The sequence below is a fragment of the Panthera pardus genome, unplaced genomic scaffold (genome assembly GCF_024362965.1).
Source record: "Panthera pardus isolate Hobbes unplaced genomic scaffold, ASM2436296v1 HiC_scaffold_3, whole genome shotgun sequence".
Taxonomy (NCBI): Eukaryota; Metazoa; Chordata; class Mammalia; order Carnivora; family Felidae; genus Panthera; species Panthera pardus.
Window position 1 is genome coordinate 35,341,676 of NW_026526876.1, and position 134,490 is coordinate 35,476,165.

General features: G+C 55.3%; 9 protein-coding genes across 17 annotated transcripts; 3 read left to right on the top strand and 6 right to left on the bottom strand.

The window, feature by feature from the left end:
• Positions 1-6,026: 6,026 nt before the first annotated feature.
• Positions 6,027-14,459, bottom strand: GRB7 (growth factor receptor bound protein 7). Of its 2 annotated transcripts, XM_019416025.2 has the most exons (15): positions 14,263-14,459; positions 10,104-10,260; positions 9,838-9,991; positions 9,486-9,642; positions 9,237-9,358; positions 9,068-9,145; positions 8,662-8,799; positions 8,210-8,320; positions 7,920-8,018; positions 7,595-7,675; positions 7,399-7,515; positions 7,159-7,213; positions 6,944-7,031; positions 6,745-6,838; positions 6,027-6,562 (listed from the first exon to the last, which is right to left on the bottom strand). In XM_019416025.2, the coding sequence occupies exons 2-15, from the start codon at positions 10,253-10,255 to the stop codon at positions 6,416-6,418; spliced, it is 1,593 nt and encodes a 530-aa protein (XP_019271570.1). In that variant the 5' UTR covers positions 10,256-10,260; positions 14,263-14,459; the 3' UTR covers positions 6,027-6,415. The 2 variants fall into 2 exon arrangements, with proteins under 2 accessions (XP_019271570.1, XP_019271571.1); XM_019416026.2 differs by lacking the exon at positions 6,944-7,031.
• Positions 14,460-19,318: 4,859 nt separating this feature from the next.
• On the top strand, positions 19,319-20,719 carry MIEN1 (migration and invasion enhancer 1). Its single transcript, XM_019416024.2, has 4 exons — positions 19,319-19,464; positions 19,568-19,665; positions 20,108-20,184; positions 20,270-20,719. The coding sequence occupies exons 1-4, from the start codon at positions 19,376-19,378 to the stop codon at positions 20,351-20,353; spliced, it is 348 nt and encodes a 115-aa protein (XP_019271569.1). The 5' UTR covers positions 19,319-19,375; the 3' UTR covers positions 20,354-20,719.
• Positions 20,720-21,146: 427 nt separating this feature from the next.
• ERBB2 (erb-b2 receptor tyrosine kinase 2) lies at positions 21,147-45,077 on the bottom strand. 2 transcript variants are annotated; one of them, XM_019416022.2, is made up of 27 exons: positions 44,811-45,077; positions 38,215-38,366; positions 37,126-37,339; positions 36,174-36,308; positions 35,810-35,878; positions 35,516-35,631; positions 35,222-35,363; positions 34,038-34,157; positions 33,620-33,746; positions 31,759-31,832; positions 31,580-31,670; positions 31,184-31,383; positions 30,695-30,827; positions 30,519-30,609; positions 29,659-29,819; positions 27,150-27,197; positions 25,697-25,835; positions 25,491-25,613; positions 25,133-25,231; positions 24,681-24,866; positions 24,391-24,546; positions 24,202-24,277; positions 23,742-23,888; positions 23,226-23,323; positions 22,844-23,032; positions 22,306-22,558; positions 21,147-22,161 (listed from the first exon to the last, which is right to left on the bottom strand). In XM_019416022.2, the coding sequence occupies exons 1-27, from the start codon at positions 44,881-44,883 to the stop codon at positions 21,791-21,793; spliced, it is 3,783 nt and encodes a 1,260-aa protein (XP_019271567.2). In that variant the 5' UTR covers positions 44,884-45,077; the 3' UTR covers positions 21,147-21,790. The 2 variants fall into 2 exon arrangements, with proteins under 2 accessions (XP_019271567.2, XP_019271568.1); XM_019416023.2 differs by lacking the exon at positions 44,811-45,077 and adding an exon at positions 43,073-43,097.
• A 7,257-nt stretch (positions 45,078-52,334) lies between these two features.
• Positions 52,335-67,000, top strand: PGAP3 (post-GPI attachment to proteins phospholipase 3). Of its 2 annotated transcripts, XM_019416021.2 has the most exons (8): positions 52,637-53,153; positions 54,405-54,502; positions 55,321-55,473; positions 63,430-63,492; positions 64,103-64,164; positions 64,519-64,655; positions 64,955-65,159; positions 65,323-67,000. In XM_019416021.2, exons 1-8 carry the CDS (start codon positions 52,973-52,975, stop codon positions 65,384-65,386), a joined length of 963 nt encoding a protein of 320 aa, XP_019271566.1. In that variant the 5' UTR covers positions 52,637-52,972; the 3' UTR covers positions 65,387-67,000. The 2 variants fall into 2 exon arrangements, with proteins under 2 accessions (XP_053748671.1, XP_019271566.1); XM_053892696.1 differs by lacking the exon at positions 55,321-55,473 and having other exon boundaries at positions 52,335-53,153.
• A 644-nt stretch (positions 67,001-67,644) lies between these two features.
• PNMT (phenylethanolamine N-methyltransferase) lies at positions 67,645-70,390 on the bottom strand. 2 transcript variants are annotated; one of them, XM_019416020.2, is made up of 3 exons: positions 68,944-70,390; positions 68,281-68,449; positions 67,645-68,177 (listed from the first exon to the last, which is right to left on the bottom strand). In XM_019416020.2, exons 1-3 carry the CDS (start codon positions 69,290-69,292, stop codon positions 67,736-67,738), a joined length of 960 nt encoding a protein of 319 aa, XP_019271565.2. In that variant the 5' UTR covers positions 69,293-70,390; the 3' UTR covers positions 67,645-67,735. The 2 variants fall into 2 exon arrangements, with proteins under 2 accessions (XP_019271565.2, XP_019271564.2); XM_019416019.2 differs by having other exon boundaries at positions 68,281-68,488; positions 68,944-70,382.
• A 589-nt stretch (positions 70,391-70,979) lies between these two features.
• On the bottom strand, positions 70,980-72,396 carry TCAP (titin-cap). The gene is made up of 2 exons (XM_019416017.2): positions 72,094-72,396; positions 70,980-71,846 (listed from the first exon to the last, which is right to left on the bottom strand). Exons 1-2 carry the CDS (start codon positions 72,201-72,203, stop codon positions 71,453-71,455), a joined length of 504 nt encoding a protein of 167 aa, XP_019271562.1. The 5' UTR covers positions 72,204-72,396; the 3' UTR covers positions 70,980-71,452.
• A 1,518-nt stretch (positions 72,397-73,914) lies between these two features.
• STARD3 (StAR related lipid transfer domain containing 3) lies at positions 73,915-95,454 on the bottom strand. 3 transcript variants are annotated; one of them, XM_053892315.1, is made up of 15 exons: positions 83,703-83,725; positions 83,149-83,421; positions 80,276-80,353; positions 79,821-79,898; positions 79,647-79,700; positions 79,135-79,252; positions 78,828-78,926; positions 78,550-78,602; positions 78,109-78,201; positions 77,389-77,451; positions 77,129-77,224; positions 76,688-76,767; positions 76,488-76,592; positions 75,293-75,386; positions 73,918-74,830 (listed from the first exon to the last, which is right to left on the bottom strand). In XM_053892315.1, exons 2-15 carry the CDS (start codon positions 83,368-83,370, stop codon positions 74,726-74,728), a joined length of 1,338 nt encoding a protein of 445 aa, XP_053748290.1. In that variant the 5' UTR covers positions 83,371-83,421; positions 83,703-83,725; the 3' UTR covers positions 73,918-74,725. The 3 variants fall into 3 exon arrangements, with proteins under 3 accessions (XP_053748291.1, XP_053748290.1, XP_053748289.1); XM_053892314.1 differs by lacking the exon at positions 83,703-83,725 and adding an exon at positions 95,321-95,454 and having other exon boundaries at positions 73,921-74,830; XM_053892316.1 differs by lacking the exons at positions 80,276-80,353; positions 83,703-83,725 and adding an exon at positions 95,321-95,454 and having other exon boundaries at positions 73,915-74,830.
• Positions 95,455-95,932: 478 nt separating this feature from the next.
• PPP1R1B (protein phosphatase 1 regulatory inhibitor subunit 1B) lies at positions 95,933-105,206 on the bottom strand. 3 transcript variants are annotated; one of them, XM_053892317.1, is made up of 7 exons: positions 104,573-105,206; positions 102,830-102,890; positions 102,493-102,515; positions 102,009-102,084; positions 98,257-98,460; positions 96,857-96,976; positions 95,933-96,761 (listed from the first exon to the last, which is right to left on the bottom strand). In XM_053892317.1, the coding sequence occupies exons 1-7, from the start codon at positions 104,651-104,653 to the stop codon at positions 96,712-96,714; spliced, it is 615 nt and encodes a 204-aa protein (XP_053748292.1). In that variant the 5' UTR covers positions 104,654-105,206; the 3' UTR covers positions 95,933-96,711. The 3 variants fall into 3 exon arrangements, with proteins under 3 accessions (XP_053748292.1, XP_019271560.1, XP_019271561.1); XM_019416015.2 differs by lacking the exon at positions 104,573-105,206 and adding an exon at positions 104,254-104,429; XM_019416016.2 differs by lacking the exon at positions 104,573-105,206 and adding an exon at positions 104,169-104,192.
• A 17,691-nt stretch (positions 105,207-122,897) lies between these two features.
• On the top strand, positions 122,898-126,986 carry NEUROD2 (neuronal differentiation 2). Its single transcript, XM_019416014.2, has 2 exons — positions 122,898-123,016; positions 124,164-126,986. The coding sequence occupies exon 2, from the start codon at positions 124,169-124,171 to the stop codon at positions 125,315-125,317; it is 1,149 nt and encodes a 382-aa protein (XP_019271559.1). The 5' UTR covers positions 122,898-123,016; positions 124,164-124,168; the 3' UTR covers positions 125,318-126,986.
• The last annotated feature ends 7,504 nt before the right edge of the window (positions 126,987-134,490 follow it).

Below are 134,490 nucleotides of genomic sequence, written 5' to 3' on the forward strand. Positions count from 1 at the left end.
ATGCTCTTCCATCACACCGGGGTAGGATCCAGAAGTGAAACTGCTCGGGGTCACAGCCCAGCGCCGCCGCTGCGCCCCGCCCCGCCCTTCCGGGCACTGCAGCCCGGCAGGATCTCCCAGCTCTCGGGCGACTGCCGCGGAGGAAACTGGGGGAGGGGGAGGGGAAGTGCCCCGCGGGGCAGTCTGCAGAGCGCGGCCTTCTCTCCCGGGGGTGCCCGAGCGTAACCACGAGTAGGAACCTCGAGAGGCGCGGACTTGAACAGCGCGAGCGGAGCGGCAGCGCCTGCACTCCCCGCCACGGCCGCTGGGTGTCACTGCCGCCGCGCGGCTGAGCGGCTCGGGCGCCGTCGGAAGGCGGGGGCGCGGGTCCCAGGGAGCGGGAGCACTGGGCCCGCCGCGCCCCCGAGGTCCTGCCTGGCCTTGGCCGCGGAGGCCCCGCGAGGCTTGGCTGCGACGCTCAGACCTCCCTCCACGCCTGGCGTCCTGAGGCCCCCACGCAGCCCACCAACTCGCAGCGAAGAACAAACTAACCCCGGGCCCCGCGACGGATGGGCCCACTGCTGTGGCGCCACGCGAGCCTCCTCCAGGGGTTCCAGAGACCGAGGAGCGTCCTTAGCGGCCCCGAAGCGCGCCCCCTGGCGAAGCGGGCCGGCCTTTCCCCGCGACCGCAGCTCCCCGACTGCTCGACGCCCTCCAGCCCAGCAACCACGCGCAGGCCGCGTCGTTGGGGGCGGGGGTGGGGAGGGGGGGCGAGGAGAAGGGAGCCAAAGGGCAGGCGGCGGGTCCAGATCACCTTCCTCCTGTGCTGCGGTGCCAGAGCGACTGCTGGATTCTCACTCTGACTCCTGCCTCGTCCGACTCAGGCCTCGCCTTACTCGTGCAGCGGCCCCTCCGCACCCCCCAGCTCATCCCTTAGAAGTGTGGGACGCGGTGGCTCAGCTTGGAAGTAGAGAACCAAAAGGTGGGAACCCGTATCGGGACTGATGGGTGTTAAGAGGGCTGGGAGAAAGGAGATCCCCTGGAATCTTTTGGAAAATGGAGTAGTGTCTGCTAGGAATACCCACTGCTGTCACGTCCTGAATCTAACTCACGGCTCGGGGTGCGCAGGTAGATGCAGAGGAATACGTCCTTGGGACAGGTCAACCCACATGGGACTGAATTTCAGACCTCAGTAATGCCCGGTAAAACACAACCCTTCTCAGCCCAGACAGCACCCACGCTTCCTAACACTCCTTCCTGTATGGAGATCATGGAGAACCCCTCCGTCCCCAGGATCACCCATCCTGTGGCTGTAGACTCCAGCCTCCAGTTGCAACATCCAACTTCCCCAAGATCCCAATGTCTTTTCCCTCCTCTCTCAACTCCCTACCCCTGCTGGAAGCTCAGAATCCTCTGTCCTAAGAGGCCACACTGCACACCTCACTCCCCAGCCCCAAAGCTAGGGTTCCGTCCAACAGTGCAGGACAGGAAAGCAGACTCTGCCGCAGACCTTACCTCCATGCAAGTTGGATCCACCAACCCCTGACCTCTCTGCTAGACCAAGTCAGTCATACAGTAATGGAAGCCTTTTATCCAAATACACCATGAAGTGGAATTCCCAGATATAAAGGCAATCAATGCTCTCCCCAACCCCACCCCAACCTGCCCCCCAATTCCTGCTGCAACCCTTGGAAGCAGGAAGCCAGTAGTAAACTGCTTATGTAGACAGTTTGGAAGAAAGGATCCTCTGAATGGCCATGGTCTCCCCTGCCTGTCTCCTTTTATTCTTCCCTCCCTCCCTCCTCAGGGTGCCTGGCATGGGCACAAGGAAGGAGCCAGGCAGGATCACTGACCCAATGTTGAACCCTCTACTGGCACCAGGAGGGCCTCCACCCATGAACTTGGAGGCAGTGCAGGTTTCATTGAACAGGATGTCTGGGGAGCAGGGAGAGCATAAATTGTCCAGAACGTTGTTTGGATGTCCCACGTAGGGCAGCCTATGGGAGGTGGACTTTCCTAGACTCATGCCCACCTGTTCCCAAGTCCAGAAAGTTGGCAGTAGCCCTCCCTGACCTCCACGCTTGACCAAGCAGGGAGGTCAACCCTGTGGCCACACCCTCCTCCAGGCCCATGGTGCTGCCAAAGACAGCTATACCCTGGCACCAGGCCCACACCAGCCATACTAGCCCCAGGAGCTGGTGTCTATGATGTACTATAGGCCATTTAGAGCCAGCCCCCTGGATGTGGGCCCTCCATTGCCCTCTCTCAATGCCTGAGTCCTCCTCAGCATAGGGAGATTACAGGGAATTTCCTTTTCTTTTACAGAGGCTCTTTGTAATTTCTGAAATGTTTTTTCATAGGCACATATACTTTTTATAATCAAACCCAATAACTCGATGTGGAAAAGACCGTATCTGAGGTGCCAGCCTCTACCTTCTCCACGGTGCCCCTGCCTCCCTCCCACCAGCCCAGTCTTCCTCATAGCCACAAGCCTCCTCTAACCGCACTGCAGCTATCCTTGGAATTCCCTTGTGCTGTCTGGCCTCTGTGGCTCATGCTTCAGCCTCTTTTGGCAGGAGAACAGCATTCTTCCCATGTCTTCAGAGCTGGGGAATCTTGCCCTGGGTCCCTCTGCAAGCTGATCTTGAGGGGCCCTTGTCCCCCACACTCTCAGCTGCTGCCTTTCCTCCAAGAAGCCAGAGAGCTCAGCCACCCAGCAAGGATGTTCCGCTGCTGATTTCCAGTATCCAGCTCAGGGTCAAGCCAGCTGCCACCTCGAAAGGTCCCTGATGGCCCAGATCCTTCTTAGTGGCCAGCACCGACAACGGAGGGGACAGAGAACAAAGGGCAGAGAAGGGCTATGTTCTACCACTTGCAAGCTGGGCTGAGTCTGACCTCTGTCTCTAACTCCATGTAGGACCTCAGGTGCGTCCTCGCTTTGAGCCTCAGTTTCCCATTTGTAAAGTGAGAATGATATCTGTCGCACATACTCCGATTAGCTGACTGACAGAGAAGGGCATTGACCGCTGCCTGGTGCCTCAGACTATGAGGAGACACTGGGTCCTGTTTTTATATAGCCTAAATCCCTGGACATGCTTAAGAAGTGACTTATTCTGGTCCCTTTACTCCCACCCCAGCACGGACCCCTAGCACCCACACCTTAGAAGTGGCCCTGGGCATTCCTGGCCAGTCACACGTCCAGCACCAGTCAGCTCAGGACCGAGGGGCAGCCAGTGCTGGGATGGTTCTGGAAGCCATCCATGGCAGGCAGCACACAGCAGGTTGCTCTGGTTCCCGCTAAAAAGAAACAAAACCTGCACCCCTCTCATGCCTTGACTGCAGTAATTTCTTCGGGGTAGATCCCCAGAAGGTTCCAGGCCACAGGGTGGATGAGGACTTTCTACCCACCTCTGTCTGACAGGCCTGGCTCTCCAGCCTGGGATTAGCCAAGGTGCCTCGGTCACAAGTGGCTGCTGGGGCTGCCAAACCTGGCCCAAGGGCTGGATATGGTGGCTGGTCCTTCTCAAGGTCACTTCAGGACAACCTGCTCACCAGAGACCAGGGCTGCAGAGAAGGAAAGGGCTCTTCAGGAGAGGACATTCCCACCCCCCACTGGCCATTTGGGAATCCCACCTGGAAGTCAGCCATGCAGGGCTAGCAGAACAGCCCAGACCTGTATTCAGACCTGAGGTGATCTCCTGGCTCTCTCCCTGTGACTTGGGGCAGGTCTCCTCACTGAACCATCAATTTCCTCACCAGCAAAACAGGATCCCACCATCTCGTGCCCCATCTCAAAGATTTGAGGAGAGGTTCTCCGTTTAACGTTTATTTTTGAGACAGAGAGAGAGCATGAACGGGGGAGGGTCAGAGAGAGAGGGAGACAGAATCCGAAACAGGCTCCAGGCTCTGAGCTGTCAGCACAGAGCCCGACGTGGGGCTTGAACTCACGGACCATGAGATCATGACCTGAGCCGAAGTCGGCCGCTCAACCGACTGAGCCACCCAGGCGCCCCAGGTTCTCCGTTTAAAAAAATCTGCAGGGGTTGGCACCTGGGTGGCTCAGTGGATTGTCTGACTCTTTGGTTTCGACTCAGGTCGTGATCTCACGGTTTGTGGGTTCTAGCCCCACACCTGCATCAGGGACTTAGGATTCTCTCTCTCTCAAAATAAATAATAAAATAAAACTTAAAAATTTTTATTACAGAATTTTCAGGCTTACACAGATTTAGAGAATTTAATGAATCCCCATGTACCCATCACCCAGCTTCAACTATTATCAACTCATGGTTAACCCATGACTATACTCACACCCTCTCCCCTAACCTTGGAGTTATTTTAAAAACAAAGCTAAGACATCATTTTACCTGTAAATACTTCAGAACGACTCTCTCAAAGATGACGACTTAAACGCACACACATACACACGCACACACACACACAATACGGTTATCGCCCCTTGAAAAGTTAACCATAATTCCCTAATATCATCAAACATCTCACCGGAGCTCAAATTTCCCCCAATTGCTCATAAATGTTTTTACAGTTAGCTAGTTTGGATTTGAATCAAATAAGGTCAGCCCATAACATCTAGTTGACATATGTCTACATTTCTTGAGAGCTAGAGATTCCCCATCTTTTCTTGTAATTTTGCTATTGTGGAAGAAACTGGGTTGTCTATTCTGTAGTTTCCTAGTCTTGATTTGGGTATTTGTATCCCCATGTGTAATTTCACACGTCCCTCTGTCCTCCATATTTCCGATGAATTAGTAGCTGGATCCAAAGGATGAGACTGCGGTTTTTTGTTTTTCTTTTAAATTTTTGTTAACGTTTATTTATTTTTGAGACAGAGAGAGACAGAGCATGAGCAGGGGAGGGGCAGAGAGAGAGGGAGACACAGAATCTGAAACAGGCTCCAGGCTCTGAGCTGTCAGCACAGAGCCCGACGTGGGGCTCGAACTCACGGACTGCAAGATCATGACCTGAGCCGAAGTTGGATGCTTAACCGACTGAGCCACCCAGGCGCCCCGAGACTGCGGTTTTATTTTTTGGCAAAAATAATGTCTAGTCGGAGTTCATGTGTCTGAAAAGAGGGTCTCTTTGTGATTTAAAAATCAAGTGGCAGATTCGGGTGTTGCCAGTTTGACAGAGTTATAAAGCTTTCCTGTCACATAAGAGCTAAGACTATAAAATTCCCTCTTAGACAAAACTCTTTAGACAAAAACAGACCAGCATGGGCAGTGGGGAGAGGCCAGACCCTGCAGGATCCATCTGGACTTGTATTTTGGAAAGATCACTCTGGATGTTGGAGGATGGGTTAGAGGGGGAAGACAGACTCAGAGGGCTGAGTGTTGTAGTGTACCCATTATATGACTTTCTGGAAGGAACAGAACTGTAAGGACAGAAAGCAGGAGGGAGAGGGGTTGACCATGGGGGCATGGGGACTTGGGAGAGATGATGGGCCACATGTCCAAGTAGGGGTTGTAGACTCATTAACTGTCAGGACTCATCCCAGCAGTGGGCCCAGGACTTGCAGAGGATACATGCTATGAGAGTCCACTCCAGCTCCCAGGCCTGTTTGAGTTACCCCCACAGCTTTAGGTCCTGTCAGGAGATCTCACCTGGATGACATTCCCTTATACATTCATTTATTAAACAAGAAGTTACTAGGCACCCACTATGGACCAGGCTCTGTGCTGGACACTGGAGATCCTCAGATGACCAAGACCACCCTGCCCTCAAGAAACATCCAGGCTGGGGGTGCCTGGGTGGCTCAGTCGGTTGAGCATCGGACTTCAGCTCAGGTCATAGTCTTGCAGTTCATGAGTTCAAGCCCCACATGGAGCCCTCTTCGGATCTTCTGTCCCCCTCTCTCTCCCTCTCTGCAAGGAAGAGAGAGAGAGGAAGAAAGAAAGAAAGAAAAGAAACATCCAGGCTGGAGGGTACCTGGCCAGGATCCATCGGACACATTTGCCAAGGCCTGGTGCCCTCTTCTCCCACTCCCCTTCTCTACTCCAGCTAGCCAGGTCTTACCAGACAGAACTCATAGATGTATCAAAAAATAATCTTTATTGTCACTAGTATAAAACATAGCAGATCAACTGGCCTCTCAGTCTGTACAAAGTGTGGGGCATAAGACCACCTGGGCTACCCCATTTCTCCCAAAATGCCCTGCCCAGGGCAGTGCCCAGGAGTTCCGTGAAGGGGAGGGCCACCCCAAGTGCCTTCTCTTGAGGAGACAGGTCGGGGGTGGAGTGGGTGAGGAGCACTTTCTGCCTGAGGGAGGCAGAGGGGCCGAGGAGAAGACCCTCTGGAGTAGGGGAGCCCTCCAGTTCATGAGCCTGTCCCCACCTTCTGCCCCCTCCAAGTCCACCCTGTGAGCATCGGGGGCAGTGGCCAGCCTGGAACAGGCTGAGACCCATGCCTGCTCCTGTGGCCGTCAGAGGGCCACGCGGGTACAGCAGTGGCGCAGCAAGCATGGCAGGATGCCACGGTTCAGCTGGTGGAACTGCACAAGCTGCAGCAGGTCCGTGAAGCGAGTCTGGCCGTCATCCATGCTGAAGTAGAGGCGGCCCTCCTCCTCGCTCTGGGGGACGGCCACAGGGGGCCGGGCGGAAGGTCAGGGAGGGACTCGAGGGGATCCCTCCTGGTCAGGGCCGAGGTCCCCAGTGCTTGTGCAGGGCCAAAGGAGAGAGCGGGAGGCCCCAGACACACCGCGGGCCGGGGAGCTTCTCGAGGGGGCCTGGTGAGGAGACAGGGATTACTCACCGGGAGGATGAGATAATGTTTGACCTTCTGCAGGTGGCACAGAGAGAGGACAAAGCCTTGTGGGTTCCGTTGACTCTCTCGAACAAGGAACAGGCTGCCAGGAGACAGGGCAACATTACCCGAGGATACACAGCTGCCGCCTGGACACGGGGCCTCTCCTGTCCCTGGGTCTGTTGGCCTGCTCAGCCCTGCCCCTTACCCGTCCACCAGGCCCTGCTGCCCGATGAGCCGCTGGCTCTCCTCTCGGGAGATGCGTCCATGGAACCAGGGTTGGGTGCGGTGGATGGCTGGAGTTGGGGGAGGCAGATGGGCCGTCACTCTGGGGAGGAGGTCCCCACACTAACCTCCCCCACCGGGAATGCTCAGAGAAGCCACGGCAGCCCCCACCCCTGGGGACGCCGGGTGCTCACCCACCTGCACTGAGGCTCGTGCCTGAGCCTGGGGTGGGCAGGCTGAGACGATGGTTCTTCTGCAGAGCAGTGGGGGACACAGGGGATCAGGGCGTGACTGAGGTATCACCCGGCACCTCGAGAACATAGAGACCCTTTCCGCACCTGGCGGCCCGCCTTACCCCACTCTTCCTCCCACACCATGGAAACCCACGTGGAGAGAAGGTTCCCAGTATAAACATGCAAATGGGTACAGGCCCCTCACCCTCCAGGCCTGGGCCTCCTCCAGGGCTGCACTCAGAGCTTCCCGGGGGTTCTCGATGACACGCCCGGCATGGCCAGAGAAGTCCATGGCCACCAGGGTGTTATCAGAGACACTCCTCTGTAGATGGGATAGGATGGAGAGGGGTCAGACGGGGTCAGGGCACCCACCCCCAGCTAACCCCCCTGTGTACACTCACCAAAGGTGGGGAGCCCACACAGGATGGACGCAGGTGGCGAGACTGTGCCTGCTGATAATTCTTATACAGCTGCACCCCATACTGCGGGTTGGAGAGAGAAAGGTCAAGCAGGTGCTGGCAGCTGGGCTGTGAAACCCACACACACCAGAACTCTCCAAGGGCAAGACTGCATCTCTGCCCTGGATAAGGAGCTTTCTGAAGCCGGAGTGAGGACTCCAGCCTTGGACCCAACATACTAACAGAGCAAGGCTATGATGCCCCCTCATTCCTGGGGGCAGAGTTATAATTCCTCACTCATGCCCCCATGCCACTCCCAGGGTCTCACCTTGAAGAGGCGGAAAGCTGCTAACCAGCAGGTGCGGCTCTGCTCATCCTCGCTGCAGAAGACCCGAAGCCCCTTGTGGCCATTTCGAAGCTTATTTGGCTGTAGAGAGAGGAAACCAGCTGGTCCCATATCTGCCATTAGGGCCAGATATCTGTCTCCGTAGTGCAGGACACAGGGCAGAGGGCAGGGGGAGGAGTCTGGGTGTCCCAGATGGGAGCTCAAAAGCCCTAGGTAAGATCCCAGGGCCTGAGCAGCTCCCGTTGCCTCCCAGGCCAGGCCAGGGTCTTTACCTTGATACAGAAGCCGAAGTCCGTGGGCATCCCATAGAGCTTGCGGCCCTGGGTCACCACGTACACGTTGGACTCGTTCACATCTGCTACATACTGCAGGTGCCTTGGATCCTGTGCAGCACGGGTAGACAGGACTTGTAACAGGCAGACCCTGTCCCCCTATTATTGTCCCAGTAAGCCAGCTGGGGAGATGTCAGGACCAGAGAGGAGCAGAGAAGTGCCTCAGGTCACACAGCAAACAGAAGCAGAGCCAGGGCTCGAACTTAGTTTCACCTGCCTTTCCCACCACTACTTCCTGGGGTAGGTAAGCTAGGAGGGAAAGAGGAGCAGCTGAGGGTCTCAGGGTCCAGGGGAAGAAAGGTCCAGGAGTTCCAACAGGGAAGGGACAACTCCTAGAAGGACCAGGAATGGGATACCCTAGGGGCTGGGGCTGTCAACCTTCAAGACCTCACCTTGGAGGTGCCCTTGGTGGAGTAATAGAGGCCAGACCGGCGCAGGAAGCAGAAGAAACGTTTCCAAAGCTTCCGTCCTGACCCTCGAAGCTGCAGGAAGCCCTGGATCTCTGGGAAGCTGCCTGCATTCAGGAAGTTCTGAGGCCAGAAGAGAGCAGGAAGAGCGTGAGACGCCAAGAGGGAGACAGGGAGATACACACACACATACACAAAGGCCTTCATAAGAGAAGGTGATCCACATAGATTTACCGTCCCATTTACCAGATGCAGAAACCTGACGCTCAGCCAGGAAAAGTAACTTGTCCGGTCGTTTAGGACCGTGCTAAGCCCTCCACCACACACAGGGAAGGCACAATGCTTAAGGGTCAAAAAGCGACAGGAATCATGACTGGGAATATCCCTTTACCTGGATGAGGTCTTCATGGGATATGCCTGTGTGTGCATCCAGACAGCTGGAGACCATCTTTTCCGGGAACAGGGAGTGCTGGGGGGAAACGAGTCAGGAGCCAGGGATTGAGGGCCCAGGTTGGGGATCACGGTATCCCAGTGCCCAGACCCCCTTCACCCACACTCACTGGGGAGCTCTTGAACAGTTCATACTTGGCGAAGTTCTTCCGGAAGACAAAGCGGCTGTCTCCACCAATGGGCCAGGCAGCCTGCACTTCCACCACTGACTCGTGGTCCTCCAAGCCCCGCTCTGGCGTCAAGGGCAAAAAGCAGGGCTCAGCGGAGACCTGCCAGGCCTCCCAGATGAGCCACCTGCCCAGCCCAACGTGTGAAGCATTTGCCTCCCTACCCAGGCAGCCCCCTCCACCCCAACTCACCCAGCGCCAGATAGGGATGGCACTCCACCAGCCCCCAGTTTTCATCGCTCAGGGCGTGAGCCCGCTGCACCAGCATTTCACACACGTAGCGAGCCGTGGCACCTGCCGCCACCTCCACAGACCGGCAAGCCCCATCTTCACTGTACACCTTTACTACCTGTGCCCCGGGAATTGCAGATGACTTGAGGAAGGGCAAAGGGTGGTTATTTCCCTTCTGCTGCTGCTACACCTGCAGGGATTCCTGATCAAATTCCCCAGCCTCCACGGAAGTGGCACCATATCCACCCTCATATCCACCCTCATATCCACAGCATCCCCATATCCCTGCCTTCTCTCTCCCAAGACAACTCACATGGGGGCGGCTGGCGTCTCGAGGGAGCAGCCCCCTTGCACTGGAGGGCCCCCCGAGAATGGGGGTCTGTGAAGGAGGACTGCAGAGCTCAGGGAAGGGGTTGGGGATGGAGGGTAGAGAGCTTGTCCGCAGCTCCTCCTCTCGAAGAAGATTCCTGTGGCCCAAGGTAAGGGGCGGAGAAGAGTTGACTGCAAGCTTCTGTCTCACCCCAGAGCTGACCGCCTCCCCACCACCAGCCCCTCCTCAGCTCCATCACCCCATCGTACCTGCTGGTTGGAATGGGCAGAGGCTGGGACCTCTTCACCTCCCCAGGCAGAGGGGCATCGGGAGGCGGGGGAGTCCCAGGAGGGGTCCCAGGGGTCAGGTACAGATCTTCTGGGGAGCTGCTGAGATGAGGTGGAGACAGACCCAGCTCCATAACATCTGAGGGAGAAGAGGGGGCTGGAAGTGGCTGATCTTGACCCCTTGTCCTGGGAAGAGGGGCCAAGAGGACCCAGACCTCCTGACTTCACACAGCTGCCAAGGGGCCCCTCAGAGTTTGCACAGCACCTCATTGCTCTCCCTCTAACTGGAGTTTCTCTGGAGCCTCTGGGGAAGGGTAGAGTGAATCCATTTACAAAAAGGGACTTCAGGTCCCTGAGAAGGAAGCATTCTTGCTCCCATCGCAGGTGAGTCAGGGAGTAAAACCTGGTGTTTGGACTCCAAGTCCAGTGCCCTTCTTTTAGCCCCAGGTTGCCCAGGGGAAGAGCTAAGAGGGTCCCACTCCGCCACCATGGGGCAACAGACTCCATAACCCACAGACTGTTCGAGGCTCAGACTTTCAGTCTCTGAGCATGCTCTGAGCACAGGGCACTCAGCTCCTCCGGGCTCTGCCCCAGGTTTTTCCAGTGCTTTGTTGCCAGACCTGGTTGCCAGAGCCTGTTGTGGCAACGCCTGCCCAAGTGCTGAGTGATGCACAGAAGGGGAGAAGGAGGTGGGCCAGGATAGGAACCAGGAGGGCGGGAGGCAGGCTCAGCTGCAGTGAGGACAGGACTAACCTGGGGGCCCTGGCCCCAGCAGCCCCCAAACCTTGTGTGCCCTCCCCAGATTCCTCCTCCCGCCCAACTTTCTTGAAGCCCCAATGCCAGAGCTCCCTCCTCTGAGCAGCCTTCCTGGATTTTCCACCTTCAGACTGAAGGTCTCCCTCTCTGCACTGTGCTGGGGACTCTGTGCCAATTACGTGCACCTGTCTTACCCACCCACTGGTCTGAAGACGCCTGGCACTGCTAGACAAGGCCAGGGTCTTACCCATGTCTTATCACCCACAGGTGCTGCACAGGTACCTGAGACAAGTAAGGACAGGAGAGCTGGGGCAAAAATGCCCACCGGGGGCAGAGGCAGCACGGGCTCCTCCTCCACAGGAAGAAAGACCCCTTTGGCTGGGTGAGGACCTGGGAACACCTGAGACCTAGGCCAGCGCTGTTGGGCTGCTGGGGGCACCTGGCATTGACCCTCCAGGATGGGGTAGGTCCCAGACTCTTAAGTGAGGGGATGTGGGGGACAGGTGAGTCAGGGTGGGGCGGGACAGCACTGCCTGGGGCTCTCTATTCAACCTTGACTCATCTGCACAACTTCCTGGCTTAGGAGAAACACAAACAACCCTGCCTCTGCCCACCTCCCTCCACTCCCGCCCCCAACTTACCAGCCTAGGAGGAATGGGGGAGGCACAGGGCAGGGACAGGATGGGGGAGAAAGAAGCTGCCTGGCCTGCAGCTCCTCTGACATCATTTTCTCCTCCCCACCCTTGGCCCACCTCCAGTCCAGGTGGTACTCAAAGTCAGCCCCCAATCTGGTAGCCACCACCCAGCCCAGGAGCCCCCTCCCCCAAGGAGAGAAAAAAGGCCCGGCCTGGATTTCAAAGGCCCATCTGGAGTGGAGCTGACCTCCACTGATGCCCTCACTCACCACAAAGAAACCACAAAGTGCTCTCTATCCTGGCTGGGGCCTACCAGGCTTTCATTCTGATGCTGCTGCCCACCCCTGGAACCCAGGACTCAGTGGCTCAGAGGACTCCTCTACATCAACCCTGGGGGATGAGGGTCCTCCTGACACACTCTTCAGGGTGTCCTGGCTGGAAGGGTACTACAGGAGCAGAAGTAGAAAGTCAAGACACCCAAGAGGACAGACACAGACAGGCAGAAAAAGCAAGGTTGGAGGGAGAGACAGGGAGGGGGCTCAGGGTCCTGCAGGGAAGGGTAAAACACACCCACCAGTGAACATCAACAGACACCAGAACGTCAACAACAAAACGCAGTGTCCCCACTCCCATCCCGTTTATCCTCTGGCAACCAGCCCTGGTGACTTCACTCCAGGGAGAGGGAGACTGGGGGAGGGGGGTGTGCAAGGAAGCCAGACAGGATATCAGAGACCAAAACTGGGGTCCTCCTCCACCCCAGGGAAGAGGAATCAGGGCAGTGTTTGGACCGGGAAAGGGGAGAAGATCTAAATCAGAATCAGATTAGATAGAGTCTGGCCTCAGAGGGCTGGAGGCCGACTGAAGACTTGGGTTTGGCCTTTCCATCCTTCACCCTGCCCTTCAGACCCTTCCAAGACAAGAGAAGAGTGGGGCAGTTAGGACCAAATAGATGAAACTGGGAGAAGAATGGGGGTCCTAGCTGTGGGGCCCTGGCAGCCCCCTCCCAAGAAACCTGAACTCTCAAACTGGGGCCCTCAGAAAGCTTCTGTTGAAGAAACAGACCCCCATAATCTATCAGTCCCCGAAACACAGCAACTCCATGCCGAAGCTTCCCCTATGGCCTCTCCTGCCCCGCGGCTCCGGCCCCACCCTCCTTCCCGCCGTCCCAGCCTCCTGCCTCCTTGTTTACTTCCTGAATCTCGCCCCACCTGGCTGGCCCCAAGGGCGGGTGGCAGGGCAAGAAAACAAGGCCACCTCCGCTGCTAACCAGGGGAGGGGGAGGGGCCGGCAGGGCCGAGGCCCGGGCTGGAGACCAGCAGGTGGCGGGAAGGCCCCCGTCTGGCCCAGCACTCCCCTCCCCGCCCCCATCGGGATTTATTGTAAGGGGAGGAAGGCTCAACCTTCGGGGGAGTTCTGGGGGTACAGGGCCCAGGTGAGGAGGCGGGAAACCCCTAGGTGACCCAGAGTTGGGGGGAGGGTCCAGGACCCTGAGGCCCCGCCCACTCCCTCACTCGAAAAAAATGACCAATGCGAAAAGGGAGGGTAAGCTCTCTTAAAGTTTAATTTGGGAAGAATGCTGGAGTGTCTGTGGAGTTAATCATTACACGCTGCTTGCCTTCGTGGAGGGCTCCCCCAGCAGGATCAGGGGGACAAGGGAGACCAGAGTCCAGGGCAGGCCGACCAAGAGGGGCGGTGGGGTTGGGAGACTTTCCAACGGCAAACAGGTGCATTCTCCATCCCCGTAGTGCCAGGGAGACCCAGATTCGGGTCTTTGTGCAAACACTACCCCCCCACCCCAAACATGTACACACACTTTCCCTTGGCCCCACTGCACTGCTGACCCCCGGCACCAGTCCCCCAGCCTTCGAGCCTTCCTTCTGAAGCCGGGAAGGACCCTCTTGCCTGCCCCGCCCCCACCTTCCCTTCCGAGGGTAGGACCCTGTGTTCTGAGCAGGCAAACAATAGGAGAAGGAGTTCTAGCAACTTCAGGGAACCCTCTCCTCTACTGCCCTCCAAATTGGAGGGTACCCCTTCCCCAGGGGAGACGTCAATCTTTAGTAGAGCCTTGGGGAAACCTCAAACGGGTAACCTCAGGCTGAGCAAGCAATGATCTGAGGCAGCTCTCGGTATTCGGCCCCCCTCCCAGCCCTCTTTCTGGGGAGGTGGGGAGGGGCTTCAGCGGGAAAGCAGCGTCTCTGGAAGGAGAGGATCAGAGATCTTCCTTTCTCAACCCCATCAGCAGCTTTGTCCGGGGGCCAGAGGGAGGCGGGGTACAGGGAGGGAAATAAGGAATAAGGAAGACAGGAAATGAGAATAGGGAAAGACTGAGAGCAGATGGTGAGGAAGGGGCGGGATATGGGAGACTGGAGAAAAAAGAGAAAGTGAGGCCGCCAGAGTAACGCAGAAGGAGGCTGGATCTTTCCAAATTGGCCCCAGACCTGCTGCTCCTCCCCACCCTCACGATGAAGGGCCCGTTTTGGTCCTTACCTGCACCCTGGCGTTGGAACACTTGGCTGGGGCCACCGGTTTAGGGAGAGAGACACCTGGCCCTTAACTACCTGTCCCCTCCTGCCCCCGCCCTTGTCCTGACATCACTGAAGGGGAGAGGGAAGGGGGGAGCCAGGCGGCTGTCCGTCCGCCCATCAGGGCAGCCTGCCAGCTCCTGGCCCTGAGACCCGCACGGCCTGGGGCCCTGGTGGGGCTGGGGGTGGGAGCAGATTATCGTCTGGGACCCATCCTGGCAACCTTACCTAGAGAAGCCCCAGCAGGAGTAGCAGGACACGGGGTCCGAGGTCCGGTTCTGTCTAGGGACCCCAGATACCTGGACTTGATTTCAAATCCACTCCCTCTTCCCTAGAGGTGGTAGGAGGGCGTCCTGACTTTGGAGGTAGAAGTGAGGGTTGGGGGAGGGACAGCCCTATGTGTCCAGGCTTCTGGACGAAGGAAACTAAAATTATCTTGGGCAGGTGGGGGCGGGGCCGGGGGGGGTGGGAAGCTTGGGAGGAGGAACCACAGGAGGAGGGGCGGGGACTCTGACACTCTACTCTGGCTGGGATTGTTTTTGCCCTTCTTAGCCAGCCAGCAGGTGCCAGGGGAGAGGCGGGGAAGACAGTCGAACTGAACAGCCTCCAGAGCGAAGATCTGGAGTCCTCGTGACCTGGGAGGGAGGGGCTGGGGGCTGGAAGGTAAGGGGAAAGGACCGGCGCACCCTTCCCCAGGCTCCTCACCAAATCGGGTCTGCTCATTGGCCAAGCTAGGGGGCCTGTCTGCGGCTCTGAGTCCCACTTGATGTGGCAAAGAGCACTCAGCGAAAGAGGGAAGCCAGCCAGAGGGGTGTCCAGCAATAAGGCCTGCCCCTTGACCTCCAGCCACAGTCTGGCCACCCAGCCTGCACCCTGGCCCTCAGAGGCACCCAGAGTATGTTCTCCCTTCTTTGCAAAGTCCAGGGTCTCAGCTTCTTCTGAAATTGGAAGAGTTAGGCAGGGTCTCATGGTGAGAGGAGTGATCTGGGGGAAGCTCTGGCCAGGTGCCAGGGACACACCCTCCTCCCCCCCCCCCCCCCCCTTAGAGCCATCACTTTAGCTCACTCTTTCAGCATTAGGCACACACAGGGGTCAGGGAGAAGGCCTGGATCAAAGGCAGTGGTCACCTCCCAACCAGGAGTTGGTGACAGTTGGGTAAACAAACAGTCCATAGGGTGATAAGAGGTCTGCCCTGGGGGACCATCAAGGAGTGGCTCTAGCCTCAACTTTCTCCAAATGGGTTTTCCTTGGAAAAACCAGTATAAGTGGACCAAGCAAAGAAGTGGGGGAGGGGACAAGGTCACCTGGGCCATGGAGCAGCTTGTGCAAAGCACAGAAGGCAATTCACTCAATCATTCCTTCATTCGTTCAGTTAATATTTGTTAAGTACCGGGGCGCCTGGGTGGCTCAGTGGGTTAAGCATCCGACTTCAGCTCAGGTCATGATCTCACAGTCTGTGAGTTCGAGCCCCTCGTCCGGCTCTGTGCTGACAGCTCAGAGCCTGGAGCCTGCTTCAGATTCTGCGTCTCCCTCTCTCTCTGCCCCTCCCCTGTTCATGCTCTGTCTCTCTCTGTCTCAAAAATAAATTAAAAAAAACATTTAAAAAAAGATATTTGTTAAGTACCTACTAAATGCCAACCGCAAGCTTGGTACTGGGGAAAAAGTGGGGAGAAACAAAAACAGATCCTGCCCTTATCCTCATGCAGCCCAGTTGGAGAGACTGATGTTAACCAAAGAATCACATATGGGCGCCTGGGTGGCTCCAGTCGGTTGAACATCTGACTTCGGCTCAGTCATGATCCCATGTTTCATGAGTTCAAGCCCATACTGGGCACACTGCTGTCAGTGCAGAGCCCACTTTGGATCCTCTGTCCCCCTCTCTTCCCCTCCCCTGGTCATTCTCTCTCTCTCTCAAAAATAAATAAACATTAGGAAGAAAATCACACAAAAAATAAGGGGCACCTGGGTGGCTCAGTCAGTTAAGTGTCCAACTCTTGATTTTGACTCAGGTCGCAATCTCACAGTTCATGAGGTTGAGCCATGTGTCGGGCTCTGCGCTGACAGCTAGGAGCCTTCTTAGGATTCTCTTTCTTCCTCTCTCTCTACCCCTCAGCTGCTCGCTCACTCTCTGAAAATAAACTAAAAAAAAAAAAAAAAAAGAATCCCACAAAAATAAGAAATGACAGGTGACAAATATGCTGGGAAAATGACTCACCCAGGGAGTTGGGGAAGCCTTCTCCGCGGAAGTGACAATTGAGCAGAGGGGAAGCTAGGTCTGGAGCAGGGAGAAGGTTGAGATTGGTGGGTGGGAATGGGGGGGGGCACCTTTCATGATGGGGAAACAAGTGCCAAAGCCCTTGGCAGGAGGGGACACAGCACACAGAGGCAGAGTGGGGTTGAGAAGAAGGAAGGAGAGGAGGCCACACAGGTAAGCTTGAGCAGGTGTGGAGAAAAGCAAGTGTTTCGGACTGAGCTGTGTTTCTCCAAGTGTAGCCTGTGACCACCTGCCTCCACATCTCCCTAGGCTTGTATAAAAAAACAGATCCCTGGGCCCCTCCCCACCACTGAATCTCAGTCTCTGGGGCCAAGACCCAGGAATGTGTGGTATTGACAAGCCCTCAGGTGGTTAAACCAGGTTTAAGAGCCATCCATCCTGTCTGTCCAGACAGGCAGGAACTATGGGCAGAGGCCAGACCCTGCAGTGTCTCTCTGGGCTTGAGCAGAGGCGAAGAGAAGTGGGCAGATTTATATTTTGGAAAGATCGCTCTGGATGTTGAAGGATGGGGTAGAGAAGGAAGCCAGAGTCGGAAGGCTGAGTGCTGTAGGATTCCATGTATAGGCTTTCTGGAGTGGGTGGAACCATAAGGACAGAAAGCAGATCTGGGGTTGGGGAAGAGGGATCGGGGTTGACTGCAAAGAGCACAGGGACCTGTGAAGAGGTAATGGAGCTGTTCTGTATCTTGGTCATGGTGGTGGATATACAACTATATGTTAGGACTCGCAGAAAGGTACACTCAAGAGGGCAAATTTTACTCTGTATAAGTTATATCTGAGTTTTTTTAATAAAAAAAAAGAAACGACAACAAAAAAAGAATAATTTTATAAGTTAATGGAATAGAATCAAAAGTCCAAATATAAACCCTTACATTTCTGGCCAAATGATTTTTGACAAAGGTGCAAAGACAATTCGGAGGGGCGGGGGGAAGATTAGTTTTTTCAATAAATGGTTCTAGGACAATCAACATGCCAAAAGATGAATTTAGATCGTTACCTCACACAATCTACAAAAATTAACTCAAAATAGATCCTAGACCTAAACGTGAGAGCTAAAATGAAACCTCTGAAGAAACCATGGGGAAAAAAATCTTCATGACCTTGAGTGAGGCAGAGATCTTAGATGCAACAGCAAAAGCACAAGTAACAAATGAAAAAATCAGTAAATTATACGTCATCAAAATAAAATTCTTTTTGCACTTCAAAAGACACCATTAAGAAAATTTAAAAAACAAAACAAAACACCTGTTAAAGACTAGGGGAAAATGTTTGCAAATCATGTATCTGCTTAGGGACTTCGTATCCAGAATATATAAAGTACTCTTATGAATCAATAATAAAGAAACAAACAACCCAATTAAAAACGGGCAAAAGATTTGAAGAGATGTTTTTCCACATAAGATAGAAGGATGGCTAATAAACACATGAAAAGGTGCTCAACATCATTAGTCATTAGAGAAATGCAAATTAAAACCACAATGAGATACCACCCCACGCCCACCAGGATGGCTATAATCAGAGACAGACAATAAGCGTTGACAGGGATATGGGTAAACAAATCCTCATATAGCTGATGGGAATGTAAAATGGTACAGGCACTTTGGAATAACAGTCTGGCAGTTTCTCAAAAAGTTAAACATACCATGCAACCCAGCAATTCTACTAAAGAAATGAAACACATATACCTACAAAGACACTTGGGTGTTCATAGCAGCATTTTTCAAAATAGCTAAAAACTGGAAACTGGAAACTCAAATGGCCATCAACCGGTGTTGAATAGATAAACAGAAGGTGGTATATCTATACGATGGGATACTGCACACCAACAAAAAGGAAAAAACTACTGTACGTGATATAGCACGGATGAACCTCAAAAACTTTACACTGAACAGGGGTGCCTGGGTGGCTCAGTCTGTCCAGTGACCCATTCTTGGTTTAGGCTCAGGTCATGATCTCTTGGGGTTCATGGGTTCAAGCCCCGTGTTGGGGCTTGTCCCAAGCCTGCTTGGGATTCTTTCTCTCTCCATTTCTTTCTGCCTCCCCCCACCCCCTCTCAAAACTAAATAAACATTAAAACACACACACACACACACACACACACACACACAACTTTATACGGAATGAAAAAAAGCCAGAAGCAAAAAAATGGATATTATACCATTCCATTTATATTAAATGTCCAGAAAAGGCAAGTTTATAGACAGAAAGCAGATCAATGGATGCCTAGGGCTGGAGCCAGGAGCTGGACTGACTGCATACACGCAGGAGTGACCTTTCTAGGTTGATGGAAAGGTTCTGTAACTGGATTGTAGTGGTGGTGGCGGCACAATTCTATAAACCACTGAATCTGTTTTTAAAATGCATGGTTTGAAGAGATGCTGATGTAGGTAACCTGTTAGGATACTACGGTGGGACTCCGGGGAGGAAAAAGGCAGCGAGACAGCCTCCATATTTGGAGTTGGAAAATGGGAATGATGCCGGGTGAGAGCAGGATGAGATAGGGGAGGTGCAGGAACAGGACAGGAGTGATGGGAGCATGGAGCTTGAGGAGTGGGAACCCCGAAGCCTAAGGGTCCCAAATGCAGGGGAGAGGCCGTCACTGCCCCGCTTTTGCTTACAGTTTTGGAGCTTAAGAATCAGAAGTACTTGAGTGCTTAACCATGAGGTGGTTTAAAAAGTCATCAGCATGTTTGCAAGAAATGGCAACTATTCCACACCATTGGCCAAGCCCAGGCCCTGAGTCCGCTTGCCCCATCACTTTCGCTCCCTTTTGTAACCTGGGAAGCGCTTTACAGTCTAAGATATTTCAGAAGGTTATATAAGACGGTGACGTCCAGCAGATACGAGGTGCCGGGCAAGCCTGGAGCTCTGAAAAGGTGGTCTGGACGGGTCCACCCAGCCCAGAGTCCTCAAACCGAGGATACGGTCAAAACGCAGCAGTAACTGCGGCCTGCAGGAGGCGCCCGGACGTAGCGCGCGGCCCGCCCCGCCCAGCGGCCCCGCCCCGTCACGTGCCCGCGGCGTCGCGTCACACCCGGAAGCAGCGGCTGGAGCTGAGTCGGGAGCAATGAGCGGGGAGCCGGGGCCGACGTGTGAAGCGCCCCCTCCCGGGGAGATTGAACCGGGTAGTGGGGTCCGCATCGTAGTGGAGTACTGGTGAGCGTCTCCAGCCTGTGGGGTGTCCGGGCCGGACGGGGGTGGGTCCACGGGAGGCCCCTCCCCCGAAAACCCAAGCGGACCCCAAGCGTCTTGTCCCTAGTGAACCCTGCGGATTTGAAGCGACCTACCTGGAGCTGGCGAGTGCCGTGAAGGAGCAGTATCCTGGCATTGAAATCGAGTCGCGCCTTGGAGGCACAGGTGAGGCCCACAGAACACCTGCTGAGTCAGTGTTCTAAATCTCAACTCTACCACTTTCTAGTTCTGGAATTGGCTGTTTTATATAGTGTCCAACAGTGTCTGGCAAATGTCCAGCCAATTCGAGTACCCTTCCAAAGGTGAGGGGGTTACAGATGAAGCCTGTAGGGAAAAACGGGGGAGACCGCAGAAGTGTGGGGTTGGAGGGGAGGGATTCTTTCATTGAGTTATGAAGCCTGAGTTCAAAGGAAGGACACACAGGTGATGCCTCCCTCAGGTTCCTTTGGCTTGAGTCAGGGTTGGGAAATGGCTTAAACAACAAGAGTCTTTAGTGGGGCTGGTGGGGACATGAAGGAGCCTGTGTGAAGTCTAAGAAGTGTGGAGAGTCTCTCCAGACTTGTCTGTTCTCAGCATACAGTTCATTCATTGATTTATTTTATACCAGGGGCCTTTGAGATTGAAATCAATGGACAGCTGGTGTTCTCCAAGCTGGAGAATGGGGGCTTTCCTTATGAAAAAGATGTGAGTATTTACAATGCTGGGAGGCCTCTGTTCACCCTGCCCATGCAGTGCATCATCGCATTCCACGTGTCTGCCCTCTCTCTAGCTTATTGAGGCCATCCGAAGAGCCAGTAACGGAGAACCCCTAGAAAAGATCACCAACAGCCGTCCTCCCTGTGTCATCCTGTAACTACACATGATTCCGGGTTCCTGCTCTGTTCTGAGACCCACGCCTTGGTCTCCCCTTTGGTCCTGCTGAGGGCTCCCCACTGCCCTCACTTAGCTCCTGGTAAGCTAGGAGACTCTGGCCTCCACTTTGTCCCTTTGGGTACCAGGAGGGAATAGAAGCTGTTGTGGTCTTAGGGGTGGGAGAGAGACCCTCTCCGTGGACCTTTCCATAGCCACCTTCTACCCCCTTTCTAGGATCAGTGCCCAAGAAAAGTCTGCTCCCCGCCTCCAGCTTAGCCATACTGGTCAAATGCCACCACAGTTATAACTTATTTTCCACTAGCCCTGGGCAATGTCAGCTATTGGCAATAAAGTGGCACTACAAATACCTGTGCCCAACTAGTGTGTTTTTGTTCAGCGGATGTGGGGGATAGTAGCAGAGGCCAGCCCAGCCTTTATACCACCAGAGTGGCTATGCTGGGTGGGTGGGCTTTCTGGATAGCTACTTCTATTTCATTTCCTCTCTCATAGCCGAGGCAAGGAAAATGAGTCACACAGTAGGTACTGCCTCCTCCTGCCTCTGTCCCTCCCCCCACTGCCCCTATCCATAGGGAATAACCCCATTCTGGTGGGTGGCCTTAGGAATTCATTTTTTCTCAGCAAGAATGATCTGGTTGTCAAAGGGCTCTTGAACCTGGAAAAGAGCCTCCTCATTCAAGCTTTCTCGAGATTTCTAGCCACTCCCTCCAGGAAAAGATGACTTGAGTGTAAGGAGGTGAGCTTAGGGTGGGCACAGAGCCACCCCAGACATAGGCTGGTGCCCAGTTATTTTCCAAAATATATTTGCAAATGGAGAAAGTGGGTGTGGAGAAAGGACATCCTTCCCCCAACTCCAGGGACCCACCCCTCTCCACAATACCCGCTCTCCCCGAGTCCTTATTTCATTAAAAAAAAAAAATAGGTAAAAACAAAACAAAACAAAACAAAAAAAGCATAAGGACTGGATCTGTACAAGGACTGGATCTGGGTGGCATTGCTGCTCCCTTGTTCCTGGGCGCAGAGCTAGGTCTCAGAGACAGTCTCTGAATGGGTTGCTCTTATTCCTAGACACTCCCTGGAGCCTCCTCCTCTTCCAGGCCCAGCTTTCCTAAGTCCTTCTGTGTCAAAGGTCTGGAACAGGACAGCCAAGCTGGGCTGTTCCCTCGGGTGAGGAGACTGGCTGTGGCATCCACGGGACCCTAGAGTTGTCTGGGGCAGGGCTCCAAAGTCAGTCAAGGCTCCCCAGTGCTGCCCCCTCTTCCAACCAGGCTGGGCCCCTCTTGGCCACCTGGGAACTGGAGGAGGAAGGAGGGTGTCTAGCGTGGCAGGATTCCCTGCTTCATCGCAATGAAGGCCAGAAGTCAGGCTTTCCCCACTCCCTGAGGGTTCAGCAGGGTCTCGGCAGATTTGGCCTTTTGGCTCACACTGGCACATCCAGGCCCAGGTATTCGGGGTTCTCTGCTGTAGGGGTCCCTTCAAAGGTGCTGGGTGGAGAGCCCCGCTCAGATGTGTCCTGGTCCCAGTAATAGAGGTTGTCAAAGGCTGGGCTGAAGGCTGGAGGAGGGTGGGGCTGAGGGGCAGCCCTGCCCCGGGGTGCCAAGTACTCGGGGTTCTCCACAGCACCCCCAAAGGCAAAAACGTCTTTGACAACCCCATTCTTGCCGGGGGAAAGAGTCTTGGGGGACAGAGTCTTGGGCCTTTCCAGAGTGGCACCGGCAGGTCGAGAAGGAGGCAGAGGGCCTTCTAAGGGCGATGGGGGCTTTGGCCAAACCTCTGGCTGGTTCACGTATTCTGAAAGGGCGAGGAGGGGGCTCGTTAGAGGAAGAAACCCATTTGTCCCAGCTACTACCAGTGTCCCCACTGTGGGCCCTGGGCTGGGCACCCCAAGCTCCCCCCTCCCCTCCCAATCTCTCATCTTGGGCCTGGATTCCATACCAGGCTGGGGACTGCAGGTCAGGGGGGCAACGTAGCCATCAGTCTCAGGGGGTAGGGGTACGGTAGGATCCTCACTGTACCGCTGTAGAGGGCTGGGGTCCTGTGGGGAAAGGCTCTGCAGCCCCTTGGCTGCCCCCATTCCCAGGTCGCCATCAAACACATCAGAGCCAGCCCCTTCTGAGGGTGCCAGTGGAGACTTGGGAGGCTCTTCCTCGGAGGGCTCCAGCCCCAGTGTCAGCTCACCACCGCCACTCTGGAGATGAGAGAAAGTTACAATGGGGTCATTCATGGACCTGGGATAGAGACTCCACGGGAGGTGATAGGGTCACAGGGGATAAATTGGGACACCATTGGGATTTGACATAGTCACCATGAAGAGGAAGGGGTCAAGGCTTGGAAGGCAGTAGGAGTCGTCAGGGATAATGGGGTCTCCATGAGAGGTGACTGTTGGGGTGGGAGGGGACATAGAAGAAAAGGACCCTAGTCCACGGAGGAGGTAACTACACCCACCCACCACAGTGTGACCGAGGGCACTGACCCTGGTGGATGAGCTGCGGTGTCTGCGGTGGGCTGTGCCCCCGGCGCCTGGGGCAGGGTCTGGGCAGAAGAAACCCTGCTGGGGTACCAGGTACTCCTCAGCGTCCACCAGGTCTCCCATGTCCTCATCCTCCAGCAGTGAACGGTAGAAAGTGCTGTCCAAGGGACTGGCTGGGCCCAAGTCCTCATTCTGGGGAGGAAGGAGACGGTGACAGCCTCTCCCCAGCCCAGTGCACAGCCTCCCGAGAAAGGCTCAGGGCGGACAAAAGGTATAAGGAATGAGGCAGGAGCTGGGCTTGGAAGCCTGGGATCCTCTCCCTTCCCACCCTCTGTGGGAGAGTGCTCTTAGACATAGGCAGGGATGGGGTAGAAAGGCCCAGTACCTGGATGACCACAAAGCGCTGGGGGTCCCTGGCCATCCGGGAGAATTCAGCCACCAACTCCCGGAAACGTGGCCGACATTCAGAGTCTATCATCCAACCTGGGGGCGGGAGGGAGCTCAGCATCTCAGTTCTGGCTGCAGCCTGTGCGCGGGCCCCAACCCCTCTCCAGTCTGGTCTAGACAACCCCAGTGACTACAGTCCAAAGTCCTCGGGTGGTAGAAAAGAGGCATCAGACTCAGATCCTGAGTTAGACCCTTTGAGAATCTCTACTAGTTTTCCCTTTTTATTTTGCATATAAGTCTCTTCCTAGTTGGTCTTCTAGAGTTCCTCTGGCCTGGTACTGTAAAAGGGAAGCGAGACCCTTCTGAGGCTCCTTCAACCATACTTGGAACCCTGGGCCCACATACAACCTACTCTTGGCCTCCTCCCATGCCCCTTATAGGCCCCCCTCCACCCCCCCCCCCCCCAGCACTTTCCATCCCTCCTCCAAGTAGCTGGCATAACTCAGCCACACACATTTGACCATGATCATGTAGACATCAATGGTGCAGATGGGGGGCTGGGGCAGCCGTTCCCCCTTCTCCAGCAGGTCAGGAATCTCCCGGGCTGGGATCCCATCATAAGGTTTGGCCCCAAAAGTCATCAGTTCCCATACAGTCACACCTGGGGCAAAGACAGGGTTAAGAGGTGGGGGGACAAGAGGGAGCTTTACTGCACCGAGTCCCAGAGGCTCTGCCCAAGAGCCTGGCACCATGGGAAGAAGGGAGGGGTGCGATGCCAAGGGGCAGGAGATAGCCAGTCTTTCCTTAGTCCCAGGGAAGTACACAGACCCCGGCAGCCCCTTCCTTCCCTCCCACATTCATGCTAAGGTGTCTCCATTAATTCTTCTATCCCTGTTCTCCTCCTTCCACCAACATGGCCCCCCAGGCCCGTGGCTCCTTGTCCACCCCTCCTCCCAACCTTCCCTGCCACACACCGTAGCTCCACACGTCACTCTGATGGGTGAACCGCCGGCGGAGAATGGACTCCAGCGCCATCCACTTGATGGGCACCTGAGAGAGCAAAGAAGTCCTCAGACTAGGTGTGGTGGGGAGGTGGTGGTTCGTAGAATTCTCCCAGGGTCCAGACCCACTCCACCTTGCCTCCCTCCACTTCCTCCTCTAACCTTGCCCCCATCGGCATGGTACTCTGTCTCGTCAATGTCCAGCAGCCGAGCCAGCCCAAAATCTGTAATCTTGACGTGGTTGGGACTCTTGACCAGCACGTTCCGGGCAGCCAGGTCCCTGTGCACGAGCCGAACATCCTCCAAGTAGCTCATCCCCTGGGATCAGATGTGTCCATATGGACTCCGCTCTGGCCATATTCTCCCAGGAAACCTCCCCATCCCAGCCCTGTGTGAAGTCAGAGGCTTGTCCCCAAGGACACCTGCAGAGCTCAGGCCCCCTAAGTGCATACCTTGGCAATCTGCACACACCAGTTCAGCAGGTCCTGGGAGCCTAGGCGCCCACGGTGTTCTCGGACATGGTCTAAGAGGCAGCCATAAGGCATAAGCTGTGTCACCAACTGCACGGTGGATGTCAGACAGATGCCCAGAAGGCGAGACACATATGGGGAGCCCACGCCAGCCATCACATACGCTTCCTGGGGGGCAAGAGTGCACCCTGAGAAGGTGTGGGAGACCACAAACCTGCCACCACCACATACCCCTCGAGGGTCGAGGCGTGATGGGAGACCTTCACCCAATCCATCCCCATCCTGCACAAACCAGAACCATGGCCCATGGGAGGTTGAGAGTCAAGGCTTGGGGAATCACAGAGTGCCTCCCGAACCTCAGTGAAGAGAGAGCCCAGACATACAGCTAGGAGGTTCCTCCTGTACTCCTGGCTAGGGAGAGTGGAGGGGCTTACGTCCAAGATTTCTTTGTTGGCTTTGGGAGATGTATTTTCCCTCAACACTTTGATGGCCACTGGGATTTTCACATTTTCCCCATCAGGGATCCAGATGCCCTGGGCAGAGAGAGGAGGATGTGAGCAGGAAAAGGGAACCCCAGATCCCACCTACAGTCGCCTCTGAATACCCTCCCCACTCTGGGGCCAAACCTGCTATATCATCAGCCTCACTATGTAGCCCAGCTCTCCACTCCCCTTCCCCTTGTTCCAGCCTCCCACCAAACTGCCCAACCAAACAGCACCACCCCAGCTCTTGGCTGTCTTCCCCACAGAACGCTTGGCCACACCCGCTGCATCCTCTGGGACCGCCCCTGACCTTGTAGACAGTGCCAAAAGCTCCGGATCCAAGCACCTTCACCTTCCTCAGCTCTGTTTCTTTCAGGATTCGCATCTGAGCCTGGTTGGGCATGGCTCCACTAGGCGTCAGGGGCTCCACCAGCTGGGGCGAGGGGGGTGGGGCGTCAGTGAAGGAGGCTGGGCTGTAGACCCCAAGCCAACAGGGAGGCCCTCAGACCGCCTCACCTCCGTCTCCTGCAGCAGCCTCCGCATCGTGTACTTCCGGATCTTCTGCCGCCTTCGCTTGATTAGGATGCCAAGGACCAGCCCCACAACCACGACCAGCAGAATGCCCACCACAGCAGCAATGATGGATGTCACAGGGCTGGGGGCGGGAGCCAGGGTTAGGGACTGGGGACCAGGCTGGGGCATGAAAAGATGAAGGAGCCCCAGGGAGGGGCATGCAGGTAACTGGCCTTTGGAAAGGGAAGTCAGAAGGGTGACCCACGGACTCCCATCCTCTCTTTCCTACTCAGAAACCTCCCTTGGCTCCCTCCTACCTCCAGGAGAGTCCAGCCTCCTCGCTGGATTCAGAGCCCTTTTTACCCCCATCTCCAAATTGTCTATGTGACTGCCCATGGCTGTAGCCCAGGATTCTCAAACTTCCTGACAAAAATCACCAGGGAGCTGGTTAATGTGCATGAGTCTAGAGCCCCACTCCTAGCAACTCTGATTGTGGTATGAGGTGGGGCCCCAGGAATGTGCATCCAGTGATTCTGATGTTCCAGCAAAATTTTTCACCCATAGGTCATGATTTTCCACACCTCCCAGCCTTTGCACATTCTGTTACTTCTGTCTGGACCACCATTTCTCCATGGGATCATCGTTTAAGACTCAGCTCATCCTAGGATAGATGCAGCTCTTGGGTGTTGACCCTACATCATTACCATCCTTGCCCTCCTCCCTTGCTTGGCTAAAGCCTGGCACATCACAGACCTCTCGTGAATGCTTGCTTTATGGACAAATGATTGCTTAGATACTCCAATCTGGTTTTGTCCGCATAGTCAAAGACTTTGCCCACTGCCCAGAAATCAAGTCCAACCCTGTGGCCTGGTAGTGAGGGTGGGCCTATGCCCTAACATGACCTAGACTTCACCCCTTACTCCCTTCTCTGGGCTCACTTAATGGCCCACCATGCCAGAACCTTCGAACAAACACATCCTAGGTTTTCCTGACCCTTCCCCCACAATGCCACCTGGTTGCTTCTCCCTAATGCACGTGAGCTACCTGCTCCTGTTTCAAGGCCTGGCTCAAATGCCACCTCCTCCTTGAAGCCTCCTGCCACCCCGTTAAGACTTCATCTTTTCCTCCAGGGCATCTGCACTCCCTTCTCAAGCTGCCTTCTGTCCCAGTGAGTTGAATGTTGCCTGTGCCCCTTATGAGGTATCTAGCTACTCGAGGGTGGGGAGGTACTAGGGGGTCTTTGCCATCTTTTCCTGTTCCCCACTCTCTAAGCATCCTGAGGAGGTCCTCCTTCCACTTGCTGAAGCAAATTGAAAGGTGAATCAACAGGGGAAGACTGGGCTAGAAAGGGACATGTGTCATGTCAGGAGATGCCCCTTTCCTGCAGCAGTGACCACCCAGGGGCTGATAGGGGATTGAGGAGCAGCATAGGGTGTATCCTGGGGATCAGGCTGACCTGGCTCTCTGCTCGGCGGGGCAGCCCTTCTCGTCCAGGTCCGCACAGCTGCAGGAGAGAGAGTCCCATCAACCAGGCTGGGAAACACCTCCTGGTCTCACTCCAGCCTCACAACCACCCTAAGGTGGGTGTGGCTGGGTTATTATCCCCATTTGACAAAGATAGAAACTGGGCTCAAAGTCACCAATACCCTTCCTACCACCCCACAAGGGGATTCCTTCTCTGGCCTTGAACCTGAATTTCCTGCTCCCCTCTGTCTATGGTAGGTAGGAATTGGGGAGCACCCAAAGAAGCATCAAGTCCAAAAACACAGCTACGTTCCTCTGTAAAAGAATGCCAGGGCAGTAAACTGGCCCAACTTCTGCAGAGGACAGTTTGGCAATACCTATTAGATAATGTCCGTGACCCGGCAGCTCCACCTCACAGGATATACTGTGAAAATGCCAACACCTGGGGGCACCTAGGTGGCTCAGTCGGTTAAGCGTCCGACTTCGGCTCAGGTCATGATCTCACAGTCCGTGAGTTCGCGCCCTGCGTCGGGCTCTGTGCTGACGGCTCAGAGCCTGGAGCCTGTTTCAGATTCTGTGTCTCCCTCTCTCTCTGCCCCTCCCCTGTTCATGCTCTGTCTCTCTCTGTCTCAAAAATAAATAAACATTAAAAAAAAAATTAAAAAAAGAAAATGCCAACACCTGTATGCCAGGGGTCATGTATAAGATGCTAACTTGTACATGGGGCTCAAGTGCAATAAACAGGAAAGAAAGAAAGAAAAGCAAAGAGAAAAAGAAAGGGAGAAAGAGAAAGGGAAAAGAAAAAGGGAGAGAGAAAAAGGGGAGAACGAAAAGAAAAAAAATCACTATCCCTCAAACAAGGACATGGTTAAATGATACTATATCCGGGCTGCAGATTGAGTAGTTAAAAAAAAGAGGAGGTATGGGGAGCCTGGGTGGCTCAGTTGGCTAAGGGACTGACTTTGGCTCAGATTATGATCTCATGGTTTGTGAGTTCGAGCTCCGTGTCAGGCTCTCTGCTGTCAGTGCAGAGTCCACTTCAGATACTCTCTCCCTCTCTCTCTCTCTCTCTCAAAAATAAACACTAAAAAAAAATTTTTTAATAAAAAAAAAAGAGGAGGTAGGTCCATGTGCATTCATCACGAGAAAGGACCTCCAAGATACATAAAGTCAGGGGTTGGGGGAGAAGCAAAGTTCAGAACATGTAGAACACAGTCCCATTTGCATTAAAAAATGCATATACACGTGGGGTGCTTGGGTGGCTCAGTCAGTTGAGCATCTGACTTCAGCTCAGGTCATGATCTTGCAGTTTGTGAGTTTGAGCCCTGCGTCGGGCTCTGTGCTGACAGCTCGGAGCCTGGAGCCTGCTTCAGATTCTGTGTCTCCTCTCTCTGCCCCTCCCCTGCTCATGCTCTGTCTCCCTGTCTCTCAATAATAAACGTTAAAAAAAAATTTTTTTTTAATGCATATACACGAAAACCAAACCTGACTATGTATGAGATGAACTATATGAAATTGCTATTTCTTGGCCATTTTTGACCTACAAAAACAGCAATCTTACAGGATTCAATCTAATATAAATGTAATATGTGTGTATGCAGATGTGTAGAGAAAAGCCTGGAAGGCTGCACGTAGCAGACTGAATCTGATGGTTTTCCCTAGGGGACTGGAATGAAAGGGCACATTTGCTTTGCAATGTTTATACTTTTTGTTGCTGAAAGTGTTTATCATAAGGATGTATCCATGTGTCTCATGTGTAAATAAAGAAAACTGAATGAAAAAAAAAATAAAATAGGGTATATCACCATGTCAGGAGATGGAAAAACATTGCAAGGTTCTGTTAAGTGAGAAAAAGGCAATTTGCAAACAATATGTATGGTCTGTGATCCCATTTTAGTATAAGGAAATATATGTTAGAATGTGCACACATAAAAACAGTTGGAGAATAATAATATATATTAACTATAGTTTATATGTTATAATAATATGTTAGAATGTGCACAGATAAAAACTAAGAATAATTATATATATAAACACATATTTCACGTGTTATAATAATAATTATATGTTAGCATGTACACAGGTAAGACCTGGAGGAAAAATATTACAAATTATTAACAGTGGGGATAGAACTGTTAATGATGTTCATTTATATTTCATGTTTTCATTTAAATTTTTTTTTGTAATTTAGAGAGCATGCGGGTAGGGGAGAGGAGCAGAGGAAAAGAGAGAGAATCCCAAGCAGGCTCTATGCTCAGCATGGAGCCCAATGCAGGGCTTGATCCCACAACCCTGGGATCACAACCTGAGTGGAGATTGAGTCTTAATGCTTAACTGATGCAGCCACCCAGGTGCCTCTAAGGACTAATAATTAAAAACAAAACAAAACAAAAACTAAGCAGTGTAAGCAAAGGCAGAGTTATCCCCCTTTTACAATAAGAGCCCCAGAAAGTCTCCTGGGACAAAGCCCTCCTTTCTGTAGAGAAGGCCCCCAGACTCACGAGTGGGTGCAGTTGATGGGGCATGGCTGGCACGTGCCCTCCTCATCTGCAAACTTCCAGATGGGCATGAAGGAGAGGTCAGGTTTCACCCCACTGGGGCAGCGAGCCACACAGAAAGGAGGGTCCTTGTAGTGGGCACAGGCCACACACTGGTCAGCTTCCTGGGAAGGGAAGAAGGATTGGAAGGGGGCTAGCACAACACCTCCAGGGCAGCAGGACATGCCCTTGTGTCCCCTTCGTGCTTCCCATGGCCACTCCACAGCACTTTCGCCTTGCTCCTGGAACAGCCCAGACCAGCCGTGTCTGCCACCCCTGCTCTTCACCCAGCTCCCCCCTCCCCTGCTCAAAGCTCAATCCTCAGGCAGGAGGCTTCAGATGAGGAACTGGAAGTCTAGCAGGGGAGTGTATTACTTAAGATATAACAGCAAGTAACAATAGTTAACTAACACACAGCAAATCGCTTGGGCACGGTGCCAAACCCTATTTTAAGTTCATTCTTCCCACATTCCAATGTACAATATTCACTTTATAAATGAGCGAACCAAGGATGGAAGCAGGGCCTGGATCCGAATCCAGAGAGTCTGATGCCTGAGCCCATAGGTCTAACCGCCTTGGCACAGCCACAGCCAAGGACACAGGCCTCCCCGGGACCTTTGCATAGTCTGAGGGGTCACGGGGTCCACTACACAACTTGCAGTCCCCAGCATTCCAGCCTCCTAACACCCTCCTGCCATCCAGGGCTGAGCTCCGAGCCCTCTCCTGGGACATTCTACTGGACATGGCCGGGTGCCCAGCCACCCCACCCCGCCCCTGCCCTTGCTTCCCTCCACCCACCTCGATCAAACCCACCAGCAACTCACCGAGCCCAAGCAGGTCACTGAGCCATTCTGGGGCTGACACTCTGGGTGGCATGGCAGACAGAACCTATCCTTCACATACTCCCGGGGAAGCCTGACAGAAGGGATGGCTGAGGAGGGGGTCTGGAAGGAGCCCCCGTGCCCCACTCCGGCCGCCCCTCCTGCCCTGCCCCGCGTACCCCTGCAGTACTCGGCATTCCTCCACACACTCCTGGCCTCGAAGGAACTGGCTGCAGTTGACACACTGGGTGGGTCCCGGACCCCAGCAGTGCCCGTGGGCACACAGCGGGTAGCAGGCCAGGCCCTCACCCGCTGCAGTGAAGAGGAAGGGGGTTAGAGGAGACACTCAAGGAAGGTTCCAGGTCCACATGAACCAGGGGAGGAGGCTGTGGGCTGGACAGGGTGGGAATAGGTGCCGGGCAATGCGGGGAAAGAAAGAGCTGAGGTTCCAGGGACAGAGAGGAAAAGGAAGGCACAGATGCCAAGGCAGTGTGGCCAGGCCCAGCCAGAAGCCATGCCAAGAAGTCAAGCCAGCCACAGCCGTGTCAAGAATGGTGCACCAGGGATGGGCAGTCTGCACAAGTCCAAGATTGCTGCTGCTAGGGGCCCACAGGCACTCCTGTGTGCCGGCAGACGGGGAGCGTGTGGCGCTGGGCTCCCTGTCTTACCGCACTCGTCCTCTGGCCGGTTGGCGCTGTGGAGCAGAGCCTGGTGGGGGTTCCGGAAGAGCTGGTCCCAGGGCACCGTGTGTACGAAGCAGAGGCGAGAGTTGCGGTGGATGAGGGCCAGCCCACTGCCCAGCTCCCGCAGCGAACGCAGCCCCAGCCAGCTGATGCCCAGCCCTTGAAGGGTCAGCGAGTAAGCACCGCTGTGGGAAGAGTGTTTGGCTGTCGGCAAGAGCTGCCCTCACCTCCTCCTGTCCCCAGCACACTCTGAAAACTCCCATGGAAATGTTACTGCTGGAGTCCCTGGGGAACAGGAGTGCCCACCATGCCCAGAGCTTCTCAATGGGCTCCCTGGGAAGCTCCTCAGGAACCCCCCCCCCTCCCTTCCCCGGTGCTCACTCATGCAGAACTCGGCCCCGGATCACTCTGAGGTTCTGGAAGACACTGAGGTTAGGCAAGCTGTCTGGCCACGCTGAGATGTACAGGTAACCTGCGGGCACAGGGTGAGGCTAGGGGTGTGGGGACAGGAAGAGGACCCCCGACCCCATCAGAGCAGGATGCAGGGAAGCAAAGCCCACCTGTAATCTCCTCCAGAGCCTCAAACACTCTGAGCTGCTCAGGCTGCAGGGGGGCAGTGTTGGAGGCTGGGTCCCTAGAAGGATTAGGAGAGGAGTCAGCAGGGCCAGGAAGTAGGTGGGCATGACCCCCAGAGCTGACCCGGCCACCCTCCCCCACCGCCCTCCATTAATGACTTCATTTAAACCCTTTGCCCATCAAGCCCGGCTGTTTTCATCCTGAGTTTCAAAGCCCAAGCCCTAGTTTGGCAGGGTCTGTCAAAACAGTATTTATATCCTTTGATCTAGAAATCCTACTTCTAGGAATGTGGCCTAGAGAGACATTGGCTCCTGTTCCAGAGACATGTACAGGGCAGAACTGTTTGTAAGAGCAAAATTAAAAATGACCAAAAGACCCATCAGTAAATAGAGGAGTTGTTAAATATAATCCCTGTCTATCCTGACTATAGATGAAAACTAACATTTGACAGCACTTAAAAAAAAAAAAAAAAGAAAAAAAGAGCACTTAGTATCGGCCAGGCACTGTTTTATGAGCATATGAATATTAACTCATTCAAACATTATAATCACCTTACGAGGTTGGGGCTATTTTTGCCCCCATTTTACAGATGAGAAAATTAAGGTACAGTAAGCAGGTCACATGACTAGAAAATGGTAGAGCCCGGTTTCGAACCCAGGCAGCCTGGCTCCTGAGCCTGAGCTCTTAGCTCCTACTCTGCTCCACCTGCTCTTAGCTGTTGAAAGACCGCGGCAGCTCGACACGAAGTGCCTTGACCAGCTCTCCAGGGCGAGGGGCAGACAATATTCATGACAAGCTCCCATTTTAAGTCAACCTTCTCAATAAAATTACTAAAACTATGTTTCTCTGTGTGTGTCTAAGTATGTACAAATGGTCTAGGAGAACCCACACAAACTATTAGCAGTGGATTCCTCTGGAAAGGGGAACAGAGTTGCGGGAAGTGTTGAAAGGAACGTCCTCTTTTTAAATACATATTTTTATTGAAGTATAATTCACATCCAATAAAATGCAGAGAGTTCTGATGTACAGTTTGAGGAGTTTTGACAAATGCATTCACTCATGTATCCACTACCCCAGCTGATACACAGAACATTGTCATTGCCCCCAGAAACTTCCATTGTGTCCCCTCTTGGTCCACCCATCCTGGGGCAACCACTGTTCTGATTTCTACCACCACAGAGCGGTTTTGCCTATTCTAGAGGTTCACGTAAAGAGAATAGCACAGTGTGGACTCTCTCTTGTTTGACTTATTTTGCTGACCATAATGGGTTTTGTTTTTGTTTTTTTAAATAGGTTCCATGCCCAGCGTGAAGCCCAACATCGGGGCTCGAACCCTGAGATCAAGACCTTAGCTGAGATCAAGGGTCGGACACTTAACCACCTGAGCCACACAGGTGCCCCTGAACATGTTTTTGAGGCTCATCATGTTGTTGTATAGATCAGTGAGTCGTTTGTTTCTTTTTATTGCTGAGAATTCCATTGTATAGATAAGGCACCATTTATTTATTCATTCACCTATTGGTATACATTTGCCTTATCTCCAGCTGGGGGCCATTATGAATAAAGCCACTGCAAACTCAAGGAGAATTTTGCTTTCTCTGGATGGCTTGGCCTCCACACAAGTGCATATTTGTGGATAGCATGTCATTTATGCAAACAACCCACCACCACGTCCCCACACCCTCTGGTCCCCCCGCCCGTCCTGCCTCTTTTGCATTTCTGGCCTCCCACCTCTGTCTCCCACCATCCCCCAGAGATACTGCCACTTCTGGGTCCTCAGGATTCATTGACTGCCCTGATGCTGCTCAGGCCGCTGTGCCCACCCTTAAGTTCGCGTATCCTTACCCCTCAAAGCTCTCTGGCAGAAACGCCAGGCTCCCAAAGATCTTCTTGCAGCCGACAAATTCTTGGATGTTGGCACTGGTGACTGCCCTCGCCTCCCGCAGGTGCTCCATGCCTAGGCCGTAGCACACTGTGGGGAGGGGCAGGTGGTGAAGGGGCCGTCTCGGCCCCCACATGGAGCACCAGGAACTCAAACTCGGGGGTCCTGTCCACAGTCCCCCCCTGGGGCCACGTGCCCCCCTTGCACAGACAGGAAATACAGGGGAACGTGTCAGACTGATCCAGGGAGGGCCAGGACAGAGACATTGGAAGAAAAGGACTGGGTCCCAGGAGGGTCTGAAGAAGAATGGGACTGTGGGCCAAGCTGGGTGTGCAGAGGGGCAGGAACTGCAGCCTGGCTCCGGGGGTGGCCAGCAGTTACCTCGGGCACAGGGCTTGCTGCATTTCTCACACCGCTGTGTTCCATCCTCAGCTGTCACCTCTTGGTTGTTCAGGGGACAGACCAGGGTGCAGGATCCCACGTCCGTAGACAGGTAGTTGTCTGAGGAGATGGGGACTGTGTGTCCATCTGCCCTGGCCCTTCACGCCCCACGATGCCCACATAGTGCAGTAAAAATATCAACCAATACTGAAATCCCCTTACTGCGTGTCTGCACACTCAAGTCATGTACTTCTCACAACCCTACGTGACGGTCACTGTTAGATTCCCATTTTGCCAAGAGGCAATCATCGTAGTTTTATGTAAGTTACTCAAGGTCATGTGCTATCAAGTGGAGAAGCCAGGACTGGACACAAAAAGTCTGGCTCTACATTTTGTACTCTAACCCACCACGGGAAGGATACAACCAGGAGCTGAGAGCCCACTCCTGCCTCTCATGACACGAAGAAAGACAGCCCCAGGTCTGAGGTCAGTCCCCCAATGCACATCGATAAATACAGGAACTGTTAAATAAAACTCTGACCAATCTAGACTATACAATAAAAATTAGCATTTAGGAGTGCTTAGTATGTGCCAGGCACTATTCTAAGAGCTTTACCAATATATTTTTTTAAGGCTTATTTATTTATTTTTGGGAGAGAGAGCTTGAGCAGGAGAGGGGCAGAGAGAGAGGGAGTGAGAGAGAATCCCAAGCAGGATTCATGCTGTCAGCACAGAGCTCGACTCAGGGTTCGAACTCATCAGCTGTGAGATCATGACCTGAGCCAAAATCAAGAGTCGGACGCTTAACCGACTGAGTCACCCAGGTGCCCCTAAGAGCTTTACAAATGTTAACTCATCCAAATCTTATAACCACCTTATGAGGTTGGGGCTATGTTGCCCCCATCCTCAAATGAGAAAACAGGTACAGGAAGCAGGTCACATGACTAGAAAATGGTAGAGCCTGGTTTCGAACCCAGGCAGCTTGGCTCCTGAGCCTGGGCTCTTAGCTCCTACTCTGCTCCACCTGCTCTTAGCTGTTGCAAGACCGCGGCAGCTCGACACAAAATGCCGTGACCAGCTTGCCAGAGCGAGGGTCAGACGATACTCACCATATGCTCCCATTTACTTAAACCAATCCCCCTCCCAGCAAAATTACTAAAACGACATTTGTCCCTGGCACTCACAGGGACAGGCAGTCACACAGCTGGCACCGAAGGTATAACGGCCCTCAGGGTTGGGCATGGATTCGAAGGTGTCCGTGTTGTAGGTGACCAGGGCTGGGCAGTGCAGCTCACAGATGCCACTGTGGTTGAAGTGGAGGCAGGCCTGGAGGCGGGGGGTGGGGGGTGGGGGTGGCGGGGGTGGAGACAGGCAGCTGGTGGTCACTGGGCTGTTTTTCCTTGGCGTGCAATGGACAACAGGGCAGGAGCAGGCAGGGTGCCCCTCCCCTTGCACCCCGGGGTCCCGTGGGCACATACCAGGCAGTCAGAATGCTTGGGGCCCGTGCAGCCAGCAGCACACTGCTCGTGGCAGCAGTCGGTGGGCTGCGGGCCCTTGCAGCGGGCACAGCCACCAGCACAGACAGTTCGAGTCACTGTGAGACAAAGGGCAGGATGAGGGCTGGGCAGCAGCCCAGGCACCAGACCCTCACCTGCATCACTTTCTGTGATGACTTCCTGCCCCACCCCCTGGGAAGACACCGAGTTCTGGTAACCCTCCCAGCCCGGCCCCCTGCCCTCCCCCCGCCAGATTCTGGGCCTCCTAGCACTCACAGCTCTGACAGTCCCCGGAACTTGCTCCCCAGCAGTGGGAGTCTTTACAAGCTGGAGAACAGGGTTGGCCTGGGGAGAGAAATAGACAGAGACCAGGAGGCAGAATGCAGTGAGGGAGAGTCGGCAGGAAAAGAAGACTCAGAAAACAGAGGCACGATCTAGAAGCAGAGGGAGGCAGGACAGAGGACCACGGAGATGAAGAGACACAGAGAAATGGCAGGAGGGAAATGGGACAGAAAGAGGGAATGGGTAGTGTTAGTACAGGGGTGGGGAGTGGAGGGGGTGTGAGTGAGCGGGGAGTTTGGGGATCGCTGGGTTGCCTGGGAAAGAGAGGAAGCTACAGGCAGGGAGAAGCATGGCTTACAGGCCCGAGAGCGGTTGGTGTCTATCAGCATGAGGGCCAGCTGGTTGTTCTTGTGGAAGATGTCCTTCCACAGAATCGTGTCCTGGTGGCAGAGCTGCGGGTTCCGCTGAATGAGGACCCCTCCCTTCAGGATCTCTGTGAGGCAGGCAATAATCAGCACTTTCCTTTCCTGTCTGTCACTTTCTGCCCTCCCATGGGACTCTCCTGACCTCTTTAGAGGGGAGCAGGCCTCTTAAACACACCCGTTTCCCCAGGGATTAGAGAAGACACCTTCAGCATCTTCTAGCCGTACCAGAACCCCACCCCCCCACCCCCCACCCTGCCCCACACACATGAACAACCTGAGATCCAGGGAGGAGTGAGTTGTCCATGACAGGGTCCAGATGTCCATGCCACCCTCTCCTGTCCTCCCACCTCTATACTCTGTGCACACTGCTTACTGGTTAAAAGAGACTCTGGAGTCTGAAAACCAGCCTCACCACTAACTAGCTATGTCATAGCTATGTAACCTTGAGCAAGTCACTTATCCTCTGTAAACCTGTTTTCTCATCTGTAAAATGAGAATAGCACTGGTGCTTCCCTTGCAAGATTACAGCACAACCAAAATGGGATCATGTATGCCAAGTGACTGGCCACAGAGTCTGGGATACTGTCAGCTCCAAGGCTGCCACATACAGTTATGCAGGTTGTTCACTGCACATGTGTACTCAGCCAAGAAGTGGACTAACCCCAGCCTGTATCCTAATTATCAAACTGTGCAGGCTCGTGCAAGCTGTGACTTCCTGGGAAGAAGGGAGATCTTCTCATCTTCACAAAGGCACCTTCCCAAGCTCCACCTGCATCCATCCAGAAGGGATGCCAGTTCTAATTCACACAAAGTTTCCCACGCATAGCAGTGGCCCTGATCAGCTCCCGATAACAAGGAGAAGGTTTCAATGATAATGATGATCACCTGTGAGGCTTCGGAGCTGCAGCTCCCGCAGCCCTCCTAGGGCAGCCCCTGTAGCAGGGGTGCCACTGTCCAGTGGGTCTCCGTTGTCCAGCACGGCCAGGGCGTAGTTGTCCTCAAAGAGCTGGGTGCCTCGCACGATTCGTAGCCTCTGCAGTGGGACCTGTCTCACTTGGTTGTGGGCAATGAGCACATAGCCTTGCACCTCCTGGATATCCTGGGAGAGAACAGGACCAGGTGGGGCTGAAGCAGGCCCAGGCCCTGGAACACGACCATCCCCCCCCCCCCCCCCCAGGCCTCCTCTAAGTCACCAAGTGCAAAGCCCCCATCCGCTGAGAAGTCCAGCTCTGTCACGCATAAAGTAGAGATCAAGGCCACTCCCCACCTCCCCAAACCAGAGTCGTGTATGATCAAGACAGATAAATGGTGGGGGGAGCACTGTGTGAACTATGAGCAAGCGCCACACCCTCTCTGCATCTCAGTTCCCTCATCCATAAAAGGAAACACCTAGATGACATGACGTCTGTGATTTGACCAAGCCTCACACACGTGGCCCCACTCCAGGGCACTGTGGACACAGCCCAGCAGGCTGGTTCCCACTCTCTCCCCTGCTCGTGACCCTTTCACATACATTTTCCATTTGGTTTTCCCAGAGGGGAGTCAAAGCATGCTCCCTGCTTCCAAAACACAGACAGAGAAGCCAGGGGCCGAGACCATATTCACGTGGCTTGTCGGTAGAACTGGACCTAGAACCCACAACCTCCCAGCAGCCCTTTCACCACGCCAGGCAGGACAGGGACAGCGGCCGGGGCAGATGGACAGGGGGAGGCGATTGGTGGCAAGGGAGCCAAAAATTTAGCAGAGGCACACGTGCATTCTACCCAGGGATGTCCAGGGCCAGCCACATGACTGAGAGGGAGTCAACTGGCCTTGCAGTAGAACAGATAGGGCACGGGCATCAGAAAGGACTTCCCAGTTGAGGAGCCGCAACAAGAGAAGAACTATAGGGCGCCTTCTTCTATCACCCATTTATAAGCATAGGGCTCAGCTCAGCTGGAGGCAGGACCTGGCTGGGTCCCCCATGGGCCTCACCTGCAGGAAGGAGAGGCTGGCATTGGCATGCAGGTAGGTGAGCTCCAGGTTACCCTGTACCACTTGACAGCCCTGGTAGAGGTGGCGGAGCATGTCCAGGTGGGTCTCGGGACTGGCTGGGAGCCGCAGCTTCATGTCTGTGCCGGTGCACACTGGGAGGAGAGAGGAGATGGGTCAGAGGCCGCTGCCCTGTCAGCTTCTCCAGCCTGGCACCTCCTCCACACTCACTCCGCAGGGTCATGCCATCTCGGACGGCGAGAAAGCACAAGTGAAGGACCCCGCTTCCCATGTCCCGCGCACCTGCAGAAGGCACAACAGCAAAAGAAAGTCCGCAAGTTTGGGAAGAGGAGGGAAATCAGAGGAAACGCTCCTTCTAACTCGGCCCATCCTGAGTATCCAGAGGGGCCCCCATTGTGCCAGCCCTGGGGAGTTTGCCCGCCTGATCCGGGGTGGTGGCTGGCAAAGAAAGCCTCCCTTTGTCCCCAAGGCACCACTCGTGGCCAAGGGGTAAAAATCCCCCAAGAGAGGCCATGATGAATCATGAAGCTTCTGGATACCCCCTGCCCCTATCCCAAGCAAACAAACTCAGGGCATTCTCCCCACCCCATTCCAATACCACCCACATGCCAGCCTCTTGGCAAGGGGTGTCCACCCCCACAATGCCACCCAGAAAGGAAGGAAGGAGGGTCAGCTAGAGTCATAGCTGGGGCATGGGGACCACTAGGGGCCTGGTCAGTGCAGGGACCTCTGGAATTCCCCCAGGCAGAAAAAAAAAGGAGCATCAGACCCCAACAACGGGCATCCGGACCCAGGCTGCAGATCTTGGGCCAGAGCGATGCCCTACTCTGACGGCTCCTATGCTGGCACTTCACCCTTGCCACCTCCTCAGGGCAAGACTCCAGAACCAGCTGGCAGAATCTATGCCACGAAACTCCTGCCACAAGGGCACTACGTCAGCCCTGTGTACCTTCTTCCCAGGGCCAACCCTCAGCCAAGGGGCATCAAGATGAATTGCCTCCCCGGCCCACCTGGACCCCAGCAGCGTGTCCCTGAGACCGGAAGTACCTACAAAGCCCAGGGATACAGAAGGGGTAAACTACTCCTGGTGAGGGGGTGCTCTGGACAACAGCTGGCACCATGCCTGCCAGTAGGGGGGAGATTAAAGTGCCCAGTTGAACCCGTTTTTCTGCTCTGGTGAGGAGATGAATCACCTGGCGCGTCTTGCCCAGGAGGGTGCGCCGGGGGGAGGTGGGTGGAGGGCACCCCCAGATACACAGGCCCACAGGTGCCTGAGCTGCTTGGATTTCCTGTTGGTTGTCACTGCACCTCCCACGGACTGTGTGCAGATTCAGGGGGACAGCAGTGGCTGACTTCAAGGTCTGACACCAGGATTCCTGCTCTCCCAGCAACTTGGAGCCTGAAGTCAAATCCTGGGGGATAAGAGAGATCCCCTGCCTCCAGAAAGCTGGGGAAAGGCTGGTAGGGCCAGTGCCTCGGGTTCATGCTGAGGCCAATGGCCATGAGCTGACAGCCTCCCGGTAAAAGCCAGAGTGGTCTCTGTTCCCACCCCTTTGGACAGATAGGGAAGGAAGCAAAGAGGGAGGAAGGGGAGGGCCCAGAAATAGAACTCAAGGGTCCCTCCCCCCAGACTCCCAAGAGAAACAGGAGCTGGGGGTGGCAGGCCAGGCCCAAAATAACGCCCGCTGCCAGGACCTCCTGCGGCCTCAGCAGCCTCAGCTGCTTTGTAGGCACAGCTGTCTTTAGGCCCAGACCCCAAAGCTCTGGCCCAAACCCGGGACAGGGACAAGCAGAGCTGAAGCAGAGGCTGTCTCCACCGGCTGTGGCCCTCTGCCGCCTCTAAAGGACACCAGCTGTGGCAGCCAGGCAATAGGAAAACAACAACAATGGGAACACCAAGGGCAGCCACGTTAGCTGAGCACCTACTGTGTACTGTCAGGCACTCTGGGTGGAGCCTCATTATGTCCTCCCGAGGCTGGGACAGCAACTTCTCTCTTGCAAAGAAGAAAACTGAGGCCGACAGGGGTTCGTCTCCCAAGATTTTAATAAAGCTTATGAGCGATAGAGGCAGGATTTGAACTGGAGTCTGTCTGACTTTAGATCCTACGTTCTTAACTGGACATATACAAATTCACCCCACATCAGGTGCAAAGGGAAATACATACCAACTCTACTGATACCACTGATAAACATCACAGACTCTGGGCAGGGCAGGGGGGCTGGGCTGAGCTGAGGGCCAGAAAGAGTGGTAGCCCCACCCCACTAGTGAGTTTGTGGCTGATTTGAGTCTAAGATTCTTTAAGCGTTTGCAGCGGGTGGTGAAGTCAGGTACTGAGACCTGCTCTCCCAGAGAGCTGGAGGCTTGCGGGCAAATTTCCCCACCAAGCTGACATGAAGCCAAGAAGGGCCTCTTGACACCTCCCCTACTTCCACCTCTGTCCCCTTCACCATGGAGCTCAGCACCTCCCACCCCCTCCCCCATCTGCTCACCAGACTCCTTCTCCCCAGTCCTCACCACAGTCCCCATATCCACTCAGCCCCCTTGATTTTCAGGGGGTAGGGTGTGAGAAGTCCTGTTCTACACAGGAGAGCTCTGTGTCTTCAGGACACCTGACCCTCAGAAGCCCCAACCTCTCCAGCTCTCTGACGCAGTCACTATGAGGCAGGACCAGCCCAACACCAGATAAGAGTTTGCTGGATTGATGGATGGATGGATGGATGGATGGATGAAATCCAATCAAGAACTTGCAAACCACAAGGTAGTAGTTGAGGTCCTGGTGTTCATCCCTCTGCTGAAAGGCTATTCAGAGTCCTTCATATCCCTCTGGCTGGACTTCAGTGGTCAGGGTTTGGTCCCAGCTCTGGGGGATGCTCTCCAGAAGGTTCTGCCCTCCCTGCCACACTTCAGCCCCAGCTGCTTCTCTTGCTCACCAGCAAGAGATACTTCCTTTGGTTTCCATGAACACTACCTGCATCCCTAAAACTCAACTCCCCCAGACCTACAAGTTAAGAGCTCATTCTAGTGATGCCCAGAACTCACCCACCATACATACCTGGTGTATCAGGTCCCATATCAGACCAGGGCCTGGGCTCAGGATCATTAAACCAGAACCCTAACTGGCCTGCTCATGTGTGACCTTGAGCAAGTCAAAGGACCTCTGGGGGCAGAGGCCATATCAGATTCATCTCTATGCCCAGCAGTGCCTGTGACTTCGTAGGCACTCAATGACTATTTAGTGACCTGAACTTGGCTGTGAGGATGGGATAATAAAACACTAACAACTCTTACTTTCTGCAGAGAAGTTAAATGAAAGTTAAATGAGATAATGAATCAAAAAAGCAGCCTGCAAACATGAAAAGGCTTTGTAAATAGAACTGAGGCAACACAAACATTGGCTATAATAATTCTCCCACTCCTAGAGAGCACACACCCGTCGCCCTACACGGGCTGTCTTCCCAAGGGTGAGAAGGAAAGGTAGCCTAGCAAGAGATGGAGATGTCACCCCATAAGGGCTTCCCACAGGCAGAGGCAGAGAGGGGGATCTCTTTCCAGATCATTTCAGCTCCCAGGGGCAGGCACAACTACTGGGGCCTTACTCTAGCCCCCCACTGATGGTTCCTCCATGCTGGTTCCTCTTCTTCCATTCCAGCCGTCTCCCCCATCCCAACCCTGCAGGGCCCCCTGACTTCCACCCTGTCCCTGCCCTCAGTCCCTTGCCATGCTTGGAGGGCCCAAGAGGAAGGCAGGCATGGGCTGGACAGGGAGGGAGAGGACCTCAGTGGGCCCCAGCTCACTCCACTTTCTATAGGCTAGATAAGGGAACTCACTTACCTGAATAACAGAGTAGCACCTCTACCCCAGTCTGGACACCTGGCTGCCCCTGAGGCTTTGCTCACCCCATTCCTGTTGAATAGGATATGACTTTGACCAACTCTTAATGCCTCCTCATTAGACATTATTATTGGGTCTACTAGACATATTTGGGTCACTAGGAAGCCTTGGATAAATCACTTCACTTCTTTGAACTGTGTGTACCCACTTCCTTGGATTGTTGCAGAGATGAAATGAAACCGTCGATGGAAAAGAACCTGGCACAAAGGAAGCACACTGGACATTTTTCAAAAGTTCAGGCAAGGTGTGGGAGGGAAGATGGGCTAAATGGGTAAGGGCGTTAAGGAATCTACTCTTGAAATCATTGTTGCACCATATGCTAACTTAGATGTAAATTTAAAAAATAAAGTAAATAAAGAAAGTTTTTCAAAAGTTCAGGCAAGGGAAGTTCATATAGCTGGAGTGTGGGTAATTCCAAACCAAGAGAAAATGAAAGATGACTTTGTATTTGGAATGAGATGTATTTTCCCTTTTCACACTTCATCCTATCGTTTCATTTGTTGCTTTTTTCCCCCTTGAGTATTAGAATGAAGTTACTTTCCTCAAGTAAGGTAAAAAGGAAGGAGGTTGTTAGAAGAATCGCTTGGGAATTAAAATAGGACCTCTGCAAGATAAGGATGTGTTTGCTACACTTGACAAAAGTTTGACCTCTAAGAATGGATCCTAGCAAAATCCTGACCCTCTGGATCCTCCCTGTCTCCCCTTTCCCCCAAATTCCTGCCCTAGCCCTCAGCCCTGGGATATAATGGGGGTGCTAGAGGCGGCCGGGCGGTGCCCTGCCATTGCAACCATTCTCTGCCAGACACACCCAACATCTGTCTTTGCACCCAGCAGTGCAGATCGAGGGGTGAGATAGGCCTGAGGAGGCCCCAGTCATCGCTGAGAGAACTGACCCCTCCGTATCCCAGCACCGCAGCAACCCAGGCCACCCCCACCTGCTCAACTTACAGGCCCAGCTGAGGGGGGCAGCAGCTCGGCCTGACAGCGCAGCCTGGCCTCACCCATCGCAGCAGAAGGTCAGGGCTGCAGACAGACGCCCGCCTGGGAAACAGGGAGACGTATGGGCTCCCAGGAAAGTGGAACCTCCTTTGTCAGAGAGAAGGCGTGGGGCCACCTCCCGCTGTTTACAGCAGATCTGACCCAGCACCTTGAGGGAGTTCCTTGAGAGGGCAGAGTTCAGCCAAGTCCCTAAGCCAGCAGGGAGACTGCTGTTTGGCAACACAAAGCCCAGACACGCAAACACAGACCACACAACACAGGAACACCCTAGCATAGACGCCCCTCAGAGAATACTGCAACGCTCTGACAGAGAGGCCCTCGGGCAACACACAGACGGGATGACCCCCACCCCTTCTCCAGACTCCCTGACCGATGGAGACCACCCACTACTCCCCAGAACACTCCCATTTTGTCTTCCCTACAGCACAGTGATGCCAGCAGCAGTGTCGCCCATTGTTCAAGGTGGATTAATACAGTGATTTCGAATGTGTGGCTGGGGTTCGCACCGTCTGGGGGTCCCATCTTGGACCCACTACTTCCTTGATGCGATGTAACCTCTTTAAGCCCAGGTGTTTACCTGGAAATGGGAATACTAGTAGGATTTCTCTTGTGGGGTTGGTCTGAGGATTTAGAGGGCGTGCATGCAAACCACCGCGCACCGTGCCTAGCTCAAAGTGTATCTCCAGCACACGGTGGCTTTAATTGTTAGTGCCTAGATGGGCCAATGGGGCAGAACCGGCACTACCCCCACCACCATGCCTCCCCACACACAGCATGAAGGAAAAGGCAGGACAACCCAGCCCTCTGCAAACCCACATCTGGCCCTCTGTCTTTACCTTTCCTTCCCGCCCCCCACCCACCCCGCAGGACTGCCCAGGAATCCCCCGCTGGGAAATCTCCCACTCTATGCCCCAGACCAGGAAACCTACCACCGCCCCTCGGTGGCCCGTGCTCTCCAGAAGTCACAAAGCACACAGTCCCCGGGCTGGCCCTGAAGAAACTTGCTCAAAACAAACGTCTCCCCCTCCCCCCACCCCAGACTCCAGCATGAGGCAACTCGGCAGTCCGACAGGCCACCCTCTCCAGCCCGGCTCTGGCCGGACAGGTTACTTTCCCCACCACCCCCCTCCACACCGCGATCCTGCCTGAAGCTGGAGGAACTAAACCCAATCGCTGCGGGGAGAGGGGGGTGGGGAGATGGGACAGGGGGAGGGGCAACAGAAGGGACCCCCGAGGAATCCAGCTCAGTCCAGTCTGGAGGCGGAGGCTGCCAACTGGAAAGTCTTTGAGAAAGCTTGAAGGGGCTCAAGAAAGGGGAACACACACACACACACACACACACACACACACACACACACCATGCAGTACACCCTTTGATGGCAAACTTTCCGAACAATTTCAGAGAACTTTTTTGACAAGTTCCCATTGCCGTCGCCGAGTCTGGAAAGCGCCAGTCTCTTGCCTGGGACATCTAGAACGGCTTGGGCGTCATCGCCCCCCTGCCCCACCTTCCTTTGCCCCCTCCCCGGCGAGGCCGGCTGCTCGGGAGCGCCGACACCGTCCGAAACTTCGGACCGGGAAGTTCGTGTGGCCCCCCCTCTGCCCCCGCCAGCCCGGGGACCTTCGGCGGGGGTCCCAGGCTGCAGGGTCGCGTCGCTGCTTCGTGCCCTCCCCACACCAGACCTACCTTGGGTGCCCGTGGCTCCGGAGGGCAGGAGGGCGAGGAGGAGCCCCCAGCGGCACCAGGCCGCCAGCTCCATGGTGCTCACTGCGGCTCCGGCCCCATGGCTCGGGCTGGACCGGGCTGCGAAGGGCCGGGCGGCTGCCTGGGAGCTCTGCTCGGCTCTCGGGGCACGACGCAGGGGACTCTTCAGCTCCACAACTTCATTCTTGTACTTCCTCAAGGCAGCCCTCCTCCTCCACCTCCTCCTCCTCCCGTGATTGGGAGCGAGCGTGCTCATGGCTCGCCCCCCCACCCCCTCCACCGCATTCCAGCGAGTCCCTGGGAGTGGCAACTCCCAGCTTCACTTTCTCCCTCGGCGCGCAGGCCTGGGGTGCGCCCCTCCCGGCGCCCGGACGCCGGGGTTGCCTGCGCACTTCTGGCGCGTTCCCATGGAGAACCCCTAAAGCAGGGGACGGCGATCGGCACCCCCTCCTCCACCACCGGGCGGAGTCTGGGGCAAATGCTTTAGGCTGCCATCCTTAACTTTCCTTGAAGTCGCAGGTTTTATCTTAGACATTCCTGGCGAGTTTGCACCCCTACTCCATCACATGCCTATTTTTAAAAATATCAAATGATGGTTCTCCCACCACATCCTCAAATCAAATTGATAGTAAAGGAGGTGGATGTGTTGCGTTTTTAACTTGTGGCTTCCAGGACTCCCTGGCATACCTTCTGGAATCTTTTAAGTATCTTTTTTCCAGTCTGAAAAGCACAGTTTTAATCGGAAGAAGCTACAAGTTTGGGGAGAGAGTCAAATTAGAGGGACTTCCATCTCAGTCTTTCCAAGAACATCCATTCCTCCTCTGTTTCTTCACAGGGCCGGCCACTCAGCACTCAATTCATCCAAAGTTCCTTTTCTGTCCCTTGCTTACTAGCCTGTTGGATTCTGCCTCCCCACCCTGCATTCCTTCTGGAGCCCCTGGCCCTGTTCTTAAGGCCCAGTGGGGGATGGAAGTGGGGGTGATGGAAGGAAGGTGTGTCTTTGTTGGAAATTCCAACCAAAAATGCATGGGACATACTTAACTAACAACTTATTCGTTGTTTATCTGAAATTCAAATTTAACCGGGCATCCTTATTTTTATTTGCTAAGTCTGGCAACTCTAGTTGGAATGTCTCAGCCAAGAGCAGAGCATGCCTGTGCTGGTCAAGAGGGGATCAGAGGCATCTACTGAGCACTGAAGAATGAAGGACACTAGCATTTCTTAAACTGCTTTCATATTCCTAGCATGGTTGTTGGTAGGCATTTTCACAGTAGAGGGGTTGGAATCAGAATGACCTGGGTTCAAAGTTCCAGTCTGCCATGTGTTAGCTGTGCAACCTTAGGCAAGTGAGCAAGCCTCTCTGAGTCTCAGTTGGCTCACTACTGAAATAGGATCTGGCATGCTCTACCAGGGATTAAAGAAGATAATGCTCCTGAAGCACTCAGAACAGTGTGTAGCACATAGTAATTGCTCAATAAGTGGTCTCAGGTTTATGGATACTGGGGTAGATCCAGGTTTGGTGGTACTTGAGCTTATGAAATTGGGGGGGAGGGGGACTCTCTTCAAGATAAGGAATACAAAGTTATGAGCACGAAATTAGACACATATATGCAAATGAAGGGCCTGAAGCTTACCCTTCTTTAACAGCATGGTGAGTCCACCTCTGGCTCTAACCAGCAATGTGCAAACTACAGGTTAAGTTCATTTGGAAGTTTGGTCATCGAGCCAATTTAGATGCTCAAGACAAGTCTTTTTTTTTTTTTTTTTTTAAGAAATAGAATGCAATACGGGGTGCCTGGGTGGCTCAGTAAGTTAAGCAGTTGACTCTTAGTTTCATGATCTCACGGTTTGTGACTTTGAACCCAGACTCGGGCTTCGTGCCATCAGTGCAGAACCTGCTTGGGATTCTCTCTCTCCCTCTCTCTGCCCCTCCCCCACTTGTGCTCTAAACAAATGAATAAATAAATAAAACTTTAAGAAAAAAGAAATAGAATGCAATGGAAATGATCTGTGTACATCGCATGTTAATGTAGGTAAGGGTATGTGTGTGTGATGGGTGATGATATACAATGGATTTATCCCTTGGATAATAGTCACAAATGTTCAAGAAATACTGCTGAGTATGGGGACACAGCGGCCCTTTGGGATGGGCATTAATATCTCTATTTTCTCTAGTGTTAGAGTTGGAATTGATTAAGGTGAGGGCAAGATCAAGGAAAAGAGGCTCAGATGAGTTAACCAATCTGCCCAGGAGCATCTGTCTCAGAGCTAATGAGGGAAAAGGTGAACACCCAGCCAAAACCAGTCCCTCACCCTCACTCATCACAAACCCAAATCCAGGGACCTGGTCAAGGTGCCTCTCAGCCCTCAGGGAAAGGAGACACTAGACCTAGTCCCAAGAGTCACTTGTGGGTCATGCACTGGAGAACTTGCTCTTCAAGAGACCATCAGGGTGTTAGGGTCAGCATCAGAGATGTCCCTTCCCACTCTCCCCTGCCCTGGTGTTAAGAGGGTTTGTCCAGCCAAGAAAGCTGCTGTGCAACCGTCCTTTACTGGACCCTTCCTCCATGTCCCTGTCTGTCCTAGAGCCACATCCCTCATCTCGCAGAGTCCTGGGTTGTCAGAAGGCAGATGTTATCTTTCCCCATTTTGCAGAAGAGGAACACTGAAACTCCAAGGGAATGAAGGGAAACTGAGCCAGAAGTCTTTGGCTTCATGTGCTCTGCTCCAGGACCGGGAATCAAGGGTACCATGAACTCTCCCTCCCCCAGGGTGTAGTGGAGCCAGAAAGCCTCTTCAAGATATCTGAGTAACTACCAGTCATTCTCCTACAAAGATCCCATGTCCCCCCACTGCCTCACTCTCACCCAGTCAACAAGTGCACCCTCTCGGCATCCCAGATTCCAGGGGAAAAAAAATCCCAGACTGGAGACAATGCTCAGTCCCAGTGGGCTGCCCAGAGAAGGCGGGGCCAGAGGGAGTGGACCGGGAGTAGGGTTGGGGGAGGAGCGGGGTCAGAACTCACGCCCGGGGAGGAGGCTCGAGAGGGGCCAGTCTTCCAAAGAGAATGAGCCCATTCAGAGCTGGGAAGGAAGGGGAAAAAACCTTGTCTGGTGTTTGACAAGAGGAGAGGAAGGGGGGCAGGGGTGGGCGCTGCTGATTCGCTTCTCCCCTCAATTGCCTCTCCAGCAGGGCCTGGCAGGAGAGCCAAGGAAAGAGGATGTCTAAGGGACAGAGGTTGAAGGGGGGCCTGGGGTTGGTGGGGGGGGGAGGGGGGCTGCTGGAGGAGCCTGAGAGTTTGCCAGCAGGGTCCAGTGAGGGGCCTGGGGAGAGGGAGACAGCTTCAGGGGAGAGGGGTGACTGCAGGGCAGAGGAGAGCCAAGAGAAGGGCAGAGGGCAGATATATGAGATCTGCCAGAGGAGGTGCTGGCCTGCGGGCAGTGGAGGTATCCACTGGCACTGAGGTGGCACGATGGGGCTCTGGCTTAGAGAGGTGACCTCTAAGGATCAACAGGCTGGGGTCTGGACCCAGCAGCCTGTGAAATGCCAGTCAATCATTGACCAGCCACTGAGACTGGGGAACACAGGAGGCCGTGTGCGTGCGTGTGTGTGTGTGTGTGTGTGTGTATGTGTGTGTGTGTGTGTGTGTGTGTGTGTGTGTGTGTGTGTCTGTTTGTTGGCACCAGAGTCTCCTCCCTTCTGCCTACCTCACCAGCCAGCCTGGGGTCAGAGGACTGAAAATAAACAGAAAAAGGGAGGAGACGGTCCACAGTCCGAGGTTCAGGCCACAAACTGGTGCCTACCCCATAGGGCCTTGAGTCTGGGGCATGAGTTGCTGGGGAAGTGTCTATGAATTAGTTATTTGGAAGGAGTCCCCCAAGAGTGGGCACAAAGCCTCCCTGGGGCCATAGGAAAGTAATTTGAAAGCTTCTGATGGGAAAATCTTCCCTTCTAAAGTGGCCCTTTAAGAACACTTGCTACCTAGCCACTGGGAGCCCAGGGTTAGGCCTAGGCTCTAGGTAGCAAAGAGTAGAGCCTAAATTGACATACCAGACACGCTACCCCTGGGCCTGCTGATCACCTCCCTCAACCCTTGTCACCCCATGTCAGGAATGCAGGCCCAAGGCCTGAGGAATCTGCCTTTCTCTCTCTCTAGGTTGCTTTGCTAAGACAGAATGCATTCTTGCGCCCTCAGCCTTCCCTGGTTTTAATGCCTATAGGAGAAGTACACGTGGTTTCCATCTTGGCCCATGGATTGTGCTCCCGTATCCTGTGCTGTGTGTTTGTGCTGGCCGTCTAACATGCGTCTCAGTTTATCTAGGGATCCTTTCTCAGATAGTAGCTGGGCTGTGTGGGCTTGAATAAGGCTTTCATTTTGCTGTGTGAAATATGAGAGTTGGACTGAAGAGTTCCTGGTTGCAGTGTTTTAGACCTCGTGTGGGGGCAGCGACTCCTTCAACCGCATGCTTATTCCCTGAAAGCCCCACTGAGCCGCCCCTCTGCCAGATTCCAGGTTCCAGATTCTTTGTTTTACAAACACTGAGTTTTCCTGCTCTACTCAACCCTTCAGAACTCGGAGCTCACCTGGCTTGCTGCTAGAGATCCAGACTACTGGGATGTGAATGAGGACATTTTTGCCTCTGGCTTTTGGTTTGGGGAAGAGGAGGCTAGGAAGCTTCCAGAAGCACAAAACTGAGGCAATCATGAAGTCCTGATTTGGTGAGGCAGTTTCAGTTTCTGATGATTTCATTCATTGGACCCACGTTGTTGATTCTTCTTTTGTTGTTATTTTTCTGTTTTTGTTTTTGTTATGTTTTGGGGTTTTTTTTGCCCTTTACGTCCAGTAGCTCTTTGAGATCTACTGATTCCTCTGTGCTTTTCCCACCTCCACCACCAGCTAGACTAAGCCTCTATCGGGTGAAAGCACTAGCCTTTGATCTCCCTGAATGCTGCTCTTGCCCTCTTTTAATCCTACCCCCTGCCCTTTTCACAGAATAAATGTTTTACTTTTTAACTTAATTTTTTTTTTATTTTAAGTAACCTCTACACCCAACATGGGGCTCAAACTCACAACCCCAAGATCAAGAGCTGCGTGCTCTACCAACTGAGCCCTCCAGGCACCCCTAAAGTAAATGTTTTCAACATAGCGTTGTTCTAGCGCTAAAACATCTCCCAATGGCTTTCCATTGCCTAAGTTCTTCACTGTGACCCAAGACCTGACAGAATCTGGTCTCTGGCCTTCCAGCCACATAGGCTTCCTTTCTGTTTTTCAAAGATGCCAAAATTAGTTCCTGCCTTAGGGCCTTTGCACTGACTATTCCCTCAGCTTAGAACAATCTGCCCCCAGGTGTTAACAGGGCTGGCTCCTTCTGGTCACCTAGGTTTCAGCTCAAACGTCACATTTTCAAAAAGGCCTTCTCTGATCGCCCAGTCCAAAGTAGCTTTCTCCTCCCTCCCCATTCCCTTACAACTTTTCCCGATTTACATTATCCAATTCTATAACTCCACACATGTCAGTCACTACATGAAGCTGTTTGTTTTGTTTTGTTAACATTTTCCCTTTGTTTTTAACGGTTCATGTAATATAGGATGAGGCTTCCAAAATCAGAAGTGTAAAGGTTTTAAAAGAGCCCTATGTCTAGCTCGGATTACTCTCAAAGGGAGAATCCTGCTTTGTTAGGATTTCATCCTCTTTTCTAAATTTCCTATCTTATTTTTTTTAAGACTTTATTTTTAAGTAATCGCTACACCCAACAGGGGCTCAAACTTACAACCCCGATATCAAGAGTTGCGGGGCGCCTGGTTGGCTCAGTCGTTACAGTGTACCACTCTTGATCTAGGAGTTGTGAGTTCGAACCCTAGCCCAACGTTGGGTGTAGAGATTACTTAAAAATAAAATCTTAGGGGCACCTGGGTGGCTCAGTCAGTTAAGCGTCCGACTTGGTTTCAGCTCAGGTTATGATCTCACGGTTTTGTTGAGTTTGAGTCCCTTGTCAGGCTCCGTGCTGATTGTGCAGAGCCTGCTAGGGATTCTATGTCTGCCTCTCTCTGCCCCTCCCCTGCTCTCTCTCTCTCTCTCTCTCTCTCTCTCAAAAATAAACCTTAAAAAAAAATTAAGACTTAAAAAAATAAAATAAAATCTTAAAAAAAAAAAAAGAGTCGCATGCGCCACCAACTGAGCCAGCCACGCAACTTAAAATTTCCTCATCTTTAAATGGACGTGCTCATTAAAAGATTCATCCCAGAATCATATTAAGGACAAAATGAAATAATGTAGTAGGAAAGGACTGGTCTATCAGACGCAAAGTGGTATTAGTACTAGATTGTTTCCCTGTCAGCTCCTGGAGGGCTGAGTAGTTGTTTTGTTCTTTTCAGCTTCCCAATCCCTATCAACTGGGTGCTCAACTCCAGGGGGCACTATTCATGTTGTACTTAACTTGAAGAGGCACTAATCACAGAAAATACAATGTGAATGGTGCACCCCTGAGCGCCATTCACAGTAAATACAATGTGAATGGTGCCTCCTGGAGTTGTGCCTTGCCTAGCCTGGTGCTAGAGCTAAGAACTCAGGAAATGTTTACTAAATGAATAAGTGAATGGAATACAATTTTACTTCATGTTCATTTCACTTCTCAATCAATATAAAAAGGAAAAGTTGACCCGGGGTGGAGAGTGGGAGAGGAGGAAAGGCTGTCATTAATCTACACACACTAATTATGCATCTAGGCTACAAGGCTTCCATGCTTCAATGAGATGGGCATATTTGTGTGTGCTGTGGTGGTGTAGGCAGGAGGAGTGGATGTTAAAGCAAGTATCCTATTCCCAAAAGTCCTTCTCTTGATTTTCCTTGAAATGTTACACCTCTTGGATCTCAGCCTCGTCTAAATCACGCTGATGGATTTAGCACCCAATTTTTTAACGTTGAATTATATTGTTCGTTCATTTAAAAAGGAAGGAAGGAAGGAAGGGAGGGAGGGAGGGAGGGAAGGAGGGAGGGAGGGAGGGAAGAAAGAAGAAATGCGTTCTTAGCGCCTAACATGATACAAATTGTGTACTAGTGCTGGAAGTAGAGTGGTAAACAAGACAGCAGAGGTCCCCACCTTGCCTAGGGAAAACATACCACTGTATTTTATATCATCCTCCAGGTGTTACCGCCCTCGGAAGTGGTGTTTAAACTGAGCCTAGAAGGGGTGCCTGGGTGGCTCAGTCGGTTAAGCGTCCGACTTCGGATCAGGTCATGATCTCGTGGCCCTGTGAGTTCGAGCCCTGTGTTGAGCTCTGTGCTGACAGCTCAGAGCCTGGAGCCTGTTTCAGATTCTGTGTCTCCCTCTCTCTGACCCTCCCCTGTTCATGCTCTGTCTCTCCCTGTCTCAAAAATAAATAAAACGTTAAAAAAAATTTTTTTTTTTTTAACTGAGCCTAGAAGAATAAGCACGCCTGAGACTACAAATGATACAGATAAGGCAAGGCCAGGAGGGTTGACAAACATGGCCCCTTGGCTCTGGCGCAGGGGCCAGATCGTACAGGGTTTGTGGAGTCATGATTTTATCCTGAGGTACTTGGGAGCCAGTAAAGAATTTTAAGAACAAAAGTGACAGGGTCAAATTTGAATTTGGAAACGGAACGCGGACTGGAGAGGACAAAGGTAGGAGGAGACAAAAGTCTCCCTTCCGGGAGACTCGGAAAGGGACTACTGCGGCAGTCCCGGCGACAGATGATGGTGATGTCTTTAACCAGGGTGGTGCCAGGGGAGATGGGGAAAGACATGGGCAGTTCCAGGTGCACTAGGAAGCGAAACCCGACGGGGGGGCTGGTGAAAGAATAATAACCGTACTTCAAATAAAGAGACCATGGAGAAGAAACAAGACGTATATTGATAGAAAAAAGAAAAAAAAAAAAAAACCCAACAATTTATTTTGCTCCTTAAGCCACCTGGCGACCCCCTTCCCTTAACCCTGCCGCCTCGATATATGCAGATGACAGTAAGACGAGGGGCGGGGCAGGCGCCCACAGAAATCCGGGAACTTTTATTTAAAGTGGGTGGACGTCACCGGAGAGCAGAATAAGGAACACAAGGCACTTCCTGTTGCTCCGGAAGTGAAGGCTCTTAAGCTGCTCCGCCGGCGGAGGGCCAGATTGAAGGGATGGCCGGGCGGACCGCGCGGCTGATGCTGCTGGCTGGGGCAGCCGCACTAGCAAGCGGCTCCCAGGGCGACCGCGAGCCGGTGTACCGCGACTGCGTGCACCGGTGCGAGGAGCGGAACTGCTCAGGGGGCGCACTGAGGCACTTCCGCTCCCGCCAGCCAATCTACATGAGTCTAGCAGGTAAGCCCCTCCCCGCATCAAGCCCCGCCCCTCGCCTTGGCTCCGCCCCTTGCGCCCCCAAACAACCTTTGAGTCTTACCTTCTTCCCCCGGGGTCCGTTTTTGTGTGTGTGAATGGAGCCCCAGGGTGGTTAGAGCATCATCAGACGGTCTTACCTTCCCAGAAGCTTTCATGTTTCACTTTATTTATTCAGTCAAATGGGAAGTTATTTAATACTCCTGGGTACAGGCCCTAGAATGACACTGAAATCAGACCAGCATCCTGCCGTTCGGGGTCACAGTCTGCACAGGGACATTAGCCTTCTCCAGTGCAAGGTAAAGGATGATTTGAGCACTAGAGGACCCTAGGGCAAGCAGTAGGAGCATATGGCAGGAAGGAATCGTTTCTTGCTTTGAGAGGGTAGGGACCGTGATCATCTTGGAACGTTCTGTGATGGAAGGGCTTCAAGATGGATACATTAAATTTGGACCTGTGGCCATAGTGGTCACCTGTCGTGTGACAGGTGTCACAATAGGTCAGTTAATTTTCACAGCCCTATAAGGTAGTTTCTCTTAACCCAGTTTTACAATGGGGAAATTCGGAGAGGTTAAGTGCCCTGCCCAAAGTCACACAGCCAGTAAGTGGTAAAGTGGAATTTCCAGTTGTAGCCTGTCCGACTACAAGTTTGTTCTCTTTACTATCCCTTTGCGTTCCAGAGCGAACGGAGAGAGTAGAGGCCCTGGGCAGATGAGGGCATATCCAGTAGCTTGGTTTACTCAGGGAGCAGGGTGCGGGGTGCCTGAAAAGGAGTATAGAAAATAAAGCTGGAAAAGGAATTTGGGGACTCAAAAGTCAGAGTGAAGAATTTGGGCTTCATTTTCATAGGACAGGGGTAAGATGGCAAGAGTTCTTACCTGGCAAGTGAGAGCAAAGCCTAAATTCAGGAAGAGCAAACATAAACCCACCTATCCACTAATGAGTCCACCAGATGCCGAAGTGCCCATCTTGGTGAAAGGAGAAGAGAAAAACATCTCTGTTTGCTCATTGCACATCCCCATCCCCTAAAACACATGCACACAAACACATACTTTTCCCTTATGTATATGTTCTACCATCTCTCATACATCCTAGCGGGAAGCCAGCATTTTGAGATTTCTTCTGGTCCTCTCCACCCTGCAGGCCCTCTTAGCCTGCATTTGAGCTTGAGTCCCATCTGCCCTCTCTGTGCCTCCCATGATAAGGAGTTCACCAGGTCACATTTCTCTGTTTCAGGCTGGACCTGTCAGGACGACTGTAAGTATGAGTGTATGTGGGTCACTGTTGGCCTCTACCTCAAGGAAGGTCACAGAGTGCCTCAGTTCCATGGCAAGGTGAGTTGGAGGGTCAGGATAAGTGTATGGTGGCAGTGTGGTAGGGGTAAGACACCCCCCAGTTAGACCACACCATCCAAGCAGTCTGAGCTGTGGGGTGATGGGCGTGTGTTTGGGGCGGGTACCTGTTCTCAAAATCTGCTGGTTTTCATATAATCAGATGGAACCAATGTATCCTGGCTCTAGATTTGGAATAACAAGATCTGGGAAGCTTTGTGGTCTCAGCCATGCTGGAGTTCTTAGGGTGGTTGAATGTCCTTGCTATGAGGACAAATTTTCTGACCCTCCACAGCATGCTGTCTTTTGCTTTTCCAGTAGAAGTTCAGATTAAAATAGTAATACCCCCTGAGATTGCCCAGTGAGTCATGGTTTGCTGGTGCTTTTTCATCCACTATGATTTTGTTCTGGACTATTGAGGTTGGCAAGAATTATTTTCCCCAATTTGTCAGAGTAAGCTGAGGCTCAGAGGCCTGTGGTCAGTGGTAGAGAAGGAGTATATTAGGATCTCTGTCTTCCTGATGGCAAGTCTAGGCTGTTTCTACCAGACCATACTGAGCCGTCTACACTGGCCCATCTGTTCTTCCCAGAAACCAGGCTTATAGTGCTGTGAGTGCTGGCCAAGATAGAGGGATGGCCTTCAGCTAAGGACTGGAGGAGAGCTCATTGACCCAAAGAGGGACTATACGTGAGGCTTTGGCCGAGGACGAGAGCTAAGGATCCAACTGAGGACCTGTTGATGTGGCATGTCAAGGAAAAGCATGTTGGGCTAGCTGGGGGTTGCTTGCTGCTCAGGCCCCCTCCATGTGCTCCCTTTTCAGTGGCCCTTCTCCCGGTTCCTGTTCTTCCAAGAGCCAGCTTCTGCCATGGCCTCTTTCCTCAACGGCTTGGCCAGCCTGGTGATGCTCTGCCGCTACCATACCTCCGTGCCAGCCTCCTCCCCCATGTATCCCACCTGCGTGGCCTTCGCCTGGGTAGGTAACTTGGCAGTATTCCTGCTGTACGCCATCATCTAGGAAGGAGGAACTCTTAGATCCCCATTCTCATCCAACAGGAGCTTCCCTTCACCTACCTTCCCCTCTGATTTCCAGGTCTAAAATTGCAGCTGTGGGGTGGTCAGGCCTAGGGAGAACACAGGGAAGGTGCTGAGTCAGACTTTACCTTTCTAGCAGAGTCCTAGGCCAGGATATTTGGAAGGGAGGGAGGAGGCCACTAAGAGACTCCATAGGGCAATTTACAAGCACAGAAGGGAGATGGGTGCTAGGGAGCATGCTGGGACCACAGGTCTTTCCAGGGACCCCCCCACCCCCCCACCCCCCGCCCTGAAGACTCAAAGCAATCTCAATCCTAGTCCAGGTCTGGAGGTACAGCAGCCACAGTACTCTATGTAGAGCCCAGCCTGGTCTTAGACCATCCCTGAGAAGTCGAAATATGTTGCATGTGAGTATCCAGAGAGGGCTCTGAGCTTTACAGGTGACTGGTCAGAGAAGCCTGGAATTGTGTGAGAAACATGGACTAGGGTACACATATGAACTGTGACAACCTTGGGCGGGGTGTGAGAGTAAGAGGTTGCAATCAGAGACCCCACTGTAAGCCTTAGGGAAACAGTCTGCTCATTCACCTTCCTGCCACCAAAGCAGCCATTAATTCATGTATTGAGCCTACTATGTGCCCGGCACTTTGCTGGGTGCTGGAGATCCAAAAGTATATAAAAACAGACAGGGGGCACCTGGCTGGCTCAGTCATAGAGCGTGTAACTCTTTTTTTTTTTTTAAGTTTATTTATTTTGAGAGACACACAGAGCAGAGGAGGGGCAGAGAGGGAGGGAGAGACAGAATCCCAGGCAGGCTCCGTACTGTCAGCACAGACCCTGGTGTGGGGCTTGAACTCATGAACCATGAGATCATGACCTGAGCCGAAACCAAGAGTCAGATGCTTAACCAACTGAGCCACCCAGGTGCCCCTCTTTTTTTTTTTTTTTAATAGGCTTGACACCCAGCATGGAATCCAGTGAGGGGCTTGAACTCACAACCCTGAGATCAAGACCTGAGCTGAAATCAAGAGTCAGATGCTTAACCGACTGAGCTACCAGGCACCCTATAGAACATGCAACTCTTGATATCAGGGTCATGAGTTCAAGTTCTACATTGGAGGTGGAGCTTACTTGAACAAAACAAAACAAAACAAAGACAAAAACAAAAACAAAAAATCAGGTTCCTCCGGTAGTAACCACACAAGCACACAATTGAACATAAAAGTACAGTTCTGGGGAAAGTGCAGTGGAGATGTGTTGTAGGGGTGTGTGATGGGGTACTAGACCAGTACAGGGCAATCAGGGAAGGCTTCCCTGAGGAAGGGGCCTCTGAGGTAAGATTGGAATGATGAATGAATGTTAGCTAGGTGAATTCAGGGAGAGTAGGAAGAGTCATCTACATAGAAGACATAGAATGTGGACAGGCAGAAGAGAGTGAGAACCTGAAAGGCTAGGGGGTCGGCCATACAGGAAGCCAGGGAGTAGGTACCACACGTAAGCAGGTAGGCAGTGAATGGGGCTAGCCCGTGGAGAGCCTGGGGGGCACGTTAACACTTTAGATCTGGACTTTCAAAGCATCAGGAAGCAATGAGGGTCGGAGAGAAGAGGTTTCATGAATAGATTTGCTTGGAAAACTCATTCTGGCTACTGTGTAGCAAACAGATTAGAGGGGTAAGAGTGGATGCAGGCAGCTAGTTAGTTTTAGCATAGGGCACAGTAGCTAGACTGGTGCGGGGTTATTGAAGAGAACTATGTTTGAGCTATGTTTTGAGTTGACTTTAAAATTTTTAATTTATTTTATTTATTTGACAAACCCATGCATAGCTCTTACTGTATGTCAGGCACCATTCTAAGCATTTTATAAATATTAACCTCGTTAATCGCATAAATAGCTTATGAGATAGGTAGTATTATTATCCCGAGTTTACAGATGGAAACCAAGGGCTGAAAAGGTTAAGTAACCTGCCCTAGGAGCCAGAGTTTGAACCCAGGCATCTGGTTCCAGAGTCTGCACTTTTTTTTTTTTTTTTAAAGTAGACACCATGCCCAGCGTGGGGCTTGGACTCACTCATATCCCTGAGATCAAGGGTCACATGCTCTACTGACTGAGCCAGCCAGGTGCCCCCAGAGTCTGCACTCTTACTATCTTAGCTGTGTTGACAAGCCTCAGTCGTAGGTTAGATGAGGAAAGAGGAATCAGGAATAACCCAGTGTTCCCACTTATGAGAGAGTGATAGAAGCCATGAGTGTGCATGAGGTCACCAAGGGGAGCTTAGCAAGAAGAGAAGGGATCTAGGATGGAGCCCTGAGGAGCCCCAAACATAATGATTAGATCAAGAAGGATGGGCCAGCGACAGAGTCAGGAGTGGCTGGAGGGGTAGGTGGAAAACTAGGATACTGTGTGGTTGGGAAGCCCTGGGACAAGAACAGGGAGGAGAGGGTAGGCCGTCCTCTTGAATTCTGCTGGACAATCAAGAGAACTGAAGGACACCCTGGATCTGGCCACCCTGAGGTCTCTGAGGACCTTAGGAAAACTGGTAGTGTGGGGGTGCTAAGAAGTCCAGGCCAAGCCTCAGACTTAGGAGCTGGGAATCGGAAGGAGGGCAGGGGCGGGGAGGCTGTTAAGCCTCTGGGAAATGTTGATCCTTCGTAATCTTTTCTATTTAACAAATATTAATAATAAGTGTTATATGAATTGCGTAACAGGCATTGTCCTAAGTACTTTACATATATTTTTCTCATTCAATCCTCATAATACCACCGTGAGCTCTGAGTAAGGCTCAGAGAGGGAAAACCTTGTCAAAGTCACCAGCTCACAAGTTGGTGACTGGTGGAGACAGGACTGACTCCAGGGCTGTCAGAGCACTTAGCCCCTCTCTTGGGCTGTGTCCATGATAAATGTCTGTTGAGCATTTGCTGTGGGTAGAGGCAGGAGTTAGCACTTGTGGGAACTGAGGCACCTGCCTCAAGAAGCTAAGCCTGGTGGGAAGCGCTGGTCCAGCTGTCCCGGGAGGCAGAATGCAGGCAGAGCCGAGGAGGGCTCAGGTAGAGAGCCCTCGAAGTAGTAAGGTGGGGAGACGTGTCCTCTAAGTGGAGAAGTCTTCCAGGGAAGCCCAGAGAGGGAGAGAGCCTCCATCGGGGACTCACAGGCCTGATAAGGCCTAGACTCATACAGATGAGGGGAGAAGAGGTTGGATTTCTGCATTCCAGGCTGGTGGCCCAGCAGCAGCAATGGGATGGAAGCTGGAGGATGTGGGACCGGGATAGGCAGCCTTGGAAAGGTCAGCCTGGCTGCGGTGTGGCTGAGTGCAAGGCAGCGGAGGGAGGTGAGGTGGCACAGAGAGGGCCCTGAGTGCTGAGGGGCAGGAGCTCTCGCATAGGCAGGGGGCTGGCATCCGCATGCCCTGTCACCGGCCCGGGAGGGATAGAACCACCACTTCCTGTTTAGGCCTCTCTCAGAGGAAAGAATTTGGTCCTGGCCAAGAAAGCAGGAAGGGCAGAGAAGCTGAGGAGAGTACACCTGTCCCTTGGGGTTCTTCCAGGGGTCGCTGCTTTCTGAGCCCACAGCCTGTACCCCCCGGCCCCAGCCCTGCCTGAGAGCACTGGACAGCCCTGCCTGCCTGAACTCCCTGAACAAAGCTTAGAGCCTCTTTGGAGAGATGCACAGGTCTGAGGGACCTCAGAGGGTCCCAGCCCTTGCCAGTGGTCACGTCACAACGCTCGTCTTGATCTCCCTGATTCTTGGGTCTTTCATTTCACTGGCATGTGCCACTCAGCTTCCTTCTTGGTGAGGGTCACACCTCCCAGTACCCTTGTAGTCCAGTGTGACCGAGGACCCTGAGGGACAGAGCAGGAGATGTTAGATTGAGAGAGGAGAGATACCTGGGGCCCGTGTCTTAGGACATCCTATGGAATATGGGGCTCTGGGACATAGAACCTCCTCATGCTATCACTAGGTCCTTGAGGGACAGAGTCTCAGTGTCCACACTCCCTCTGATGACCCAGTCTGGATTGTACACTTGATCTTTAGTCCGGTGCACCTGTGTTTATAGGAGGGAGGGATCCTGAGCTGAATGGAGGGTGTGGCAGTGGACTTTGTCTTGGGCTGGGTCTTCTGGAGCGAGTGGGGCTCCTGATTTCTGTTGGGATAGGACGGGAAGGCCTTTTCCAGGTTCAGTCTTGGGCAGTGGGGTGGGCAGGGGGTTCTCTCAGTCTTTTTTCCTGGGAAACGAGGAGACCCTGCCCCAGCAGGGCTGATGAAGCTGGCACCAGAAGGGAGCCTCTGCCTTGACATTTGGATCTGGGCTTGGGCTGGGAAGCTGCCAAAGCTCTGCACATCACAGACCTTTGACTTCAGGGAGCTGGGGGCCCCTGCTGTCTGTAGAGCCAGGAGGCCAAACCAGTTCCCCTCCCCTTTGCCCAGTGAAGAAAGGTCCTGAGAAGTAGAGGTGAGAGGATGAGAGTGCCAGCAAAGCCCAAACCGTCTCTGCAGGATGCTTGATGGAGGTGGGGACTGACTGTGCTCTACCTCTGCTGAGGAAACTACAAGAAGAGACAGGTTGAGTCTGCAGCAGAAGGATGGTTAGACTTCAGGAAGGACTTCCCATGGGTCAGAGAATGGCAGGAAATCAAGGAATCTTTTTTGATGGTGGAAGAAGCCATCTTTCCCCCAACTCCATCTGCCTCTTCCCCTCTTCTCTCTCAGGAGTGAAGCGGAGCAGGGTTGCCCTGACTGAGGCAGGGGATGAGACACTGTGGCCTCTGGGAGGGGGGCAGGGTGGCAGCAGGCGTCATATTTAACATTCTGCCTCCCCCACTTCTGAGACACTGAGCTATTTAAAGACCCACATGTCCCCACCACCACGGTGTCAATGACAGCCCCGAGCACTGGGGCTTAGCACTGGGGTCGAATTCCTGACAGATCTGGCTCATTTGGCATCCAACCAGTTTCACGGCTGTGATATTTTTGTCTCAATTTTCTTATTTTCCAACAGACTGAAACAGCCTCCCGCTCTCCCTCACCCAGCCTTCCCTGTCCCCTTCCATTTCCACCCTGTTGGCACCCTGCCCCTGGCCTCCCCCTTTCCTCAGTGTTTACACAAAGCTCCTGGGGCCCTGCTGGGCAGCCCAGCACCCTCCTGGCCTGTCTGATTGGCCAGCTACCATCTACCTCCCCCCATTCTGCTCAAGCTTGGCTGAGGAGTCTGGGAGCAGCCATACACTTGAGGCTTGGAACCTTTCCCTTCCTTCCCCGTCTGTCTGTCCCCTTTGCTTGAGTCTTGATTACAAACTCTGAGTGAAGAGAAACAGTATCTCTTCTGTGACTCCTGGGGGGAGACTGACATTTATGGGAATACCTACTATGTGCCAGGCAGCCGTAACAGCAGCTGTTTATTGAGTGGCTTCTTTGTGCCAGACATTCTACAGACATCATCTTCAGGACCCTCTTATGCAGTGGGTGTTATTATTAACCCCATTTGCTAGATGAGACAACTGAGACTCAGAGATGTTATTGGTTCAAGATCACACAGCTATTTAGGGGCTGAGGCAGAACTTGAATCCAGGGTCCGTCTTATTATGGAGGCTCTGGAAATTCTGCCTCTAGCACGAACAGTGGGGTGGGCCGAGGCAGCCGTGGGGAGACCACCTCTTCTCCCCCTGGACTCCTTTGGCCTTCAGGGAGAGTGGGAGGCAGACTTGGCCTCTTTAGCTTCAGGTCTGTGGAGAGATGTGAGAGTCCCATTCGGCTCAACAAACTGGGAACAAATAACACCTAATGGTTTACCCCGTCCTGGGCACTGTGCTATACATTGTGTTTGTATCGCTCATTAAATCCTTGTCAATACTATGATTATTCCCATTTTACAGAGGAGAAAACCAAGGCACAGCAAGGCTAAATAACTTGCCCAAGGACACACGGGAAATGCAGAGCTAGGATTTGAACCCTGGTAGCCTGACCCTGGGCCCTGCATTCTTAATGACACTATCTCCCAAGTCTGAGGAGAGGGCCAGAAGAGGAGTCCCTCATAATGGGACACTTCCCAGGGGAGAGGGGACATTTCAGGGGTGCAGAGTCCAGGCTTCAGGTGGGTCTCTATAAGTGGGAGGCACCCTGGGGAGGCAGTTGGACAGGGGACCAAGCAGTTCCCATTCCATCCTGTAGAGCTAAGCCCTGACCCTGTGCTCCCTCTCCCCCGCTTCCAGTGTTCCAGCCACCACTTAGCTCAGTCCTCTTGTCACCTCTCCCTTCCTGCTGTGGGTGACAAGGAGGACTGGTTGGCTGCCAGTCCCTGCTGCCTTCCCCTCCACCTCCCTCTCATACTGGCTCTGGGGCCATTCTCCTCCCCAAGAGTGTCCCTGTTCCTGGCCTTCCCTGGAGACCTGGCCCATGTGATTTCCTGGGCTCTGTCTCCAGCCCCAAGTCTGCTCCTCTCTCCATGCTGACCCTGAGCGTCACAGACCTCGTGGGAGCAGTGTCTGAGAAGCCACCCTGTTCTGTCCCATTTTCCAGCCTCCAGACCATGCCTCATATACCATCTCTGGGGAAGACCCAGGGATGGGACTGGATGGCCATCTTTAAAAGAGCAAGCAACCAGACTTAGAATAATCACCTGATGTCAGGGCTGGAAAGGGACAAAGGATCACTTAGGCTAGCTCCTGACTAGTCACAGGGGAAAGCTCAGGCCCAGAGGGCAGGGCCTTTGTCCAGGTCATGAGGAACCTAAGCCGAGAGACTCAGCCTAGGACCCAGGCCAGACAGGCTTGCATGGGGCTACCTGAGCTTCCAGAGACCTCTAGTGCTGACTGGCTTTGCAGAGTCTTGCCTGCCTCCACCCCTTTGCTCTTCCCCTTCTCTCATAAGCCCCTTCAGGCCTGCGATAGGGAACCCATCCCACTGTCTGACCTTGCTGCAGGACTGGATAGAGAGGCCTCTTCCCTGCTTCTTCTGTCCTGTGCCTGGCCAGTCTTCCTGCTGTCCTGGACCCAAGTGAGCAGCTCCTGGCCTTTACCTGTCTTGGGCAGGCCTGTCCCACCCTAGGGCATCCCCCTCTATCTCTAGGGCATTCTAGGCCGGACCTCAGCCTGCCGGTTTTTTTCCTCTGACCAGTTGTCACTAGTTTCCCAGCCCAGTGTAGGGAACCTCCACCTTAGCCCGCCCTTCTTTCAGTGATTTGGGCCTCTACTGTGGATACAGCGCTGACTCCCACAAGGTCTAGGACTCATTTGCAAGATGTTTTGTACTGTCTCCTTGCAGTTAATTTCCAGGGAAAAGGCCTCGAATGGTCTCCTGGGCCCTTGCCCACCACAGCCCCTTCAACCTTCTGTTCCTCCCAGAGCCTCAGAGCAGCAGCCACTGGTCTGGCAGGTTGGGCTGGGCCACCCAGGAGGAAGCTGGGCTCAGTGGGCCAGCCTCCTCCATAGAGACTTGGCCCCAGTGGGATCTGCTTGATCTCCCTCCCTTGCTTGCTTTCCTCGGGACACACCCCAAGCTGGCTCGAGCCCCTCCACCCCACCCACTTCATTCCCGCCCCCAGAGGCTGAGGTCACTGGCTCCCCTGGCCAGGGTGGGGCTGTCATCACCTGCCAGTTGGGGGAGGAGGCAAGGTCCCCCCAGGGGCTGTTGTCTTAGCGATTGAGTAAGCAGGGAACTTGGCTGTGCCGGAACTGGGAACTGGTTCCCAGGCCAGGCCGGAACCTGTGGAGGCTGCAGCCCCCATGGCCCAGGGGGTTCAGGGTTCTGGGAAGCTGAGGGCATGGGTTTGTTCTGTGGGCTTCAGGGGCAAGGGAAAGCATGTTTCTCTGCTCCAAAGAGCCCCTTCCCCAAAGACAGACTCCTGTGAATGCTCTAGGGGTCCTCCCCACTTGAGACACCATGCTGACCAGCCCCTCCCTACAGGTCTCCCTCAATGCTTGGTTCTGGTCCACAGTCTTCCACACCAAGGACACCGACCTCACAGAGGTGAGCACCCCTTCGGCCCCTCTCCTGCTTGGGACAGTCCCACAGGAGCCCAGAAAAGGTGGGGGTCAGCTCTTCGGTTTCATAGGGACTCCATTTACATAGCACTCGCTATGTGCTAGGCATTTTTAACCTATTCGTGCCCTTGAGCGTCACTTGACCCTGGTGACGTAGGTGTGATTATTGGCTCTTCTTAACTGATGAGGCAGCTGAACCTTGGAAAGGCAGAACTACTCACCCCCCCAAGGGTGCAGCCGGTTCTTGGGCGCAGGGCTGTGGGACTCGAGGCTGCGCTCCAGGTTCTGTGGTGTGCTCATGTATTTTGGAGTCTTGGCAGGCACCTCCACCGATGCCTCCAAAGCCTCGCTGCTGAATGCATTTTAAAAAGTTGTAGAATATGAATACAAGGGTCCGACTGTTAAATTCAGGAGTGAACCAGCAACAGGCAGAAGGGGCACGAGACATGGACCCCCATGTTAGAGTACGGCTGCGCCTCTGCCCCCGCCCTTTGCCCCCACCCCTGGTGGGTCCTCTGGGGGCCCTGCCCATACAAAACCTTTTCCGCCTCCCCTCCCCTCACACTGGCCCCTCACCCAGCTCTCCCCGTCCTCAGAAAATGGATTACTTCTGTGCGTCCACCGTCATCCTACACTCTGTCTATCTGTGCTGCGTCAGGTGAGCCCATCTTGGCCTCTGTGGGGGCAAAATCAGGCACTGGGGGCAGAAAGGGGTCACCTTACCCACCCTTGGGGGGTGCTGTCCCCAGGATCTTGCACCCCAACACACATACACACCCTCCAGGCTGTTCTGAATGGGGACTCGGGGGGTAGAATTGGCTCTTTCCAAGGAGCGGAGGCACTTGATCCCAGGCCCCTGGAGGTGGATTGGAGGCCTGCCCAGCTGGCTTGTTTTGGTGGGGGGAGGAGGGCAGTGGCTTCCACATACTGATGTCGGGGTGAGGGGATGTTAGGAAATGCTGCCCTGGGCACGGGCCGCCCTCCACCTGAGCAGCTCTGGATGGTGGGGCAGGACCGTGGGGCTGCAGCACCCGGCTGTGGCCAGTGCCTTTCGGGCCCTCCTGCTGCTAATGCTGACCGCGCATGTCTCCTACCTGAGCCTCGTCCATTTCGACTATGGCTACAACCTGGCGGCCAATGTGGCTATTGGTGAGGCACGGGGAGGGACCCGAGGCTCCTGGGGTTATGGGGGAGTGGGGGACCCAGCCCGTCTGTAGAACTGCTGGCCTGGGGTGGAGGTACAGATTTGGTGCTGTTCCTGGAGAAGGTTCTAGAGAGCCCCTTAGGGTGGGGGAAGGGGAAAGAATTTGGGGTGGGAGAGAGGGGAGGCTGGCAGGAGAGTCTGAAGGTGGTCCTGGGGTCAAAGAGCATGAGGATGGTGGAGGTTTTGTTGGGGGGAGAAGGAGGTCCAGGGAGTGAGCCTCTCCCCACCCCCCGCCCGCACCCAGGCCTGGTGAACGTGGTGTGGTGGCTGGCCTGGTGCCTGCGGAACCAGCGGCGGCTGCCTCACGTGCGCAAGTGCATGGTGGTGGTCCTGCTGCTACAGGGGCTGTCCCTGCTTGAGCTGCTCGACTTCCCACCTTTCTTCTGGGTCCTGGACGCCCACGCCATCTGGCACATCAGCACCATCCCGGTCCACGTCCTGTTCTTCAGGTGGGTGCTGCTCCCTGCCCAGCGTGCACCTTCTTTGTGCCCATCCTCACCCGCTCCTTTGAGGAGACTGAGGCCTCTGTGCACACTGGCCCCCCTGCCTATACTCACCCCCACGGGGTGCTCTCAAAGCCATACCTCAGTGGGCTCCTCCCTCTGCCCACAGCTTTCTGGAAGATGACAGCCTGTATTTGCTGAAGGAATCAGAAGCCAAGTTCAAGCTGGACTGAAGGCCCTGGGAGCGTGTCTGCCCCACTGGGGGTCCTGCCCTCTCCCTGCTGCTCCCCTTCTCCTCATAATCCTTGAGATGATTAATTTTTTTTTTTCCTTTTAGCATCTTGAACTTGGACATGAAGGGTGTGGGCCCAGAATCATGTAACTGCCCATCCCCTTGCTTGCCCCCACATGGCCCTCCCAGGCCTTGGAGTCTGTTCAGGCTTGGCCTCTCAGCATCTGGGGTTAGAGAATGGGCAGCCTCTCCGGTCCCTGGAGCAGAACTGGAGTAGAACTGTGTTCTTAGCTCCACCAAGAGGAGAGCTGCCTCTGCCTCCCCATCAGCCTCTTCCCCACATCCCCTCAGTGCCTGGGTGGTTCCCACAGCTGTTTGTCTATCTGGGAAACCAGGTACCACAGGCCTTTGGGGACAGTGGGGTCCCCTCCTGTTACCCCCCTGCCCTCCTCCAGGGCACCACTAGGTGGCACTAGACTCTTGCTCTTTGGCTACCCAAGTTCCAAGGTTGGTCTCATTCTCCCCATGGGATCTTGAGGGACTAAGCCCCTGGAACTGGGGAGTGGTCTTACCCTGACTGTTGCTTCAGCCAGACCCCCAAGAGGCCTCACTGTGTTCCTTCCCCCTTCAAGGCCAGAACCCCACAGAGCCCAGGACGGGAATCCCTCTGGCTCCTCTGCTGCTGTTCTGGTTGAGAGCCTGCACGTGAATGTGTACGGGAGTGTGAACCAGACTGAGTGCATAGGTGACAGAGTGGTGGGCACGGGCCTGAGGTGTGTGGGATGCTGGGTGGGGCAGTGTGTATGAGCGTGGGTGGAGAGTGGGGTGGGGTGTGAGTGGTTTTAAAGTGTGTGCTGCAGGACAGGTGGGTGAGTGTGAGTGCCATGAGTGTACCACACAGTGGGGGCAGGTTGGAGAAATATGGGGTATCGAGTTACCACCACCAAGTACCTATTGAGCACTAGCTCTGCATAAGGCCCCAGGCCAGGCAGAGAGCCAGGATATCCTCAAAGTCTGGCTGGGGGTACGAGTGTCCAGGCTGCATGTGTGTGTTTCTGTCCATTGCCCCCACTTTACAGCCCTCTAAATCTCGGAGGGCCCACACACAACTCAAGATCACCCTCCAGAACCAGCCTCTTGGGAGTCAGAGGGAGGTGGGGAAATGGAGATCCTCTGCGCCTCTCCAGCCTTCTGTCTCCTTGCCTAGGCTTGGGTGGCCTTCCCTTCTCGGAGTAACCTACCTGCTAAGCCCCTTTGTCACAGCCTGGACCTTGGGAAGGGGGGCGATCTGAGGGAGTAGGGGAGGAGGATTGTGGCTGGGTCTGGTTTCTGGCCTTCCCAGAGACAGGCAGGGGCCACGCTGTACCTGCACCCCAGTAAAGGTGACCCCTGCTAGTTGCCAGCAGCCCTGGCACATTCGTGCTCCGCAAGGACACAACGTGAAGCTCCAGAAACTTTCCATCCAAAGGCAGTCTGTGTGATTGGAGCAGGGAGTCTGGATTCTTGTTCTTTCCCTGCCCTCTTGCCCTCCCTGGAGTCGGGGCACTGTACTAGGACTCCAACCTCAGACTCGGGTGACCTGTGTTTTTTTTTTTTTTTTTTATTGAGAACTATTTTAAGGTGAGAGAGAGGGTAGCAAGGAACATTCTTAATAAACGAATTCTCAGCCTCACCTACCCTTGTTCAGCTCATTTGTGTGAGTAGTGTGGGCTTGGAGGGAAGGAGAAGACACCTGGCTGGAGGCAATAGGCAGGTGGGGTCTCTACCTAGGCACTGGGGGTGGGGATGGCAGGGACCAGATGCAGAGCAGCAGCAGAGCTGGGCGGGGCTCCAGTGCAGGGGGAGTGGGCTCTGGGAGAGGGAACTGGTGCCTGCATTGTAACTCCTTCCCCCTGCACTGTCCACTTCAGTCTCCTGATTATCTCCCCACTCCTCCCCTTCTGGCCTGAACTAGGCTCTACTACTGTTTGTTACTTAACCTTCCTGAGTTTCACCTGCAAACAGGACAACAGGACCTGCTGAATGTGAGGACTGAACGGACCTAATAGGTGCCTGGCACATAGCAGATGCTGAATGAATACCCGCTGACCTTGGCTTTCCTTAGTTTGGGAAGAATGAGTGGTAAAGAAACCTACCTTCATGGAAGCTTCTGGGAAAAAAAAAAAAAAAGGCTAGGGTTGGTAGCTTTCACACCCCCACAACCCTAGAGAGAGCTCTGGGCCCTTGTTTCCCAGAAGAGCCACACACAGCTGACACTCAGCAGGAGGAACTGATTTCTTTATTAGGTGCCACCACAGATGACAGGGAATCTGGGTATATGAGAGCCATCAGCACAGGGTGCACTGGGCCATCACACCCCCACCTTCTTCTGGGCCCAGGCGAAGAAGATGCCCTTGACATCGTCTACACCTGTCTGAAGGCAGGCAGGCATGACGTAAGTGCGCAGGTCCCGCACCTCATAGCCGCTACGAACCAAGGCCTCCACCACCTTCTCCTTACACATGGGTACCACCACCAGCCGGGCCTCCCCAGCCAGGTACCATGACTCCTCTAGGGCCCCGATGAGGAGGAGGTGCCCCCCAGGCCTCAGCAGAGTGGTGATGTGATCCAGGGCCCTCTGGAAGCTGGCAAGGTCTGGGCTTACAGCCTCCAGGCAGAAGGCAGAGACCAGGGCATCGGCAGGCAGGGGCGCCAGGCTCCCAGCACCCAGGGGCTGGGGCTGGTGCACATCGATGTGCAAGACCCGCTTCACCCTGGCTCGCAGCTGGCGCTCCTTTTCCTGCCAGGGCTCGCTGTGCAGGGGCAGAAGGCAGGGTCAGGACCAGGGCTCAGGGCCGCCCCACGTTCAGTCCTCTGTTACCTCCCTGCCAGCCGCTCCACGGGAAGCTCCCTTACCCCTTGCCCTCAATGAGGCAGACGTGCTGGCTGTACATGCTCCAGTCGAAGGCCCCGGGCTCCTCCCGAAGCCAGAGCCCCAGCTCCTGGCGGTTCACCTCCAGAAAATCTGTCATGGTGATGTCCTCAAAGTGGGTGCAGGCGCTGAGCAGCTGGTATATGGTGGGGCCTGAACCGATGTCGATGAGGGTGTGTCCAGACACCTCACCTGGGAGGGCGCAGGGAAGAGGGTCCTGGTGCCAACCCTGTCCAAGCATCCCCTGCCTCGGTCACTCTCTCCCTTACCTGCTTCTCCCTCCCTCATTCCCTTCCTCCTCTGTAAAGTGTATCTCCCATCTGGAAGACAGTCCCCGCCAGTTGCCTCTTCCCTCCCCAATCTCTGCTTCCATCTCTTTTCTTGGCGTCTCTCTTCATCTGGGGCCCTTTCCTGCATCCCCCACTTCACCTCTCAATTGTGAACGATCTGCCCCTCCCCCCCATGCCCTCCTCACAGGTCTCTCTATGCCCTCCCGCCCCCGCAAAGGGATATTGCTTCTCTTCCTCTTCTATTTTCACTCCTAACTACCTATCTGTGCTCCTTGGCCCCCCTCGGGCTCTGGCGTATGCCCCTTTAGTTCCCTGATGACTTCTTGTCCTCTCGGCCTCAGTTTCCCCCGCGCTCACCGGTGGCGAAGGTCTGTGCCAAGCAGCTCAGTTTCCAAGGCCCGACGCCGTCCGGGCTGCTCAGGTCGCCCCGAGGGGGCGCGTAGTTGTTGCGGAGGTAGGCGCGGGGCTCGAAGCGCTGGTAGGCGGAGGCGACCGCCGCCCGGCCCGGATCCAGGTCCGAGTCGGGGACTGCGCCCGCAGCGGGATTCGGGTCTGCTGCGCTCATGCTGCCGCCGCCGCCCGCCCGGTCCTCGCGCTTCGCGGCCCCTTTATGTGCCGCCCAAGTCCAGGCCCGACCCTCCGCTGCGGGGGCGGTGGCTGAGCCAGGAACCGCCCGGGGCCCCGCGTTGCATTTCCCCCACCCCATCCATCTCCCTTAGTGTCCGAGCGGCAGACACTCGGGGCGCGTGTGGGGCGGCCCGGGCACGTGTGACCCCCACCCCCACCCCGCTCCTCCGCTGCGCCCGCGCCCCGCCACTCTGCCTCACCGGGCCTGGCCCCAGGCAGCCAGCTTCGTGCCCCCAAGACCCTTAGATCCCCGCCCCGCCAGCCCCCATCTCTTCCCGTCGCTCTCCTCCAGCTCCCCGGCCATTCACCCCCTTCGCCCGGCACCCCATTCCTTCTCTTTGGCACAGGGTCCAGTCGGCGCTGTCCCACTGCCCACCTCCCAGCGCTCTCGTCCCAACCCCGGGCCCGGCCCCCTGCGGGCTCTCCTTCCTCCGAGACACCCCGTCCCACATCCACCCCTTTCCTTGGTTTGGTCACCCCAGCTCCCCCTTCCCTCCTCCAGCCCTCTTTCGTCCTTTCCTCCCAACCCTCGTTCCCCAGCGCCCCCCACGCCCACTCCGGAAAGGACAGTCCGTTCTGGCCTCCGCCACCGTCGCGGTCGCCCCGGGGCCCTAGAGCGGAGCTCTGGCCCCGCCCGTCCGATGGCAGCAGCGATAGGGGATGTGAGCGGGGCTAATGCACTTAGCCTTCCGAACAGCGGGGCCTCCCTGCCGGCCCCGCAGGCTCTGAGCCGCTTATCTGGGGGCTTCTGAAGGCAGAAGGTCGGGACGTTCTAGCCATGTCGGGCACGCGGATCCCTGGTGAGGGCGGAAGGACGCAGGTGTTCCCCCGGCCTGCCGCGGTCGCCAGGGGGCGCGGGCTGGGCCTTAGGTGCCAAGGGATTTGGGGTTGCACCAGTCTGGGGTCTCTGACCCCTCTCCTTCCCAGCCCACACTGCATTCCCCTTTCTTGGGGAGGGGGTCAGGCCAGGCCTGTAGGTCTGCTTGGCACTCCAGGTCAAGATGCCAGGGTCTCCCCTCCTTTCTCCCCCAAATGGGAAGTGGATTCCATGGAGCTATCTCCATGGTCTTCCTGGAGTGGACCCCTTTGGGCCAGTCCAGTGCACCTCTGCCCTAGGTAGGCTACGAGCCCCTGTCCAGATGGGCCCCTAGCCTCCTCTGTGTCCTCACCTCTGTGCCCTCACCGGTCCCCACCTTGTCCCAAGAGGAACATGTCTCCTTGTTGGGCCAGGCAATCAGGTTGGGACATGAGTCACAACAGCTGCAGGGGTCACAGACAAGAACCCGACCCTCCACTCCCCACAACCCACCCTGGGCTCCCTGGGCAGGGTGGGTAGAGCGGCTGACCGGAGCCAAGGACTGATCCTGTCTGGATTCAGAACTGAGAGGTAGGTCAGCCTCGGGGTCAGTGACCCCATCCACACCCTTAGGTACAGCCAAGGACAATCCTGGTGCCAGCCCCCTCCCTACTCTCCATGAGATCATTTAAACACACCCTGGATGCCAGCTGGCCTGCTGGGCACTGCCCAGTGCCAGGGGACTGGACACAGAGTCCAGGAACTGCACAGCAGAGCCAGGGCATGGAAGGGGGCCCGGACAGACAGCCACCCTGTTTACAGCTCTGTTCCTGTCTCCTCTGCCCCCACCACCAAGCATGGAGCGTACCCACTAGCTCTGCCATATTTAGCTCAGATGCAAGGCCTATTCCCAGAAGTGAGCATGGGGGGACACCAACGGGCTGGCCCCCACAAGGAAAGAGACGGAAAGTCTGGAACACAATTGAGCATTTATTGCAGCACTAACAGAGGATGCTGGGGGCCCCACTCTGCCTCTGCCTTCTTCACGTCCCCCTCACGCCAGTCTTCTCCAAGCCTCTTCTCAGAGCATTCCAGATCCCCTTAACACTTTTCCTCATCTTTCTCTGAAGCCGAAGCCTGGACCAGGGTCATTCCTCTCAGGGACCTCTTGTCCTCACCAGCATCTTTTGTCCCTTCTCCTGGGGCTGGGGGTACTCGGCTGTGCTGGCCCCCAGCTCTCTACCCTTCATGTCCACTGTCTTTGCCCCCCTCCCTTTGGGAACTCAGGGGACCCAGGCATCCTGGCCTCTGGCTCCCTCCTCCCCTAGCCCCCAACTCTGGGCAAACTACAAAGCATCCATGGCCAGCAGCTGCCCTCCATGGTCCTAGCCAGGAAGGGCCCAGCCCACAGTGGGCACAGTGGAGCCCGAGTCACCGTCCCTCTCAGCCTCTCTGTGCTTCCTGGGACATGGAGCGGGACAGGGAGCGACGAAGGGCACCGGGCTTGCTGACAGGCACCACAGGGGGCAGCTGCTTGGTGATCTCGGCCACGTCCTGGCGCTCCATACACTGGCCCCCCAGGGCTGTCTCCAGTGCCAGCAGCTCCCGCAGCTGGAGGGGGGTGTCCTCGCGCTCCTCCTTGGCGGCACCCATCTTGGCGGGGGTGAAGATGGGCAGCGGCAGCACCCGCTGGTAGGGCAGCTGGTACTCCTGCAGCCCGCGGCCGAGGATGCCCATACGCATCACCAACCAGGGGGAACGCTGCACCAGCGCCTGGCACTGTCCCTGCCGGTGGTAGGTCTCATGCCGCTGGGTGTCCTCCTCGTGCAGAGAGCAACTGGGGAGGAGAGGGGAGGGGGGTACCCAGCTCCTGAAATCTGCTACCCTCCAGTCACGAGCTGGGCAGGGGGCTCCCTGGGGCTGCCAGGACCTGGGGTGCGGAAGGGGTGACTCCACTCTCCCCAGTGGCCCCTCTCCTTGTCCCTACCCCCAGAAACTTCTGCAGGGCTTTGTGCTCTGGCCTCCTGAGCCTCAGGAGGGGTGTTGTAGGGCAGAGGAGGAACTCCCAGCTGGCTGGCACTCACCCCTCCTCAGGCCGTGTGGACAGCGTCAGATCCTTCCATTCAGCCCAGAAGGCTTCTCGCCGCTCACAGTCCTCCTCGGACACCTGGCAGCTCAGCTCTGCGGTCGCCATGATCAGTGCTCACTCCCTCTCAGCTCTGCTCCTCCCAGGCCCTTTAAATAGCCCCCTCCTCCACCTCCTCCAGGGGCTATTTTCAGCCCCTCTGGCGTCAGATGCTATAAGCAGAGCCAAGGCTCACTGATGGGGGACTCTGCGCCCAGGGTGGGGGCTGGGGTACCTGGATTCCAGCTGCCCCCGCGGGGTCAGCAGTCAGCTTCCAAAGAGATCAAGATGCTCCAGAGGAGGGCAGGAGTCCTCAGAGTGACACCTCCAGGTGTCTGACACTCCTTTGACACTGTCTGAGACCAGGCACGTGCCCAGCCTCGTGCCACCTTGGCACTTGCCCTCTGTCCCACCCCTTTCCTCTTGCCCAGGGAAGACAGCAGCCTGTCTGTAAACAGAGCAGGAAATGGCAGGAATCAAGGCCCATTCTGGGCTCTGTACCAGGCCATCAGGTCCTACCCCCACTCCTCTCCTCTGCCTGGGATCAAGGGCATAGCCCCCGGCCATGCCCCTTGACAGGAAGGGACAGTGCAACCACAGCCTCAGGTGTCTGCACCCAGAGCCCTGGTCCCCAACTGCCACCACGACACTGGCAGGAAATTACTTGGTTAATTCCATACCTGGGACCCTGGGCACGAACCTTTGCCAGAGGTTTTCCTTTCTCGTGGCCAGTGGTCAGAGAAGTGGTTTCCCAAGTCAGGCCAGTCAGGTCGTAAAGAGCAGATGTGGGTGGCCGCCCCTGTCACCAACACCCCCAAGCAGGTGAGATGGGAATTCAGGGGCTCTGATGAGTGGTACAATCAGATCTGGCTCTAACTCCAACTCAGCCATAAACAGGCTGAGCATGGGGCAGTCCCTGCCCCTCTCTGGGCCTCGTTCTCTGGTCTCAACAGCCTGACCAGTTCTACTATGCCATCTGGGAGGGGCCTGGCTCTCCTTCAAGGGGAGCTGGATGGCTGCTGGGGAAGCCGAGCACCCAAGGGAAGCAACTCACGGTGCAGGAATACACGTTGCACGGAGTGGGAGTGAAGAATGAGGACATCACTGGGTGGACACAGCAAAGGGCACGGGAAGAGGCCACACAGGAGCAGAAGGCTTTGCCGGAACAGCACAGCGCCCAGCAGCTGGAGAGGCCCATGGGCACCCACCTGGGGCAGAACTGCGTACTCCTGATTACCAAAGCAGCAGGCCTGATTCTCATTTTCTTCTAATGACAGCCCCATGATCTAACGAGTCTAATTTTTACAAAGCAGGAAATGGAGGCTCAGAGAGGTAGATTTACCCAGGGTCACACACCTAACAAGGCCCAAGATAGTACCCTTCTGGCCGTATGCTAGTTGCCCCATGGGAAGCCTGCGGGCAGGGAAGGAGGAAGGAGGGCAGGTGTGGCAGTGGCCCCTGTTAGCGCACCCCCCCCCCCCCAATCCGCCCCGGGAGCTGACTCTATGCTGCCCCTAGTGAGTGTGCTGGGGGCGGAGAGGGTAGGTGAGTGCAGCAAGAGAGACCCAGGGAGACCTGAGATGCCTCAGTGACCCACGAGCCCGGGCCCCACCCCAGGCCGGCTGTGGGACCCCAAGGACAGTCAAGGCCTGCCATGCTTGCTGCTGGGGTCTCTCCTACCTCCCCCCAGATCCTGGGCAGGAGATTTTCCCCTGACTTTCCCTCAGAGGAGGCCTGGCGGGGGGGGGGGGGGGGGAGCATTTTTCTCTGACCAATTATCTGTCCAGCCGGACCGGTCAGGAAAGTGGGGTGTTCAGGAACTGAGTCCCCAGTGGCTCCACCCTCCCTCTGGCTCTGCAAGGGTGTGAGAGGGTGTTGTCCACAGTGCTGCACTTCTCTTCCTTCCAGAGGCCAGGCAGGAGGGGCTGCTTTTTCTTTTTTTTTTTTTTGAGTTTGTTTTTAATAATTGGCTCAAATTACAAAGGTCCCCAAGGAACCCCGGGGGAGGGAGAGAAACCGGGAGTGGCAGAAGTTCACTGCCAGCACCCACCCCCCTACCTGCCACCCGCTCCCCAACAAGTGCATATGGAAAAAGGTCCCAGACCCTTTAAATAATCCTAAAAAACCGTGGTGAGAAAGCAGGCAGATGAAGGGGCTCCTGCACCTTAACACTGGCGCCAAGGCCCGCCCCGACCTCTGTCCTGCTCAGGGCCGTGGCCCTCCCCCATCAAGTCTGAGGCTCCCATTCCAGATCCTGCCCCTGGCTAGGTAGGGGAGCGCAGGTATCTTCCTCCAGGAGGCAGGGACAGTCACTGTGTAAACATCAGCGGGACAGACCCCACTCGCCTCAGCAGCAGGGCCCTGGAGTCCAGATGCTTAACCTCACAACCTGCTCACAGCCATGGCTCCCAGGTCCAGTGAAGCACGGTGGAGGGTGGTAGCTTGGGGCCAAGGTGCTGCCACAGGAGGAAACCTCTTCCCGGGCTTGAGGCCAGGTCTTCTGTGGGCAGCGGGAAGCTCCACTGGCCCCCTCTCTGGCTCTGAAGGCTGTGGTGACAGGACCCTGGCCTGCAGGGTGGCGAGGGGCACGGTTACGCCCGGGCGCCCAGCTCTCCGATGCGCTGCCGCAGGTGAAAGGCAAACTCAAACATGGTGGCTGCGAGGCTCTGGTGGATGAGGTACCGGGGCAGGCGGCCCTGGGGGGAGGTGGGAAGAAGTTCCAGGATGGCCTGTCCGCAGCAGGGGCTCCCCTCTCAACAACATGCGCCAGTGCGGGGGGGGGGGTGGGGGTTGGGGGGGTACCCTGGGCCAGAGCAGCAGGTGCAGGTGCAGCTCTGGAACACAGCCTAAACCACCCTCTACCCCTCACCCCCGGCAGGAAGAACACGCTGTGCCGGGTCCTGGCACCAACCACACAAACAGACCTAGGAGGGGCTGGCTTGGCAGGCAGCCACCGCTCCTTGGGGCCTCTGGAGTCAGAGGTAAGGGGAGGTACAGGCCCTCCAGCGACTCAGGACGAGACCATCTTGATCCTGCCCCAAATTTTAGCTTAAGGAGGCAGTGTAGGTGAGGCCTTGGCAGGATGGGAGACCCCAACGTCCCCCACCAAAGTCCCCTCTACTGTACCCTAGCCAGCCTTGCGGCCTCAGCAACCCCACCTTGAGATCTGTATTAAGGATCCAGATGAAGGTGCAGACTCGGGGGTTACTGGCCGACTTGAGCACGATGAAGCCCCCAGGACCATTCTCTCCCCTAAGAGGAAAGCACCATTGGGGGGGAACCTTGGAGCCAGGCAAGGCCTCTGACCCCACTCCACACTCCATTCCTGGCCCATCCTGGACTGGGGTGAAAGAGGGAAGGAGGCTACTGGTCTAGCAACTGCCACTCTGCCTGAGCAGGGCCCAGAACGGGTGTCCCAGAGGCTACAGAATACAGCCCTCTACCCCACCAGGGGACACTCGAATCCTCCTGCAGCGCGCCGATGTTGTGCACCCCCAGTGGCAGTGGTCATTTTCTCTGTCCAGGGATTCTCGGTCAGCTCCGGCTGTGAGGGGTGGGCTGTGCTCGCATTTCTCACCCCTGCCCAACTCAGGGAGCAATGCGGTGGTGTCAGGAGGGGGCGCTCTGGGAGGGGGTGCCCTCCCTGGCAGTGGGCAGGGCATGTCCTGTCACCAGTCACTTCCCTCACAGCTCCACTGAGAACTCCCAAGCTCACTCCGCGTACAAGGAAGTCAGCACCCAGAGAGGAAATAAGCCTGTTCATCACCCAGGAGTCTGGTGTGCCAAACCTCATACTCCACCAACAGTGCTCTCTGTGGAAGCCCAGGAAGGATGGGGAGAGCGGAGAATCGGGGAGGAGGCCACCTGCAGCACTGGGGTCTAAGGATAGACAGCAGGAGAACTGGAGGATGCCTTGGAACAGGCAGCAGGAAGACTGAAACTCCTCTTCCTCTGGGGGCACTTCTGAGCACTCTGGGGACCGGCAAGGCAGCGGGGACCAACTCTACTCAGGTAGGAAGGTCAAGCTCCAGAACACAGAACCTTCTGCTCAGGTCACCTGGACCGGCGCGACCTCATGGCTCCCAGCTCCCTTCCCCTGGACTGGTCCCTATCCCTGGAGCTGCCCTCCGGCCTGGGTGGTGTACTTCCAGCCATTAATCCTCCCCCGTCTCCAGGAGGCAGAGCAGATTAGCAGGACTAGGGGCTGAGTGGGGCAAAGCCCAGCAGGACAGGGGACAGGAAGGCGGCCTCAGCAGGAGAAAGCACCCAGCTGTACACACTGTACCCTCCCCTGTCCTCACAGTCTCCAGGGGAGGGGCCAGCTGGGGTGACCCTGGCCAAGGCAAGGCTCACCTGACATATTTGTGTGTAGGGGGCTTGGCGCAGTGGGTAGTGGCGATGCCCGACGACAGGTATCGGTCTCTGCGCCGCTCGATGCGCCGCACGTTCACGAAGTCCCTGGGGAGCAGGAGTGTTAGACTGGAAGCAGGGAGCCAAGCCCAAGATCCAAGGGCAAGAGGTCTGCCTTAGAGGAGAGGCTTGGTGGTGCTCACCTCGGGGAGACCACCCCGCCCGCGGCCCCCGAAGAGACATCGTAGGAGATGAGGGTGTTGTCCTCTACTCGCTGCAGGATCTAAAGGCCGTGAGGGGAGATGTGAAGCACGGCCCAGCCCAGGAAAATCCCAGTACCTCAGGGAACCCCCACACCAGCCTCCTCTCTGCCCAGGCCCTTTACAGAGAGCCACTTCCAGGCCCTGGGCTGGGCTTTCTCTGCATGCTCCCTCTCCATCTTCCTGACCCTCACCAGGAGGCACCGTTACCATCATACCCATTTTAAAGACCGGGAAGCTGAGGCACAGAGCAGTTCATGACATGACCCAGGTCCCCAGGGGTAACTGGTCGTGCTGGGGTATGACTGCACCCTAATCTGCCGTGTTGCTCTGCCTCTGCCCTGAGAGGTAGCCAGGCCAGGCCCCCCCGGTTCTTCGGCTCACCTGGCAGGCAGTCACCGTCTTGTTCCACAGCACCATCCTCTCGGGCTGCAGGATCACCTCCTGGTACACCAGCTCCGCGGGGCAGGGCAGGAAGGTCTGGGACAGGGCGGGCAGAGGGCTGGGTGGCACCAGATGTGCTTGGACACATCAGCCCCTCCCTCTCGGTGGGGAGAAACCTGCCAGAAGGCAGGAAGCCCCTTCCTGAAGTCTTAGAGCAGGAGGCTCCAGGACACTCCAGCACACCTGCTTCCCTCACTCACCTTCAGGATGAATGTCTTCCCATGAAAGGGAACCTCAATGGTATACACAGTGTCCCCATATTCCTGTGGGAGTGACAGAAGCGTGACAGGGAGGTGGGTGGAGGGCATGGGGGAGGGCACGGGGGGGGGTGGGCTACCGGCAAAAGAATGGGCCACAGGGCAGGTTTTTAACAGCTTAGGGTAGAAAACTCCGGGAGTTTGGGGATATTCAAGTAGCCACTAAAAAACAGTGGTTCTGACAAATGTCCAGCAACGAGCAGAGTAAGGCTTCTGATATCAAGTTAAAGGACAGAAGCACAGCTACAGCCGTGTCTCCAGGCTGGCCAGGGCTGTTGAGAGGGACTGGCCAGAGAGAGGGACGGGGACGTGTCCCCCTTTTTCCAAGCTCCCTGCCATCTCTTTAGATAATGTTGTTTTGATCATGAAACAAAACACCAGACATAGGGCAGAAGCCTGGCTTCCCCTTCAAAGCCAGAGCTGAGTGAGGAGAGCAGCAGGGAGCTGAGGATGGGCGTGGGGCCACGAGCAGGGGGAGGGGGCAGTGGAAACATCCAACCCAGCCCAACCTCCTGCCAGGTGGTGACCCCAGGGCCCAGCCCCCACTCCTGATGCAGGAATACGGTTCCAAACTGTGCAATTCTGAGGGCTTCTCAGGCCTCAGAAAAGCAAGCAAAACTCTCAACACACATGAGCAGGTTAGGTGGGAGAGAAGTTTCTTACATTGTTCTTCTCAAACTTCCAGTTCTCCTCCTGGGCCAAGATCTGGTCCACCACCGCCATGGCCTCCTTGCCCTGATGGATGTACTCCCGTTCCTGGCCAGGGATGAAAGGCAGGGAGGGGTCAGCCTGAGGCCCATACCCTACCTTGTTCGTGGCCAGTTCTTTCTCTAGATACTCCACACACATGGAGTCTGGGTGGTCTCTCGGGCCCTGTGGGGTCCCCTAGGTGCTGTGGCTGCTCGCCTCCGGGCCCCAGGTATGAGGCAGACCGGTGGGCCTGACTGACGGTGAACCAGACACGCAGGTGCACGACGACTGGCATTTGGGCTGCCTGAGGTCCATGCTCTGCTGGGAAGGCCCTGCCCACCCTGGCTGAGCCCAGCACTGGCCCTTCTCCGAGGTGCCCACTCCAAAGGTCAGGCGAGGTGGGCAGCCAAATACCTGGGCAGAGAAGATTTTCTTCCCAAGGTCTTCATCTGACTCGTTGTCAGACCCTGCAGAAAACAAGCACAGAGACATTAAGAAGGTGTGGGGACAGACTGTGGGGACATAGTGGGGTTCGGGCATAAGTGCAACGTTGCGGGGAGGACAGAAGTACGTGTAGAAGAAGGTTGCTCACTTTCCCCAGAGAGCCAATAGAAGGGAACAGAAGGAACCTAGCCAACCCACTCCTCATAAAGACCCTCCCTGAAAGCAGTTCCCCATCCACCAGCCCTCACCTGCAAAGGATTCTGGGGGTGAATAGAACTGGCCCTCGGATAGAGCGCCAGAGAAGAGCAGGGGTCCTCGGGCGACAGCAGCCTGGGCAGCAAGATACCCTGGGGGAGCAGACATGGGCAGCCATTGTCCCAAAACAAGGGCAGTCATGCCTTAGCAGCCTGGGGTCCCCCCAACTCCAAGCTCATCTTTAGGCTCTTGGAGGCTGTTCAGAGCTGGCAAGATAGCTCAGAACTGGCTCTCATGCCTGAAAGTCTCCTCTCTTAGGGCTATGATGACCCTCACTGCACCCCTTCCCCCAGCACTCACATCGCTCCTCCTCAGCCTCCTGTGGTAGGACTTTGAAGTCAAGGAACCAGGTCTCCAACCAGGCAAGGACAAAGGAGACGATAGGGAGCAGGTAGCCGAATGCCCCTTTGCTGAGCAGCTGTGGAAGGACGGGGCTGAGCTCCACGGTAGGGGGGTCGCCCAAAGCCCAGAGTCCCCTCTTGGGGCTAGTAACTCTGGCATACACCCCATTCCTGGACCAGCTGCTTGGGGACCTCTGCGGCACACACCTCTGAGACAGATTAATGAATTCTGCAGCAGGATAAACTGAGGTTAGGCTGGCAGAAGGACTTTTTGTTCTTGGGGTTGTAGAGGGGCAGGTGGAAGAAGCCAGTGATGAGGATTCCTTGGAACTACCAAAGGACAGGATTCCCCCTCACCCCACCCTGACAACAGAGACAGACACCCAAAATCAGAGAAAGGGTCCCTTCTTAGGAGAAGCCCATCCCCCAGGCTAGAAACCCACCAGACCAGCCAGACCCTGAGCTACTAACCTCAGAGAGGATGACCTTGACAATGAGGAATGCACTGGACACCAGTGTGGTGACCTGCCCAGGGGAGGAAGGAGGGAGAGAGGGCAAACAGGCTGGGGGGTGAGTCCTCCTCCATACCATCCCTTGCAACAGCCCCACCAGAGCCTGAAAGCTGCGGGGAAAGTGGCGTCTTACCGCAATCACCCACCAGTGCCGGAGCCGCAGCACAGCATAGCCCAGGAGCAGTCCCGAGAAGCGGAAGAAGGCCAGAACCTGGGGGGGGGGGGGGGGGGCAGGACACAAGCCATCACCGGCAAGCCACTGCCCTTCCCCCTGCCCAAGGCTGACCTCCCCCAGGTTCCCTCTACATGGGCATGCATGCCTTGGCAGAGAATGGTTGAGTCAGTGTTTCTCTGGGGACGACTTGGATGTGACCTTCTTAGACAGGGGTCTACTCTTCCCCTTTATGCTTGGGGCTCTCTGAAGGGAGAGCCTTGTTTGGGAACTTTCTGAATATTGAGAGCTCCCTGAGGATGGGAGCCAAGTCTCCTTGCTCAGATTAGAGTGTGTGTTGCAGAGAGAAGAGAAGCCAGCCAGGGAGTCCTGTCCCTGTGTCATCTCTGCCCCCAGGACCCCCTAAGTCCACTCACAAAGATGTCAAAGAAGGAAGTTTTAAAGTTGTAGTGGATGATCTCCTGCTCCAGGTTCTTCTGGATGCCTGTGTTGGTCTGGAAGAGGGAGATATGAACAGCTCTACAGGCAGAAACAAGTCCCCAGGGGTGCCCTCACCTCTGAGGATGGGGAGGAGACGGGGGAGTGTGGAACCTGGAGATGCTGAGCCACTGCCCAAGGAGGGCCCCGAAACACCAAGGGAGCTCAGCCAAACTAACATCATTCACTCCTCCAAGCGCCAGGCAACCTAGACAGGCAGGGCCTGGCTCCAGCAATGACATTCGAGGGCACGGTGTGCAGGGAGGGGGAGTCTTGGAGGCTCCAGGGCTGTGTAGGGGAGGCTACAGGCCCTGTGCAGGCAGGTAGGGCTGGTAGACTGGGCGCTGGGAGCCTGCCTCTCACAGAATCTCATCTCCCTCTCACCACTATGGGGCTCCATCTTCCCAGGCAACCATCCATCTGGGGCGGTGGGGACCGGGGGTGAGCAGCGGTGTCAGACGGAGCCCCAGGTGGCAAATCAACTGATTCGGTTTGTGCTTAATGGGCAAAATCCATCATGGTGCTGGAGAGGATGCCCAGCAACGGAGACGGGAGTGAGCAGACTGGTCCTCACCCCTGTCCCTGCCTTAGTCACCCACACATTTTCAAGGGGAATCCTGATACTTTGGCTGGGGAGGGAGAGGATGTGGATGGACACTGAGAGCCAGACCACAGCCCGACTTCTCAGGAGGAATGGAGTGCCAGCCCCCTGGAGGAGGGAGGACAGAAGGGGACTCCGGGGAGTGGAACCCAAGAGCCTGGAAGGTGAAGACCCTTCATGACCACCTAGACTGGAGTTCCTAATCTCTGGCAGATGATCCAAATTGAAGTAGGGAGGCTTATTAAAGATACAGATGTTCAGGCCACTGAATCTCAGACTTAGCTGAGCATCTGGAATTTTCATACAGTTCCCAGGTGACTCTGATGCTTAGAGCAGGAGCCAGTAGTCTGGGCAGCCGCCTCAATAACACTTGAAGGCCCCTGCACATCTCCACCATGTGCCTCTATCTCAAGACCACCCTGAGCCTCATGGAGTCTCACACACCACCCCTCACACCTGACATCCCACCCAACCCCACCCCAGCTTGGTCTTCCTCTTCCTCTTCCTCCTCAGACTGCTCCCTCTTGGGCCCCATAGCCCCTCTGACCCCTAACAGTCACCGTCCCTCACAGCTCTCCCTCTGCCTGGGCATGCACAGAAGCTGAGGGCATCCTGACTCGGGGGACCTGAGTTCCAGCCCCTGCCAGTCTCTGGCTACGAGACCTCGCGTGGGTGTTGCAACCCTCCTGGGGTCCTTACATCCAACGCGCAACACCCAGTCTGTTAGAAAACTAAAAATATATATGCTCTAAACCAGGAAAATAAAACTACAAAACCGAAAATTATCCCATTTTTAAATAAGTGTCTACCAAGTGAAACATTATGGCTAACTCCACTAATGGTTACAGTCCAGCATTCTGAACTTTTCATTATGTTTGAAAACAATTTTGAGATTAGATTTTTTTCTTGTTCTGCAAGAATTCCCAAGTATGTATAATGACTGCTGAGCTATTATAGCCAGTACATGTAGGTGATTTCAAAAGTAAAATTACAAAAAATTTTTTGGCTGTTTCCAGAAAAAAAATGTATTTTGAATGAAGGCTGTGGGTGAATTTTAGTGCTTGCTTTGATGCTAGATGGGACCTTCAAAAAGAAGAATGCCTAAGACCTCAGAAGCTCTTCAAATGGCTCTGGACCTTGCTGGCCTCTGCTTTTTCATTGGCAGGATGGTCCTTAAGATCCCCCAGGGCTCAATCTTGTTGAAGGTGCCAGTTCATCTCTGTGCACAAAGGACAGTCACCCTCAGAGCTCTCCAGCTCCACACACCCAGAATCAAATTTGTCCTCTCCACCTCTAAACCAGCCCCTTCCCCAAACTCCTCACTTCTATCAACAAAGTCATCCTTTTTCTATCACTGAGCCTGAGACCTGGAGAAAGGGCACCTGCCATCCTGAACTCTGACCCATTCTGCAGAAGGAAAACAAGGGAAGGCTCAGAGAGGTGGAGTCCCCTGCTGAGGTCCCACAGTGAATACAGAGGGGGAGCCAGGACTGACTGAGCCTGGGATGCTTTGCTCCCACAGCTCCTGCCTCTGTGGTTGGGGCCTGCTCTACCCTGTTGGTGCCTGGAGATCAGGTCCCACAAAGCTGGCCAAGCACTGCCCAGGGGGAGGAGGGTAAGGACCCGGCACTGAGAGGCAGCTCCATCTCCAGGCTGCTAAGTGGCATCTCACCAGCCTGGAGAGGCCAAACTGGGGGGCATCGGAGGAGTGTCCAAAATGGAGAAAGAGAGAGCTAGGAACCATTGAGAACTGGGAGTTTTTACTGGTTTGCTCCCCCACCGTACCCCCTGCCTTCAGCACAGTGCCTAGGATACAACAGGGCTTTGAAAAATGTTTGTTGAATGAATGAATGAATGGAGCCAGAGAGCAACATAGGGCAAAAAAAAAGACAAAGGTTTCAATAGTCCAACCAGAGTCCACTGGGCTGTTTCCTCCTTTCTCAAGAGTGTCCACTAGAGGGCAGGTTGGCACGGAGGTGGAGAGTGTGAACTCTGCAGCCTGAGGGTCTCGGTTCAAATGCTGCCCTCCTTCGCATACTTGCCGAGAGAGCCTAGACAAATGACTCAAGCCCTCTGAGCTCCCAGCTATTTTGATCTTCCTGTTCTTCATCTTACCTGGAAATCTGTCCTGCCAGAGAGGCAACCCTCCCAGACAGCTGGTGCAGCAGCTACGGCCCGGATGACCCCCGCCCCAGCCTTGGCCCCACTCACGTTCAGCTCAATGATCCAGAGCAGGGAGATGAAGAGCAGGTCGAAGGTGACAAAGAGACAGAAGGTGCGGCGGACATCAGAGATGGCTCGGCGCTTCTCTGGAGGTGGGGGGAGGAAGTGGGAGGAGAGGCCCTGGGAGTGGGACAGTGATGAGCTGAGGGAGGCCACGGCCGGCAGGCTGCGCTCCAAGTCACGGGCCAGCTCCCCAGACAGTCTGTTCATCCTGGTGGGCCCCCACCTCAAGGTGGGGAAGGCGGGGCCTCAGCTGCAAGGCTGGGGAGAAGCAGGGCAGCTGGGTCAGGTCACGCGTGTCTCGTGTCAGGGGCGTGGAGGTCCCATTAACCTCCTTCATCCCTTCACGCACAGCCCCAGGGACCCCGTCTGCTCCCAAACACATCTGCCCCCTCTCACATCTCAACCCCCTGGCAGCCCGGGGCCCTCCCAGCCCAAATTCTCTCCTGCAGCCCCACTTCTGGGCTGGAGGGATTTGAGCATCCCTCTCTCTCGGCCCTCCTCACCAACCCCCGGTAAAGCCCAGTGGCCCCACGGTTCACCCTTGGAGGGCTCTGGGGTCCTCCCCGCTGCTTGAGGGCACAGCCTGCTCCTGCCAAGCCCAGCCCTGTGGTTCAGCCTCCGGTCCTGTCAACAGCCTTTCGGCCTGCCCCCACCCCCAGGAGAAGAGGGCCCCAAGCTCTGTTCTTTGTTTGCCAAGCACAAAGCCACATTCCCTCCCAGCAGCCAGCCCTACCCTCCCACCCCCTAATCCATGGCAACTGGGAGGGACTTCCTAGAGCAGTGTCTCCGTCTCCGAGTGCTCTGCACTGGGACAGCGGGTATGGAGAAAGGACATCTTGGTCCCTTCTCTCTAGCTCCACCCCACCACCCCCATGTCAGGCCCAACCACCATCCTCTGGCCTGGCCATTACAACTAGCCTAGCGGGCGAGTCTCCAGGCTGCCTCTCTCACCCTGTAACAACACTTCTTGCACAGCCAGAGAAAGGCTTTCCAAACACTGATCACACCCTGCCATTCCCCGAGCCCTCCAGTCCAGGCCCTGCCAGCTCTTCCAATGGCTCCTCGCACAAGGCAGGCAGGGCTCACCCCCAGCGCCACCCTGGCCTTCTTTTAGGTCCCTCGATGTGGCAGCCTGGTCCTACCTGGGGCCTTGGACCTAGCTCTCCCTTCCCCAGTCCTTCCAAGAAGCAGCTCAAAAGACCTCTCCTCAGAGCCCGCACCCTCCTGCCCCCAGTCACAGTGTCTTGTCCTGTTACGGGGCTTCACATTCTTCCCTCCGTGAACTCGGCTTCACTACCCAAAATGGTCTTATTGTTTTACAAACCCTACAGGTATGGGGCTTTCACCTGACTGGTAATTGCTGTCTCCTGGCGCCTAGCACGATGCCTGGCACCCAGTGGATGCTAGACTGGCTGCTGAACAAATGGGGGCTCCAAGGGGTCTCCTGGTCCTCAGCTCCACGCTACGCAGCAGAGAAACGGGGCAAATCCTGAAGAGGGGAAGAACCAGCCACTGCCCAAGGCTAGGCCAGAACTCCACTGCCTACAGAACACTGTGCCCTCGGTTGTGTTTCATGCCCACACGGGGCAGGATGGGTCCTTCCACATTACAGGTAAGGCAGCCAAGACTGAAGGGTGAATGGACCCACCCCTTACCTGTCTGTGTGACCATGGAGCTGAAATTCTTACGAATGCTAGAGGCAGAGGGCCTCGGAGCACTCCCTCCCTGCCACACGGCCCCCAGACCCAAGGTCTCTACTCCACCAACGTGCTGGCAAGGAGCCTGAAGAGGTCCTGTTGCCTGGGCAGGGCGCACAGCATGGTCGGTGCCTTACACTTCTGCTGCTCCATCAGAGTCTCCCTGAATCTCCTCTCATGCCAGCACCAGGGGGCAGGTTTGGGGGCCAGCAAGAGGGGAACCCTAGATATTGGTCTCTGATCCTGGGACGGTAAGATCTAACCAGTCTCCCCCCTAATCTGTTATCATTTCATACCTCTGTTATGTCTACTACTGGCCGGGGCCCTCAATCTATCAGGTCCCAAACAAGCTCCCCATTTGCGACAGGGAGGAGACTCTGACCAAAACACTTTGTCCATCCCTCTGCCTCTGTGCAAGCCCCAATGGACAGGAGCTGACTGTTCTCAGCAGAGGCACCCGGCCCAAGGCCACCCCTGATACCACACTACTGGGGTTGCCGTGCCCAGCTCATCTGGTACTGAAGGAAAGCTGGGCCTAGCTCTGGCAGGACGCAGTAAGAGAGGGATGTGACAGGCCGCCGGCAATGACACCTATCCCCAACATCCATCCACCGGACCTGGTGCCAGACTGAATGCTCAGCGCATCTCTCACCATGACAGGGCCGCAGCTCCAGGGCAGGTGACATTTCCTGGTGTCTAATAGCCCTCTTGTCTGCTGCCAGACCTGTCTCCATCTCTCTTCCTCCTTCCTTCCTGTCTCTCTCATAAACTACTTTTCTGTCTTTGTGTCTCTGTGCCAGCCCCCATCTCCCCACTTCATGTCTATCTTTCTGGGTCTTCCTCTCTAAGTCTCTCCCGTCTGTCTCTCTCCACCACCATCACCTCAGTCTCCCTTGAAAGTCTCCCTTTCCGCCTGTGTGTGTGTGTGTGTGTGTGTCTCGTCTTCCCTATCTGCTCCTCTCCCTCTTCTTGAGTCACTGCAGGGTGCTGTGGCTTCCCTATTCCCAGCTGCTCCCGAGTCTGTCTGGCATCCCCCCCGGCTTTCTCCCTCCCTCCTTGGGGACAGGACTCGGGTGGTGGCAGTGTGGTGTGAGATGCCACTGGAGCGGCAACAGCACCGACACTCACACACGCAGACATCCTTGTTGAAGCAAGAGACACAGATGGGGGCTGAGAGCACAGGTGTTGGGGGAGGCCGGGAGAGCTGCAGACACAGGGGAGTGTGGGAGCCAAGCACGGGGCCTCTGAAGCAGGGCTGGGGGCAGCCGGCCAAGAGGCAGAGACAGGGGGCTTCTACGTCACCCTCCCCTACCAAAGCTGCTCAGAGTCCAAAGTAGAGTAGAAGGAGCACCAGTCGGGAATGAAGACCTGAGCCCCACTCTTGGGACAGCCATTGACCCCGAGTAACTGAGCAAGTCCTCACAAGCCCCTGCTGCATTACCTGAGGGAAAAAGTCAGTGATTTTTTTAAACCCCCTTCTTCAAGGAAGAGAAACTTAAGAAAAAAAGAAAAAAGAAAAGAAAACCCTACTTGGAACCTTAATAAACAAGAAAGATAAAAACAGACTGTTACAGGTCCTGCCACAGAAGGTGCCACAGAGAGCCTCACTTGGCAGCCTTTCCTGGGTCACCCTGGAGGCACCTCCTTGGGCGCAGTTTGAAAACCGCCCACTCAGATGACTTCAAAAGATCTTTGAGCTCCGTCAGACTGCCTGCCAGTCCAAGAGGTGAAAACCATCTTGGCCTGGAACTGCCCTTAACGGTCCCCAAAGCACTGTTCTCTGCCCCCCTGGCCCTGCGGGTGGAAGGTGGCAGCTGCGAGCGGAACAGTGAGGTCTGGCCTCCCCCACACCGCCGTGCCCACCGTCCTGACGAGGGGGAGGCAGGAATGAGTGCCGTGGGCCAGAGACAGCACGGCTGCCGCCCAGGCCCATGGGAGCAGCAGCCCCTGCCAAGCCCAGCCTCCGCGGTCACCTCTGCTGTCCTTGCTCCCTGCCCCGCCCACGTGCCTGCAAAGGTGTCTGGAGTGGAGCGGCACGTTATGGCGCGAAGAAGTCCGTCCGGGACGGACAGAGCAGACTTGACACTCACCCATTGTGTGTTTTAGGGGAAGCGGAGCTGCTAAGGCTTGGGCACCGGGGCAAGGAAATGGGAGGCTTTATCATCCCCGGTAAGGGAAGGAGGGGTGAGGGGAAGAGGCAGGCCACTGGGCACAGTGGATTACTCCAGTTCTTGCAGCTCCTGAGGCAAAGGGGAGGGGCAGGCACGGCCCCCAGGGCCTGCCAGGCCTTCTCTTACCCTAGGAAATGCCAGTATTGGCCAGACTGAACGAGGAGCTTTTGGGTAGGGTCCCAGACTCAGGACAGACAACGGCAGGCAGCTGACATCATGGAAAGAAAGCTGGACCCTGAGGTCAGGGTTCAAATCTCAGTCTGCCTTTAGAAGCTGTGCAACCTGGAGCAAACGTAACCGTCCTGACACTCCGTTTCTTCAGCTGCGTTAAATAAAGGCAATGTTAATATATTTAATGCCTTAGAACTATATCCTAAAATGATTCAAATGGTAGATTTTATGTTATGTATATTTCACCACAATAAAAAAAAGCAACGATAATTACTACCTAGTCCTAGGGCTGGCATTTCTAGAAGTGTCAGAAGTATGGTAGGTGCTTGGTCAGTGGTGGCTGAGACGGAACAAGTAGCTGGCAAGGTCATTCAGGTAAAAGGAAAAGTCGGGGGGGGGGGGAGGGTGCTTATACACTACAGCGACATGTAATGAAATCACCCAAAAGGCCTGGGTTCAAATGTGAGCTCTACAAGTCCTCTCAAAGGTGACCCAGAGCAAGCTCTCTTAAGCCTAAAGTCTGGGTCCCCTACCTGTGCATAGAATGGGCCAAGTCATTCCAGCTCCAGACAAAGGTGAACTCCCAGGCTGGGGGCGGGGGCAGGAAGCGGGGGACTGTCCTTGCTCCCTGCACAGGCTCTCTGAGGAAGTGCCAGTGGTGCCCAGTCCCCCCTGCAGTTTCAAGCTCCGTCCCTTCAGTCACCCCCAGATCCCCATTTCCATAGTTCTTAGGGGACAGAGGCACAGATGAGGTCCTTGCCAGCTCTCAGTCACAGCCCAGACCACAAGCTCCAGCCGCCTCTCTGCAGCTCAAAACCCGGACTGCCTGCAGTTCCTGGCTGGCGTTTCCTGGCCAAGGCAAGTCTTCAATTTGAGCAATGCCACTTATTCACTGTACAAGCCTCAGAGGCTACATCTGGAAACTGGGGACAATGGTCTTGACCCTGGGCTATCGGGGGCATCAAAGGACACAGTGATGCACACGAAGTGCCCAGAACGGTGTCTGGCTCCACAGAGTAAATGCTCATTAGACGTTAGCCACTGCCACCACTGCCATCTGAGTTTCCTTGCCCTTTCCCAAGCCCTGACCTCCAACAGTGGCCTGGCCAAGCTGTACCAGGCCCAGTGAGAGCTTATTCCACAAAGCTATGCTCTGTGGCCCCGGGGAAGGAAGACCAAGTCTCATCTCTATCCAGAAATGACCCACATTTCTGGGCAGTGTGGCTTCTCCAAACCTTCTCTTGAGGCCGATGGGACAGTGGACACAGGCTCTCAACACCTCCCTCACCCCATATTCCTCAGGAAATATGAGCACTAGCCCCCACTCTCCATGGAGGCTTCCCAGTGGAGTCCCTTTCTCCACACAAATCAGGAGGAATCAGTAAGGCTGAGAAAGGACTGGACTCCAAGCTTAGAGAAGTTTCAAACCCTGGATTCCTGCTTTACCATCCCCAGACGTCTCTGCGCCTTAGTTTTCTCCTATGTGAAGTGGGGATAACAACAGCACCTACTTCTTACAGGCATTAAAAGGATTACGTGACTTGTTCAATGCAATGGCCTAGGACAGTGCCTGACACAGAAAGATCACTGCATAAGGATTAACTAGTATGACATCCCTGCCTCTTCTTTAGAGGAAGACACAGTCTTGAGCTCTGACAGCCTCCATGAGATGGCTTTAAGCCGGAACTGGGGCTGTTCTGGGTCAAGTTCCCCATGTAATGCCCAGGTTAGTGGAGAATCCATAGACAGGCAGGAGGCCAAGGCTCTGGGTGTGGAAGAGAGTTGCCCTAGCCTGTGTCCTGCCACTGGCCAGCCTGGGAGGGAGCTGGTTCAGAGAGGCCAGGATAGCAGATCAAACAGGACTGCAGACCATCCTGATGAGCCAGCACATAAGAAATAAATCTGGCCTAGCACTGGCCTGTGATGGCACCCTGCAGCCACCCCTCCTTTACTCGTCACACTCCCCACCAGGAGCTGTAAAGATGAGGAGTTGGAGGAGGCAGAAGGTTGCAGAGGCCTGCCCACAGTCCCCCAGCCAGGATGGGGTAGAGCTGACCCCGGGGTCTCTGCTGGCCGGGAAGCCAGGTGTCAAAAGACCCCGAAGAACTTTATGGCCAACCAGTGAGGGCTTGTGGAGAACCCGGCACCCTCCCCTCCACATCCAAACCATCAGCAAATCCTATTGGCTCTTCCTTCAAAATCCATCCAGTATCTGCCCACTGTTCACCACTACCACTACTGTCACCCTGTCCTAACCATCACCCCTCATCTGCCACAGCTTCCTGACCACTTCCTTGTCCTCATCCCAGGTCAGTTCTCAACACAGCAGCCAGAGGGATCGTGGTAAAAGTCAGACCAGACCTCCCCAATGCCCCAAACCTTCGATGGCTTCCAGTTCACCCTGAGTAAAGGCCAAAGTCTCCATCCTGGCCTACAAGTTCCCTCTTCCCCTGGTCTATTCCCCTGAACCCTCTGGTCCAGCCACACTGGCCCCTCTCTGTTCCTTGGATACCTCAAGCATGCTCGCACCCCAGAATCCTTGCACCTGCTGTCCTGTCTGCAGCTCCTCCCCTACAGCCCCCACCCTTCATCCTCTTACCCTAATTTACTCTTCTTCACAGCGCTTATCACCCTAGACATATTATAGGTTTACTGGTCTGGGTTCACTGCCTGTCTCCTCCCACCAGAATACAAACTGCACAAGGGCAGAAACTCCATACTTTGCTCAATGCTGTGTGCCCAGCACCCAGAATGGCACCAGGCTCACAGAAGACATTCAGGAAATGTGCTGAACGGCTATTTACACCTTTCCCTACAGGGGTGTGAGCACAGGTGCACAGGTACACAGTCACACCGAGCCCTGAAGGAGCAGCCCCTTCTGGTCCAGACTGTTTCTCCTGGAGCTGGACTCCACCCTCTGCTGGTGTCTCAGCCCACTTAAGAGTCCAGGCACCCTCTCCACCAGCAGGCAAGGGGAACTGGCACCCTGGACACCAACTTTCAGGGAAAAGGCTGGAGGTGAGCTAAGTTCCTTGGATAGTAAAGGTCAAGAAGAAAGGATGTGCTCCCTTAGAAAGACTCCAGTCCTCCTCTCTTACTATGGGGGTTGATCCCTGTCCCCTTCCCCTGACACTTTCCTGACCACTGGCTGCTCCCAGGACACACCATGGCCGGCAGGTCTCCCTTCCGTGTTTTCTCATTCTGGAATGACTTCACCCCCGGGCTTTCCCACCCCAGCTCTCCCTCACCCTCCAGGCTTCCCCAACCCCAGCTCTCAGGACTCTGGCCCAGTACTTTCCTTATCAAACAGCTAGACTTGAGCCTCAAAGTCATTTTTCTTGAATGCTTTAGGCCTGGGTCACAGTGTTTTGCCATGGTACATGTCTAAGAAGTTAACTGATCTGTGAGTCTGTAATGCCCACCCTGGAACAGGTGAAAGGGCATGAGTCTGGGGACTGAGCATCAGACCTGGAGTCAAAAGCCCAAGGCCAGGGGCGCCTGGGTGGCGCAGTCGGTTAAGCGTCCGACTTCAGCCAGGTCACGATCTCGCAGTCTGTGAGTTCGAGCCCCGCGTCAGGCTCTGGGCTGATGGCTCGGAGCCTGGAGCCTGTTTCTGATTCTGTGTCTCCCTCTCTCTCTGCCCCTCCCCCGTTCATGCTCTGTCTCTCTCTGTCCCAAAAATAAATAAAAAACGTTGAAAAAAAAAATTTTTTTTTTAAATTAAAAAAAAAAAAAGCCCAAGGCCATTCTTGGGGCACCTGAGTGGCTCAGTCAGTTGAGCGTCTGACCCTTGATTTCAGCTCAGGTCATGATCCCAGGGTCATTAGATCAAGTCCTGCCTCGGGCTCTGTGCTGTGCATGGAGCCTGCTTAAGATTCTCTCTCCCTCTCCCTCCCTCCCTCCCTCCCTCCCTCCCTCTCTCTCTCGCTCTCTTTCTCTCTCTCGGGGCGCCTGAGTGGCTCAGTCAGTTGAGCGTCTGGCTTCGGCTCAAGATCTTACGGTTGACAGGTTCGAGCCCCGCGTTGGGCTCTGTGCTGACAGCTGGGAGCCTGGAGCCTGCTTTAGATTCTGCGTCTCCCTCTTTCTCTGCCCCTCCCCCACTCATGCTCTGTCTCTCTCTGTCTCAAAAATAAATAAACATCAAATTTTTAAAAATGAAAAAAAAAAGATTCTCTCTCTCACCTCCTCTGCGCCTCTCCCCTGCTTGCTCATGCTCTCAAGGAAAAAAAAAAAAAAAAAAGCCCAAAGCCATTCTTCATTAGGCTGTGAGCCCTTGAGTAAATCAGTCTCTCTAAACCTCAGTTTCCTCATCTATAAAATGGGGATAGTATAGAGACCACTTCACAGAGCTACTGAAAGGATTAGAAATAACACACGCAAAGTGTCTATGCTTAATTAACAGCAGCTATTACTACTATTAGGAACCATGAGACAGTGTTAGAGGCAGTGTCCTGGGCCAGGCATGTACACACGGCACTCTGCCCAGACTGAGGGTCCCATCTGTGCTGCTGGACGGAAGGATGAGCCTGGCTGCAGAGAGCTGACCCAGGATGGCACATATTAGGCTCTACTGTACTTCAGGGCTCAGTGGCCTGTGCCATCAGCCCTGGCACAGTTGGCTTATTGGCCCCCACTCTGTCCCACCACTAGAGAGTTTGCGAAGTCTTCTAGAGAAGGAAGAGTTTAAGGAGAGGAGGACACAAACCAGGCTCCATTTCTCCTTTCCTTCTGGGGAAGTGGAAAGGGGAAGAGTCGAGCCAAAACAGAAACTACCTTCATCACCGTACAGTGCCCCCTCCAGCCCGGACATTCTGACGGTACACTTTACTGGAAAACCTTAGCAGGCTAAGATCTACTCAGCTGTCCTGCCCCGTCCACATGCCAGGCCCTGTTGAATGTCGGGGATGCCCTGGCCTACTCAGGGGCTGGTGAGTCAGGCCCCACCACACCCTTAGTGCTACTGGATAAAACTTGGGAGCTAATGAGGTCAAGTTCTCAAGGTCAGCCTGGAAAGGGCCAGTCATCTTCCAGGAGAGATCTCAGTCCTATCAGCCCACTCAAGGGAAGGTCCCACAGGCAGAAAGGAGTTCAGCACAGACCCCTCCCAGCACCAGCTCTGACCAGACAAAAGCCAGGGTCAGCCTTTCCCTCTCCAGAAAAGGTTCACAGGGATACACAACTGGTCAGATGGGATGCCTTGCTTGTCCCCTGTCCTATAGACATGGCAGCTGCCCCTTTGGGGGCTGGGACCTGGAGGCAGCTTCTCAGAGACAGCTGTAGACCTGGAGTCAAGAGACAGTTCTTGAAGTTCCTGCTGAGTGACTTCCCCTGAGTCTCAGCTTCCTCATCTGTTAAATGGAGCCAACAATCTCTACCACTCAATGGAACAAGTATGAGCTGCCAAATACACAGGACTTTTGGTCTCACCCACACCTCCTCCCCAGTTTGGTGTGCAAGAGCTCAGTCTAATGCAGCATATGAACTGAGAACCTATAACATGTCAGATACTGTGCTAGTCCCTGGAGATGTTTAGGGGTTCTGGGTCTGGTGAGAGAGGCTAACATAAATAAAACACGGTGCCATACTGTAATCAGCACTTTCAGTGAGGAACAAACAATGGACTGTGGGCTCTCAGAGAAGCATCTGACCCAGGTTGGAGTGGGTGAGGTTGGGAAAGCCACAAAGAGAGGAGCCATCTGACCCAGGCCTTGAAGAATCCGCATCTACCAACCACAGGCGAGGAAGATGAGCATTCCAGGTAGGCAAAGGCCCAGATTCAGGTCTAAAGCATAGGCCCAGCTCACAGGCTTTCAAGCTGACTACCCCAGGGGGCCTGCCCCAAACACCAGGCACCAGGCCTTCACACCTCTCCTGGGCATGGTCCCCACGGGCTCCTAAATCGAGGAGACACTTCCTCGTGGTCAAGCAAGAAAAGGAATCCCCAGCCTCAGCAGAGGAGGCTGCCTCTGCCCTCTTGCCCACCTTAGCCCTCCCCCTGAAAGGGAGCCAGGTACCCATTCTCTGAGTCCACCCTGGTCTCTACCTCCCTTTGGTAATTTCATCCTCTTGCTCTAAGGTCCCTCACTAATTGTCTGCTCGTCTGGGAAGCCATTCTTGGCCCTCCTCCCCATGGGTTCCCAGAGCTCTGTGTACATTTCTCTAGAATTAATGCTTGCCATGTAACAGTCATTCACTTCCCGAGTCATTTCCTGAGCAGACTAACATCAGGTCTGGGTTTTTTCCATTCTTGAATCCTCACTCAATAAATCCAGATCCTGCCCCCAATGCCCTCCACCCCAGCATTTTATTTATTGACAAAAAGCCAGGCTTTGGAGTTCTGGAACAGAATGAGAAGTAAGCCACATCAACTGTTCTCAAGCAATTTAAGAAATTAAAAATGATAACCACCGCTCTAGAATGTTCTTATATAAGCAGTAACGGGTAAGGTTTATTTATTGAGCATTCACATGCTATTTTAAGCCCTACACATAATTTCATTTAATCCTCACGGTAACTCTATGAGGTAGGCACACTGCTATCTCCATTTTACAAATTAGGAAACTGGGGCGCTTTCTTCATCTAAGTCATAAAATAGTGTCAGAACCCACAAAGTCTGATTCGAGAGTCTGTTTGCTCAACCACTGTTCTACTACGGACAGGGTGTTGTAGGGACACAGGGGGTTGGTGTTAAGTCTTGGACAGGGTAGATGGAAGGAAGTCTACCCAGAGGTGGCACTGTCTGAGCTGAGCACTGAGAAGGACAAGTAGAAGGTAGCCTGGCAGAGAAGAGAAGGGGCTTCCCAGACAGAGGGGCTGGTATGCAAAGGCAAGGAGACACAAAATTGCAAGGTGTGGGCAGGCAGCTGCATGTTATTGGACTTTAGGGTGCACACAGGAGACTGGCAGGAAAGAGGTCAGAACCCAGAGAGCTCTGTAAATAGTGCTAGGGAATCAGCCTTTTCCCCACAGCAATGAGAAGCCAACAAAGGGTTTTAAGCAAGGAAGTAACACTATGAGACTGTGTTTTAAAAGGATCACAAGAGTTAGTTTGGAGTCTGGGTTGCAGGCAGCCACGACTGGAGGTTGCTAGCAAGCCACTGCGGTTATCCTGGTGACAAACACATCAAGGTGGTCACAGAAGAGATGGAGGCACAGGATCAGGTTTGAAGCATGTTCAGGAAGTTGGCCGGACTGGGTCACCCCACTGATGTGGGAATTGAGGGAGAAGAGGAACTGTAAGATAATTTCCCGTTTCTCGCTGGGATGGGATGGCAGAGGAAGAACGCGCTTGCAGGGAAGGAGACCAGTTGAAGTGAGCTCCAGCCGAAGTGGAGCTGTCCAACTGGTAGCTGGATGGCCAAGTCTGGGGCGCCAAGGAGGGGCTGCGCTGAAGAAAGAAGTCGATCTGAGCGCCTGTTGGGCCTTTAGGTGGTGTAAAGCTGAAGCCATGAGAGTGGATGAGACCATCAAAATTCAGTGTATAGTGGGGGCTGGGCAGGAGAAGAGAATGTGAAACGGTACTTCTACTGTGAGAACAGTAGGAAGAAAATAAGGAGATGCTGACGCGGAGGACGCCAAAGGGGGCGGGGTGTCAATTATATCAATTAGGAACGAGTGTCACTGGTGTTATGCACCTCTAAGAACTCAAGAAAGATTCTTTAAAGGGCCCTTTTGATGTCAGGAAGTCATACACTGCCGTTTTCAAAGGAAGTTGGGGTAGACCGGATGACAGCGAGACGCATACCTGCTGGAATGTATATATTCTTCCTCTTTCAAAGACCCTGACCCCTGCCCACATCCAACTCCTGCCCCCTAAAACCCAGATTTCGTCCCTCGCCCCTCCCTTCACAGTGGAGAGCGAGGCTCGGGGGGACAATCGCGGACGCCCTCCCCGGGCGCTCTCGGGTGGGCGGGGCCGAGGAGGGTCTGCGTCGGAGCCCCCAGAACCCCGCGTGGGGCGGAGCGAGGCCGAGCAGAGGAAGGGGGCGGAACCTGGGACGCCGAGGGTGTGGGAAGGGTCGGACGGAACCAACAACGGACACTAGGCAGAGAGGTGGAATCCGCTGGCAAGACACAGCCCTCGTACCACCCGACCCCAGTGACCTCCCCCGGACCCACCTGCTCCATGTCAGCCACCGACCGTCCTCCTCCAGCCCCAGCCGCAGCCAACCCCGCAGCCCGGGCCGGGCCTCCGAGCGGAACAGGATCTCCCGGCGGCGGCGCCGCTTCCGCCGCTGAGCCCGCCCCACAGAGCGAACAGGGACGTGCGTAGACGTGCAGCCCCGCCCCTTCGCCTCAGTCTCCGCCCCCAAGCCCTTGGGCCTCGTCCCGAGAGCCGGAAGCGGGGACTGCTTAAGAGGTCTTAACGGTTGGGGAAATAGGAAAGAAGCCCAGGGGCATCATCATTGTTGGGCCCCAGAGGCCTGGTACTGTGGGGAAAAAAGGGGAACTTCCTGAGGGGAGGTCTTTGGGGCTAGGGGACAGGTCCTTTGGAGGAATCCACTTACTCTTGAAAGTTCTTTCTCTCCCTGCCTCTTTCAGCGATCCCTAGCAGGATCTAGTACTTCTGTGGTCCTTCGTAAGAATGCTCCTAGCTTGTCTGCAGGAAAGACTTCCAGACTAGAGGACTGGACACTAGGATCGAGATGGCCACCAACCAGGTCTTCCACATACGGGAACCCGTTATCCCCTCCTCCCTCTCGTTTCCCCTGAAAGAGGAGTCTCAGCACAGTTATTTACAAAGATTTATTACGGCACAGGAGTGGTTCAGGCCTGGAGTCAGGGAAGAGGGGAAGGGGGCAGAGCAGCTGGAGGACAAGGAGAACCTGGCTTCCCCACCGTGTGCCCCCCTAAGGACGTATACTAGGCGGCATTCCTGGCATCAAAGCATAAACAAAACGCAACAAAGCAGCATCTGCTAGTCCATCTTCCAGGCACCCAGGCTGGGGAGCAGGAGTGATAAGGGGAAGATTTCCAAAATGTTGAAGCTGAGGAGAAGGATGCCTGAATCCTGGGCCCTGGGAGAAGCCAGAGAGAGGGGTGGTAACTTGAAATCCCCCATAGGAGAGGGGATGGAGAAGGATCTAAGGGTACCTACAATTTCTCAGTACCCTCTTTCCCCAGATCTTAGGGTCCTGCCCTGTGGGTTTCCTGTGCCCAGGGGAGAGGGTCTGGGGAGTGGAATTGTGAAGGATAAACCTTTGCCCCCCCCAACACACACCCTTACTGGATTATCTGATGCAAAGTCTCTCACATCCCGCCTCCCTCTGGGTAAATGGGGGAATGACTGGCAGGGGTAGGCATCAGGCAGCAAGTACCCAGGAACTCTGGGCATCAGCCAAAGGTGGGCAAACAAGCAAACACAGACCAGCCTTAAGTCTTCTAGAAGTCAGAAGCCACAGCCCTAGCGAGTGAGGGGGAAGGGTACAAAATAGGGTGGGGACAGAGTGGGTTTCTGGGGAACAGCAATGCCCCCTCCACTTCCTTCTGAGAGATGCAAGGCCGGATGCCTATGTGCCAGGCTCAGGGTGGGCAGGGCGCTGTGGCTCCTCCCCAGACTCTGCAAGGCAAGCAGAGGGACTCAGGGCTTGGCCACGCTCATGAGAAATCCCAACCCACCTCCCCACCTCCCCATTCCCCACCACCAAGCCTCACCATTTAGTGCCAGATCTTCCACTTGGTCCTTGGAGCTTCCATCTCTCTGGGGCTCATCCAGAGGGGGTGGGCGCTCCCAGGGTCCCTCCAGACCCTGGCCACAAGTTATCTTCTCCCCAGCTGGGGATGGGGTAGAAGGGATAAAAACTCAGACTCTTAGGTATCCATTCAGTGGTCCTGGAGCATGAGCTGAGTTTCTGTAATAGCTAAGGCTAAGCTTTCTGAGGGCATCCTGGTATAATAGACAGAACACTGGCCCAAGACAGCTCTTCCGGTGAATAGTTATATGACTTAGATGAGTCAGTTATTACCTCTCTGAAGGGGATAGTAAGAGGGAAATTGTGTAGATTGCCTTAAATAAGACAACAGTTACTACCCTGACCAGCCCAGCACCAGCACTCCAGGAGCGGTGGCAACTGATATTGGTCTTTGGTAGTCTTGTCATTTGCCCCTCTGTCCTACTGCTTCTCCTGAGAAAACATTCTCCTTTCACCTCCTCTTTACCTGTCCTAAGGGTCTCAGTGAGAGTGGACTCAATTTCCAACAGGAGCTTTTGCTCCAGAGATGCAGAGAAGAGGTCCAAGGCATTTTGTTTGGATCTGAGGGATGGACACTACAAGCAGGGGTGGTCAACTGTTTTTCATCCCCATAAAATGAAGGACCAGAAAGTTTAATGTGCACTGGGAGGGATAGATATGGCACAATCTACTATAGCTAAGCATGGAAAAAACAGCCATGGGAGGGACAGAGATCTTTCTGCCTAGGAATTCTCTGGGCCTTGGGACCTTTTGTGGAGATTTCTAGATCTGGGGTCTCTAGCTCTGAGGCCTTCTGTGTCGGTCTTAGGCCCCTCCTTGGCAGGTCTCTTCCCAGGCAGTTGGGGTTGGAGGTGCAGAGGACAAGGTTGGTTCTTGAATCCTAGATTCTCCATTTAGACACTAGAGGGCACCCTCTCACCTCCAGCCCAGGAAACAAAAAAAGGGGAGACACAGCCACAGGGTCCTGGGGAGGACTTAGAAACCAGCTCTCAGCCTCCTAGCTGAAGACCACAACCTATGTTCAGAAATACAGGTAAAGGGGGCATTGGGCCCTCTTAGTTGTCTATCCCTGCGTTTCCTTGTACCCCCTCACTGCCATGGCGAGGAAGTCTTTTCTTGGGTCTAGCCTCAAACCTCAAGTGGAAGAGAGGAATTATCAGGGACAACCTGATTGGGAGAGGGACAGGGTCAGGATGAGAGCAGCCCCAGTAAGCCCAGCAAGGCACATACGGGTGGGAGGACAGGCAAGCCCTCGCTGTATGACCGCAGCTTATGTGTGTCAAAAAAATCCCAGGACTCTCAGGGAGGAACCCACCTAACCCATACTCGTGGAACCCAGGCATCTTGGCCCCGTCAGCTTACCAGGCCCCCTCCTGCCCTTCAGAACTTCAGCCTGGCTGTCCTCCTCCTCCTCTTCCTCTTCCTCTTCCTCCTCGTCTTCCTCGTCTTCCTCTCTAGGGTAGCCCAGCTCCCGCAGCTCCCCCAGCTCATCCTCCTCCTCTGAGGCCTGGTTCTCGCTCAGGTTGCTGATGGACTGGAGATGCGACTCGGCAATGCGCTGCACAGCTGGCATGGGGGAGGCAGGGAGGCAGGAAGGCAAGGGTCAGCCAGACCACGAAGCAGCCCAAGAAGCTGGAGAGGCATGTGGCCCAGCCTCCAGTCTCCTTCCCGTGGCTAACCCCCTCAGGGGTATAGTTCAAAAGCTAAAGGTCCCAGATCAGTTTGCTGGGGGGCCAGACAAGGGCAAAAGCAGCAGGCATTAGATCCTTGATCATGTGTGACTCCTAAGCTGTCCAAAGATGCAGCCCCCCACCAAGGCTGGCACTGGGCAGCTCCCCCAAACTATAGGGTGTCAAGCTAGACAAGACCAGGCAGGTACAGCAGCAGCTTAACATTCCGTGGCTAGGGAACTTGTTTCTCCAAGGACCCAGTACTGGAGACAGTGTCCACCAGTTATAGCCCTGGACAGAAGGCATAGGACCCATGGGCCAGGGCCTGGGGGATCTGTCCCTTTTAGTTTCTCTCAGAGTGCCCAGACTGCCTAGGGCCCATTGCTTACCCCAATCCTGCACACACCCCCTCGAATTCTGGGCTTGGTCCCCACTCCCTGGCACTGCCCACGTCATAAATGCCACTCCACACATCTCTGCCCCGGGTCCTGGGGTAGGAACAGTTTGGAGACTGAGGATATAATAGTCTACAGCCAGTGAAGCCTGTGCCTGGGGATGTGGAGTGCTCAGACGCAGCCCCCACAATCTTGACCCACATCCCCAAGCTTCCAGCTCCCTCTGTGGTGACCTAGAAAGCAGCAAACACCACCCACCCCCCCAACACCACCAAGGCCTGCTGGGATAGGGCCTAGGAAAGGAACAGTGTGGGCAGCTGAGGAGAAGTTTCCAAAAGATGGAAAGGACTGGGGGTTAGGAGAAAGGGGCCAGGGCTGGGGGATTCTGGGGCAGTGGCAGGGGTTGAGGGGAGGCTGTGAGGTGTGGCTGGGGCAGAGGCAGCAGGGAGACCAGGAGATGGTGGAAGTTTAGAGCACTGGAGTCACTGAACTCACAGCTCACAGAGAAGATGCTGACAAGCTAGGTGCTGGGGTTCTCCAGCTCCTTCTCCGTGGCAGGCAGCCCCTCCCCTTAGAAAGCCCAGAGGGGTAGATCCAGGCTGGAAACCTCCGGTGCAGTGAACAGGGCACCACGCTCCTGCCAACTCGGGACTGGCACAGAGGGTGCATTGTGTGTGCCCACTACCCCGCCCTGCCCCGAGTTCCCAGCCCGGTGCCTCCTGCTGGCTCTGGGCAAGCTACTCAGACAATAAAAATGCAATAAATCGCCCTGCCCTGGCCTTGGGGACGCAGCAGCACTTCACCTTGAGCCAAGTGTGAGAGCTTGGCCTTGGGGAGTCCGCTTCAAGCCAAAACTCAGTGTTGTCCACCCTCCCCCGGAGGTCCCTGGCTTCTCCCCCTACAAACCCCCGACCCCGCCAGGTGCGCTCCCTTGGCCAGAAAGGGGCTGAAGCCTGCAACACAGTGCCCTCCAGGTACAGAAGGGTCCTCTGAGGGTTAGGGGGAAGGGAGGAGAGGAAGGAGGTGGCTGCTTGAGCAATCACCGTCTCCCCTAGTCGGGGGAGTACAGTTCAGCTCCTGAGCTGAAGTGCCGATAGGTGTGCAGTGCCTGTGCCGGCACCCCGGGAGCCTCCTGCGCACGCGCCTCCCCTTGTGCCTCTCGGGGCTCCCTGAGGTTCCCCCCACCAGCCCTCTCAGCTGTCTTCTTCTCTATCTGTCCTCATGTCTGGGACCCTGGACCACCCCCCCCCCCAACCCAAGTCTCCCTTTTGAAAGGTCCCCAGCACAGCCCCCAGACTGCCCTGCCTCTCCCAACTTAGACCCTCCTAAGGTGCAGCCCAAAGGGACAGTGGCAGTGGGACCACATTTCTAGCCATTGCAGGATGCCCAGAAGCACTTGGGCCCTATTCTCCTCACCCCTGCCTTCTTCCCCATGCTCATAACCAAGAATCCAAGGGACGGTTCTTGTCCCTCACGTCCATTCAGCCCTCCCCAGCCCAGAGTAGGAAGGAGAGAGGTCCCGTGTTCTCTCTTGAGAAGATGCCACCCCCCCCCCCCCATTTCTACTGCAGGGGCTTGGCCTTCCTCCATATCCCTACAGGTGGGAAGTCCTTCCAGGTGCTGAACCCACTGCCCACATGCTATCCCTTCCTCTTTCTATTCCGGGGGGGGAGAAAATGCCCTTGCCCTTCTCTCCTCTCTTCCCAGCCTCTCCTCTCTGCTCCCAACCCTGGCAGGCAGGCTGACAGGTAGGTGACAGGTGTGCCTGTTGACCTTGGCCAGTGCTGGGAACTCATTAAACCCACCCCAGAGGGAGCTCTCAGCACACCCATCCAGCCATCCGGTCCTCCCCCCTCCACGGGAGGAGGGGGCTGGCCAGGCAGGAAGAGCCTCAGGCCTGGAGCTGCAGTGGGGGTGGGAAGGCATTCTTTAGCTCAGTTAGGAAGAGTCCCTCCCCATCTCCACACCTTCTCCTCCAGGTGTATCTCCCCCAGCTTCCCTGCAGATAGCCAAGTCTCCAGGCCGACTCTAGAGGCTCTCTCTGATTTCACACCTCCTCCCCCATGTACATTTCCTTTCCTCATCCTAGAATGCCCTTCCATGCCTTGCGTGCCTGTTGAATTCCTACTTATCCTTCAAATCCAGGCTTAACCATCCTCTCCTCGGTAGCTCGCCCATGACCCTTTGAGGCCAAAGGCCCCAAGAGGGCAGGAGCCAAATCTTACTCCCCTGATTTTGCCCAATGCCACCAGTGAGGCCTGGCATACATTAGGTGCTCTATAAGTGTGTACTATAAGAATGACTTGTGTTTGGAGCACTTGGGTGGCTCTGTAGGTTAAGCATTCGACTTTGGCTCTGGTCTTGATCTCACTGTTCAGGAGTTCAAGCCCCATGTCAGGCTCTGTGCAGACAGCTCAGAGCCTGGAGCCTGCTTCAGATTTCGTGTCTCCCTCTCTCTGTCCCTCCCATGCTCTCTCTCTCTCTCTCAAAAAATAAATAATAAAACATTTTTAAAAATTAAAAAATAGACATTAAAAATTTTTAATAAACAAATTAAAAAAAAAGAGTGATTTGTGTTTTAATACAGAAAGGAGAAGCAGGACCAAGAAGCATCCAGTTTGCTGACCTCTGCAAATGTTATGCCACTGGGAGAGGGGAGTAAAGGCTGCACCTGAAAAAGGTGCTCGTTGGAGAGCAGGGGACCAAAAGGTGGCCTGGGACACACTTGCAAAGAGGAGGTACAGTACTGAATCACTTTATCTTGATGATACTTGTCATTTTAGGCCAGCTATCTCTTTTCTTTCAATCCCACCACCTTATTTTAAGGCCCACAGCCACCTCTTTCAGCCCCTGGGCCCCTTCATTACAAGGCCAAATTAAGAAAGATCTGGTCCCTAAGTAGTGGTTGGGGTACACAAGACAATCCCTCCCCTTTGACAAAAGCTCAACATTTCACCTCCCTCCCCCAGTGTCAGCCCTGCTCCAGGGGCTGAGGGGACAGCCAGACTAACACGTGGGGGGGGTGGGGAGCGGTGAGGTGGAACAGTACCTTTCAGCGAGGGGGGTGTGTAGGCACATGGGTTGGGTCTCTTCGATTTGAGGTGATGCCCCTCTCCTGAGGCTCTCTGCCAGGGTAAGCACCAGGTTAAATAGACTCACCGAGGCCCCTTCCCTCCACCCTTCCCCCATTCCACCCCACCCTTGGCAACCCAGGCCAACTGCCCTAGCCTCTGCGGATGGGTCCAGGTGCCGCTGCCCCTCTGGATCCTGCTAGGACTTAGGCTTTGGAAGGGTCTCCATATGCCATAGCCTGGCTCAAGGTAGAACCCCAGCCCAAGTCTGAGCAGAGGAAAGACAAGGGCAGAGGAGTATGTGCTGGTAGAACCCTGGCACCTGGCACTCTTACCTAGGTGCCAATTGATACGCTCATGTGTCCTTCAAGTGGCATCCTGTATTAGTCAGGAATGATCCTGTCCAGCCCACTGCAAAGGGGCCCCCCGCATTCCTCCTTCCAGCTGCCCCTAGAAACTCACCTGGTGAGGGGAGGCCTCCTCCTCTGAGGGTGTCCACCAATGAACCAAGGGAAACGGAGGGAAGGAGAGAGAAGAGGGGGAGAAAAGAGAAGAGAGAAAGAGAGAATTACTTTCCCCAAAGGCTCAATCTCTGGGGAAAGGGAATGTGTGCCCTTTCCTTCCGGGTATTTGGAAGTGCCTGGTCAACAGATAAACCCGAAAGAGTTTGACTCCCAGACCTTACCCACTCTGCCCCATTTTCTGCTCAGTTTCCTACTCATGGGACTTAAGGAAGGGCCCCAAGAAGGCATCAGAGTTAGGGTGGGGCCAGGGCTGGGGCAGCAGGGAAGGGGCCCACCTGGCGAGGAGTGCTCTGAGAGCCGGAACAGCATGGCAGGGGTTGGTCTCCTGCGCCGGATCTAAGAAGATGGAGAAAGAAGTGGGGGGGGGGGGGTTGCAGGATAGACACCTGCACCCCCCCCCAAGGCAGCAGAGAACAAACAGTGCTTTGAAATCCCCAGGGAACCTTTGAATCAAAGACTGTCAGAGCTGAAAGGAACTCTATAGCTCATCCAACCCCCTCATTTTACTGAGGTGAAAACCCAGGGCTCAAGGAAGTTCAGCACAGAGCTCAAGGCTACAGCTCACCATGGCAGAGAAAGGAGGAGAAAATCCCACCACTGACTTCTAGCCCACGCCCACCCCACTCTGTGGCTCCTCCAGAATGGGCATCTCCCTTTCCACCTTTCCTTATCCAGGAAGCCCATCCTCTCCAGCTTTTGCAGATACCAGACCTCCAGAGCCGAAGCTGGCTCTGGAAGATGCCCCATGGGCCACGGCACCCACGTGGCCCTGCCCACTTAAGGTCAGCTCAAGGGCTTCAAAGAAACTGGATCTAGCTGCAGAGGGAGGCTGAGCCAGGGCACTGCAGACACCTGCAACGCCACACTGAGACTCAGGGGTGGGCCTGAGCCCCAGACCCACAGGGTCCTGGAGGTGTCCCTGGAGGCCTGTGCCTGGGTCCCTCTAGCAGTCTCTCTCAGGCTGTAACTCTTGGCCCAGTGCTCATAAAAAAACAAAAAGTTGTCCTCCTTGGTATGTGAGCCAAGCTAAACAGTGAGGGGGGGGGGGCGGGCACTGGGCACTCCCAGTCACTGCTCCCCACCCCCTCCCCCCCCAGCTCTCAATCAGACCAACTGTCAGTTAATTAGGTCCCCTCTGAGCTCCAGGGAAATGCACAAAGAGAACCAGGTGAATTAAGCTGAAACTGCCACCTCCCCCTGCCAAGCTCTCCAAACTGCCCTCCAGACCCAAAGCTGCTTAGGCCCAGGACCTCCCCCTCCCCCCATGCCTCCCCTACCTCCCCCCAAAAAGACTTGGCCCACTCTCACTGCTCTGCTGGGTGCCAGCTGCAGCTCAGCAACAAGTGAACACGCTACTTTGTGGGGGGCGGAGCCCTCTTCTCCTCTCCCTCCGTCCACCTCTACCACCTTTGGAGACCTCTGGACCCCCCCTCCCCCCTTCCCCCCCCCCCCCCCCGGCCCCCCGCCAAGGCTCTCCAAAGAACTCAGTACTCTGTGAAGAGGTCTGACTTCTGGGACCACCGGTCGCCCCCCCACCCCCATGTTGTGGCTCTGTGTAGGGCCTGGCAGGGAAGGAGGTCAGCACAAGGCTCTGGTGGCCGGGCCCAGGCATACACGGTGGCACCAGAGAGGGGCAGAGCCTGGGGCCGCGAGGCGGAGGCCTGTTCTGTACAATGGGTCAGTGCCCCGCGTTTCTCACTTCCGACCGGCTCCGGCTGGGGCCAGGGCGCAGCGGTCCCGGCGGGAGCCTAGAGAAGGAGGACACCGAGCAGGGTCCAGAGCACAGTCTCCCCGCCCGTGGCCGCTCCCAACGGTCCTGCCCCGGACGCTCGCCGCCTGAACGGGAAAAAGTTGCCCGAGTCTGCAGCGAACTTCACGCGCTGCCCCGCGCCCCCGCGTGTCCGAGGCGGCCCGAGACTCTAGGTCGCCCCCCCACCCACCCCCGCCCCGGGCCGGTCCGGCCCCGGCAGCGCCCCGCCGCGGGAGGAGCTGCCGGGGGTGGTGCGCGGCCCCCTTACCATCTCCACCTGGCGGGGGTCGAGCTGGCTGGGGGGCGCGGGCACCGAGAACTGGATCTTCTTGCGGTCCTTGGGGTCCATGGCGGGCGGGGTGGCCGGCGGGGCCGGGGTGGGGGGGGGGGGGTGGGTGGCGCGCGTCTCGGGGTCCCGGGCTGCGGTCCCGGCTCGGCTTCCCGGCGCTGCTCGGGGCGCGGCGGCGACCGCTGGCTGTGCGCGGCGAGGGGGAGGCGAGCGGCTCACGCTCAGATAAAAATACCGCGCGCGGAGAGGGGAGGGCGCGAGAGCGGGAGGGGGTCGCGCCGGCTCGGAGCGCCCCCGGCTCTCGGCTCCCGGCTCTCGCGCTCGCCCGCCGCGCCCGCTGCGCGGGTCCTCCGGCGCTTGCGGCCTCGGCTTCGGGCTCGCCGGCTCGGGGTCGGTGTCTTTCCCTGAGTCTCGCCTCTCCCTCCTTTCCTCGCTCTCTCCGAGGGTCTCTGTGGGTGTCTCCGCCTCCCTCTCTCTCCCTCCCTTCCTCTCCTCGCGCCTCTGTCTGTCTGTGCCTTTCCCCGTCCCTCCAGGTCTCACCCTCTGGCCCCAGCCTCGGGGTCCCCGGCCCGTCCCCTCGGCCTGGGACTGGCGCCCGGGGGCTTGGTGGGAGGGCTCAGGGGGAAGTGGCCAATGAGCACCGAGAACTGTGTTCTCCCCGGGGCGGGAGGAGGGTGCGGAGTGTGAGCCAGGACCGGGGAGCGGGCTGGGGGCCCCCTGCCGTCTCCCGAGAACTTGAAGCTGCATTATTGATGGAGTCCAGCAGGGAGCATAATGGGGGGAGGCCGGCGGGGCTGGGGGGGGGGGGGGGAGCAGGGAGAGGGGCAGCAGGGAGACGGGACTCTGACTTTAACCCCTTCGTGGCCTGGGTCCTTGGAGTTTCACGGGGAGGACTGCGAGGTCCTGGAGAAACTACCACCAGCATGTCACGCTGTGAATGGGGGTGTCCTAGAGAGCCAGCGAGTGTGAAAGAGCTGGTGTGCGTGGGAGGACACGTGTCAGTCATCATGGCAGGGAGTGTGTGTGAGTGCCAGGGGCCCTGTGGTGCCTGTAGCTACGGAGTGTGTGTGTGTGGGGGGGGGGGGGGGTCGGTGTGCATGAGTGTGTGTGAGTCTGTGTGAGTAAGTGTGTCAGAGTGTCAAAGATGCGGGTGTGAGTGGCAGGGTGTGGGAAGACTGTGTGCTGGGGGAGGGTGTGGGTGTGGGGGAGGATGTCAGAGACTGTCAAGGTGATGGGCTGGCGTGTGGCAGCTTGCAGAGGGTGGGGGGACTGTATCCACAGCTCTAGCCCGTGCAGAAGAAGGAGATGAAGTTGTGATGGGGGGCGGGGGGATGTGTCCCTGCCCTGATGCACCCTGGGTTCACGTGTCTCCTCCTTTCTCCCCAGATCTGAAGCGGGGGAGACTGAGCCAGCCCAGGGGGACAGAGTTGGGGGGCTGCCTGTACCAGTACACGTGCCATCACGTGTGTGAGCTTGGTGCATTCAGGAACAGAGCTGGGGGGAGAGGTGTGTGTGCTCATTTCTGAGGTGTGAGCCTCTCTCTTTGCAGAGGTGTTTGTGTGCGCCTCTGGAGGGGAAAAGGGAGGGGCCGGCCCACTGGGTTGGAGTGTCCCTGTTTATCTGTCCAGGCCCTGGGTATCTCTACAGGTCTATGGGTGAGGGTCTGAAAGCTTCTCTGTAGCACTGAGAGGGTGCATGTGTAGATGTGTACATAAGAGTGTGTCTTCCTTCGGGCTCTGTTTGTGTTGGCTGTCTTCTCTCCTGGTCACACTCAGACCTGGAACAGTCAGGAGCACTCCCCAACCCCCCATGCCCCGCCTCCTCCAGCAACTTTTCCACTCCCAGCCCCAGCATGCTGGGTCCTTGGCAGAAGGGTGCAAGAGACCAGAGGAGTCTTATGAAAGGGGGTCTGCACCCCAGAGTCACCCAGAAGGTGGCAGGAGAGCAGAGTTTTGCTTATGGGAGCTGGAGGTCCTGGCCATTCAGCTCCACCCCCGCAACCTCAGGCCTGGTTCAAATCCTATGTTTGTTGGCTTATGCTTGTCGGGGAAACAATCAGATGCCAGGTTGTGCGCCAGGGGTGTGGGCATCTCTGGCAGCCCATGGTTTGGCCTAGGGCCCTCTTCCAGGTGGGATGTGCTGGGGAGTGGCAAAGACCAGTTTGGCAATTCCTTAAGAGGGTGAATAAGGAGGTCCTGAAAGTCAGAAGGGGCACAGGAAAGGCACGGCCCAGGCAGTTTACCTGAATGGTCACTGGGCCAAGGTGAAGGTGAGGGGCCTATGGCTTCCAGTGCTAAAAATGTGGGAAAATCCTGGAGCAGGATGAAGGGGACAGAGGAGCGCTGGGTGGGTGACAAGAGGACAGGGTCAGGGAGACATCACCACCAGTCACACCTCAGAGCCCATCAGAGTGAGAAGGCCTTGGGGAGAACAGTGGCTGAGGCTCCTTTGATGGAGGGAGGACTTGTTTATGGAGGTTCTGCAAACAGGACTGGCACTCTGGAAGGCCACGAGGGAAATATTCCCCTGACCCAGGCTGGGGCAGCTGGGAAGGTAGACTCCCCTCTCCCTCTCGGCTAGGCTTGGAAGATGGGGTCTTTGCGGTGGAGGGGAGGGTCTTTACCCTTTTCCCCCAGCCTTTGCCCAGGCCCCTGCAGCTCTTGAACCTGGGCCAAGAGGGGTGGGGAAGCCTGGCTGACAGAGGAACAGGCACAAGGGACAGACAGAAAGAAAGATGACAGAGACAGAAGGTGAGAGAAGGTGGGGAGTCAGGAAAAAGTGAGAAGAGACAGAGAAAACACATGTGAGAGATGGAGAGACAAAGGGAGAAAGAAAGCCTCACCATGGAGAGAGGCAGGAGACAGAGAAGGAAAGAGAGTAAAAATAGCTCAGCATTAAGATAATTGCAGCTCACAGCTCTGCCCTCCGTTAGGAATTAAATGAGGTTTTATTACTTTGATTCTTCTCTCCTGGATCCTACGCGACTTCTCAAGAACTTGGGGAAAAGTTTTTCAGGTGGGCGGCCAGGTGGCGGGGGCTGTGTGGGTGACAGAGGAGGAAAGGAACAGGACTTCTGGGAGCTGGGGGGATGTGGTCAGGGGCAAGGAGTGGGGTAGGACTAGGAAGGATGGGGGACCACAGCGGGGAATGGGAGACATAGCCAGGGTCAGGCACATGGTGGGCAGCTGAGAAGCAAGGGGCCAGGGTGACCTCCATTTCCATTCTCTTTGACTTAGAATTAATCATATGCAAATGAGATGTAAAAATAATGTGCCACTCCTCGGTTATTATTCTTGAGTTAGAAGCACAGGCGGTTGGGTCCAAGAAACAAAATCAAGACCTTGTTTGACTTAACTCTGATTGAACTATGGGTCTTTCCGCTTGGACAGACAAAAATAAGTGTAGCGTAGTGTGTCTATTAATGTGTCATGGGTCTGAACACACTATTTTGAGCCATGTCCTCCTCACACTCTTTCTTCACATCATTGCCTAGTGCTGCCACAGTGCCTGGCAGACAGGAGGCATTACATTCACCTTCTCTGGAAGATGAATTTGCAAGAGAGGTATAAGGCCTTTGCCTTCCTTTTGGGAGTTGGGGAGAGTGGACAATCGTGGATATTCCCCCCCTTCTCCCAAGCAAGATATAGTCAGGTGGACAGAACATACACTGGGCACTTGCAGAGACCTGGGTAGGAATCTTAGATCAATGACTTACTGTGTTACCTTAGATGAAATTCTTAGCCCCTCTGAGCCTCAGTCTCCTCGTGTTTCAAAGCCCACTTCACATGGTAGCCCTGACGTTTCAATAAGATACGAGTAAAGCCCACAGCCCAGGGCAGCGCTCCCGGTAGGTCTTCAGTCCATTCCAGCTTCCCTGGAGTTCAGAGGTGCAGTTCCCAAAAGGGCCAGCAGGTGGCGGAGTCGGCCAGGGTTTGGGCGGCTAAGCTGCTGGCACTGCGGGTCTGTAGTTGGGCATCACACCCGTGACCTTGGCACCACGAAGCTGAGCAGAGCTGGCCGGGTTGGCATATGGCAGCTGGAAGGGAGGCCCCGGAAGCCCTGGGAGGCAACCTTAGAGAAGCCGGGGAACGCGAGCTGGGCATACTGAGACAACTTTCCCTGAGGAGGCTGGTGGTGGGGAAGCGGGAGAGGGAGGAGGGAAGGGGAAACACACCTCTGGAGAGGCCTGTGGTCACCAAGAGGAGAGGGCAAGATCACTCTCAGCCAGGACAATAGTGGTATCAGGACAGATGGGCAATCATCTGAGACATTCATTCACACATTCATTTATTCATCCATTCATCCATCACCCATCCCTTTGCCCACTGAATAAATTCACACTGAGTGCTTTATAAAAGATCAACTTTATTGAATTTGAGTTTGTATTTCTGGGGTGCCTGGGTGGCTCAGTCGGTTAAGCAGCCAACTTTAGCTCAGGTCATGATCTCATGTGGGTTTGAGCCCCACATCTGGCTGTCTGCTGTCAGCTCGGAGCCCACTTTGGATTCTCTGTCTCCCTCTCTTTCTCTCTCTGCCCCTCCCTCATGTGATCTCTTTCAAAAATAAATAAACTTTTTTTTAAATCCTAAAGTATACACTTCTATGCGTTTTTGAGAATTTTACACTTGATCTTAGCCAAAAGGCCAAGAAGCGATTGTTTTTGAGAATTTTAAACGACATATGACCACTATCACAACACAGATATAGGACATTTTCATCACCCCAAAATGTTTTATTTTGCACATCCAAGTCAACCTTCCCTCCTTTTTCACTGGGTGTATCATAACTCTTTGTTTTTTTTTAAATTAAAAAAAAATTTTTTTTAATTTACTTAGGGAGAGGGAGAGAGAGAGCACGAGTAGGGGAAGGGCAGAGAGAGAGGAGAGAGAGAGAATCCCAAGCAGGTTCTACATTGTCAGCACAGAGTCCAATGCAGGGCTTGAACTCACGAACTGTGAGATCATGATCTAAGCCTGAACCAAGAGAGGGAGGCTTAACCAACTGAGCTACCCAGGCGCCCCTATCATAACTCTTAACACAGTACTTTGAGAAGTGCCCTTCCCACCATCTCTTTGCATGGTCCCCTGCCTGCCATAGTGCCCAGAATATAGGAGGCACTGCATGCTGTAGAGGGGACGACTGAGGAACAAATGAACGGATGAATACACAAGTCATAGAAATCGTCAACGGCTGACATATATGGAGCACTTACTCTGCATCGGTCACTGAGCTAGGCCTTTTATATGTATTATCTTATTTAATCCTCATTAATGCCATTCCATTTTACAGATGAGGCAAATGAGGCCTAGAACTTTTACCCAGAGCCTGGGTTCCACAGAGGCAGTGTGACTCCAGAGCTCTCACTCTTTACTGCTGCCTTTAATACATTCAGGATGGGCGAGTAGAAGATTGTTTGCATGCACTGGCCCCGGCTTCTCTCTTGCTCAGCATTGGACCGGGTTTCTCTCCAGCCCAGTCTGGGAGGCACGCAGGAGAGGCGGGCGAGGGTGGGGGAGCTGAGATCAATGTGTGGAGGCTGCCCTCTGGTGGCAGATATGAGTACAGCGGAGTCTCTGCCCTCTGGCGCCCCCAGGTAGGATGCTGCTGAGAAGAGTGAGCAAGCAGGCAGCCCACAGTGGGGGCAGCCTCAGCCCCGGGCACCTGGAGACCCCCTGCTCTGGCCACTGCCTGGTGCCCCCCCAGGTGCCAGCTGAGGCTGCCCCCGAAGAATGCCAGCTGCCGGAGCCGGCCGCCTCCTACCCCCTCCACCAGCCCTCACACATACTCCGATCCCGGTCCAGTCGGCTGCTTCCATTCCCTGAAGAAGAGGCCCTAAAGTTAAAACAGCTGTTAATTTATAAACCAATTTTTCCGTGACTGCTTAATAAATCGCCAGCAGCTGCTCTGCCCCCTCCTCCTGCCCAGGCACCCGGCCCTGAGGGCTGCATGGAGAAGCTCGGAGCCGCCAGCCTGCCCCTCCTGCCTCCTTCCCTCAACTCCCCAACTTGCCCCCCATTCTCCTAGGAACTGAGTGTGTGTGGGGGAAACCCTGATGAGCCCATCTTCTCTGGGCTTTGGTGGAGTAGAGAGGTAAGGATGGATTTTCTTTCCTAGTGGGCTTCAGCCTAAAGGCTATCCCTCCCAGTGCCCTGCACACCCCCTCCTCCAGGATCCTTCGGGGCTCAGAAGGCAGGTGTCAAAGGTCTTCTTAGGGCTGGGGAGTGAGGGTGTCCAAATTCCCTAGACAGTTCCCCTGAGACACTGGGAGGTAAAATGACCCTAGGCTCATCCCTAAGAGCACTGGAATCTCAATTCCCTGTATCAGGGTGGTCCCACTGACAGCAGCTGACTCCCTGACCCTGCGGTTCCGTCAAGTGTGGGCTGGGATAGCATCCCACTCTGGGGGAGGGGGGGAATGCCCATCCCCAGGATAATGAGAGGAGGGATTGGGGCCTCCCAAACACTCATTTTACCCAACTTCCACTAGCATGTAAAGGGCATCACGAAAATACACCTGGGGTGGGGGCCATGTGGATGACAGGGGTGAGGCCATGTTTTCTTCACCTCTGCCAGTTGCAGAGTCATCCACCCAAAGGCCTGCTGCTACTGTGAGACCTGACTCCACTGGGCAAGGGGGTCAATCTGGCTATGCCCCTGTAGCCACAAGGAGCTCAGTAGGGAAGGGGGGAGCAGGGCGGTAAAGCACACGAGGTCAGGAGTTCAAATCCCACTCTCCTGCTTACTAGCTGTGTGACCTTGAGCAAATAACTCAACCTCTCTTTTCTTCTTCCCTGTCTCCACCAGTAAAATAGGAATACTATTATAGAATTGTGAAAATTAAACCAGTTGATGCACATAAAGTGCCTGGCACATAGTAGGTGTTTACAGAGTGACAGTATTATTTTTTCATCCCCCTGCTGGAAAGAGCAGAGACTGGATTTCTTGGATCCCTCACGTCGCAAATCTGGGAGTGGAGATGTCCAGGAGATTCCCAGAGGAAATGGCAGGTAGGAGTGCTGGGGCCAAATTTAGGAAAAAACAACAAGGATTCCTGAGTAATATGGTTCTGGCTGGACTTTCTCATTCTATTCTTCTCCCATCTCTACCCTCCTCTTCCTCCTGACTCCTGCAGTAGCCATGGCCCTTCCCCAACCTGCTTTTTGGGAAAGAAGGAACAGCCTCCATCCAGCTCTGGAGCCCCCACCTCTCAGAAGAAAGTCCTTCCCAAGGCCTAACTGAAATCCCTTCCATTACTTCTCATGTTCTCTACTCGGCAGGGGCTGCCAGGACCCTTTCTGGCCTCACTCCCAGCAGCAGAGTGGGGAGGCCCAGAGAGCCTGCTCAACTGCTGTCACACAAGCTGGGTGTGAGCCTGGCCTTGCTACAACCTCCCTGTGTGGCCAGAGCAACTTAGTCAACCTCTCTGAGCCACGATTCCCCAGCTGTAGAATGGGGAACATCCCAGAACCTACCTCCTAGGTGGTTGTGAGAGTTAGATATGACATTGCACATGGAGTTCTCAGCACAGGGCCTGGCTCTCAGCAGGTGCCGAGGACATGGCAGTAGAGAGAGAGAGAGAGAGAAGGCAGAGTATGGTGGAAAGAACCCAGATGCCAGAGTTGGACTGTCTGGATTCAAATCCCACTCCACTACTCACCACTGAGTGACGCTGGACAGGTCATTTAACCTTCCTGTGCCCCTATTTCTCCATCCATAAAATGGGCACTGTAAAAGAGCCTATGTCACTAGGTGGTTGTGAGACCTCTAGAGCTCTCAGAAAGTTCTCCATCTCAATAAATGTTGGATGAATTAATTAATAGCAATAAATAGCATTGTTAGTTGCTATTATTATTGGCCCCACTAGAGCACTGATCCCCTTTGGGCTTTGCCCCACCCAGGGGCTTGCTGATGGCAGGTTGGAAGGTGCACAGTACCAGACTGGAGACCCTGGTCCTGGGGACCCCAGTTCAGGGCAGGCCTGCAGTCTCTACTTTAGTGTTCCCTCTTCTGGCATCCTCTGGCTTGGGCACAATCCGGAGGCACAACCCGCTGTCTCCCTGAGTCAATGGTCCTGCAAAGCAGCCAGACCCCTCCCTGTGCCCAGGTCCTGACTACCTCCTGGAAATAAAGCAGATCCCGGGGGCCCACTCAAGCTCAGGACTGCTCTGCCAGGGTGCCAGCTGGTGCCCACGGGGGCGGGGCAGTGGTTTGATCATGTGGAAAGGGAAAGCTGGAGGCTTTCCTGGGTGGCCCCTTTCCTGTGTGGCCCCCACCAGAGACATGGAAAGACTGGGGCACCCAGGCCATCCTAGTAACTCCCTTCCCCTAGGACAGACAAGGGTGAGAACTAAGCTCCGCCTTTCCAGTGCCTCAGTTTACTCAGCCATCCGGAGGATGGAGTCTTCATTTCTGTCTCCCTGGGGCCCCAAAGGCCTTGGCATTGGCCTCTCACAGCTCCTTGCCCTCTTTCCTTTCTTAAAGAAAACGAGCTCAGCCTCCTCCTTCCCTCACGGATTCTCTCCTCAGAAGCCACCCAGGAGGACACTTAGCCCCGAAGGGAAGGGGAAAAGCCAACCCCACGCTGGAGACCGCCTCTGCAGGGCGTGGGCTGCATCGCCAAGGCCGCCCTGGGCACCAGCCCCGCCCGGGTGCCCTGCGATCCCCGCCCCTGCCCCTTCCCGCCGCCACTGGCCCTTTAAGAGCCTCTCCGCGCGCTGCCGTCCCGGATCAGCCAGAGAGACCATTAAAATTTTATGCAGAATGAAAATGGGCCAGGTCTCCAGCTTCCTCGCTCCCATCCAATGATTTATTACTCGCAAATACCACAGAACTAATTAGTATAGTAATTAATTAATACGCATTTGCATATTTGCATGTGCAATTAGTGCAGTGGAGTGATTACTGGGAGAATGAGGGGCCCCGGATTGTCAGATGTGAGGGGGAAGTGGCCTGGAAAAGAGTTAGTGGGAATGAACTTTGTAGGGAGCGCGAAGGCGGGGAGGGAGGGGGAGGCGAGCGGGGGCAAGGCGGGGGGCGCCGGGGCGCAGGGGCGCCTCAATGGGGCGCGGAGCGGCCGCGCAGGGGAGCGCCAGGCCCGGGCCCGCCCGCGGCCGCAGGGCGCCGGTCGGGGGTCGCGACCCGGGCGCCCCCGCCCCGCCCGCGGCCCCGCCCCGCCCCCGCCGCGTGGCACGGCTCCAAGCGCGCGCCTGATTGTTATGCATTGTGTTTCTTGTTGCGAGCGGAGCCGGGCGGAATGGGGCTGGCACAAGCTGTTTCCCTGCCACGCGGCGGTGGCACCTTAAAGGGGCAGCGTCCTCTTCCCGCCGCCGCCGGCCCGCCTCCCCCCTCGCCGACCCCACCTGCGAGCCGCCTGCCGGACCCCCCTTCCGTGCGGTCACCGGCGGCTGGAGCCCGGCTGAGGACGAGAGGGCGCGCGCGGGGCCGCTCAGGAGGTGGCGCTTCCCCGGGGGGCGCGGGGCACGTGCCGAGGGAGACGGGCGGGCAGGAAGTCAGGCTGCTAGCGGGGATTGGGCGGCTGGGGCTCGCCGGGCCCGGTGCCAGGCGCCAGGCGGGGACGGTGAGGAGAGAACGCGGAGAAAGCCAGGAGGAGAAGGACAAGGAGGAGAAGGAGCGAGTGGCAGGGTCCCCCTGGGTGCCAGATGCTTCCTCGTAGGATGCCGCTCCGCTTCTAATCTCACAAAGATTCTGTGAGGTAGGGCTCCTTATTCCCATTTTACAGACAGGTACAGAATGGTGTGGCAGGCGGCTGGTGATGAAGAGTAAAGCTGATCCAGCTGGTCAGCCCAGCCCCACGTGCTCCTCAACGTGGTGACAGGGGCCAGAAGAGGGAGTGACATGACATCAGGGAGGGCTTCCTGGTGGAAGAAGCACTTCGTGGAACCTGCAAGGGCAAGGAGGGCACCTTCTGAAGGAGCTGAGGAAAGAGGGAAGCATGTTTCATGTGATGGCCTCTTCCCTGGAAGGAGCTCCCACCCACCCATGAGTAGAACTGTGGAGACACAGGCTAGGACACTGGCTCCTGTGACCTGAGGGCCTAGACAAAGGGCAGACTCGGGGCAATAGTCCTTCCCTGGGCACCCTCCTTTCCCTCTCTTATCACAGGGGATGCTGTTCCCCGGTGTGAAGATAGTGGGGGTTTCAAAGAAAAGAGTACAGTTTGCAATAGTGAAAGAGAGACCAGGACCTAGAGTCAGGGCTTGGTTCAAATCCCACCTCTGCAGCATACTAGCTATGTGACCTTGGCACAGCAACCTTGACCTCACCCTCTCTGTGCTTCAGCATCCTTGTCTTTAAGTGGGGCTAACGATAATCCTGCCTCTGAGGTCATGGTGAGGAGGAAAGATGATACATGTGAAACCTTGTGCCCGGTACAGATCATGCCCACCATTGTCATTATTACATTGTTGTGGTTTACGTGTTACATTATTACAGAGCTCTGAGGCCCCAGGGACAGAAGGACCCCAAAGCAGGAATTGGGGTCCAGCTCTGTCACTCATTAGTTGTGTGACCTCAGGCAAGTTACCTTTCCTCTCTGTGCTGTGGTTTCCTTATCTGTAAAATGGAGCGTTGGTACCTCCAGACTCTTCCCTTCCCTCCCTGTGCTCACCCTACAGGGTAGTGAAGTAGGGAAGTGATGGCTAAGTCTCATTCACACTATCCTGGGCTCCATTCTCCCAGGGGCTGAGCCAAATAGAAACCTCCTGGGTATTTCCTCAATGTACACCCCACCCCCCAGCACGGCCCCTTGGGGCTGTCCTGTGAGCACCAGCACTGTCACAGGTGTGAGTCACCTGTGTCTACTGCCGGCCTCTGGTGCCCCATCCACCCATGCTGGCTCAAGAGAGGCATCAGAGAAGTACGTGGTCCCCACAAGCCCCCCTACACCCAGAAGAGGAGGAAGCTCCAGGGGAGGAAACCAGGAAATGCCCCTGTCACAAGGAAGTTCACAGCAGAGCCCGCCTAGAGGAAAGGCAGCCCAGGACACACGCTCTGTCCTCTTGCTTTTACTGATGCCCTTCACTGCCCCATCATGGGCTACCATCCCCATCAGTCAGGATCTAATCACCCCAAGTGTCCTTCATAATTGGCTGTCCTTTCAGCCCCTCCCGTTAGTCCTGAAGGAGGTAAGCAAGTGGGCAGGTGGCGCTAGGCCCATTTCACAGATGAAGAAGCAGAGGGTTGTGTGCCTTAACCAAGATCGAGACCCTGCCAAGACCAGTGCTCTTTTGGCCACCTTGAGCTCCCTCTTCATCCGAATGCCTTGGAGTAGCAGGGGCAGGACCTCCTGACTGCTCACCTGGAATGCTGACGGAAGGGCAGAAGGAAGAAGTAGTGATGAGGGGCACCTGGGTGGTTCAGTCAAGCGTCCGACTCTTGATTTGGGTTCAGGTCATGATCTCGCAGTTCGTGGGTTCAAGCCCCCCATCAGGCCCTGCGCTGACAGTACAGAGCCTGTTTTGGATTCTCTCTCTCTCCCTTTCTCGCTGCCCCTCCCTGCTCTCACTCTCTCAAAATAAATAAATAGACTTCAAAAAAAAAAAAAAAAAAGAGAGATGTGACGAACAGAGCTCCAGGAACAAAGATTTTTAAAAGCTAAAGCCGGGGTGCCCGGGTGGCTCAATCGGTTAAGCGTCTGACTTCCGCTCGGGTCATGATCTCACCGTCCGTGAGTTCAGGGCCCCGCGTCCGGCACTGTGCTGACAGCTCAGAGCCCAGAGCCTGTTTCGGGTTCTGTGTCTCCCTCTCCCTCTCTGCCCCTTCCCCACTCACACTCTGTCTCTGAAAAATGAATAAACCCTTAAAATTAAAGCTAAAGCCGATTAGGGGCTTGAGGCAGAATCAGCCATATCTGGCCAGGGGCTGAGGCAGCATTTTCACACCTGTTAGCCTGTTTGACACTTACAACAGTCCTAGAAGGCTGGTTTTATTGTAATTATCAAGCCCATTTTACAGAGAGGAAGGCTGACATGCCACGTCAATTCCAGGATTGGTGGCGAGGCTGAGGGCAAAGGAGGGAGGGTTTCAAGGAGAGGCTTCCTGTGTGTGGGTGTTCTGCCTCAGCTGCAGCCTTCAATTTCTGGGCTAGAACTGACACCTGCTCCAACAGTGGCAGACAGGCCTTTGGTGCCACAACCATTTCTTGAGGCGATTCTCTGTGCCAGGCACTGGGCCCAATTCCTGTCTTTGAGGAACGTGCTGTCAGATGAGAGAGACCCATGAGGCAAAGGTCAATACCTATGCCTATGTAGAAGTGTGCAGAAAGTATTAGAGGAGACTGGGTAGGAGCATCTAACCCAGAGGGACTTCCTGGAGGAGGTGATGCTTAGGCTTAAAAGGCTAGGAAAAAGGGAGAGGGCGCTCCAGACATAACAGACAACTGGGACAAAGGCTCACAGGCACAAGGCTTGTGAAAGTACAAGCAGCTTAGAGCTGCTGAGGGTCTGGGTTCAAGGCAGGGACAAGTGCTGGGGCAGCCAGGTCGGGGGTGTCCCTACGGAGTGTGGCCTGCTCCTAGGAGTGATGAGCCACTGGAGATGCCTGAAATCCGACTTTTTAGATAGGATGGGCAGAATGGGTAGCCTTGATCCTGTGCAGGAAGCTCAAAGGGCAGTAAGGGCTTCACAGGGGAGGAGGGCCTGGACAGGGCCCATGAGACAGAAGGGGTATGAGATATTGAGGGGGTGGCTTTGGGCAGCAGCAGCAGCAAAGAAGAAAAGGCAGTCAGAGTGGGACTCAGCCTCGTCCCTGGACTTCAGTTCTCGCCCCCTCAGGGAATTACAGTTGCCTCCTGCAGGGTCAGAGTAGAAAGGAGAGGGGCTCTGAGGCTTCAAGAGGTGGGAGGCTGCAGCAAGGGATCTACAGCTGGGCAGGGACCACTCTAGTGAGGGAGGCGCCTTGGGGCCTCTGTGACCTCAGAACCAGAGCTTGGTGCCCAGTATGAGGGTCAAGCTCCTCCAGTCTCAGCCTCCATGACCCACGCCCTCTGAGGGCCACTTTGGGGGGGGGGGGATATCTGTGATCCCCTATTTCAAGCTCAGCTCCCCAGAATGAAATTTGTGCAAAAGACAGGAGGAGGGGTCTGGAGGTCCTGAGCTCCACCAGGAACCCTGGGGTCTTGCTGCTTTAGGAGATTCTCTGGAGAAAGGCTCGTACCCTCAAACTCTCTTAGCCAGCCAGGCATTAATGCAGCGAGCATTTATTGAGTGCCAACTCACTACAGCCTTTGTGAAGCACTGGAGTATTGAGATATAAAACAAGTAGCCACTGTGGTCAAGTCAGGGAGACAGATGGGTAAATGGATCCTCCTAACAGAAGGTGGTAAGCACGGAAGCTGTCCTGCCTGGGGAGTTTCCAGGAAGGCTCCCAGGAGGAGGTGTCCTTCCAGGAATCGTCCTTGTGAGGAATGAGGATGACTGATGAAAGGGAGACTCAGAGACCCAGAGACCAGTGCCCATCAGGGAAGCAACTCTTAGAAAAACAGGGCTCAGGAGCCAGAAGTCAAAGGTTATGGGGCAAAAGGCCACTCTACTCTTGGAACAAGGGAACAATCCTGAGGGGGCTGGCTTTTCAGAAGGACTGGAAGGTCTCCCCCATCACCCTCTGTCTTGGGTTGGGGGCAGGGTGGAGAGGGGGAAGGGTGCAGCAGAGTTCTGCCTCAGGACTCTCAGCACCATGCCTGGCCCCATGGGTGTGTGCCCACCCATCTTTGGGTGGGGCCTAGGCCCAGAATGGGAGCCCAGGGCTCAGGCAAAGGAGAATCCTGGTAGTGAGCTAGAGGTCAGGACAGGAGGTCAGCACGGAGGAGGGGGGCTACACCTCACTGGTCCTCCCCCTCCCCCTCCCCCGTGGCACCACAAGGCACGCAGCCGCATATCACCCGTGCCAGCCCTCACCTCCCGGCAACGTCGCCGCATTCTCAGCCACGCCATCTGGCGTGCCCGCCGCTCCCCAGAACACTGCGGCGGGCGGGGGAGGGGGTAGCGGGGCAGGTGCCCACCCCAGAGCCAGGAAGAAGCGGCAGGTCCCCCTCCCCCAACGCCCTTTTGGACTTGAGGTGGGGCAGGGGGATGGGGAAGGGGGTGGCAGGTGCTCTCATGCTTCAGGAGGAAGCTTCAAGCATCCTGAACGGATAGAACAGGCGCCGTCTGGGCAGTGCCAGCCTGCCCCCTCCCCTTCCTCCTCCCCCCACAGCACAGCTAATGCCAGCAGCACCGGGCCCTCAGAGGATCTCCAAATTCCTGCCCTTCCCCTCAAATCAGAGATGAGGGTGACGAGAACAGGCTGCCCCCTCCTCACTGTGCTCCTACCCTCATTCTTCACCTGCCCGCCCACCTCAGCGGGGGGAGGCCCCAGGACGTGGCCTTAGATGGCTTCCGCCACAGAACGGACACCTGGGTTCTAATCCACCTGCTCCCCACGGCTTGGCACTTTGGTGGGAAATCGAGTCTCCTTCTCCAGCACACTTGCCCCCACCAGTCTTATTTGGGGCATGGTGGTGGTGGCGGCTGGCTAGGTGTCCTTCCGGGTGTCAGCATGGAGTGGAGTTTTTACAGATTTATATGTATGTCTGTACTTTGGTGGAGCCCGGGGTGTAACGAGAGCAGTTTTACAGAACACTCATCCTGTCCCCTGAGCAAGATTCCCCTAGACTGCTCAGGAATGACCTGTCCCCTCCCTCTGTCTCTGCCTGTCTCCCCCCCGCCCCCCCATCAGGACCTAAGCCTGCACAAAATGGCCGCCACCCCTCCGAGGCAGCCATTTTAGGTGCCCAGACTGTGGCCTCCCTTGGGATGGGGCTATGTCTCCATGGGAACCTCAGACCCTCAGCTCCCAGCTCCCTCCATGGGGGTGGGCAGCAGAAATGGGAGTCTTCCAGGCCTGGCTGAGGTACCCACTATTCCCCTTTTCCTCTCAGAGACCCAGAGGGGACTAGGCCCCTCACCAACTCCCTTCCCCCAATGCCAGGGGGAGGAACAGATGGCATCTCTGGGTGTCCTTCTCCTTCCGTCTCCTTCCTTCCATTTCTGGCTCTTTCTGTCTCTCTGTCACTGCATCTCCGCATCTCTGGGTGAACAGAGAGGAGCATGTATGTCTCTGTATGTTCGTGCTTGTTCGTGTGGATGTGGACACGTGTGTGTTGTACCTCTTCCAAGCCTATGTCTGAGGCCGGCCCATCCCACACCTCCCTCTGTTCCAATTTTCCCCTGTTTTTTTATTGTATCTTCTAAAAAAAAGTTGAAACGTGTCGAGTGAGAAAAACTTGTTCCATTTTTCTGAAGGAAGAAAAGACAGGGGCAGGAAACAGACCAAGAGGGATGAAGTTCCCCGTGCCCTCAGGTATACCCACCCCCACCCCCAGGTCTCCTCCTGCGGGGGGTTACGAGGGGCTTCTCAGACCTAGAGAGCCAAGGTCATTCTTAACAGGAGGCTGGGAGGGATGGAAAGACTTCCCAAGGGCTCCTTTATCCTGAGCAAGGTATTGCTTCCTGCCTGGAGTAGAAAGCAAAGCTGGTAGGGGTCTGTGAGACCCTAGGTGGCTCAACCCAATCCCTCAGTGTCCAAAGGAGAAGGCAGAGGGTGTCTTTCTCCCCCAAGGAGGTACTCATTCTCTTACTCATCCATTCATTCACCCATTAATTCACCAAAAACTCAATTCCTATATAGACAAAGCATTCTGAATGTGTATGGGGGTATGTGCAAGAAATTAATATTGTAAAGCATGTTACAGTTTACAAAGTGCCTTAATAAAAATGAGATATGGCATTTGTTGAATGCCTACTATATTGCTGGCCCTGTGTATTACCCCATTTAGTACTAACAGCAACTCCAGGAGGTATGGCATAATTATCCCCATTTTACAGATGCGGACATCAAGACTGAGAGACCTTATGCAACTTGCTCAAGGCATTCAGCATTCTTTGAAGCTAGTAAGTGGGGTTGGGCAGAAATCAGAGTCCAAAGCACATGAATGTAACTCAAATATCACATGGCCAAGGCCTTGAGGAGAAGGGGCCCCTATCGGGATCGAAGACCCCACCCTCAGTAAAGAGACAATAAAGCCTTTGAGGCTGTACTCAAATTTGGACAGGGGCTGGCTGGCATTCCTGAGTCTCTACCCCACCTCATAGGCCTCTGTCTCTCTGGCTATGCCCAGAGTGCCCTAGACGATCTGCCATAGGTGAGATTTTACCTTCCCAGACCTAGGATCCCTGCAAGAATGGTGGAAGACTTAGCATCAACTTCTCATCCTTGGAGACCCCTGAGGCAGACTGTAGGGTTGTGGAAGGAGCACTTGGCTGGGAGTCAAGCCCCCGGATCCTAGGTCGGGTTCTGCTCTCCCTTCGTGTGTTCCTGGACAAAGACAGTCCCTCTCTACAGACCTTGGCAAAAGGAGGAGTTGGGGCCATTCGTTCTGAGGCTCCTTTTAGCTCCTGGCCAACTATCTCTGAGAGCCTCAGACACCGGCCTCCCCCTTCTCCAAGGCCTCCTTAGCTACTGTATGCACCTCTGTCTAAAACCTGATTCATTCTACCAAGCATCCAATCAGTGTCTTACCAGCCCAAGGTCCTCTCTGGAGGCTTCCCCAGGGAGAAAACTGTATGTGCCCAGATGGAGAGTGAAGCCCCTGTCTTGCTCAGCATTGCACCCACCACAGTGCTTGGAACATGCTTGACATCCAAGTGTGTGTGCTTAATGTATAATTGAAGTTGTCTGTGCATAGGTAAGCTGGAGGATGGGAAGGGACAGGAAATGTGGGTCTGAAACACACAAATGCTGAATCAGGGTGTGGGCAAGCGTCTCTCTCACCTGGTTGTGATTACCTGCTCACACACATGTATCTGTCTGAGTCAGGGTGTGTTTCTACTTTCTGCACCACAGGGTGAGGAACAGAGGTGTGTGCGTCTGTGTGTGTGTGTGTGTGTGTGTGTGTGTGTGCGCGCGCGCGGCGCATGTGTGTCTGTGTGTGTCTAAAGCTACCTCCCTCAACTCATGCCATTTGCATCTGTATCTGGCCCAGTGAGAGAGTTAAAAGGTGAGCTGTAAGAGAAAATAGCCATTTCCTTCTTTATCAAGACACCTGTCTGACTCACCTCCCCTTTGTCCCTCTCAAGACTGTTGGAGTTGACTTCAGTATTTTTTTGTAGGGGGAGGAGAATGCTGAGTCTTCTCTAGGAACTTCAGGCATTTTCCAGCCCAGCCCCCTCCTCCTCCCTTAAATAAGTAAGTCAGAAGGCCAGGAGAGAAAGCCACTGGTGGGATGGTTGCTTGTCTAGCAGGGGGAGGACATGAGGGAGGGGGTGAGCCAGAGATTTCTGGTTTAGGAATCCAGACTGAGACCCTCTCCCTCATTCCTGATGGTGGGTACACAGGCTTATCCTAGAGGCTCTTCTCCACCCCCACCCCAACATACATATGCCCCCAAACACCCAAGGAAATCTCTCCCATAGGCTGACTCCACAGATATACACACATGTCCCCACAGACACACACACGCCCATGCAGAGGCACAGACATCCAGGCAAGTCTTTCCTTTTCTCTGTCTTTCCCTTGGTTTGAATTTCGTTCAGCCACATATGTTGTGTGTGCGTGAGGGTGGGTGGGGGAGGGGCAAACAGGGATGAGGGATGGCATGGTGCCAACATCTACCTATGGGGTTGGGCTAGGGACGCCCCCCACGCCCACCCTGGGAGGGGGCCTCAGCTGTCCCTTTGTGACTGAGGGGATCCTCCCAGGGAGTGGGGGCAAGCATAGAGGTCCCTTCTCCAGACCTGAGGTTTGGTCCCTGACCCACCTTTGGGGGCCTGCAAGGGAGGAAATGGACAGAGCAGGACCCTGGAGAGAGCATAGATAGAATTGGGGGCCACCACGAACCCCCAGTTGCCAGCCTTGTCACCCCATTGTTCCCATGTGGGGGGCTCTATATCCAAGGGGGGCAACTCCTCCCACCTCCCTCTCAATCCCTGCTTTCCCTGCGTTGGGCGGGGAGGGGAGGGCGGCAGAGATATTTATTTATTTCCTTTATTTCTTTAATTTTTTTTTTTTTTTTTTTTTTTTTGGAGTAGAGAGTGACAGATGGCGGCGGGTCCCGGGGGAGCCGGCTCTCCCCCAATGCAGACGCATGCCAATCACCGTCTCTCATGTGATAGCTGCTGCCCGTGACGTGCCAAGCCCATATGGCCTGGCATAGAGGCTGGTACCCCGCCTGGTAGAGATGCCACACTCGCTCCGCGGTTCGCATGGCGCTCTGAAGACGCCGGCGCCCGCCGCCTTGAGGAGCCGCTGCCCCCGCTCCCTGAAGATGGGGGAACAATGAAATAAGCGAGAAGATTCCTCTTCTCCCCCCTCTCTCTCTTGCCCCCCTCCCCCCCCTCCCCTCCCCTCTCCCCTTGACTCCTCTCCGAGGTAAGTTGTCCGAAAGGGAGCTAGATCTGACCCGCCGGCTGCGGGGGGGTGGGGAGGGCGGCTGCTTCGGCCGACAAGAGGGTTCGCAAATCCCCCCTTCCTGGGACGATGCCCCCTCATAGGGTGGGCATCGGAGGCGCCCAGGGTTCCCTCTCCCCTAGGGGCTGCAGCTCAAGGGGCTACGGAGGGAGGCGTCTCTGCTTGCGATGGGCTTGGGGAGAAAAGCAAGATCATGGGGGGGGGGAGTAAAGAAGCTGAGATGGGGACCCCCCCCCCCCGCATGGTTGTCCCGGAGGAACCTGCGACCTTTCTTCACCATCCAAAAAAAAAAAAAAAAAGAAGGAAAAGAAAAGAAAAAAGAAAACAAATTCGATCCCCCCCCCACCATCAGTACCGAAATACAACGAGATCTGGAGAGTCGTGAAGGAGGGAGGCAGTTTGAAGGGGGTAAAGGGGTCCTTGACCGCAGGGGAGACGGACGAGGCTCGCTTCTCTCCGTCTCCTCCCCACGCCCGGGTTCCTCGGTCCTCGCCTCCCGGAGCCGGCTCCGGGAGCCGGGGACGCAACGGCTAGAGACGATCCTCCCGCCTCTGGAATTGGGGCTGCGGGGGTGGGGGCCGGGCCGAGGGCGGCGCGCGGCCAAGTTGCAAATTGGATTAGGGAGTGTGGGGGTGAGAGCCGCGGGAGGGGTGGGGGAGCCCGGTCGAGGGGCCCGGGCCGCCAGAGCCGCCGTGCGGGGCAGCTGTCCCCACCCGCGGCCGCCCAGCCTTCCTCCACCGCCAGGAGAGAACCGGCGTTCAGGGCGAGCGCGCCGCCTCCCCGGGCGAAGATGTCTGTTTCCTAACGCCCCGACTCGGTCCCTGCCCTGACCCGGAGAAGCCCCGAGTGCGGGCAGCGGCCCCTCATTCAGGCAAGGGGCGGAGCCGGGGCCCAGCGCTGGGGAGAGGGCCTGGGCCGAGATCCCGGGCCGGTAGCCGGGGCAGGGCTGGGCCGGCTCTGGGCGGGGCAGGAGGAGGAGGTGGGCATCCAGGGCACCCTGGGCACCGGGACTTGGGGGTGGAGGCGAGTTGGGGGGGGGGGGCGGCGTGACCCCATTGTGCCCCTCACTCAGTGCTGTTTCCCCTTCCCGCCCGCGGGGCGCCCTCAGGCACCATGCTGACCCGCCTGTTCAGCGAGCCCGGTCTCCTCTCGGACGTGCCCAAGTTCGCCAGCTGGGGCGACGGCGACGACGACGAACCGAGGAGCGACAAGGGCGACGCGCCGCCGCCGCCGCCGCCTCCGCCAGGGCCCGGGGCTCCGGGGCCAGCCCGGGCCGCTAAGCCAGTCCCTCTCCGTGCAGACGAGGTGCCGGAGGCCGCGCTGGCCGAGGTCAAGGAGGAAGGCGAGCTGGGGGGCGAGGAGGAGGAGGAAGAGGAGGAGGAGGAAGGGCTGGACGAGGCAGAGGGCGAGCGGCCCAAGAAACGCGGGCCCAAGAAGCGCAAGATGACCAAGGCGCGCCTGGAGCGCTCCAAGCTGCGGCGGCAGAAGGCGAACGCGCGGGAGCGCAACCGCATGCACGACCTGAACGCGGCGCTGGACAACCTGCGGAAGGTGGTGCCCTGCTACTCCAAGACCCAGAAGCTGTCCAAGATCGAGACGCTGCGCCTAGCCAAGAACTACATCTGGGCGCTCTCGGAGATCCTGCGCTCCGGCAAGCGGCCCGACCTGGTGTCCTACGTGCAGACGCTGTGCAAGGGTCTATCGCAGCCCACCACCAACCTGGTGGCCGGCTGCCTGCAGCTCAACTCGCGCAACTTCCTCACGGAGCAGGGCGCCGACGGCACGGGCCGCTTCCACGGCTCTGGTGGCCCATTTGCCATGCACCCCTACCCGTACCCGTGCTCGCGCCTGGCGGGCGCACAGTGCCAGGCGGCGGGCGGCCTGGGCGGCGGCGCGGCGCACGCCCTGCGGACCCACGGCTACTGCGCCGCCTACGAGACGCTGTATGCCGCGGCGGGCGGCGGCGGCGCGAGCCCGGACTATAACAGCTCCGAGTACGAGGGCCCGCTCAGCCCCCCGCTCTGTCTCAATGGCAACTTCTCACTCAAGCAGGACTCGTCGCCCGACCACGAGAAAAGCTACCATTATTCTATGCACTACTCGGCGCTGCCCGGCTCGCGGCCCACGGGCCACGGGCTGGTCTTTGGCTCGTCGGCTGTGCGCGGGGGCGTCCACTCGGAGAATCTCTTGTCTTACGATATGCACCTTCACCACGACCGGGGCCCCATGTACGAGGAGCTCAATGCGTTTTTCCATAACTGAGACCTCGCGCCTGCCCCTTTCTTTTTCTTTTGCCTTTGCCCGCACCCCTGTCCCCAGCCCCCCGAGCGCAAGGGGACCCCCACCTATCCTGGCGCCGGGCGCGGGGAGCGGGCCGCCGGTACTGACCCTCTCCCGGGCAGTGCAGTCCTCTTACCAGTGGGTGGCCCGTCCCAGGAGCCTCGATTACCCCAGGGGACTCGCCTTCTCTCTCCCCAAGGGGTTTCCTCCTCTTTCCCAGGGGTAGTTCTCCAGGGACCCCTCTTAGGGCACTCCCTGGAGACCACCCCCCATTCCCAATCTCTACACTTAGGTTTCCCCCTCCCCTTCCCCTCTGCAGGCCCAAAGGCATTGGCAAGGGGGCAGCTGAGCTGTGGGATACTGTTTTCCCTCTATTGTTGTTGTTGTTATTATTATTATTATCATCATTATCATTATTATTATAACAGACACCGAGCTGCCGTGGCAGAAAGGAGCCGGGCGCCCCCTCTTTCTTGAAGAGGGCATAAGTCAGGGCGCTCCAGCCTGGACCTGGAACACCCTCTCCCCGACCCCTAGTCTCAGCGTTTCGTGATTTTAATTTTGGCGGGAGGAAGTGTGGATTGAGAGGAAAGAGAGAGGCCAAGACAATTTGTAACTAGAATCCGTTTTTCCCCGTTTCCTTTTTTAAAAACAAACAAACAAACATACAAAAAAAAAAAAAAAAAAAAAAAAGCTAAGAGGCGACGGAGGCCGAACGCAGAGTCCGGATCGGAGAGAAAACGCAGTAAGAACTTTTAGAAGCAATAAAAGGCAAAAAATACTACTACCAATAATAAAAAGACACAAATATCTATGCAAGGAGGTTCTGACTGAGCCTAGCGGCCCGGCCCGGCCCCGGGATGCCCCTCCCGGCCCGCGGGCCGCGCCGCCCAAGCGCGGATCTGTGCACTTTGGTGAAGTGGGGGCCGGCGCCGCCCCCTCCCCTCCCCAGGTTCTTACAATCAGTGACTCGGAGATTTGGGGCCCCAGTGCCACTGCCCTCCCCCGCCCCGTCCCCATTGTGCGTCATGCTGTTTTTTAAAAATCTGTTTCCAAATTTGTATGGAATGGCAAACTGTTGGGGGGGTCGGTTTGGGGAGGGAGGGTTTGCATGAGAGACACACACACGCACACCACACCGCACGCACACGCAGGCCCGGCGCCGGCGTCCGGGGGCAGAGGGGAGGAGACCTCGCCGACCCCCCGCTCCCCACAGGCAAGCCTCATCCCGGGTTGAGGGTGGAGACCAAGACCTGGGGACAGCCCCGCCCCTGCCCGACTGTGCCTCGGTGGGCGCAAGGCGCCGGCCATTTCCGATGACTGGAGAGGAGGTTTTTGTCTGAAGCCTCCTCTTGGTTCTGGCTAGCAGGTGGGCAGGGAGAGGGCTGAGGATTCCTTCTGGAAGTTTCTCAGAAAAGGGGGCAAAAGGAGAACCTCTCCCTACCGGAGGCAGGAGATCAGGCATCCAAACACACGATGCAAAAATGCAAACCCACAAGCGACACACCCACACACTCACCCACACACTCACACGCAATTTTACCTTCCTCTTGTAGCGAAGATGAAACTCCCGTCGGACACCCGAAGTGCATTGCGTGTTTCTGTTCAGTTTAATGACGATTAATAAATATTTATGTAAATGAGATGCAAAGCCGGACCCGGTTTCTCACAGTGGCCTCATTTCATTTGGGGGATTGAGCTGGGGCTCTGGGGGATGGAGACAGAGTCAAGTGACTGTGCAGAGGCCAGGTACAGGGACCCTGGACATTCCTGGGAGGGATTTCCACCCTACAGCCTTCCTCACACCCATCCACTGGGCACCAAAACAGCTACAGTCATTGCCCTTCCCGGACCTTACACAGACTTACACACTCTCCTAGCACAAAGCATTGTACTAATCTCCTTACACTCCTTCAGTTCCCAAACATGCACCTCCTTTGAGAACAAAATATCTTTTCTTCACTGAAAAATGACCCAGTTGGGAACAGCCAGTCATTTTACAACCCTCTGCCCACTGTTGCAAAAAACAAGTGCAGGGAGATAGAGAGACAACCATTTGAGCCAGACAGGGATGTTTTTAAATAAAAAAATTATAAGGTCATGAGGATGAAATATTAATGTAGGAAGTCTTTGTAGTCTTAAATTTGTGTTTCAGTAGACTCAGGGGAATCAGCCATTTTTAGCCTCAAGAATATTGAAATTTATAGTGGTGTTGATGAGGTTGCAGGGACATCCCAAGGCTGTATGAAGGGTCTGAACCTAGGTGCCCACCTGGAACAGTGGAGCTTGACATCACCATGAGTTTCCCCTGACAGGACAGCAGGAACCCTTCTGGTCCACATCTGGACAACTTCCTTCCTGCCTGGTGCAGCTCCAGACAGAGGAAAGCCCTCAACCTAGGGAGGTGGAAAAAGGGCACCACAGAGGAGTTGGTGCTGCCTAAGCTGCTTCCTCATCTCAGAGAAGACAGCCTCACAGTTCTCTTTCTCTGAGCCTCAGGGGCACAGGTATCTCTGAACTGACTTCCCTGAAAGGACCCTCCCTTAGACATCGGTGCCCACTGGACCCCTGGAATATTTGAAGGGGAGGGGTCTAAGTCCCAAAGACTAACATCCCAAAGCCCGAACACGGTTAGGAGTACGGAGACTGTTTCCAACGCTGCTTCCTTAAATAATTAACAACAACAACAACAACAACAACAACAACAACAACAACAACAACACTGTTGCTTGTTTTAGAACTGAAATGGGCGGTGTACTGTTGGGGCTGGATGCTAAGGCTTTTAAAGATTTGATCCAAGGCCCCCCAAAAAGGAGAGCGCCATAACAAAATTGTGAAAGGAAAAGCTGGTTGAAGGAAGCTTTAAATGTAAAAGCGTAGATCGGATTATACTGTCTGACCTTCAGCTTGGTGCCTCCCTTAAGTGACCACTTCCAAACACTCTCACCAGTGGAGACAATGCCCTCTCTCTACCAGAGGACTGCTGCGGGTAGACAGAGGCCAGGAGGCTGGGAGCTGTTCGCGCCCCGGTGCTGACTCTCGTCCAGTCTCTTGCTTTCCGGCCTGCCGCAGACGGAGGCCGCTTGTGACGGCCCCAGGGAGCGTGGCACCACGAGAGGCCCTTCCTGATACCCGGATGGAATTCTGGGCGGAATTCTCCTGCAGTTTTTGTAGAATTTCACTGGAATCCTCTCAAAATTTCACTCTAGAATTCTTATGGGATCATATATCTAAAGTGAGGTTAAGAAGTGGACCCTTCGACCTAGCATTCACCTCTGTCAGTGGTCTAAGGGGATTTAATAAACCTCTGAGTCACCCCTATTCTTGGGAGAAAGGATTTGATCCACCTTCTCCCCCCCCCCCCCCCCCCACTTCTTCCATGATGTATGAAGCTAGGCGCGACTCCCAGACTCAAATCTGGAGTCTGGTCTGCTCATGGCATGGGACAGGCCTGGCAGGGACAACTAGAGAGAAAAAGAACTCGGCACCCATCCTGAGGCCTGAGTCTTATCCTGCCCTGGAAACAAGGTTAATTGGGCTTCTCTCCCACTCAGCCTGTTTCCCAGAAGCTGTTCTGAAGTCCCGGGCTGGGTGGCATCCAGGTGGCTTGGGGCCGGAAGCAAAAGACCCCTCCACGTGGCTTCCCTGGCCAGACCAGACTCCTACACTTTACTCTTCCGGCTACTCCACGCGGCACGATTAGGTTTTGAAAGGTGGATTCCAGTTCCTTTCAAAAGATGTTGATGACTATCGAGACACAGCACCTGTGGTCACCTCAAGGCAGGCGGAGGTGCTCCGGCCCCTTTTGGGGCTGGGATCCCCAATGCCTCTGCCTCTGCCTCCAGTGAATTCCAGCGACTACGTGAGCTACCCCTTCCCCAATTCCTGACCCTTCCCCCATACTGGCTGCACTCTAGCTGTGCTCTATCCTCCCATCACCCCCTTCCCAACACTCAACTTCCCTGGTGAGATGGCCAGATGAGCAGGAGAAGAAGATGCGGGAGGACACGCAGCCCCAAACTCCCCCTCGCAGGTCGTTTTCTCTAGCTGGCTCTCCCGCTTGCACGCGCACACACACCGAGAAGCTCCAGGAACAGAAGGAGGTGTGTAGGGTGGGGGAGAGGGAGAAAGCTAAAAGGGGCCAGAGCAGTGGTAGGGAGGGGGCAAGGGGAGAAGTCCTAGAGAGGACGCCCTCCCTGTCCTAGCTTGAGCAGCGGGATCTCCAAGCACGCACTAGCAGAGGCTCAGCTCAACCCCTGGGCTGTGGAAACCTGAAAGCTGCAGCCGGGATCAATCAGGAGGGCATCTTCCCCTTGATTTTCCCACCCCCATCTGAAGTCAAGCATTTGGAAATGGCAGGGAAACAGAGATGTTTCTGAGTCCAGGCCATTTGTCCATCAAGGGGAAAGGGAGAAAAAAGCCTTGTGCTCTTCTCCTCTCTGTTTAACCAGCCACAATCGACCGGGAGTCCCTGATGCCCAGTGAACCCCCAGCTCTGATATCATCACCTCGTAGGACAACACAGTAAACCACTGAGTACAGTCCAGGGAAACTAAACCCCAAGGGAGTCAGCAACAGGGAAGCCCTGGCACTCCCTGAACTCCATCGGGCTGTGTTTGCTTCCCTCTCTTTCTGTTTTATGGGAAAGTTCACAAGCCTGACGATGCAAGAATTGCCCATAGAGGTCAGAGATTTCATTCTCTCTTGGATGACCTTGGCTTTCTTCTCTTCCCCAGAATCTTAAACCTGAAGTTGTCTGCTCCTTGGAGGAGAAATCTGGATTTGAGGGGACATTGAGACCGAGGGATAATTCTAGATTCCACAGTTTAGTTTTCAAGGAAGGTGGGAAGAAAGGGACAGTGTGGGCCAGGCCTGACCAGGCTTGGCCTCCGCCTCCACTCCCAGGCTCCTCATGTCACAACAGGGGTTAGATCAGGACTCCACACTTGACCTGCTCTTATGTGCTCAAAGGAGAAAGTTTCTTCTTGCGAGATGTGGAAGGGGGCAGGTGGGCCTCAGCAGTCACAACAGGCTTCCCAGCTCACAGCCTGAAGATGTCGTCACTTTTCTTTCTCTAAGGCTGGGGCATGAAGGCACCGACCACAGACCCAGAGGGGAGGTAAGTAAGGACCTGGACTTTGAGAAATCTGAAAAGCCTGTTCCTCTCCTAAATCCTGAATTAGCCTCTTGCCTTTCTGTCCTGCATCTTTAAAAATTCTGGACAGTTTTCCTTGATGCGAAGTGGTAAGAAAGGGCACAGCCACCTCAGAAGGACTGGTCTGCTCTCTGAAACTTTCTCTATCCTAAAGCCCTGGGATGGGAGCAGCCTGCCCGGGGAGTGCCAGCAAGAGAGGACTGAGAGGAAGGCTGGGCTCACGGGCAGAAAGGCAACCAGTTTCTCAGGGGGAGATGCCAGGGACTGGCAGGGACTGGGAGGTGGGGGGGGGGAACAGGGGTTAGCCCCCTGGTGTGAGGAGAAGCTGGGCGCTCAGAGAGGAAAAGACAAGGGAACCCCTAGACACTGGCTGTGCCAAGAAAGCTGGGGTACCGCCTTGGGTGGAGATGCTGCCCACATGTGCACCAGGGTGTGGCTCTAACACGCCTTCCTGTTAGAGTGCAGGAGGGCAGTGCCGACTCCCCAGACACACTGGGGCTGCAGGGCTCCATACCCTGAGTGTGTGCCTGGTGTTCGGTTATTCAAACCTTTTTCTTAGCTTCTCTCCACCTCCGTATTCCTCTCATTCCTCTTTTTGGAATTAATTGAATTAGGAACGGGTCTTTCCGGGGCGCTTCCGCCTCCCGCCCGAGGCTGCGCTGGCCAGGAGGCCGAGGCTGCCAGGTCATGTCCCGCCGGGGCGAAGGAGCCCCCAAGCCCCTTTGGGGACCCGCGTGCCAGTTCCTACCCTCAGCCAAGTCTTCGCCAAGGGCACAGCTGGGCGGGGTCTGGGCAGTCCGCCCGGCTTGGGACATCTGTTCTCGCCAGAGTCGCATTAAAGGCAAGAGGTGGGGGTGGGGGTGGGGGGCTCAGAACCAACCTCTCAATCCCAAGCCGATGCCTGGTTTCTCGACCGCAGGCGGAGGCAGTGGGGGACACCTGACTCGCAGAGTTTTCTCTTTTCCCTAGGGAAAAGCGAGAGAATTGGTATGGGGGAAGTGGGGCTTTCCTTCTTGCCTTCGTCTCTCCTGCTCGCCGAACAGATGCCACATCGGGCCTCACTCCTGGAGGGCAAAAGGGTACTCCTGCCCTGCGGGAACTGCGCGGGAGCCTCGGGAGGCGCGGGCGCCCGGGATACCTCGGAGGCTTCGGGCCGGCCGGAAGCGGTACGGATCCCGCTTGCAGCGAACTCCCAACTCGCGCTCGGCTGGGCTCCGAGGCCGAGGCGGGGGCGCCGCGCACGGGAAGGGTTAAACACAACTCAGTTAAAACTTCGAAAATATTTGGATTTATATTGGGGGAGGGCGGTGTCTTGAAAAAACAAACAAACAAACCTGAGAAGGACCACAGAGCCCTTAAGCGAAACCAAACCAAAACCCTTAACTACTGATCATTTTGTAGAAAAAGAAAAATCCCTCAGACACTTCTCCCTTGGTGCCACCACGGAAAAGCTCCCGCCTGGCCAAGCCCAGCGCCTGGACACCCCTTCACCACCCCAGTGCCCTGGCGCTGAGCCCAGGTCGCCCCCTGCCCACCCTTCGCTCCCGTGTTGGTGCCAGTCTGTGCCACTCAGCCGGTGCCCGGTGCCCGGTGCCAGGCGCGGGGGGAAGGCGGGGAGGAGCCGAGGCTCCAGCTTAAATTCCATGGCATCTGTTCATTATTATACAGTGAGGATTTTTATATGGACAGCTAAATTAAAGACAGATTTTTGCCAGAATTGCAGATCCCATAAAAATGATGACACAGGATGGGGGCTTTTTCTTTAAAAAAAAAAAAAAGAAGAAGAAGAAGAAGAAGAAGAAGAAGAAGAAGAAGAAGAAGAAGAAGAAGAAGAAGAAAGAAAGAAGAAAGAAAGAAAGATTAAAAAAAAAACACAACCCAAATCCCTCTGTGCCCCTCTCCTCTGATGTCAGTGGGTTTCTCTGGCCCCTTTGCCTTCCCCTTCTTCCAGAAGTACGGGCTGCCCAGGGAGAACCAAACCCCAGCGGCTCTTCATGCCCAGCCTGCTCACAGATGCCCAGTGACCAACCAGCTCTCTCCCACAGCTGCTGGGGCGGGCAGAGGCAGAATGGCCAGGTCAGGTATGGAGGGTCAGGATGGGAACTGGAGCTGAAAGGGAGTGCCAGAAAGGGGCAGGAGTCAGGGGGCTTGACCTTTCTGCATTCCTAATTCAAAGGGCAGGCTGAGTTTTTGGCTGGTTGCCAAGACAGGGGGTGGAGTGGGGGCGGCTGGTGAGGACCAGGCATGTGGGGCCCTTCATTCCAGTACATGGGACAGCACCCACTCCCCCCTCTTCAGTGATACAATAATTGAGCACTGGGCACAATTTACCCAGGGGCGAGAGTTCTGGAATTTCTAATTTCAGAGATTCTAGAATGCTGGAACCTGCACCAGGTTGGTGCTTTCCTAGAACTTGCAGGGATTTGGGAATTCTGGGTCCTATGCAAGGAAGCAGATATCCCAGACTTCTGTGGTTCTGGGTGCAACGACTCAAATGTGAAGTTCAGGGATGATTTGCGGGGCCCTGGGGGAGCCTGGAAAAGTGTGGGCATGCAACTCCGGAGGATTGAAAAAGTGAGGGCCACACTCAGGAGTTCAGATGTGTCCCCCCAAATTTGTGGGGGGTCTTTCTTATTTTTCTTTCATTATTTTTTTTTTTCAGAGAAGAAAAATAAATATCTGTGGAGTTCTGTGTCCTCCAGACAATCGCTCTGTCTGTCTGTAACTCTGTCTGTGGGGCTGTCTGCTCATCTCCCTCAGATTCGGAGCTGACAGAATTCATATCAGAAGAGCGAACGCAGGGACATCTGTGTGCGGAATGACTGTGCCTACTCGAACCTGCCAATCGCTCCTGGCACGAGCTGGGTAACAAATGCCTGTTACCTCGGAATGCTGGCGGGTGGGGGGAGGGTGGGGGAGGGTGCCTGGCACCACCCCCGGCTGCCAAACCCTGCCAAGGCCCCCTCCTGCCCTCAGCGGGTCCCGCCCCCTTCCCCGAGTTGGGGGTCCACGGAATTGGATTGTTCCTTAATTAGCAGTGATTAGAAAATTTGGGTGTCTCTCAAACCCGGGCCAACCCGGGTATCCTTGGCCTCCCTAATCTCGATCCCCACTCCCCTCCAGCCCTCCCTCTATGTTTTCCGGATTAACTCTGGGTTTCCACAGAGGGCAGGCAGGCGGCCAGTTGGGGGTGGGGTGGCTCACGGAATGCAGGGAAGGGGGTCTCTGGAGGGAAGAATTCCGCCGAAGTTGCCAGGAGGAGTTTCTGTCGCGAAGTGTGAGGCTCTGTGTGGAGGGTTTGCATAGACGCGGTTGGCGGGTTGGCGGGACGGGTTGTGAAGTGGGGCACAGATCGAGAGGGACGGAGAGACCGGAGATCGCGGAAGGAGAGACAGGGCTGAGGAGATGCGGAAGATGGGAAGGAACGAGAAAAGAAGGCAAGAGGCGGGGGCAGCGCCGACCCGGTTCTCTTCGCTCCAGGAGCCTCGGGGATTCGGCCCAGCCGGTTGCCGCGACCCCACGGGCATTCCCCGCCTCTGGGCCAGGGCCTCCGGCCGCGCTCCCCGATCCATCAGCCGGTTCTGCTCTCGGAGGTGGGGGAGGGGAGGGCGCTACGCCACAGCCAGTGCCAGCTGGGGGTGGGGGTAGTTATTGCGAGGAGGGGCGGAGAGCACATCTAAAATTCCGAGACATCTGTTCACCCAGGGAGGAGACACTGGGCGCAAGAAGGCTGGGCGCCCCTACCCCACCCGCTTTGCCCGCCATTCCAGGGGCGGGACTCCCCCACTCCCCATGCCCCTACCCCCAGCCACCAACGCTGGCCTGCAGAAGAGGGTGCCAAGCACGGGATTGATCCGTTGGGGGGAGTGGAATTCAGGAGCTGCTGTGTTACTGGTGGGTCCTCAGAAGGGGAGAATCAGGGCTCAGGGGAGGGCTGAAAGGGAGGGTGTGGAGGGATGTCTGTCAGAATAGATCTCCCCAGAGCATCCACAGACAATCC

What these genes read in the sequence shown, in the direction of transcription:
- NEUROD2 (XM_019416014.2), top strand. Translation starts at nt 124,169, where the DNA reads ATGCTGACCCGCCTGTTCAGCGAGCCCGGTCTCCTCTCGGACGTGCCC.
- TCAP (XM_019416017.2), bottom strand. Translation starts at nt 72,203, where the DNA reads ATGGCGACCGCAGAGCTGAGCTGCCAGGTGTCCGAGGAGGACTGTGAG. An exon ending in TCCACACGGCCTGAGGAGGG is followed by an intron (nt 71,847 to 72,093) that starts GTGAGTGCCAGC and finishes TCTCCTCCCCAG; the next exon opens with TTGCTCTCTGCACGAGGAGG.
- PGAP3 (XM_019416021.2), top strand. Translation starts at nt 52,973, where the DNA reads ATGGCCGGGCGGACCGCGCGGCTGATGCTGCTGGCTGGGGCAGCCGCA. An exon ending in TGCCTCAGTTCCATGGCAAG is followed by an intron (nt 54,503 to 55,320) that starts GTGAGTTGGAGG and finishes CTCCCTTTTCAG; the next exon opens with TGGCCCTTCTCCCGGTTCCT. An exon ending in GTCCACGTCCTGTTCTTCAG is followed by an intron (nt 65,160 to 65,322) that starts GTGGGTGCTGCT and finishes CTCTGCCCACAG; the next exon opens with CTTTCTGGAAGATGACAGCC.
- MIEN1 (XM_019416024.2), top strand. Translation starts at nt 19,376, where the DNA reads ATGAGCGGGGAGCCGGGGCCGACGTGTGAAGCGCCCCCTCCCGGGGAG. An exon ending in CGCATCGTAGTGGAGTACTG is followed by an intron (nt 19,465 to 19,567) that starts GTGAGCGTCTCC and finishes TCTTGTCCCTAG; the next exon opens with TGAACCCTGCGGATTTGAAG. An exon ending in GCTTTCCTTATGAAAAAGAT is followed by an intron (nt 20,185 to 20,269) that starts GTGAGTATTTAC and finishes CCCTCTCTCTAG; the next exon opens with CTTATTGAGGCCATCCGAAG.
- PNMT (XM_019416019.2), bottom strand. Translation starts at nt 69,292, where the DNA reads ATGGGGTGGGGGAAATGCAACGCGGGGCCCCGGGCGGTTCCTGGCTCA. An exon ending in GGCACAGACCTTCGCCACCG is followed by an intron (nt 68,489 to 68,943) that starts GTGAGCGCGGGG and finishes GCGCCCTCCCAG; the next exon opens with GTGAGGTGTCTGGACACACC. An exon ending in TGCCTCATTGAGGGCAAGGG is followed by an intron (nt 68,178 to 68,280) that starts GTAAGGGAGCTT and finishes GCCCCTGCACAG; the next exon opens with CGAGCCCTGGCAGGAAAAGG.
- ERBB2 (XM_019416022.2), bottom strand. Translation starts at nt 44,883, where the DNA reads ATGGAGCTGGCGGCCTGGTGCCGCTGGGGGCTCCTCCTCGCCCTCCTG. An exon ending in GCAGCTCCGAAGCCTCACAG is followed by an intron (nt 36,309 to 37,125) that starts GTGATCATCATT and finishes CCTGCCTCACAG; the next exon opens with AGATCCTGAAGGGAGGGGTC. An exon ending in ACCATGCCGATGGGGGCAAG is followed by an intron (nt 24,278 to 24,390) that starts GTTAGAGGAGGA and finishes TTGCTCTCTCAG; the next exon opens with GTGCCCATCAAGTGGATGGC.
- STARD3 (XM_053892315.1), bottom strand. Translation starts at nt 83,370, where the DNA reads ATGAACAGACTGTCTGGGGAGCTGGCCCGTGACTTGGAGCGCAGCCTG. An exon ending in GGCACTGGTGGGTGATTGCG is followed by an intron (nt 79,701 to 79,820) that starts GTAAGACGCCAC and finishes TCCCCTGGGCAG; the next exon opens with GTCACCACACTGGTGTCCAG. An exon ending in GGAAGTTTGAGAAGAACAAT is followed by an intron (nt 77,452 to 78,108) that starts GTAAGAAACTTC and finishes TCACTCCCACAG; the next exon opens with GAATATGGGGACACTGTGTA.
- PPP1R1B (XM_053892317.1), bottom strand. Translation starts at nt 104,653, where the DNA reads ATGGACCCCAAGGACCGCAAGAAGATCCAGTTCTCGGTGCCCGCGCCC. An exon ending in CTCAGAGCACTCCTCGCCAG is followed by an intron (nt 102,516 to 102,829) that starts GTGGGCCCCTTC and finishes GGACACCCTCAG; the next exon opens with AGGAGGAGGCCTCCCCTCAC. An exon ending in AGGAGGCCTCCCCTCACCAG is followed by an intron (nt 102,085 to 102,492) that starts GTGAGTTTCTAG and finishes TTACCCTGGCAG; the next exon opens with AGAGCCTCAGGAGAGGGGCA.
- GRB7 (XM_019416025.2), bottom strand. Translation starts at nt 10,255, where the DNA reads ATGGAGCTGGGTCTGTCTCCACCTCATCTCAGCAGCTCCCCAGAAGAT. An exon ending in AACTGTTCAAGAGCTCCCCA is followed by an intron (nt 9,146 to 9,236) that starts GTGAGTGTGGGT and finishes GTTTCCCCCCAG; the next exon opens with CACTCCCTGTTCCCGGAAAA. An exon ending in CCCATGAAGACCTCATCCAG is followed by an intron (nt 8,800 to 9,067) that starts GTAAAGGGATAT and finishes TTCTGGCCTCAG; the next exon opens with AACTTCCTGAATGCAGGCAG.